Source organism: Ceratotherium simum, chromosome X (assembly GCF_057802395.1).
Source record: "Ceratotherium simum simum isolate JZ-2026a chromosome X, ASM5780239v1, whole genome shotgun sequence".
Taxonomy (NCBI): Eukaryota; Metazoa; Chordata; class Mammalia; order Perissodactyla; family Rhinocerotidae; genus Ceratotherium; species Ceratotherium simum.
Window position 1 is genome coordinate 64,506,309 of NC_141940.1, and position 144,179 is coordinate 64,650,487.

General features: G+C 36.4%; 2 protein-coding genes, 1 non-coding gene and 1 pseudogene across 3 annotated transcripts; 2 read left to right on the top strand and 2 right to left on the bottom strand.

Moving 5' to 3' along the window:
- Positions 1 to 23,390: 23,390 nt before the first annotated feature.
- LOC101393347 (TLR adapter interacting with SLC15A4 on the lysosome-like) lies at positions 23,391 to 27,502 on the bottom strand. The gene is made up of 2 exons (XM_014796507.2): positions 27,147 to 27,502; positions 23,391 to 26,022 (listed from the first exon to the last, which is right to left on the bottom strand). The coding sequence occupies exons 1-2, from the start codon at positions 27,300 to 27,302 to the stop codon at positions 25,057 to 25,059; spliced, it is 1,122 nt and encodes a 373-aa protein (XP_014651993.1). The 5' UTR covers positions 27,303 to 27,502; the 3' UTR covers positions 23,391 to 25,056.
- Positions 27,503 to 30,968: 3,466 nt separating this feature from the next.
- LOC147911870 (SH3 domain-binding glutamic acid-rich-like protein 3) lies at positions 30,969 to 35,396 on the top strand (annotated as a pseudogene).
- Positions 35,397 to 40,884: 5,488 nt separating this feature from the next.
- On the top strand, positions 40,885 to 40,988 carry LOC147911871 (U6 spliceosomal RNA). Its single transcript, XR_015550773.1, has one exon. It is a non-coding gene; the product is annotated as a U6 spliceosomal RNA (small nuclear RNA).
- A 12,221-nt stretch (positions 40,989 to 53,209) lies between these two features.
- On the bottom strand, positions 53,210 to 113,773 carry SH3BGRL (SH3 domain binding glutamate rich protein like). Its single transcript, XM_004442082.3, has 4 exons — positions 113,589 to 113,773; positions 66,557 to 66,742; positions 61,810 to 61,890; positions 53,210 to 55,623 (listed from the first exon to the last, which is right to left on the bottom strand). Exons 1-4 carry the CDS (start codon positions 113,631 to 113,633, stop codon positions 55,591 to 55,593), a joined length of 345 nt encoding a protein of 114 aa, XP_004442139.1. The 5' UTR covers positions 113,634 to 113,773; the 3' UTR covers positions 53,210 to 55,590.
- Positions 113,774 to 144,179: the final 30,406 nt, after the last annotated feature.

Below are 144,179 nucleotides of genomic sequence, written 5' to 3' on the forward strand. Positions count from 1 at the left end.
TTATATAACATATAACAGGGAACTGGAATGGAACATGTGTTCTCTGCATCTTTACATTTTACACTACGAGAATTCTTGCAAGCTTGCTAAATATCTGTTAAAGAATAGAGAAATCCCACCTTTCTCTTCCTCAATTTCAATAAAAAAGAGCTATAATTAGATGTTATTTGATATTCTTGAGTATAACAATTAAAAGTAGATTACCAGATTGTGTCCAAGATCCTTGATTGTGGGCAAACTTGTAATTGTCAACCACTCCTAAGACTGATTGGAGTCCACAAACAAATTCAACAGTCAGGAGAAGAGACCTCAATATTAGAGGGCTAAGAAACCAGAGAGACCACATGTATACAGACAGCTCCTTCAACAAAGGAGCTAAGAACATACAATGGAGAAAGGAAACCCTCTTCAATAAATGGTGTCGGGAAAACTGGACAGCCACAAGCAAAAGAATGAAGGTAGATCATTATCTTTCACCATACACAAAAATTAACTCAAAATGTGTTAAAGACTTGAAGGTAAGACGTGAAACCATAAAACTCCTAAAAGAAAATATAGGCAGTACACTCTTTGACATTGGTCTTAAAAGGATCTTTTCGAATACCATATCTACTCAGGCAAGGGAAACAAAAGAAAAAATAAACAAATGGGACTTCATCAGACTAAAGAGCTTCTACAAGGCAGAGGAAGCCATGAACAAAATGAAAGACAACCTACCAACTGGGAAAAAATATTTGCAAATCAAATATCCGACAAGGAGATAATCTCCAAAATATATAAAGGACTCATACAATTCAACAACAAAAAAACAAACAACCCAATCAAAAAATGGGCAGAAGATATAAAGAGACATTTTTCCAAAGAAGATATACGGATGGCCAACAGGCACATGATGATGTTCAACATCACTAATCATCAGGGAAATGCAAATCAAAACTACAGTGAGATATTACCTTACACCTGTTAGAATGGCTATAATTACCAAGACAGAAAACAAATGTTAGAGAGGATGTGGAGAAAATGGAACCCTCATACACTGCTGGTGGGAATGCAAACTGGTGCATCTGCTATGGAAAACAGTATGGAGGTTTCTCAAAAAACTGAAAATTGAAATACTATATGACCCAGCTATTCCACTACTGGGTATTTATCCAAAGAACTTGAAATCAACAATTCAAAAAGACTTACACACCCTTATGTTCATTGCAGTGTTATTAACATAAGCCAAGACGTGGAAGCAAACCGAGTGCCCATTGACTGATGAATGGATCAAGAAGATATGGTATATATATATATATATATATATACACACACAAAGGAATACTACTCAGCCATAAAAAAGACAAAATAGTCCCATTTGCCACAATATAGATGGAACTTGAGGATATCATGTTAAGTGAGATAAGCTAGACAGAGAAAGACCAACACTAAGATAAACAAATACATGGACAAAGAAAGCAGAGAGAAAAATATCTGATTACTTCAGGTTATGTTGACCTGGAAATTAAGGAATTTTCCTAAAAATTCTCATGACCAAGGTCTATCTTTTAGTGATTTGAATGTTTTACTTGCTATCCTACAAAAAGAACACATTAATTAATTAGATGACTGGAAATGAGACTGAAAGCCTCTCTTGATTTTTGGCCAAAAAATTCCATGAAACAAATGACAATGTTGAATATCATTTTTCAATCTATATTTCCACCTCCATAAAGATTGGTATTGCTTCCTGTTCTATCTCCCTAACCTCACACCATACCCAGAGGAATGAGCACAGCCTAGTTATTAAGAGTATCTGCTTTGGAGCTAGAAAGATTGAGATATAAGTGTTTGATCTGCAGCTTCCTACCTTAGAGACCCTGGGAATTCATTTAGGATCTATGAACTTCGGTTTCATGTATACAACGGAGATGTTACCGGATACATACCCAGGTCCTTTACCCGCCACACAAGAGGGGCCAAATAAAACTAGAACACCAGGCTTATGGCAAGGAGTTTTTATTTTGGGTGACGTCAGCCGGGAGACGAGAGCTCTCAAATTTGTCCCGTCTCCCCGAAAGATGGGAAGTAAGGAGTTTTAAAGGTTGTGTGGGACAGCATGTGCTGGGGTTTTAGGTAAGGGAAGGGGAGCATGTGGATGTGCTGGCTGGCACCTTCCCACCAGCTTGCATTTGAACTTGAAGACTGAAATTCTTTCCCTTGACTGTCTGGAATTTTCTGGTTAGTTTTCATCTTCAGCCTGCATTTGGCCTTAGGAGGCTGAATCTTGATGTCTGGACCTTAGCTTCCTGGGAAAGACAGCTCACTCATATACTAAGGAGGGACAGAAAGACCTGGTTAGTTTTAAACAACGGTTGATTATGCTGAATATGCACAGCTGCAGTTAGAAAAGCTTATCTCAAAGTTTTTGCTAACTTCTTCTAGCCCAGGGGAGATTTTTTAACCTCTTCGTGCTTGGTTTCAAAGATTGTAATAGTATTACCTTACAGGATTAAATGAGATGATGCATTGTAAATACGCAATAAATTATGGGTATTCTTGCATAATTTAAAGTGTATAAGCCTTCTCTACTCATAGAAACAAAGAGAAAATTTCATTATGAAAAGCAGAAAACACTATAAATCACATGAAATGCAGATTCAATATGATGGTTGATGGAAACAAAACTGGTGAAAATGGGTCATATATTAATCTTCATAAAAATTCTTCAGTTTGGTTTATTTCTCTCCATTTAAAAAGTAATAGTATTCACCATGATAATTTGGAAAGAATATAAAAAGATTAGTCACTAGCTTCTAAACACTTTTGAGTATAAACCCACATTTTCCACTTTTTTCCACTACATGACACTAATGGGTAAAATAGAATAATGATTTTGCCAATATTTCCTAAACCGCAGCATGCATCCAGATTATTTTTTTATATTGGGTCAAATCTCAGAAGCACAAAGAGAGAGAGAGCATGCATAGTGTTAAGGTACAATCAAATGAGTTAAATCTGCAAAATTTGAAGCAGCAATGAAGAAAATGTCTGCTTAATATACATTAGGAAAGGAATAAAAATATCTTGGGCAGTGTATTTGTGGATTTTCAATTGAGCATACAGCAACAAACTCATAACCTCAAAATTTCTTGAATATGTGTTTCAAATATATGTTTGAAAATAGATTACCAGGTAATAATTTAATGATCCAACATGTTTCTCTTTATAATTTTCCTGCAAGAATGCTCAGAGCAAAATTTAATAGCAGTAACTATCGTCATTCCATTTTTCTGTATTCTTTTTGATATCTCTTCTAAGATATTTTGTAACATTCAATGTTTGTGTACTTTCATTTTAAGCCATTTTCAATTATTATTGGAAGTGCTTGGAGTAGAAATTATAGGTTTAATATAATATATTGCAATTATTCATAAAAATTAAAAAAAGGATTACTATGTAAAATAAGTCAAACTCAAAATACCAGGAAGACACTTTTCCTAGATGTCAGTTTGGAGCTAGATATACAATATAGAGGACAGAAAAGTAGTAGAGAAAGTGGAAATTGTGTGTAGCAAAAATTTGGAAACTAATTTAGCTGCAAAGGCTGGCCTTATCAAGAGCAAGTCAATAGTGTTATATCAGAGAGGAGCCAATCTGCTAAACAGGGTCCAGCCATGAGATGTGGCAAGGAGCAGGCAACAACACAATGGGGTAGGGATATATCCTGTGTATGGGAGGGTTCCCAATGTCCCTACAGGAAATCTTTTCAACTAATAAATAGCATGGGAGATGAGGAATAGGATTCACCCCCTCAGTCAAGGAAAGCATTAGCCCAGGCTAGACTGTGTGTAAAGAAACTTCATAAAGATAGGTTCCTAAGAAAGTTTCATGTCCTAGAAGGAAATTAGAATGCTCAACAAGGCAAACTACACAGTTGGTTTCAAAACAAACCCCAATTGTATGGACTGAAGAAACATTGGACACAGGTTATGCTGTGATTTGGTTGCTGATAGAGTGCCTGGGACTCTGCCCTTACCAACTTAGAGCCTGCATAACATCATGACCACTTTAAACCCTACTAAATATTGGATCTGAGGCTATTTAGATACTTTCTGACTCCATTGAAATAAACTTAGATACTGTGATGTCTGTCAGGTAAGTGAGGTATTTCAGTAAAGCAAGTCTTTGGGTTATTAGATAGGTTAAAAGAAGAGGAAATTATTCAAGGAAAGGCAATAATGTCCTTTGATCCTTTGATCTCAATCCTGTGAATATGCCCCAAGGAAATAATCCAAAGGTAGGAAAACAAGGAAAAGAAAGAGGAGGAAGAGAAGGAATGGCAGAATGAGAAAAAGTCAAGAGGTAGATCAAAGGAGAACAGTTTGTACAAAGGAAATTGTTAGGAAGTTGACTACAGTAGTGAAAATCAGAAACAAACTTAAATGACAAAGAAGAGAGAAATTTTCTGCTCAGGGAACTATTTCACATTAATTCAACATATTACCATGCAGTCATAAAAAATTAAGTTTGAAAATAGTATAAATATAGGGAAATGTGGAATATGTTAAGTGGGAAAAATAGATTGTTAAATCATATGTTCACTATGCCTACAGGAACATTAAAATGAATGGATATGGTCAAAGATTAAAAGAAAATATACACTATGTATCAGTGGAAATTGTTGAGCATGACAGCTTTCTGAGGCAGCAGTAGTAGTTGGGGCAAAAAAAGAGACTGACCAAAAAGCTTAAAAGAAAAAGCTTGAGAATGAGACTTCAATAGGGTCTTTGAATAGCTCCAACATATCCTGGGATTCTGGAATGCCATGTACATGCCCCCAAATGTGTGCATGCTCGTGATCGACCTGAGAAGGCCTTAAGCTCTCGCCCATGGATGACTGATAATTTTGAGACTCTACACAAGAAAGTAATGAGAGATAAGGAAGAGTTGTCAACTGCCTGGCTAATTGTTCAAGGCATGCACTGATACAGACAGAGAGTGCCTTGGCAAAGACTGGGATACCTATTATTTCCAGAAGCTTAAGGAAATCTCTGTCCAATCATTAGCCAAGCACTAAGCAAACCATGAAGAAACCTGAGTGGCTGCATATGACAAGGAATAAAGACTTTACAGAATTAGTACAGGAAGATCACTAAACAAATAAACAGCAACATCGGCAACAACAGCTACTAACAACAATGACAAATCCTGGGGAAAAGAGGAAATTTGTTTATCAGAGTTGCCACAATATACTATTTAAAATGTCCATTTTTCAATAAAAAATGAAACATATGAAGAACCAGGAAAGTAAGACTCATTCATGGGGGGAAAAGCAATTAATAGAATTTATCTGTGAGGAAGCACAGACACTGGAATTACTAGACAAAGATTTTTAATCAGCTGTTATAAAATGTTCAAAGAACTACAGTAAATTGGGTCTTAAAAATATAAGAAATTATAAGAATGATATATCACCAAATAAAGAATATCAGTAAGGAGACAGAAATTATAAAAAAAGAACCAAATGGAAATTGTGTAGCAGAAAAGTACAATAACTGAAATGAAAAATTTACTAGAGGGTCTCAACAGCAGATTTGAGCAGAGAGAAGAAAGAATCAGTGAACTTGAAGATAGGTTAATTGATATTATTCAATGGAGGAACAGAAAGGAAAAAGAATGAAGAAAAATAAGCACAGCCTAAGAGACTTGTGAGATACCATCAAGTATACCAAAGATTGCATAGTAGGAGTACCAGAAGGAGAAGAGAGAGAAAGAAAAAGGTAAAAAGAATATTTGAAGTAATAATGACCAAAAACTTTCCAAATTTGATAAAAACATTAATCTACCCATCCTATAAACTCAGCAAACTCTGAGAAGGATAACATCAGAGATCCACACTGACACATATCATAATTAAACTACCAAAAAACAAAAAGAAAGAGACAATCTTGAAAGCAGCAAGAAAGCCATGACTCTTCAAATACAAGGGATCTTAAAATAAGATTAAGATCTGATTTCTTACAAGAAACCAAGGATGGCAGAAAGCAGATGAATGAACATTTAAAGTACTAAAACTCAAAACTATCAACAAAGAATACTATCTCCAGCAAAAACTTCAAAAGTAAAGAAGAAATTAAGATCTAGCCAGAAAAAAAAAAAAAAAAAAAACAGAGAATATGTCACTAGCCGACCTGCCTCTGCAATAAGTACTAAAAAAAGTCCTCTGGCTTAAATAAAAAGATACTAGACAGTAGCTCAAATCCACACAAAGAGGGGCCGGCTTGATGGTGCAGTGGTTAAGTTTGCGCGCTCCACTTTGGTGGCCAGGGTTTTCAGGTTCGGATCCCAGGTGCAGACCGAAGCACTGCTTATCAAGCCATGCTGTGGTGGCATCTCATATAAAGTAGAGGAAGATGGACATGGATATTAGCCCAGGGCCAATCTTCCTCAGCAGAAAGAGGAGGATTGGCAACAGATGTTATCTCCAGGCTAATCTTCTTCACACACACACACAAAAATCCACACAAAGATATAAAGAACATTGATAAAGGAAAATACATAGGTAAATAAAAATAACAGTACAAATTTGTTTTTTGTTTATAAGTCTTTTGTACTCCTATGTGATTAAAAAGAAAATTACATAAGACAAAAATATGACTCTGTGCTGACTAGGTTATAATATTAAATGACAATTTGTATGAAATAACAGTACAAAGAAGGAGAGAGAATAGAGCTATTTTAAGCAAAGTTTTTGTATACTATCAAAATTAACTTGGTATTAATCTGTTTAAAGATTTTATTTATTTATTTTTTTTCCCCCCAAAGCCCCAGTAGATAGTTGTGTGTCATAGTTGCACAGCCTTCTAGTTGCTGTATGTGGGACGCGGCCTCAGCATGGCCGGAGAAGCAGTGCGTCGGTGCGAGCCCGGGATCCGAACCCGGGTCGCCAGCAGCGGAGCGCGCTCACCTAACCACCAAGCCACGGGGCCGGCCCAACTTGGTATTAATCTGAACTAGATTGTGATAAGTTAATATGTTAATTATAACCTCCTGGATAACCACTAAGAAAATACCTTTAAAAATATAGTAAAAAAATTGGCAAAAGTATTAAAATATTACATCAGAAAATACCTAGTTAGCAGAAAAGAAGACAGTAACATAGGAATAGAGGAATAATTTAAGAAATAAGACATGTAGAAAACAAAATGGTAAATATAAATGCTACCTTATGGGTAATTATATTAAATGTACGTAAATTAACATACCAGTCAAATTGCACAGATTGGCCCAATGGATTAAAAAATATAACCCAACTATACTGTCTATAAGAGACATACCTTCAATTCAGAGAAACAAATAGTTTGAAAATAAAAGGATAAAATAATATATACCATGTAAACAGTAACCAAAAAAGAACTGGAGTGGCTATACTTATATCTGACAAAATAGTCTTTAAGGACAAAAGTTATTACTGAAGAGAAAGAAGGACATTTTATAATAATAAAATGGTCAATCTACCAGGAATATGTAGCAATTATAAGTATACATACACCTAACAACAGAGTCTCAAAATACATGAAGGAAAAATGAATAAAAAAACAAATAGACAATTCAACAATAGTAGTTGGATATATCCATACTGTACTTTTAATAAAGATAAAACAAGTAGTCAGAATATCAACAAGTAAATAGAAGATTTGAACAACACTATAAGCCAACTAGGCCTAATAGACATCTACAGATCACTCTATCCAACAGCAGAAGAATATACATGAATTCCCAAGTACACATGGAGTCTCCAAGATTAGTCATATGTTAGTCCATAAAACAAGGCTCAATGAATTTAAGAGCTTTTAAATAATACAAAATATGTTCTCTGTCAACAACTTAATGACATTAGAAATCAATAACAGGAGGAAATTTGAGACATTCACAAATATGTGAAAATTAAACAACATACTCCTAAATAGGCAATGGCTTGAAGAAGGAATCACAAAGGGAGTTAGAAAATATTTTTAGATGAATGTAAACAAAAACACAAGGAATATAAAATACAGTGAAATATAATGCTTAGAAGAAAATTTTTATCTTCAATTGCTCATATTCAAAAAAGAAGAAAGATCTCAAATCAATATCTTAACGTTCCACCTTAAGAAATTGAAAGAAAAACAATCTAAACCCCAAGTCAAAAGAAGGAGGAAATAATAAAGATTAGAGTAGAAATAAATGAAATAAAGAATAGAAAAATAGAGAAAAATCAACAAAAGTTAGTTCTTTGAAAAGATCGATAAAATTGGCAAAACTTTAGCTACACTGATGGAGAAAAAGAGTGAAGATTCAAATTACTAAAATCAGGAATAAAAGAGAGGACATTACTACTGACGTTACAGAAATAAAAAGGATTATATATGTTTGGGTCAGGGCAATTTGATAATGAAAAGAAAAGCATGCAAATTGGAAAATAAGCAAAACTATTTCTATTTGCAGATGATAGGATGTTGTATATAGAATATCTTAAGGAGTCTACCAAAAATTTAGAATGAATAAACAAGTTCAACAAGGTTGTAGTATACAAGATCAATGCTGAAAAAATCAATGTGTTTCTATACACTAGCAATGAACAATCTGAAAATGAAATTAAAAACAATATTTCACTTATAACTGCATGAAAAAAATAAAATAACTAGGAATAAATTCAACAAAAAATTGCAAAACATGTACACTGAAAACTACAAAAAACTGTTGAAAGGAATTAAAGAAAACCTAAAATAATAAAAAGACATCCCTTGTCCATGGATTGGAAGACTTAATGCTGTTAACACGGCAATACTCAATGAATTGGAAACCAAGCCATATTGAAATCCCAGTTGGCTTTTTTGTTTGTTTGTTTTTTTGCAGAAATTGACAAGATGATCCTTGGATTCATATGAAAATGCAAGGGAACCAGAATAGCCAAAACAAACTTGAACAAGCATGTGCTACAAAATTAAAGCAATCAGGACCGTATCGAACTGGCATAAGGATAGACACATAGATCAACGAAATACAATTAAGAGTCTAAAAAAAAGTCCCTTACATTTATGGTTCATTGATTTTTGACATGTGTCAGGTCAATTTAATTGGAGAAGAATAGTCTTTTTAGCAAATGGTTCTGTACCAACTGGATATTCATATGCAAAAGATGAAGCTGGACACCTACTTCACACCATAAACAAAAACTTATTCCAAATGGATCATAGACCTAAATATAAGAGCTAAAATGATAAAACACTTGGAAAAAATCATAGACGTAAAACTTTGTGACCTTGGATTAAGCAAAGTCTTCTTAGATATGACACACAAAGCACAAGCAACCAAAGAAAAATATATAAATTGGATTGGATAAAAAATATATAAATTGTATTAATTAAAATTAAATAATTTTGTGCACCAAAGGACATGATCAATAAGGTGAAAAGATAACCCACAGATTGGAAGAAAATATTTACAAATAATATATCTCATAAGGGTCTAGTATCCAGAGTATATAAAGAACTATTACTACTCAAAAATAAAAAGGCAATTAACCCATTTTTAAACTGGGCAAAGGATCTGAATAGACATTTTTCCAAAGAGGATACACAGAAGGCCAATAAGCACATGAAAAGATGCTCAATATAATTAATCAGAGAAATGGAAATTAAAAAGACAATGAGATTGCACTTCACACCCACTACGATGGCTACAATAAAAAAAATTAACAGTAACAAGTGTTGGTGAGGAAGTGGAGAAATTGAAACCCTCATATATTGCTAGTGGGAATGTAATATGGTAGAGCCTCTGTGGGAAATAGCTTGGCATTTCTTCAAAAGGTAAACATAGAAGTTACCATAAAAAAACTGTTAGAACTAATAAACAAATTCAGTAAAGTTTTAGGATACAAAAATCAGTTGAGTTTCTATACACTAATAATAAACTATCAGAAAGAGAAATTAAGGAAACAATACCATTTACAATTGCATCAAAAAGAATAAAATATCTAGGAATAAATTTAACCAAGGAGGTGAAAGACCTATACACTAAAAACTATAAGACATTGCTGAAAGAAATTGAACAAGACACAAATAAATGGAAAGATATTCCATGCTCATGAATTGGAAGAATTAATATTGTTAAAAATTCCATACAATCCAAAGCAATCTACAGATTCAATGCAATCCCTATCAAAATTCCAATGGCATTTTTCACAGATTTAGAGAAAAACCAATACTAAAATTTGTCTGGAACCACAAAAAACCCAGAATAGCCAAAGCAATGTGAGAAAGATCAAAGCTGGAGACATCCTACTCCCTGATTTCAAACTATATTAAAAAGCTATAGTAATCAAAACTGTATGATTTTGGCATAAAAATCGATATACATATAGATCAATGGAACAAAAGAGATAGCCCAGAAATAAACCCACACATATGTGGTCAATTATTTATGACAAAGGAGACAGGAACTTATAATGAAGAAAGGACAATCTCTTCAACAAATGGTGCTGGGAAAACTGGACAGAGACATTGAAAAGAATGAAACTGGACTGCTATGTTATACCATATAAAAAAATTAACTCAAAGTGGATTAAAGACGTCAATGTGACATGAAACCATAAAACCCCTATAAGAAATCTTAGGGAGTAAGCTCCTTGACACCAGTCTTAGAGATGGCTTTTTGGATTTGACACCCAGAGCAAAAGTTACAAAAGCAAAAATAAACAAGTGGGACAACATCAAACTAAAAACCTTCTGCACAGCAAAGAAAACCATCAATAAAATGAAAGGCAACCTATCGAATGAGAGAAAATACTTGCAAACCATATCTCGGATAAGAGGTTAATATCCAACATATGTAAAGAATGCATTCAACTAAACAGCAAAAGAAAACAGAAAAAACAAAGAATCCAAATAAAAAGTGGACAGAGGAGCTGAATAAACATTTTTCCAAAGACACACAGATGACCAACAGAGACATGAAAAGATGCTCAACAACACTAATCATTAGGGAAATATAAATCAAAACCACAATGAGATATCACCTCACACATGTTACAATGGCTATTATCAAAAAGAGAAGAAATAACATATGCTGGGGAGTATATAGAGAAAAGAGAACACTTATGTACTGTTGGTGAGATTGTAAATTGGTAAAGCCACTATGGAAAACAGTATGGAGGTTCCTCAAAAAATTAAAAATAGAACCACCATATGATCCAGCAATTCCACTTCTGGGTACTTATCTGAAGGAAATGAAAACACTAACACAAAAAGATATCTGCACATCCATGTTCATTGTAGCATTATTTACAATAGTCAAGATATGGAAACAACCTAAGTGTCCATCAATGGATGAATAGATAAAGAAGTTGTGCTCTGTGTGTGTGTGTGTGTGTGTGTGTGTGTGTGTAATATGGAATATTATTCAGCCATAAAAAAGAAGGAAACTTCCCATTTGCAACAACATGGCTGAACCTTTAGAGTATTATGCTAAGTGAAATGTCAGGCAGAGAAAGAGAAATACTGTACAATCTCACTTATATGTGGAATCTAAAAAGAAGTTCATAGACGGAGAGAACAGATTGGTGGTTGCCAGAGGCAGGGGGTGGGGAATGGGTGAAATGGGTGAAGGTAATCAAAAGGTACAAATTTCCAGTTATAAAATAAATACATCCTTAGGATGTAATGAACAGCATGGGGGCTATAGTAAATAATTCTGTACTGTATATTTGAAAGTTGCTGAGACAGTAAATCTTAAAAGTTCTCATCACAAGAAAAAAATTTTGTGGCTATATGTGGCGATGGATGTTAAGTAGATTTACTGTGATCATCATTTCACAATATATACATGTATCGAATTAATATATTGTACCCCTGAAACTAATATAATATTATATATCAGTTTTATCTCAATTTAAAGAAAAGGCCCAGCATTTCCACACCTAGATATATACCCAAGAGGAATGAAAACATATGTCCAAACAAAAATTTGTGCAACAACGTTCATAGCGGCATTATTCATAATAGCCAAAAACTCTTAACAATCCAAATGTCCATCAATTGATGAATGGGTAAACAAAATGTTGTGTATGCATTCAATGAGGTATTATTCAGCCATAAAGGGAATGAAGTACTCAGACATGCTACGTGGATATACCTTGAAAACCTTATATTAAGTGAAAGAAGCTAGTCACAAAAGGCCATATATGATATGATATTATTTATGTGAAGTATCCAGCATAGGGAAATCCATAGAAACAGAAAGTAGATTAGTGGTTGCCAGGGACTTGGGGGAGACAGTAATGAGAAATAACTGCTAATGGGCATGGAATTTATTTTGGTGGTGATAAAAATATTCTGAAATCAGAGAGTTGTGATGGTTGCAAAATTCTGAATATATTGAAAACAAATAAATTGTACATTTTAAATGGGTGTAATTTATAGTGTGAATTATATCTCAATAAATCTATTATTAAAAATACTCTAGGTATCAATAGCCAAAATTATGCCATAAATAATAGCTTTTAGAATAATAGAAGATTGTATAAGAAGCATATTTCTACCCCATGCTTAATAAGAAGTTCATACAAGGGAGGCAAAAAGAATAGTCTGATTCTAGGTATGGTTTCTTTGAAGGGGTCCTGAGAACAGAATGTCTAAGAAAATAGGGAACTTATGTCCTTCTTTACACTTAGAATCCTAGGAGTCAGCATCTTCCCTGAGGTTCCCTGCACCAATATATTATCAGGGATGGAGGGAATCTCACATGGCCCAGAGTGACACAAAGGCAATTCCATTTTCTCATACTACAAAGAAAAATGTGTGCTGAGAAAGAGAGAGAGAATATCCTGAACAATTGTGATTTTGATTCATTTTGAGAAGTAAATACTGCAGGGGGGTGGGGGTTGGGAAGAAGTGCAAATAAAAGACATATGTAACTGAAGCCATCTCAGCAGGTGCCAGCATAATGGGGAAACATTAACCAAGGAGAGAAGGATTTCTGTGCTTTAGTGGATGCTAGCATGGGCAGACACTGATAACTAAGTACCTTTCCCAGATGCCATGATACTATTTGAGCAGCTGGAAACGTATATGCTACCCCAAGAGGAGGAGGAGGAGGTGAGGACAAATTCTGCATAGACTGAATTGAACCCTGAAATAACTAAGAAAACCTGAAAATGACGAACTTACCCAGAATTGACTAATAGCAAGCTTCTGCCAGTAGGTGGAATCAAGGCTCAAAGTTGAAAGGTAGTTTGATTATAGAAGAATAATGACTTTTGAGAACACTTGAATAAATGGTGTATGAAAGTCATACTTGCTGCATAAAGTGTACTAATATGATATGATAGAAAAAATAAACAGAAGAAATTTTATTAAATTTAAATGCATAATCAAAAACATATTTCCTCTTTCTATGAATGACCTTCCTGCCCCTTATGTAGGTTTTATTTCCAGATAACAGAATCTAGAGTTGGTTAACACTTCAGAATACAGCTAGTCGCATGCACTCTCCTTAACTGTACCTAGTCCCTCCTTGAACACCTCCAGTGGCATAGAAACTCATAATTCACAGTAAAGCCTATCGTATTTTGGATGTTATAATTGTTAGAATAATGTTTTTAATGACGATGTTTTCTAATATATGTAAACTGGTCTTAATTATGGTCTCATTAATTTATTTATTCATTTAATAAATATGTGACGGACACCATGTTAGGCACTGGTGTTGTAACAGGAAACAAGACAGGCACAGTATAGTGGGTAAGGCAGACATTAAACATGGATCAAGTACCCTGATCTTTCTCTGGCTTCTATGAAGCCATTGATTTATAAAGGAAAGTAGGAGGAAGCAAATACAACAAATCACCTTTCCATAGGTAATATCTATTTGGGAAATTAGCTGTTGAAATAATGGTTCATGGAATCTAAGATGGATGGGGAGGAAAGTGAAAATAGGAGAAGGCTACTTAGATGGGAACAAGTTAGAGGTATCAATGGACCAAAAGTTAAAGAACAATTATGGTAGGAGTGGTTGAACAAGTAATCTGAGAATATAGATAGGAGATTGTGGTAAGGAAATAGTGCTCGATGTGGATTAGAGCATTTTGGGGTAATGACCATGGCTGAGGTAGAATAGCCACAGGAGAAAAAAAGTGACAGTATTTTGGGTAGAAAGACTTTGAGTCATGCATCATAGTCTTCTATGAAAGAGGAAAGTGGCCAAGGCGTAGGAAAGAGGGGTATAGAAGAATGGCATGTGGCTCAAAAGAGCAGAGGATTTCTATAAGACAATGGGAGATTATTGGGCTGGAAGAAGTAGTGAGGAAGTAAGTAATTTCCAAAAAGTCTGATAAGAGGCAAGCTATGATGTGACCCTGAGTCACCTCACCTCAAGTCGGGTGTTCTCTATTCTCTACTGTCTCCCTTGATAATAATAGAGTTAATAAAGAAACTTTAAAAAGTGAATTTTTCCAATACAATCTAAGTTAAAATGAAAAGCAAGTCTAAAATCACTATTCAGACCTTATCATTACTTTCTTGATGACTTTGTAAAACTACCTAAAGGAAGACTTCTCCCTGGCTTACATACTGTTTTCTGTACTTGTTCCTCAGAACTGTGTTCTTACTGTCCCTTTCAGCTGAGGAGCTATTACTGTGATTAGTTGTTCTTTCCACATGAGATCCCAACATTCCCTTCTTCCTTTTTTGCAACAGACCTATCTCCCCATCAGAAGGAAATTCTTTCCTCTCAGAAAAATAGCACACACTATCTTCAATCTTCTACTGTGCTTCTTTAACACCAAGTCTTGTACCATTTGGGATCAAATCCATTAAAATTGGGTACATTCTTTGTCTTACGTGTTCTAAGGGTATTAAGTATGTGGTATTCCTTAGATCATCTTAAATTTTATATCAATTGCATTATATCTATTAATGCTAAATATAAAGTTAGAAAATGGCTTGTCTGCTGTGTTTAAGCCTATAAAAGACTTTTCAAAGGGCACCCGATATTTATTCTCAGGGTGAAGAATTATAAGAGCAATAGGTCTACAAGGAAGAATTTTTTCACTAGTTGATGATAAAATACCACAATGCACAACTGAAAGTTTGTTCCTCAAGAACTTTTAAAATAATACTACAATAAAATAACTAGTATCTTGAATGAATGGTTTAGACCTTCAGCAGCTTAAAAACAATATACTAGAAAGTATGACCTCCTAACATCTTTTTTCCTTTTTGGTGTAATTACTCTAAGATGTAGCCCAAGTAAATAACACTAATGCCCTGCATATAATGTGCTTCATTGATATTATCACTGTAGTCTCAAGGTGCAAGTATAAAGGAACATTCATAATTGAAAAACTAATTATTAAACAGCAGCAACCCAAATGACTAAAATTAGGAATTCCCAGTGTAAGGTGGACTTAAAATTGTGGCCTCCTAATTGCAATAAACTAAACTAGACTATATGTTCAAAAGATGCAAAACAGTAAATAAGCTATGTAAATAAGCTTATAAATTGCACCTGCATTTCAGAGTCACACTGCACTTCAGCAGATTCTAGTGTTTCCCATGAAATACTGTATGACAGATTCTGCAAAGATCCATGGAAAATAAATAAATGATCCTATATCCATCTTTATCTCTCAATATTTGGTCTCCAAATTTCTCACCTATGTTCCCAACCTCTTCAGGAAAAAAAAATTAAACTGTCTTGAATTGTTTTCTAGTTGTTTAATGTGTCTTAATCTTGTCTTCCCACCGAGAGTATAAACTTCTCTGAGATAGGGGTACCCTTCTCTCTCACTTACTTCCCTCATCCTCCAACATTCATTGTTCATAGATACAGGGTAAAAAGAAAAATATGACCCTCAGCAAGTCACTTACCCTTTATGACTTTATGTTTCCTTATCTTTACAGTGAAAGGGTTGATCTAGATCAGAGTTTCTTCACCAAATGTCTGTATCAGAACCTAGATAATATTTCTAAGTCCAAATCTCAGAGTCAGATTTGGTAGATCTGGGGTGGAGGTCAAGAAAATTTATCTCAGAGAAGCTCCTCAGCTGATTTTGATGGAGACTTCAAGTTGAAAAATAGGCTGTAAGAAATCTACTATTTTACAAACGAGAAACCATAGGAAACCATATATTCATAAACCATGTGAAAATATTTTCCAGCCCTTCTCGAGATCTTTTTGAGTCTAGGCTCTTCACACCAGCTAGTTCAGCCACTGTTCCACATCAGCCAGCTATTGGTTTTCACATTCTGGTCCATTCAGTTCCTTAAATTTAAAAAGTAATGAGATTCATCTTGTCCTCCTTTTTCTGGACATTAGCACCACTGAAGAAGGTGTTCCATATATATTTATATATTAGAGAACAGTTTTAAAGGTCTGCAGTGGCAGGAGAGAAGAAAGTAAATATATTTACCTGCTTCTTCAAACAAATAATGGCAGTTTGACTCATTTTTAATGGATTGCTTCCCTCTTAGGGAATAGCACTCACTGCATTTCAACATCCTTTCCATTTTATGAACACTTTGTTGCTCACTTTGATTATTTCCTTACCACTGCCCAATCAGCAAAACTAAACCAATGGGAAAATTGTCGCATTCGATGCTGTTATTTCTCTTTGAGAAGAACTTCCAAAAAGTAGAATAATTTTGCAAAATACATGGTGTATCAACCTTAAAATTTAGTGAATCTGGGGGTAGAGGATGAGAAATGATGAGTAACTACCATTGGTTGTATGACAGCTGACCACTGTGGTTGTTGAAGGCCAGAAGTAGCATTTTATGCCATCATTTGAGAGGAGGATTTGGAAGCAGCAATAAGACTTCATGCCAGTATATGGGAGCCCATGCCACAGGGTAAAATTTCTTATGACTGCTATTGATGATAGCAATGATGATGATGATGATGATGATGATGATGAGATTCTGGTCTCAGCATATAAAAGCCTGGTACTTTGATTTATTTAAGAAGAGGAAAGCAAACTTGATTGAGAATCACAAGACCTGTGTACAAGTGCCAGTTTGGTTACTAACTGCTTGGGCAATTTCTTTCCCTCTCTTTGGGGACCATTTTTTAATCTATAAAATAGTAGCGCTGGATTACATCAATCATATTCAAACTATTATAAGGAGCCCCCAAAGGGCTGCCTTAATGTGGGAAGAGGGTCAGAATCTTTATTATCTCTCTTTCAATCAGAGCAACTCTTCAAATGTCTGTTTTACATATCGGGCTACTGCATAAGTGTGTGGGGGGGGGTGCGGTATTTAGTTCTCTGGATTTTTTAAGAGTGAAAATCCACCTGGATTATTTATATGGAACTTTACATCTATGATGTCCCAGAACTCTACAATATCTATGCTTGGAAAGCAAAGACCTTCCAAGAGCTCACAATAAATCCTCCCTTATTTTTCCTCTATCAGATTTTTTACTATTGTCATATACTTCTGAAAGCAATCCATTGCCATCTTCCTGACCTTCAAGTCATAAGACATTGCCTAAGGAAAAAGCACTAGCTCCTATTCTATAAAATGGTCCTGTTGCCCCAACAGGACTGACCCTAGATCTAAGCAGATTCAGGTCTGCCTAGGTAGTGAAATTTTGAGGAACTAGGATAGAATGCTCAAATCCTCATCCCATAGGTAGCTAGATGAAGCCTGAATGCCTTTTTCCAAGAGAATAGAACCTGTTGTTCCACACTGGGAATTTAGGCTTATAATGCAGACCCCAATGGAAGAAGGAATGCTGACATATTCACCGTCAATTAGAAATGACTCCTGTCCGAGATTGAGCTTTTGATTATAGAAAAAAGAACTGAGTGCCTGAAATCACAAAACAGAACAAATCTCAGTTTCCTTGTGTATAAAATGAGAATAATGATAAATATAATAAAAACAACAATAACAGTGACCATTTATTGAGTATTTAATAGGTACCAAACATCATACTAGATACTTGACTTATACCGTCTCATTTCATCCTCACGACAATCTTATAAGGTAAGTAAATTACCTATTGCAATGATAAGGCTTCTGTTACTTATAACTTATTATTATTATCATTAGTATTATTATTGTTTAAAGGGTCTGGAATGGGGAGGCTAGAAAAATAAATTTCACCAACTGTACAGTCCTGCCATCACACTTCCTTGACAGCATAGAGTCACCTCTTTCTTTCAGATAGTATCCTAATTTCTGCCAATATTACATTTACTTAGAAAAACAAACTACTGTAGCTACAGCATTTGCTGCTGAAACCTACCACCCCTTCAGTGACTCTTCCACAAAGGTTCCCACCAGCATCATTACACTTCAGTGTAATAGAAGATACTATTCATTAAGCTTAAAAAGTTTATGTTTCTCTCATCCAGTGTTTATATGATTTCTCTTTAAGAAGTATTTACCACAAATTTCCTTCATCAGAAATAAAAGTTTAAATCATAATGTTATAAAATGTCTCAAGCACTTGGAAAAAGCCAGGCAAATCTTTTTCTTCCTATAATATATCCCTGTAGAACACAAAAGTGTCCCCTTCCAGCAGTAAACACTAACAGCATGTGTGTACTCTCATCTCTTATTTTACTTTGGGATGGTTCTGTTAAGTGATCGGAAGGGATTTATTGCAAGTGCTAATTAGGTTGGCAAAAAAGAAATTTTTCCCCCACCCCAGCCTTGAATGTGATGATTGACTGATTTGTTAGAATTGTGCTGATTCTTTACAAAAAGGCTTTATATTAGTGAAATCTTTTACCACTTGCCAAATCTCTTCACCTCCCTTCAATACTCATAACAGTCCTGTGATATAGTTGGGGCAAGTGTTGCTATCCTCATTTTCTAGATAAGGACATGGAGACTCGGAGAAGCAAATTGCCTTGTCAGGCAGTTAGTGAGTGGCTGAGTTGGAACTTTAGTAAAACTTAAATCTTCGCATTGCAAACCCTCTTCTCTTTCTAGCTCTATTCCCACCTGCTTCACTGAATGATTTACTCATGTAACAGAATTGAAACAGGGAATGTCTCAACACACTTACAACAAAAGAAAAGCTCTGATAGTCTATAAAGTCCCCAGGAGATGAATTTTTTTCCTCAGCTCTCCTTCAAGATAATGGCACTATAAAATGGTACCTTTGATTTACAGCCTCCAGAATTCTTGTTCTTTTCCCCCTTAGTTGGGTCACTCCAGCTCTCCACCCAATGCCTTTGTGTTCTGTCCCCCTGCTCTCTCTACACCTTTAACATTCACTCTGCCTTTTTTAATCACCCTGGAAAAAGCAAAGGAAAAACTTTGAATTTCAGTTACGTGAATATTTTTTTTAGTGTAAGTATGTCCCAAATATTGCATGGGGACATATTTATTTAAAAAAAAAGCAATTTGTTGTTTTCCTGAAATCCAAATTAACTGGACATTTGGTAATTTTATTTGCTAAATCTGGCAACCTTAGGTTAACAGCACAGATTCTTATGTCAGAATGACTTTATTTGAATACTGACTCCAACTCTGAGCAGCTGTATGATCTTGGGCAAAATTTTTTAACATCTCTGAACTTTCATTTCCTCCTGCCTAAAATGGGGAAGATAATATTACTTATCTAATAAGGTTGCTGAAAGAATTAAATAAGATAATGTGAGTAAAGCTCTTAGTAGAGGGCCTATCATATGATAAATACTCAAAATGGTAGTTATTAATATTACTGAATGACAATGACTATTAATAGCATTCTCCCTGTTAGGTAGACAGGCATTTAACAGGTAATAAAATCTTCAGTTATGTGGATAAAATTCTCTAGTAGAAATTTAGAGAACTTCACATGGATAGCCAGTCTTCTCAGGGCATGTATCTTTTTTATAGTTAAGCTTTAAAGTATAACTTAGTGTCTGAAACAGAAATAACTTCTGTTATGAAGCACAATGCAATATCAGTAGCTTTTAGGTCTGAGATGATATATAAAGCAGGAATAATATAAAGTAGAATGTTCAGGATAATCAAGATCCAACACCCAAGCTGTGGTCCACTCTTTAGTGTCTCAGGTCATTAAATTTCGTCAACATGTGGCAGGCAATAATTCCGTAAGTCAAACTGCACCTGGGTAATATATCAAGAAGCAAATGACCTTAGAGAAGAACACAGCAATAAAGATTCAAAGCAAGACAAGAGAGAATCAAAAAAAGTGACTAACAGTGAAGAATGCCAAAAGATTTGGTGTTCATGAATACATCTTCATTTACTTAGGAGTTACAAGAGAAAACTAGGGCCCAAGACTAGAAATAATAGTGTTAAAGCACAGGTTTTTGAATCAGGAATCTCAACACTGAAATAGATACAAGCAGAAGTGAGGGTCAAAATATTTAAAAACTTATATGAATAGAAAGTGCCACAGGTAGTATTGGAGCTGAGTACTAAAACCCCTTTGTTTGTCTTTTTAGTTGCTAGATCATAAGGAGCAAGGGTCCAGAGTGAGAGATCAGAGTGGCCAGGGTAGTCATGGTGGGAAGATTCATAATGTTGGGGGTAGCAGCTTCATACCTATTGGCACAGAAATATTCCAATATGTTTAATAATCAATAGAGACACACTGGTTGGATGGCAATCAAATAGCAGTCCTAGATACAAGGTTCAGACTAGATTACAAACAGGCCAAGCAGGCAGAAATACCAGCATAGGTTATCTACATGCTTATAACTTTCATGGCCCTAAAGTTGGATTGTGGTGATTTACTTTCACTCTTTGATTCAACATTAACTGGACTATAAACTTAGTGAAAAGCAATAATTGCATCAATTTTGTTCACCATTTATGCTCGCCTATCACAGTGCTCAATAAATATCTGTTTAATGAATAGCCAGTCAGTTTCTTTTAGTACCTAGAGTGTCCTGAGGATATGTCTTTCTAGAGAATGGAAAGCTCTGAGAATTCATTCTGATCTTGAACTGGTCTTGGAGGTCTGCTTCAGGCACAAGCTAGTCCTACATCATTTGAACCCTTAGATATCGATTCCTAAGCCTCACCTAAGGAAAAGAATACAAAGCTGCTCTACAATTACATGGCTTCCCTAAAGCAGGGCTGAACCCTTAAAGGAGAGAGGCAGAACCACACAAGTCACTGGGATCTTGAGCTGTTTTTCAATTCTACTCAAAGTCTATTTGGCAGATATGGATCCGGTTTACAATTGTAGAGGGAAATAAATTCCAGGAAATAGCCTACCTATGAACTTTAGTCACTCTCAGATAAAACCAAGGTCTTATGACAATTTATGTTTCTCATAATAAACTGCCTTTATTCATTTGGGGAAGTAAAAACCAGAACTGCATTGCAATTCTGTAAGCTACAAATTTCTCAGCTTTAAATAGAAATAGCAGAACAATTCAAAGAATTAGCTGCCCATAGTAATGATTCAGTATTTTTAATTGATGTCAGTATAACTTAATTTGGTTCTCATCATTTTTATAGATATGTTCTTGAATATAATTATTTAAAGGCTATTTCTGGGCTGGCCCCGTGGTTTAGCGGTTAAGTGCGCATGCTCCGCTGCTGGCGGCCAGGGTTCGGATCCCAGGCGTGCACTGACACACTGCTTCTCCAGCCATGCTGAGGCCGTGTCCCACATACAGCAACTAGAAGGATGTGCAGCTATGACATACAACTATCTACTGGGGCTTTGGGGGAAATAAATAAATAAATAAATAAATAAAAGGCTATTTCATGAAATTACAAGTGATGCTGTGCATTTACACCATAATAAACATGAAACCAACAGATAATAATAAGACCATTTTTACAAATTTCTACTAGACCTTGAGGAAAAGAACACAACAATATGATTGGGGATCAAAAGTCCCAAATTTCCAATAAGCATTTCTTAAAAGGGCAGTTATATTTATGTTAACAAAGTGAGAACACTTTTTTGCCATCATTTTTTCTCCTTTCAAATATTACTTTGTTTTTCCTGGATTTTCACACATTTGTAGCTGATTGGCTAATTTTCTATGCAAATAGCTAGTCATGAAAACATTAAATCACTTTTAATTTGATTTCATGGATTTTTTTGTTATTGCTTTGTTGATTTCTTTCTTTCCTGTATTGACTGAAAACAACTGTCCACTTAACTGCACATTAATCAAGTTTACTGAACACACTAATCTTCATCAAGCCACCCCTCCACCCTTCAATCAAACACACATTATGTAGTAATGCTATATTAGATTACCTGAAGATTCATTTTATTTGAAGATAAATATATGTGTATATATATAAAGATCTACTCTACTCATGCCCCCAAAGCAGCCCTACAAAAAGGGAAGTAGCATGTGAAAAAATATCCCTAGAGAACTATTTATTTTGTTTCCCCGCTTCCAAAAACCAGTTTTAATAAGACCCAAATGTTAAGGGTAAGATTGGAAAGAGCCAGAAAGTTTGATTACAACCTTGAATGGACCAGCTCAGTGTTATCTTCAGTCTTAAGAACCTCAGGGGGACTGACTTCTTTTGGAGACTAACCCATGAGACAAACAGATAAAGCCTAAAAATTCCTGGAGTCCAGTATAGACTCTATCCCTTGAATTGGTTTCAATGATTCAAAGACTCTCCTGAGAGAAAATTACCTGAGACTGGGTCAAACCCACTCGTGGCCCTACAATAGTGACTTGAAATCCAAAGATGGGATATAAATTAAACTGACCTATACAAGTAGGTAGCAGCACTGTATTGGGCATCATTCTTAACCTCCTCAACTTATTCCCTGCCCAGAAATATGATGATCCTCCCCAACTGCTGAATCATTAACATTTTCCATTTTCATAGAAGCAGAAAACTAATACTTTCAACTTCTGAAAAAGTGAGACAGAAATTCATCACTCCGTACATTTCAAATAACATTTTAAGGGGAACAGTATGGTCATGTAAGTGAAACCTATGATGAAACACAGAATGAAGAGTGACTACTTAAGGCCAAAATATAAACCACAACCTCAGGAATATTTCATTCAAGCATTAAAGGTAGTAGGTATGAGGTCAAGATAAAAAATAACACCAACTTTTTCATCTTTCCTTGTTTAAATATTGCATTGAATTCTAGGCCATTTTAACAATAAGTGAGTATCTTTAGATAATAAGCATTTTGATGCCATAAACAAGAGAGAAAAAATTGAAATCTGAGAGTATAATTAAATACATTTCTAAAGTTGATATTAGTTAAATATTGTGGCTTTTTATATAATACTATGTAGTCTTAACACTATTGATGAATATATCTGCCTCATTGATAAAGTATTAATACATACCACTATATCTAAGAAAACTTCACACCAATAATGTTGCCCAATGACATTTAATTCACTTTAGAAAAGATTAAATTTAATATCAATATTTTATCATTTTGGTAATTCATATTAAAATGTACAAATTTAGCAATATATAAGACAATGTACACACAATTGTTTTTCAATATCTACAAGACATTTAAGTCAGTGTTCCCAAAACTCCTACCCATTGTCTCTTCAGAATCAAATGTCTGAATGATGGATATGGACTGGGAGGGTTATGGGAGAAGATATTGGGGAAAGGAGTGATGAAGATAAAAACAGAAGATAAATTAGGGGTACTTATTATAAGATCATAGAAATTTGAAGAGGATGAAAATAAACTAAGAATTGTGTGATCAAAAGGAATAAGCTGTGGAGGCCCCATGTCATAGCAGTTAAGTGTGTAAGCTCTGCTGCTGGCGGCCCAGGTTCGGATCCCGGGCTTACCCTGATGCACCGCTTGTCAGGCCATGCTGTGGTGCCGTCCCATATAAAGTGGAGGAAGATGGGCAGAGATGTTAGCCCAGGGCCAGTCTTCCTCAGCAAAAAGGGGAGGATTGGCATGGATGTTAGCTCAGGGCTTATCTTCCTCACAAAAAAAAAAAAAGCTGTGAGCGCATTGTGGTAACTCATTCTATAAAATTTAATCCAAGACCAGAGAGATAAGTGGAAGGGAATATGTGATTACTAATACACAAATCTTATTAAGGTATAATGCAGTTATAAGAATTCCATAAAAGAAATTCATATCATTTTATTTTACAAGCAAAAGTGCATTCCAATCATTTTACTATATCCAGGAGAAGGGTGAGCTGTTAAGTGTAGGGTCTTGTTTCCAAGTCTGCAACAAATTGTACCATTCTTTTAGGTATATTTTGTTAATTCATTTATTTAATTTATATTCCAAAATTGCCATAACATCCTGCTAACTTTTATCCTAAACCAGGATGTTGATGGAAGATAATCTGAGAAGTGTAACAAGTTGCCAAGGGAGCCTCTTCATTTCTAGATGGTGGTTCTCTATGCACTTTGTTCACTTTATCTGTATGCTTTTCTTCCTCCCATTCCTGCAAATCACCGTGCATAACATAGTGATATAAAAAAGTTGATGCTTGTCCCAGGAAAGTTCAAAAGAATCAAATTTCAACAGCAAATTCTCCATCTTTTCTCAAGCCTTTCTTCCATATTTGTTTCAAATATCACTTAAATCCAACTTTTGTTTGAAGAATTTCCACTAGTCTATTCTGATTATCAGTGTAAAAGATCCTGTATGTTGAAAATAAAAGGAAGGATGTTAAGCACTACTCATACGTCTTTAAACATTTTTGTGGAGAACTAAAAGCTCCTGTATGATATAGTTTTTAGTGGTCCTTTCAGTAGCTGGCAGTAATAATCTTCTCCTGGTCTCACTTTTTTTTTTTTTACCACTTTTGTGATAAATAAAGCTGATGTGTGAGAGTGATGAGGTTAATTTGGGATGCCTGTGGCAATTAGATAGATAAGCACATGTGGAATATACAAACTTGAATATGGCAACCATTAAAGATGTCAAAACAATTAGAAAATATGGTCATAAAACTTAAGTACTAAAATTGTCTCCTACAAGAATTCAGATGTACCATTGGTCAAATAATTTCTCAAAAAAATGTAATAACCACACTCCAAAGGAGGCCTGATGTAACATAAGCCAGAGAAGACTATTGTTTCTCTAGTCTCTTAAGTCAGTCCAACCAATGTACAAATGGTTCCTATTGTAGATGTGATACAAGTTCTCTACTTCTCTGGTTTGATATTTGTAAGTTAGGAGTGCTGAATTCAGAATTGTTTCCATAAACATTATGAAGATTACATCTTGCTAAAGAATGTAGGAGAGCTTCCCGAGCTTTCGATTCCTCTATGTTCTGCTCTTGAGAGATTTGAAGGCTAATCTGATTTACATTATTCATTAGCAAATTGGAAGCCATAAGATTGGTTATTGAGTGGCACCTAGTGAGATTTTCTTCCAAAAATTGTTTGTAGAGTTCATCCACCTTTTTTTCCATATAACTATTAAGCATAGAATTAGAGAGGGGCTGCTTATGAATCAGCATACTTTTTTCTCGAATTTCATCCCCATTCAAAAGCTTTGAGGCAGGTAGTTTCTCTAGAGGCTCAATGACAGGAGAATGACCCAATGGTATATCTACTGAAAGTAAAAGGGGACCATTAAAAGCATCATCACGTATGTGTTCCACAAAGCAGCCTGAGTCATACATGTTTCCCACGTGGTCTCCTCCAATCTGTAGGTCAGGATAATTCTGGCAAATACTTGTACACGACCAAGATCGGTATAAATCCAGTTGTCTTTCATCATGTTGTTCTCTCTTTGGAATGGGCAATGCAACAGACACATTTCCTGGAAGGGATGCACTTTTGCATTTAGCTACAGTTACCTCATCCACAGATTTTATTTTATTTGTACTATTACTTTGCTCTGTTAAACTTTCTTTCACAACCTTATCTTGATTTTCCATTTTCTCAGGGGAAAGTGAATTGTCTTCTATATCTAAAAGCTGCTTTTTCCAAGTTTCCTTTTCATCATTTGAGGTCTTCTTACATGTAAGTGGTCTGCAATATTTTGTATATTTCTGTTCTTTGTATAGGAGTTCAATTAGGAAGGCTTCTCCAAGCATTTTGTTAGACAAGTTTTCTAAACAGAAGAGTGCAGTATATTCCTGTAATATAAAATAACTCATTAAGGCAACATACATTAAAATTTCAAATGAAGACTCATCTCCTACATGAAACACAAGTGATTTAGGGAGGCAGTATTGCTCAAAGGATAGAGAGTAGGACCAGGAGTAAGGAGACTTGGATTTTGATTCTGCCATTAACTTTTTAATATCAGGTAATTTATTTACCAATCCTGGGTCTCAATTTCCCTATCAATTAAATGATGATAATAATACTCCCATGCTTTCTTCACAGGGTTATTATCAGGATAATATTATATGGTATACATGCAAATGTTTTAAAAAGTACACTTATACAAATGCATAATTATTTTAATATATATATTTAACTGTCATAAATGATTTATTTAAAAGTTATTAAAGTGCCTAACCCTTCCTCTATCTTCAAATAGTCTACGTAAAATTAAGCCTACTTTCAAAGAATTGGTCTTAACTGTGTTTTTATTAATGTCATTTGAATCACACATTGAAAAAAATTACTATACTTTAAAATGTGTACAAGAGATGGATATTTATATATAGTTTGAACTCATGAAAACTTTCTGATTTAGACTATAAATGTAGCCAATTACTTTATCAATAATTTTAATGTAAATACGTTTGTTAAATTCACTACCACGCTTTTTTCTTTTTCTTTTGTCTTTTCCTCCTTCCCTTCCTCCCTTTTTCTTTCTTTCTTTCCTTCTTTCCCTCCCTCTCTCTCTCTTTCTCTCTCCTTCCCTCCTTCTTCCTCCCTCTCTCCCTTTCTTCCTACCTTTCTTCCTTCTCTCTCTCTCTCCTTTCCTCCCTCCCTCCCTCTCCGTCTCTCTCTCCATTCCTTCTTTCCTTCCTCTCTTTTCTTTCAGACTTAAATCTTATTTCTAGAAGCACTTATTTCAGTCTTTTTTAATGGTTCTTTTGTGCAATTTTAAGATTTCCAATTTTCCCTATAAACTCTACAAGGGTACAGAAGGAAAAAGCAGATTTGATTTAAGACACAATTTTCCTTTTATAGGTCTATAGTGTCTACTATAAATGTTTCCCAGAAACCTACTTATTCGTATATAAAGGCTTTTTGGAAGAAAATAAAACTATATGACCCAAAATATGTAAGAATTTAGACTTACCTTTCTCGATGTCGGGATATCTAAAGATTCAGTCTTCTGATATTCCAACAGTACAAACACAGGAAAGTCCCTTTTGACTTGTTTGTTTCTCAGCTTTTGCTTACACCTCAGAAAGATAACTTTAACCACACAAAATGAAATGGTTCTGCTTTCCATTCATACCCTAGGACTGAACCAAACTAATAGGAAAATGATGTGGGTTGATCTCATATATGGTATGGTAATGCTCACATACCAAAAGAGGATCTTGAAAGTGTTTACTCAAGACGCAAAATACAATGACAGTGGGAAATGTGAAGAGCAATAGCTTTCCTCATTCAAGTGAAGATAGAGACAAGGTTATTTTTTTTTTAAGTAAAAAAATGTAGTGCGGCACCCAGCATATTCTGTAACAGGGAATAATTAAAAATAACTTAAATGGCCATCAATAAGGCAATGGTTAGATAAATTATGATAAATCTATTATAGGAAATACTAAACTGAGGAATTTTAAGGATGGAATGATAACAAGCATCTATTAAGTAATTACTAGATAACGGTCATTCTAAATGTTTTACACATACTGCTTAATTTAAAACAGAAGCTATTTTCTCCATTATACAGAGGAAACAAAGACAGAGAAAGGTTATATACTTGTGGAAGGTCACAAAGCTAGTAAATGGTGGAACTAGGATTTGCACCAGGCAATTGAATTCAGAACCCGTGCTCTTAATCTCTACACTGTATTACTTCTATGTGCACTGAGGGACTGCAAGTTGCAGAACAATACATACAGTATGATTCCATCATGTATTGAGTGTGTACTATGTGCCAGACACCTTTCTAAATATTTCACATATACTAACTAATTTAATCCTCATAACATCTCTGTGAAATAGATATTATAATCTCCATTTCACCTATGAGGAAACTGAGGCACAGTGAAGTTAGATAAGATGCCCAATATCACACAGTTGTAAGTGGTAGAGTCTGGATTTGAACCCAGGCAGCCTGGCTTCAATGCCTGTGTGTTTAACTTCCCTGCTATAACTGACCTTTTCTTACTTTTAATTGACTTAATATATGTAATCACGTTTGTGGAAAAGGATACAAATCAAATTGTTAATAGTGGTTTCCTCTGGAAGAGGGTGGCAGGGAGAAAGTGAAGGGGTAATTTTACTTTTTACTCCCTATATTTCTATATTGTTTGAATTCTTCTACATTGAACATGTATTCATGTATTATTTGCATGATTGAAAAACGAATAATTCTCATACTTAAAAGGACAAGAAAAAAACTATATTACCTTCTTTAGAATGTATTTTCCCAATCTCACAGGTGTCTGGCCCATTCTTTTCTTTTTTCCTAAGGAAGATTCACTCTGCCTTAACATCTGTTGCCAATTTTCCTCTTTTTTTTTTTTTTTGCTTGAGGAAGATCAGCCCTGAGCTAACATCTGTGCCAATATTCCTCTATTTTGTATGTGGGATGCCGCACACCATGGCTGGTGAGTGATGTAGGTCTGTGCCCGGGATCCAAACCCACAAACCCAGGCCGCCGAAGCTGAGCACGTGGAACTTGAACCACTCAGCCATGGGGCCGGCACCTGGCCCATCCTTTAGAATGATTTTAAACCCAGATACAAACTGCCAAAGTAGACTGGGAAGCATAAACAAAATCTCTACACAGTTGATAATTTTGGCTACAATTATCGATATAGCTTTTGTTTTACAAATAATTATTTGAAAGTAATTATCACAAACATCCTACAGAATAAGTTAATTCTAATTTTGTATGCGATACCAACTAATTTCTTTTAGGTTGTCAAAGATATCCTCCTGTAAGAAATAGTGTATTAATATAGCTTGGAACCAAGAGAATGACTCACAGAGAAATGAGGAAATATGTTACAATCCCGCACCAGAAAGATTATGAAAATAATTGTAAAAAATATATTTTCTATAGCTGCTACCACAAAGGAATATTAAAAGAAAACGGAGATCTCAAGGTGTTCCTAACCTAGACTCCTTCATTGATTATATCCCATCTCCTTTGCCTCCTTCATTCCTATATCCAGCTGATCCAAATTCTAGCAGTCCCCTGTCCTAAATCTCTCTGCCTTTCGCTACTGTCTTTTCGTTCTTGAATTGTTGCAGTTGCTTCCAATTTTGCACTCTTTCAAATCCACTTGTCATGTAAGATTGATCCACCTTTCACACAAACCTGCTAAATTCTTCAATGGCTTCTAATCATCCATGGATCAATAATAAGAATAGATATAATTTATTGAGTGTCTTATAAGGGAAATACTCTTAGGCAACATCTGTACTTATTTAAACTTCACAACAAATCTGCAAGTTATGATTTTTCACATTTTTATAAAACCAGGAAACAGCCTCAAAAAGACTAAAAATCAACATCTTACATGAAACCTGAAGGTCTAAGTGCTTTTCCCTGTTTACTTCCTCAGCTTCTACTCCTTTACTTGCTCCCAAAACTCCAATTACCATGTTGCTTCATCACTGTTCCTTTTGCCTAAAATTCCTATTCTTTTTTCTCTCTCTCTCTCTTTTTTTTTTTTTTTTGCTGAGGAAGATTGGGTCTGGGCTAACATCCATGCCCATCTTCCTCTACTTTATACGGGATGCCACCACAGCATGGCTTGATGAGCGGTGCGTTGGTCCACACCCGAGATCCGAACCCCCAGACCCCGGGCCACTGAAGTGGAGTGCATGAACTTAACTGCTACGTCACTGGGCCAGCCCCTAAAATTCCTATTCTTATAATTTCCTGGCAGACTATACATCCTTCAGGTTTCATTTTAGCTCTCATTACTTCAGGGATACCTCCTTGATCCCACTTGGCCTAGTTTAGATTTCTCTACATTGCATTTACCTCATATTATTAATCATCACTCTGTGGGTTCCTTGAAGGTAAATGCTTTGTCTTATTCAAATTGAGGTGTTTGTTCCCAAGCAGCATGCAAATTATAATAATTATTTTAATTTTCTGCACTACCTACATGTCAGATCCTGTGCCAAACACTTTTACATACTTAATTCATTTAACCTTCATGATGATGCTGTCAGGTAGGCATCGCCCTTCTCACCTTAACAATAGAGAAACTGACATTCATAAGTAAGTAATTTGCCCAAGTTCCATAGTCATTAAGTGGTAGAATCATGGAATCCGAATTTGCCTAACACAAAAGCTGGTGCTGGGGCCAGACAGGTGGCACAAGCAGTTAAGAGCTCCCGCTCTGCTGCGGAGGCCCGGGGTTCACGGGTTTGGATCCCGGCCACACATCGACGCACCGCTTGGCAAGCTATGTTGTGGCGGCGTCCCATATAAAGTAGAGGAAGATGGGCATGGATGTTAGCCCAGGGCCAGTCTTCCTCAGCAAAAAAATGAGGAGGATTGGCAGATGTTAGCTTGGGCCGATGTTCCTCACAAAAAAAAAAAAAAGCTAGTGCTGAGGTTCTTTGGCCTTTCGCTCTCATTTTCCATTGCCCATTCATAGCAAACCCCCAAAATCCTGTAAATATTATCGCTGTCTTCAACTACTGGGAAATGCTAAAACTCGAAAACAAAGGCTGGAATAATGAGCTACTGAATGCATTGAAGAGGAAGCAGACATTAAAGCGCTGAGGTCATGGAATTACACAAGGGGGAGAGGAAGTGCTATGAGAGTCAGAGACTATTACACTCACTATTACACAAACCAAAAGGTCAACACCCAGAAGGAGAGGGTGCCTGGCAAAGCAAGTCATCAAGAAAGGAGGGGGGCTGGAGAGGGAAAGAAGGCATCTCCCTGAGCTAGGAGAAAAGGTAACAAAGGTTGCTATGGTGGTCCAGTTCAGTCCAGGTAAGCATCGGCACCATTTGCTCTATCCCTCAAACCTAGGCAACACTAGTTTTAATTTATCTCTCTTCTTCACTCATTATATTGTATTTTGGCCATTTTCTGCCTCACGTGTCTGGGTCCTTCATTCGCGGCCGCGGTTACCAAGCAGGAAAGCTCGTGCTCACCACCATTCTCAAGCAGGGAGATGGGAGAAGGGGCAGCAGAAATGCAGAGTCCATTTGCTCTTCCCCACCTCCTTCCCTGGGCCTCGCAGATGAGGAGAGAAAAGAGGCCTTAACTGGAGTTTATCACCCCTGAGACTTCAGCCCCTCCCCCCAGGCCGGTGGGGGCTACTGCCTCCTGGTCACTAGGCTCCTAGAGTTCAGAATGGGCACTCCCTGCGCCGCAAAGGCACTTGTTTCCCAGCCAATCCTGACTGCACGGGCCGCTGGCCCTTAGCAACGGACCTGGAGAAGGGCAGGGCCGCGCGCTGGGATTTTGCGTCTTGTAGCTGAGCCAAAAGCAGCAGTGAAGTGGATAACTCTGGGTTACTTCTGCAAAGTAGCCTCGGAGTGGAAACAACGAGCTCCAATAAAGTCTATTATACCAGCGTGTCAGGGTCTAGGGAGGTGAGTGAAAAGCAAGGGGATTCAGTGGGCAAAAATGATTAGAGCAAAGACATTCTAGTTGGGGACTTAAGGATTGTGCTACGACATCTCCTTCTTGCCTTTCATTTTTCAGCTCCCTCTTGCCCAGGTTTTTGGGAGTGGGAGGTGCATGGGGAAAACAGAGAATGTAGTTAATACCCTCACCCAGCTTGTGCTCTAGGAACTGATTGATCTGGGAGGTTTTTGTGTCCTGAGCTCAACCATCTTAAGGGCGTCCAATAATTTTGCAGATGTTTCAGATGGAGGAGATAAAGAACACTGTTTAGGATGGGAGAGGAAAAATGCCAGTGAGTGAATGGCCAAAATCCTCGGAGAAGACTAGGTAACCTCCAAAAGACAAACTGATTGTTAATTTCTAAGAACAAGGTGTGTTTGCATAGATCAGACGTTTCTTAGATTAGTGTTTAGATGAATTATATTGACCAAGATGTAAGAAGTTTTATAGAACAGTGCTTTCCAACAGCAATATATTGTAAGCTATGTATGTAATTTTGAATTTTCTAGTAGCCACTTAAAAAAAAAAAAGAGATGAGATTAATTTTAATATATGTTATTTAAGACAAAATATACAAAATGTTATTGCAACATATAATCAGTATAAAAATAGAGATGTTACATATTCTTTTTTCGTATTAAATCCTCAAAATCCAGTATTTATTTTGCACTTACAGCACATCTCATTTCGGACTAGCCACACTTCAAATGCTCAGTAGTCACATCTGGCTAGTGGTTATCACATTAGCTTAGTTAAAGAAGGACCATTATATGGCTAAGAACTTCATTCTGCAAAGTTTTTGGAGAAGCATGAAAACTGAAGTATTTGGAATTGATTATAAATGGTTGACAGACATTCATGACACTCCTGCTGTGTATCAGATACCATGATAGGTGCTGGGAGGAATGAGATTTGATCTCGGCCCAGAAAGAGTGCATTGCTTTTGCATAAAGCCTTGTCAGGTAGATTAAGGATTTCACCTGGGTACTAAGGAACAACAATAACAAGAAGCAGTTTAAAAAAGGAAAATATGGGCCATTTGACTAGTTTTTTTTAAACGTTATAATTTATGTTATTGGATATGGTACTAAGAGTCTCTAGGAGGGAATGATTAGGAATCAGTAAGGACCACAATGTATGCAGCAGAGGACTCACCCAACTGTTGGTCTGTGTCTCTCAAACTGTGACATAAAAATCATCTGGAGGGCTTGTTAGAACATCCCGGGGACCCACTCCCAGAGAACCTGATTCTGTAGTTTTGAGGTGGGGTAAGGCTGATGCTGCTGGTCTTATGAACCACACTCAGACTAGCACTTGTCTAAGAAACTGTTCTTCTCTTAATGGGTTCCTCTGAAAAGGTTTTAAAAAGCCACTATAATAATGTGACTTAAGTCACATGCACCATGCTTTTGTAATTTTAAAAAATTAAGGAGCCTCAGAAAGTGGAAATGTTGCATTTTGGAATTTCAGAAATTTCTCAGCTATTGGTTGGAAATAGGCAGAGTTTTGTAAGCATGACTGGATTACATTTCCAAGTCATCAAACAAAAAGCCTACTGACATGCACTTTCACAGAAATCACGCTTGAATAAGCTGGGGTTTGTACTTGTTTTCACATATGTTTTCTCATTCTAGCATCAGAAGTTTTATGTGACAAAATTGCTCAAGATTGTCATGTGAAAATGTAGAAACCTCAAACTTTAAAATTTATGTTATAGTTATTAACAAAAGATTTGTAGATATAAAATATGTTTAAAAGGTGACCAACTATTACAATTTTACTTTAGCAGTAGTGTGTGTTTCAGGGGAAAAGGCAATGGGGGAAATACAGTCTATTAACAGATGATCCAAATCTAACAGTTCATATGAGAGGACATAGCAAGAACTGGCCACTTTCATCCCCTCACATATTTGTAAATCTTAATCCCCTGATGTATTTATTTTATTTTACTTTTTCATCCCATGAATTTTATCTCTATACTTAGGCATAGTCGCCAATTATGGTTTAGAACACGTAGTATGTTTCCCTCAAATTTAAAAACCTGGTATCATGTCCATTTCCTGGAGAGCTACTATAGATATTAGCATAAATTAATGCAGTGATGAGTTCAAAAGCCTGCTTCAACTGTTAGCAGAATGTTAATACCACTTCATGTGCAGTATTGATGCCAGCCCTGATATCAGTTCCCCTATATTAAACCCAGCATATATGGGGTTAAAACCAAAAGCACTCATTCCCTTTTCCCTGCTTCTCTAAGTTACATTCACATGTAAATATCATTTTCTTTCACTTTTGTATCCCTGAATTTCACAAGGCAAATAGAAGTCACAAATTGTTAAAAGCCCAGGTGGCCTCACACTGAAGTTTGGCTAGTTATGGGTCCTTTGAAGTTTTGTTACAGGGAAACTGATATCCAGAGAACATTGAGAAGCTGAAGCTTCCCAGACCCCAACTCCTTGGCTTCCTGGTGCCAAAATCCACCGTTCGTCACAGAGGCAGACAACCAAGGACACCCAGTTGTGGATTCCCTTATCTGCCAAACACAGGCTGATGGGAAAGCACCAACCAGCAAGGCCACAGGCTCCCCCTCCCTACAAGCAGCTGCATTCCTCGCAACCTTTAAAACCAGTGCCTCCCATCTTTCGGATGGAGATGATTTTGAGGGCTCACTCTCGTCTCCCAACTGACGTCACCCAAAATAAAAACTCTTTCCTTGCCATAAGCCTGGTGTTCCAGTTTTTATTTGGCCCCTCTTGTTTGGTGGTTAGAGAACCTGTGATTGTGCCCAGTAACAGTATGAAATCAATCTGGTAAAGATTTATAACCCACTAGAGATTTTCACCCCCCACTGACCTTACTATAATTCTTCATATATATATATATATATATGTATGTATATATATATATATATATATAAAACATATTTATATATTACATATATGTGTGTATCTGTGTGTGTATATTACAAGAAAATTACCTAACGTTTACTCCTCAAATAAATATCACACAATTAAAAGCTGTTCCTTTTCCATAGCATAATGGACGGGGAAAATAAAAATAAAGCATAAAACATTGGGATCAGTTGATTAGCATCTTTCTATCTCTCTATATCTTTGTCTATCTAGGTGAAACAGAGATAGGAAGAAGTTACCAGAATTTTAGATATTTACAAACTAAAATATGAATTAATAGATATTTCTGTCAGTTTGAAAGTACTTCAAGAAATGAGGATGAAGGTTTCCACTCCTAAGTCTCTACCAGCTCGGATATTCAATGGCCAAGAATATGTGGAGTAAGAGTAAATGTCCATTTTTGTTTTACTTTCATTTCATATCTTAAGGTCATATACATGCAGAACTAATACGTTTATGGGGTGTGAGGGTCAGGTTTCTCCATTTATAGAATAACTTAATTATGTTCCCAGACACAAGGCAATTTATACTTTGTTATGAAAATATTAGTATAAAAGGAAACTATATCACGCTGCTTATTTGGGGATACATGTGTAGTCTTTTCCTCGTATATTCAAGTATGAAGTGACTGATGCTCTGGGAAAAGTTTTTTATCTAACTTAGTTGGCAGAGGTTTGCAAAGGCCCAGGCAAGATAATAAGCAAACTTACCTAGACACTTGAGTTTAATGACTTCATAACTGGGAATTATCAGCATTGATATTAAAAGTTAATTTTAATTCCATTTAAGATTGAAATGTTTCACAAGGCAAAGGAGAACAAAGAGATTCTGAAATTCCTGAAGATGGAATGAATGCGCAGTAATGATACAAAAGATGTTTACTAAGATGGATCTGCATATATTTCTATATTCATCAGTTACTTTTAATTATAACAATAGAACTGTTTCATTAAAGTTAATTGCTACCTAGATTAAGTTGTAATCACTAACATGTGGGCCTTTACTATTTCAACTGTGCATTAAAATCATTTCTTTATTACACTGTGAACATTTTATAAAGCCCTGTGTAAAAAAAATTATTAAATATTTATCAGCAGCAAACTTTTATTCTAACTCACTAGTAGCTGTCAATTTATAGGCATGAAATATACTTTTAGTGCAATTTTTTATTTACTTTCACCTTTATTTTTTAAATGTTTCTCAGTAAACTTAACAAAGGCTTACATACTATACTGGAGCTCTTTAAGAAAAAGAAAAAAACAGATCACTGGGTCCCATTTTAAGTCCTACTAAATGTAAATAGGAGAGGGAATAGGAATTTGTATTGTTAAAAAACTTCTCAGGTGATTTTTTTTTTTTTGACACTAAAGCCTGGGAGCCAATACTAAAGAATAATAATTTTAGGTCACCCCTCCTTTGACCTCTACTTCTGATAAAAAATGGTAGTCTTCTTTCAAACCTGTTTCTCCTCCTGTGGTTTCTATCTTGTTGAAAGTCACCTCCATCCACTCAAACCGCAACTCAGAAACTTGAGAGTCATCGTTAATATTTGCCCATTCTCTCACCCCCATATGCAATTACCAAACCCTCAATGAGCTAGTCTTAATATTCCAATTACCTCACACTTCTCCAGCTCTCCAGCTATTGCCTTTGTTTGTGTCCTCATCACTCTTGTCTGTACTATTGCAATAATATCTTAACTCACTAATTCCAGTTTTACTATTCTAACGCCTTCGCTCCACATTGCTGCTAAATCAGTGCTTTTCAACCTTGACTGAACTTTGGAATCACCTGAGGAAATTTAAAAACCATAATGTTTGAATACCTCTTTAATGATTCTAATATGCAGCTAAAGTTGAGAACAATAGCATTAGAAGGATCTTTTTAAAACATAAATTTAATCAAGTCTATGTAGCCTGCAGCAGAAAGTTATCACAGTGTGGTATAGGAAAACCACATTCCTCAGAATCATCTGGAGAACTTAATAAATATGCAGATTCCTGAACCCTCCCCCAGGCCTCTAAAGCTGGGGCAAAGATATTTGAATTTTAAATAAGTAGCTCCAGATGAGACACCAATTTTTGAGAAGTATTGAAGTATGGGTTAAAATCTAAACTCTCTGAAACAAGCTTCTTAGACCATTCTTTTTTTTTTTTTTAATTTTTTATTTATTGCAGTAACATTGGTTTATAACATTGTATAAATTTCAGGTGTACATCATTATACTTCTATTTCTGCATAGATTACATCATGTTCACCACCCAAAGACTAATTACAATCCATCACCACACACATGTGCCGAATTATGCCTTTCACCCTCCTCCCTCCCCCCTTCCCCTCTGGTAACCACCAATCCAATCTCTGTCTCTATGTGTTTGTTTGTTATTATCTACTACTTAATGAGGGAGATTATACGGTATTTGACCTTCTCCCTCTGACTTAGATCATTCTTTTCCCACCTTTTAGTTACATCCACCACTCTCCCCAATTAATCCTATTTACCTGTTTCTAGTTTCCTAAATGTATCAGCTTAGCATTCTCTTGCCTTTTTGCACACACTTGTAGGCCTACGTAGTCCTGCCATTTGCTTGACAAGTAATTACTGATATTTCAAGTAAAACTCTCCTACGATGCCTTCTGTGACCTCTTCCTCTAATAGAATGAAACACCTTTTTTCTTTATGACCCAGAAGGTACCCAGTACCTACTTCTATCTCAGCACTAGTAACAGTTTAGAACTATTGCCTCCCTTGAAAGTCATAATGGCCAATATTTCTTCAGTGCTCACTATGTTTAAGGCACTGTTCTAAAGTGCTTTACATGAATTTACTTCATTTAATCTTCACAACCCTATGAAGTAGGTGCTATTATCACCCTCATTCTATGGATGAGAAAAATAAGTTGCCAACTAATAATTTTCACAAGGCTACACAGGTAAGTAATAAACCCAGATTGGGGGCCCATTACATAGGAAATGTAAAAGGCCCTTTCTAGATAGAGGGGAGAAGGATATGAAAGGAGAGAAGGCAGCAACTGAGTCAGTGGTGTGGTTCCCTATAAAATGAGTCCCACAGATTGGCCCTTCTTATGGTCAAAATCTTCAGAGAGATAGGGGAATAGAGTTCTTAAAAATCCCAGCTAGTTTTAGGGGGACCAGAAAACAGAAAAACTGGTACCTCTTATTTCCAAAGTCTAGCCAGAGAAGTCTTTCAGCCTCTCATTGCACATACCTATAGATATATATTTATTTATTTATTATCATGATTTAAGATACGTTTCTCACTGGAGATCATAACCAAAAAAATTTTAAAGCCATTATTCTAATGAGTTGAAACAGATGACCCAAACCTAAAGTTAAGGCTCTTTTACATTCTTTTCTTATATATACATTCTTTCAGACTGTGTGTGTATGGGTGTGGGTGTGTATGGGTGGATGTGTGATTGGCTAAAGAACATTTGGATTGTTCTGATTCCCTTCCTTCGATGACAGGGGTGTAATACTGAGATTAGAAACTAATTTATTAGTTTTGTAAAACAGAAGCACTATACATAACATATGCAACACAGAATAAGTGCCTATAATGGGAACAGTCCAAAGCATAAGTAACCAAGATATATTTCAATAATCTTACCATACTTATACAGAGATAGTCTTCTATAGTAGCATTTGCCTGATTTAATTATTCGATATGAAGTCTGCTTATTAAATCGAATACATTATAAGGATGAGTCACTAATAATTTGTTCTACACTTGATCTTAGCTGAAAGGTCAAGAAGCGATAATAATTCATTCTATATATCCAGTTCATTGACATAATTTTGAGGGATAATTGACACATAAGTCTATGAGCCTTTGTGTTCAGAAAAGATATATGGTATCTAAGATGTGAAAATATATTTCAAAGTATGACTATATAAAATTAATAGTTCCTTAGGCAGAAACATTTGTTCCTCAAGTTCAATGGTTTTCAAATTATTCTTGGTAGACCCTTAGGACCGTTGATGTTTGGCAGGGGGCAGGAGAGAGAAGATAGCCAGACTCATACTCCCCCAAATACACATATATACACATACCTATTTCAATCAGAAAAACTCCACTCACATGTCTTCCATACTGGGCACCTGCATCATATTTTCTTTGACAGAAGAGTTGCACCAATCAGGTTTAAAAAACACTAACTAGTGATTGCTTTATAACCAGAAGTGATCAGTATTGAAAACAGAAATGCATGTTTTTGAAAAAATCTTGAAGTGCGCACTTTATATTGACTTTTGTCACTTCATAAACTTCTCTTTCAAGATGACCTTGAAAGAGGTATAGTAGAAACATCACTGGATTGAGTAAGAAGCCCCAGACTCAACTTATTCTTGCTTTGCAAGTTACCAAATTTGTGTTCTAGGGTAAATCATTTAACTTTTTTGGATTTTGGTTTCCTTTTTGGTAAAATGAGGTTGGTTTAGACTAGATTAAAATAGCAAACAGGTTTTAACTCTTATGCCGAATCTGATGATTGTTAGTGCCTTTCTAAAGCAATGTGTTTAGAAAGATTCTGATGCTCAATAGTAAAGAGCACTGTGACCCTTTAACAATATCTTCCATGGACAAGGGAATGGGAATTTGACATCCCTGGGGTACATGATCTCTTAAAATCCTTTCCAGTCCTAAACAATGCAACGTGTTTTTTTAAAAAAACAAGTAATAGGTAAAGCACATGAATAAATGACAAAATGCAATAAATATTTGATCAGAGACTGATAATCAAATGAGGTGAATGGGGCAGCGAGGGAGGGATGAATAGGTGGAACACACGGGATTTTAGGGCAGTGAAACTATTATGTATAATACTGTAATGATGGATACATGACATTTTGCATTTGTCAAAACCCATAGAACTGTAAAACACAAAGAGTGAAACCTAATGTAAACTATGGACTTTAGTTAATAATTTATCGATATTGTTTCATCAAGCATAACAAATGTACTACAATAATGCAAGATGTTAATAATACGGGAAACTAGGGGAGGGAGAAGAGTATATGGGAACTCTGTACTTTCTGCTTAATTTTTCTTTAAACCTAAACTGCTCTTAAAAAGAGTCTATTAATTAATTTAAAAAGTGAAAATAAAAATGACATGGACTGCTCACCACAAAAGCAGACTGCCAAATAATGGTAGTAGGGAAAGTTTTAAAGAAGAATAAAAATATATTAAAGACTTGTCTACTTCTCCAGCTTCTTGTCTGATCACAGGCACCCCCACATTAGTAATATGTATGCTGACCACACACACTCTGTACTTGAGCCATGCTGAAGTGCCTGTAGTTTCTTCAATGTTCCACGATGTCTCTTATATCCAAGCCCAGAAACATGCTGCTCTACTCCCCTTGCTTTCTTTACATAACTTCTACTTAGCCTTTATGTCTTAGTTTATAAAGCAGTCCCCCCTTACCCACAGAGGATACGTTCCAAGACCCCCAGTGCATGCCTGAAATAGCAGATAGTACCAAACTCTATATATACTATGTTTTTTCCTATACATGCATACCTATGACAAAGTTTAATTTATAAATTAGGCACAGTAAGAGATTAACAACAATAACTAATAATAAAATAGAACAATTATAACAAAATATTCTAATAAAGGTTACCATAGATCTTAGCAACCTCAGCATATGATTTTTTTTCTTCCTTTATTTCAAGAACTTGGACCTTTTCACTTAAAAGAAGCACTTTATGGCTTCTCTTTGGCATATCCAAATTTCCAGCATCACTACTCTTGTGCTTTGGGGCCATTGTTAAGTAAAATAAGGGTGACTTGGACACAAGCACTGCGATACCACGACAGTTGACAGTCAATCTGATAACCTAGATGGCTGCTAAGTGACTAACAGGCAGGTAGCATATACAGCATGGATACGCTGGACAAAGGGATGATTCATGTCCCTGGTGGGATGGAGTGGGATAGCACGAGATTTCATTATGCTACTCACAACAGCAGGCAATTTAAAACCTATGAATTGTTTATTTCTGGAATTTTCCATGTAATATTTTCAGACTGCAGTTGACTGCAGGTAACTGAAACCAGAAAGTGAAACCACGGATAAGGGGGGACTACTGTATATCACTTCTCCTAGGAAATTATACCTGATCACCTCCTATATCCACCAACCCATAATGAGGTATCTGTCCTAAATTCTCTCTTAACACCATTTACTTACCTTTCTCTATTAGAAATGCCTAGTAATTTGTCCATCATCCCACACTAAATTATTACTTTCTTGAAATTAGAGATAATGTCCTGTTCATGGTAGTATTCTCACTCCTAAAAAAGTGCCTGCTAGTGCTCACTTTGGCAGCATATATACTAAAATTGGAACGATACAAAGATTAGCATGGCCCCTGTGCAAGGATGACATGCAAATTTGTGGAGCATTCCATATTTTTAAATGAAATAATTATGTTACCTGACAGAGGCATTGGCTAATGCTATGGTAGTACTCATATTGCAATATATAGGTATATCAAATCAAAACGTTGTACACTTTAAACTTACACAATGTTACATGTCAAGTATATCTCAATAAAAAAATTAAAAGAAAAATTTAAAACAAGAGAAAATAAAATAAAAACATCCTTTAAAAAAAGTGCCTGCTATATAGTATGTGATTAAAAATATGGATTGGATGAATGATTAATTCTAATTACTACTCACAGTAGCACTTTAAAATTTAGACATTACAAAATGTAGAGAATAAGATTTTTAAGATGATAGAGTTCCTCGATGACCTAGAATGTCTTTTTCCTTTTTATATCTCCTCAGAGCATATCAAATACACTGTAGGGAACAAAAATTATAAAATGAAGTTGGAAGGGCTATTTGCTATTAGCTATATAGATCAATGTACCACTTGCTCAAGTGTCAGTCACTATACCAAGTGCTTAATTTGTGGTTTTTCCCACCTCCACTCCAAGCTAGTTATTATAAATTTAATATACACAGTCTTCCCCAATGTTTTCACTTAATATTTTACTATACTTAGAAATAGTTAAAATCATATATGATCTGCATATATTTCCTCTATATATAGTGAGGGAAAGTGAAAAGAAATGGAATTATCCATAATTTCTCCCAAGCTCCACCTACATGAACAAATCATTTTGATTGTTTTGACTGATAACCAATTCAAGTCAGGCCAGAAGCTGTCAATCCAAAACTTCATTTGACTCTTTACCCTGAATACGCTGATAAAGTAAGCACAAGAATCAAAATGTTTGTGAATGAAAAGCCAGATTAAAATTCAACAAGCTAAATAATTGAGGTAAAATCTGTACTTTTTCTTCTCCATTTTTCTAAATTGCTTGCTTATATTTTTCTCAAAATTCCATTTCACAGTGCAGACTTTCTGTGGCTATAGCAACAGCAACATTCAGTAAGACCAGGATCTAATTTTTAAGTGCAAGTAAATAAAAGTGTTTGAGCCTCAGAATTTGACTTTATAGTCAATTTTTCAGAAATGTATTTATTTTACATATGGGGTCTAGGAGTAGAAAGGGGAAGAAAAGGACAGTTCCTTTCATGCTAACTTTTAGGGTGATGAAATGACAGGCAAAACCACAGATTTTGAAGTTACTAGGACTTAGGTAACTGCCATTTCCCAACTGTGTGACCTTGGGCAAGTTACGTAACTTCAGTTTCTCCATCAAAAATATGGAGATAATAATACTTATTGCATTAGTTAGGGTTCTCCAGAGAAACAGAACCAATAGGAGATATATGTACATATATATACAGATATATTTTAAGGAATTGGTTCACATGATTGTGGGTGCTGGCAAGTCTCAAATTTGCAAAGCAGGCCTGTAGCCTGAAAATTCCAGCAAGAATCGATGTTGCAGTCTTGAATCCAAAGGCAGTATGGAAACAGAATTCCTTCTTCCTCAGGGGGCCTAGATCTTTTTATATTAAGGCCTTCAACTGATTGGATGAGGTCTGCCCACATTAGGGAGAGTGATCTGCTTTACTCAAAGTCTACTGACTTAAATGTTAATCACATCTAAAAAATACCTTCACAGCAATATAAAGACTGGTGTTTGCCCAAAAATCTGGGCATCATAGCCTAGCCAAGTTGACACATAAATTTAACCATTACACCTACTTCTCATGGCTGTTGTAAAGATTAAGTGAAATTATGTAGGCAGAGGACCTAAGTAGAGTGCTCAGAGTAGGGGCATAGCCCTCACCATGCCCAGTCATAATCTAATACTTGGGATTTGAGTGGAGAAAAAAAAGGTGCTCTATATGTTCTGGAGCCATTTTTGCTTTGCTTAAAAGTTGGGGAATGGAAATAAAATTGCTGAAACAGGTACCCATTACTGTCTCTCTGCCTCTTCTCCTACATTAATCCAGTAGTAATGCAAATTAATTACTTCAGTAGTAATGCAAATTAATAACTTAAGATCTTCAAGAATCTCAGTCAGTTAAATTATTTGACCAATTTCTGAAATTGAGGACTTTTGTTTGTCCTTTCATTTTTAATTTGGGTCATTATGTTAACCTTCCCATAGTATAGACATTTTAATAAGAAACCTAGGAAGATCACCTACTTTTAAGGCTGTGTCATTTTGATGAAACTTCGGGGGAATCTATTTTTCCCATAAACCCCATGACATGATAGGTTGGAGGGCTTGTATGCATACTATATTTCTGTGTACACTCCAAGCAGGTTAGGGCCAAAGAAAAATAATATGTTAAAATTTTTGAATTTGTGGAAGAAATCAGATATATTTTATTATGAAAGACAATCATGCTGTGCTTTTGTAGTGGTAGAGTGAGAAGCATGGCAGAACTTGCCCCAACAAAACAGCAATTTAACTGAAAAAAAATTATTTTAAAAGTAATTAAAAGTTTCTGTAAGTTGTCCTAAGGGGATACACCTATATTGGAGTAAGAAATGACATTAGATGGTAACAATTCCACAGGAAGAAATAAAGAAAACCAAAATGGTAAATATAGTTAATGTGCATATAAAAAACCTCTACATTTGTGCTGTCCTCTTTTCTCATAGCCTCTTTAAAAGACATAAGATTACATATAGTAATAATTAAAACAAGGTACTGTTGGATCTGTAACATATATAGATGTAATATGTATAACAATAATAGCACAAAAGGGAGAAAAGAGAATAGAGATATACAGGAGTAAAGTTTCTATATCTTACTGACTTCAGTATGAATCTGAGGATGATTTTTATAATTAAAATGCATATTGTGTACTCTAGAAAAACATTAAGAAAATAGTTAAAAATATAATTTAAAAATACATAAAGAACTCATACAACTGAACAATAAAAAAACAAACAACTAGATTAAAAAATGGGCAGGGAATCTGAATAGACACTTTTCCAAAGAAGACATATGGATGGCCAACAAGCACATGAAAAGATGTTCAATATCACTAATTATTAGAGAAATGCAAACAAAAATCACAATGAGATACCACCTCACACCCATCAGAATGGCTATTATTAAAAAGACAAGAAATAACAAGTGTTGGAGAGGATATGGAGAAAAGGGAACCCTCATACACTGCTGGTGGGAATGTAAATTGGTGCAGCCAGTATGGAAAACAGTATGGAGACTCCTCAAAAAATCAAAAATAGAACTACCATATGATCCAGTGATTCCACATCTGAGTATTTATCCTAAGAACAGAAAAACACTAATTCAAAAAGATATATGCACCCCTGTGTTTACTGTAGTATTATTCACAATAGCCAAGGCTTGGAAACAGCCTAATTGCACATTGGTGAATGAATAGATAAAGAAGATGTGGTGTATATATATACAATGGAATACTACTCAGCCATAAAACATATGAAATCTTGCCATTTGCAACAACATGGATGGACCTTGAGGTATTAGGCTAAGTGAAATAAGTCAGATGAAGAAAGTCAAATACCATATGATTTCACTTACATGTAGAAGATAAACAAACAAACAAAATCAAACACATGGATACAGAGAACAGATTGGTGATTTCCAGATGTGAAGGGGTCATAGGGAGGGCAAAAGGGGATCACATTTGTACAGTGACAGAAGGTAACTAGATTTTTCGTAGTGAACACAGTATAGTCTATACAACGGTCAAAATATATCAATGGACACCTGAAATTTATATAATGTCATAAACCAATGTTACCGCAATAAAAAACATATATAATTTAAAAATTATCAAAAAAATTAAAAGATTACACTAGAAAATGTTCAATTAACTAAAAAGAAGGCAATAAAAGAAGACAGGAACAAAAAAGATAGGAGACAGAAAAAAAGCAAAATGACAGATGTCAATCCAACTATATCAATAATAACATTAAATGCAAACAGATTAAACAATCCAATCTAAAGGTGGATAATATCAGATTGGATAAAAAAGCAAGATCTAACTTTATACTGCCTATGGGAGACACACTTTAGATTCAAAGATAATAATTGGTTGGATGTGAAAGGATGGAAAAGATATAGTATGAAAACAACCATCAGAGAGGTGAAGTGACAATACTAATATCACACAAAATAGACTTTAAAACAACAGAAATGTGATTAGACAAAAGAAGGGTCATTTTATAATGATTAAAGGGTCAATTCATCAAGGAGATAAAAGCAATTATAAAACAATATACACCTAACAAAAGATCCCTACAATAAATGAAGCAAAATCTAACAGAATGGAAGTGAGAAGTAGCCAATTGAACAATAATAGTTGGAGATTTTAATACCCTACTTTCAATAATGGATAGAATAACTAGGCAGAAAACAAAGAAATAGAAGACATGAATAAAGTATAAACCAATGAGTCCTAATAGTCGCCTTTAGAACACCTCAGAGAACAACACTAGAATATGCATATAAGTGCACATAAAATATTCTCCGACAGATCATATGTTAAGCAATAAAACAAGGGTCAATAAATTTAAAATGATTGGAATCATATAAAGTATGTTATCCAAGCACAATGGAATAAAATTAGAAATCAATAACAGAAGGAAATTTGGGAAATTCACAAAAAGTGGAAATTAAAAAAGCACACTCCTAACCAATGAGTCAAAGAAGAAATCACAAAACAATTAGAAAGTACTTTGATATAAGTAAAAACAAAACCATAACATACCAAAACTTATGGGACGTAGTTAAAGCATTTCTTAGAGGAAACTCTATAGCTGTAATGTTTTAAATTAAATATCTCAAATCGATACATTAACCTTCTGCTTTAAAAAACTAGAAAAAGGGGGCCGGCCCCGTGGCTTAGTGGTTAAGTGTGTGCACTCCGCTACTGGCGGCCCGGGTTCGGATCCCGGGCACGCACTGATGCACTGCTTCTCCAGCCATGCTGAGGCCGCATCCCACATACAGCAACTAGAAGGATGTGCAACTATGACATACAACTATCTACTGGGGCTTTAGGGAAAAAAAGGAGGAGGATTGGCAACAGATGTTAGCTCAGAGCTAGTCTTCCTCAACAAAAAGAGGAGGATAAGCACAGATATTAGCTCAGGGCTGATCTCCCTCACAAAAAAAAAAAAAAAAACTAGAAAAAGAAGAGCAAACTAAACCCAAGAAAGCTAAAGATTAGAGTGGAAATTAGTGAAAAGAGAATAGAAAAAGAATAAAGATTCAACAAAACCAAAAGTCAGTTCTTTGAAAGATCAACAAAATTGGCAAGTATTTAGCTAGACTAACCAAGAAAAAAGAGAGAAGACAACTCAGGAATGAAAAAGGGGACATCACTACCAACTATAAAGAAATAACTAGGATTATATGGGAATAGAATGAACAACTGTATTTCAACAAGTAAGATAATTTACATAAAATGGACAATTTTTTAGAAAGAAACAAACTATCAAAACTGATTAAGAAGAAACAGAGGGGCTGGCCCCATGGCTTAGCGGTTAAGTGCACACTCTGCTACTGTTGGCCCAGATTTGGATCCTGGGTGCGCACCAATGCACCGCTTGTCTGGCCATGCTGAGGCAGCATCCCACTTACAGCAACTAGAAGGATGTGCAACTATGACATACAACTACCTACTGGGGCTTTAGGGAGAAAAGGGGAAAAAAAGGAGGAAGATTGGCAATAGATGTTAGCTCAGGGCAGGTCTTCCTCAGCAAAAAGAGGAAGATTGGCACGGATGTTAGCGCAGGGCTGATCTTCCTCACAAAACAAAAAAAAAAAAGAAAGGAACAGAATATCTGAACAGGTTCGTAACAAGTGAAGATATTGAATTAGTAATACAAATAATTTCCACATAGAAAAGCCCAGGATCAGATGGTTTACTAGCAAATTCTACCAAACATTTAAAGAAGAATTAACACCAATCCTTAAAAAAAACTTCCAAAAAATTGAAGAGGAAGATGAACTTCACGATTCATTCTATGAGGCCAGTACTACCCTGATAATGAAACTAGACAAAGGCATCACAAGAAAGAAAATGACAGAACAATATTCCTCATGCATATAGATGCAAAAGTGCTCAAAAACCTACTAGGAAACCAAATCCAGCAACATCTAAAGGAGATTATGCACCATGGCCAAGTGGAAATTATCTAATGAATGCAAGGTTGGTTCGACATATGAAAATCAATTAAGGTAATATATCATATTAATAGAATAAAGAGAAAAACATATGATTATCTCAATCAATGCAGAAAAAGCATTTAACAAAATTCAACACCCTTTCATAATAAAAACTCTAGAAACTATAAATAGAAGGGAACCTCCTCAACCTGATAAAGGGCTTCTTTGATAAACCCAAAACTAACATCTTACTTAATGGCAAAAGACTGAATGCTCCTCCTAAATCAGGATCTAGACAAGGATTTCTGCTCTTGACGATTCCATTCAGCATTGTACTGGAGGTTCTATCCAAGACAATTAGGCAAGAAAAAGAAACAAAATATATCCAGATCAGAAAGGAAGAAGTAAAATTTTTTCTCTTTGCAGTTGGCAGGATTTTGTATGTAAAGAAATTTTAAAGAATTCACTAAGAAAACCTATGAGAAGTAGTAAACAAATTCAGCAATGTTGCAGAATACAAAATCAAAATATAAAATCAATTGTGATCATTTGTGTTTCTATACATTAGAAATGAACAATCTGAAAATAAAATTTAAAAAAAATAGTTCTATTTCAATAGCATCAAAAATAATAAAATATTTAGGAATAAATTTAGCAAAAGAAGTACAAAATGTATACTCTGAAAACTAAAAACCATTGCTGAAAGCAATTAAAGAAGACCTAAATAAACGGAAAAGCATTCCATGTTTACCAATCAGAAGATTTAATATTGTTAAGATGGGAATGCTCCCCAAATTGAACTCAAGTTTCAATAGAATACCTATCAAAATCCCAGCTGGCTTTGCCAAGCTGATCCTAAGATTCATGTGGAAATGCAAGGGACCTTGAAGAGTCAAGAAATCTTGAAAAGGAAGAACAACGTTGGAAGACTCACAATTCCCAATTTCAGAACATACTGCAAAGCTACAGTAATCAAAACTGTGTGGTACTGGCATAAGTATGGAAATATAAATATATGGAATTGGCCGGCCCTGTGGCTTGGTGGTTAAGTGCGCGCGCTGCGATGCTGGTGGCCTGGGTTCGGATCCCAGGTGCGCATCAAGGCACCACTTCTCCGTTCATCCTGAGGCCGAGTCCCACATACAGCAACTAGAAGGATGTGCAGCTACGACACACAACTATCCACTGGGGCTTTGGGGGGAAAAATAAAATAAATAAAATGTTTAAAAAATATATATATATGGAATAGACTTCAATGCCCAAAAATACACACTCACATTCATGGTTATTTGACTTTTGACAAGGGTGCCAGGACAATTCAATGGGGAAAGAATGATTTTTTTAAGCAAATGGTGCTTGGACAAATGTATATACACATGCAAAAAAAAAAAAGTGAAGTTGAATCCCTACTCCATATCATATACAAAAAGTAACTCAAAATAGATCATAGACCTAAGTGTATGAAGTAAAACTATAAAACTATTAGAGGAAAACATAGGAGTAAGTATCTATCACCTTGGATTAGGCAATGTTTTCTTAGATATGACAGCAAAAGCATAAGCAACAAAAGAAAAAATAGATAAATTGGACTTCATCAAAATTAAAAACTTTTGTACTTCAAAGATACCCTCAAGAAAATAAAAAGACAATCCATGGAATGGGAGAACATATTGAGAAATCACATCTCTGATAAAATGTGTATTTGGAATATATCAAGTACTCTTATAACTCAACAATAAAATGACAAATAACCCAATTAAAAATATTTGAAGGACATATTTACAAAGAAGATATACAAATGATTATAATCACATGAAAAGATGCTCAACATATTTAGTCATCAGAGAAATACAAATCACAACTACAATGAGTTGCCACTTTACAGCCGCTAGAAAGACTATAGTCAAAAAGACAAATAATAGTAAGTGTTGTCCATGAAATGGAGAAATTGGAATCCTCATATACTGCTGGTGGGAATGTAAAATAGTGCAGCCACTTTGGAAACGTTTGGCAGATCCTCAAATTGTTAAACATAGAACTACCGTATAACCCACTCCTATATATATACCGCAAAGAACTGAAAACAAGTGTTCAAACAAAAATATGTGTATGCAAATATTCATAGCAGCATTATGCACAATAGCCAAAAAGTGGAAATAATCCAACTCCCTATCAACTGATTAATGGTTAACAAAGTGTGGTTATACCCATACAATGGAATGTTACTCAACAATAAAAAAGAATGAATTACTGATGCATGTTACAACATGAATGAATTTAAAAACATGGTACCCAGAAGAAGCTATTCACAAAATACCATATATTGTATGATTTCATTTGTACAAAATGTTTAGAATAAGTAAATCCATAGAGACAGAAAGTAGAATAGTGGATGCATAGGGTTGAGGGAGTGGGAGATGGGGAGTGACTGCTAATGGATTCGGGGTTTATTTGTTGGGTGATAAAATGTTCTGAACTTAAATTGTGGTAATGGTTGCACAACTCTGAGAATATACTAAAAACTATTGAATTGTACATTTTAGAGAGAAGTCAAGATGGCGGCATAGGCAGACTCTGAACTCATCTACTCCCATGGACACAGCCAATTTACAACTACTCTTGAAAAAACTACCCCTGAGACAGAACTGAAGACTGGATAAGAGGAACCCCTGCAACAAATGACAATCTTAATTGAGGTGGAAGAGGCAGAAATTCCCTTCTGGAGAGAAAAAAACACCACCATCACAAGCTGCAGCACTTCACGGCCACCCAGGAGCAGCCCAAAGGTACACAGCCTTCCCGGGAGGAGTGGGGGACCTGAGCTGGAGAGCATGCCCACTATAGGCATTTTTTGGACCAGCACAACCGAGACGAGTGGCATAATATCTGACTTTGCTTGCTGCTAACAACATTGGGGAGTACCCCCAGAAAAGCTGGTTCACAAAGAAATTAAAGCTGGCTCTTAAAGGGCCCATGCACAAATTCACCCATTTCAGACAGCAACCTAAAATCACCAGAAAGAAAGGTGTACAGTCCTTTGGTGAAAAGAGACTCACCTGATAGTTTCTGAGAGCATCTCAGTGAGAGGTGAGACCTCTTCAGGGACTGGGACATTGGCGGTGGCCATTGTTGTGACCTGGTGTAGGCATACAGACACAGATGCTGGCAAGTGCCATTGGAGTTCTTCCCCTGGCCTGCTAGCCCAGGGTCTGCCCCACCCACTAGAGCACCAATTTAATCCAGCTCAGCCAGGGCAGGCAGCCTACCCTAGGGACTGGCCCTACTCAACAGCAAGCCTTCAGGCAACTTATGGGCCTCCTAAGTGAATTGCCTAGATTCTCTGCAGCCTGGTACGTGGGTCCACCTCTGTGGGGTAGGTCGTGTGTGAGGAGCAGGTGGAGAGTGTGGGGCAGTGGTGAGTGTTTGGGGCTCCCACCTTGGAGAGACTGGGTCCACCTCAGGGGGTTGGGGTGCACGCACGAGGCAGGACTGTGTTGACTGTGTGTGTGGGCCTGTGGGCGGTGGGGCTTGTCAGCTGCAGAAGATTTGTGCTTCTCAAAGACCCACATAGGGGATTGGCCCCACCTTCCAAAGCCTGAAACAATTAGGTGCTCCTGTGCCTGAGCCCAGCCCCACTCAGCTGCAATCCTCAGAGAGCTGATAAGAGAGGTAAAGGCTGGAGGCTTATAGCACTTGATCCCCTGAGCCTAACAATCTGCCACACTGGGAGCCTACTCACTTAATAGAAATACTGCTAAAGGAATGTGCTATTAGACCTTGCAACCAAATGTGCTGGGGCTTCCCATACCTGATAAAGAGACTGAAGGGCCCACAACAACTACAAGCAGCTGAGCATTACAACAGCTGGCCAGGGGGACAGCTCAGCCTCCCTGGGTACCTATGGGAAGAGCAACCCAGCCACAACAGAAGGACACACGTAGCCCACACAGGGGTCACTCCTGGAACATTTGGAACTGGTGACAAGAGGGAAGCACACTGCTAGGCCTCATAAGGCATCACTTATATAAGGTCACCTCTCCAAGAGTAGGAGATGTAGCTGACCTACCTAATATTTAGACACAAGCACAGGGAAAGAGGCAAAATGAGGAGGCAAAAGAATACATTCCAAGTAAGGGAATAGGACAAAACCCCAGAAAAGGAACTAAGTGAAACAGAAATGAGCAACCTACCCAACAGAGAGTTCAAACAAAGAGTGTTAAGGATGCTCACTGATCTTGGGAGAAGAATGGATGAACTCAGTGAGAACAGCAACAAAGAAATTGAAGATATAAAAATGAACCAATCAGAAATGAAGAATACAATGCTGGAAATGAAAAAATTCACTAGCAGGACTCAAAAGCAGGATAGAGGATACAGAAGAACGGATATGCGAGCTGGACAAAAGACTAGAAGAAATCACCCAAGCTGAACAGATAAAAGAAAAAAGAATTAAAAAGAGTGAGGACAGTGTAAGGCACCTCTGGGACAACATCAAATGCACTAACATACATGTTATATGTGTCCCAGAAGGAGAAGAGTGAGACAAAGAGGCATCAAATCTATTTGAAGAAATAATAGCTGAAAACTTCCCTAACCTAAGGAAAGAAAGAGACATCCAGGTATAGGAAGCACAGAGAGCACCAAACAAGATAAACCCAAAGAGGTCCACACCAAGACACATCATAATTAAAATGTCCAGAATTAAAGATAAAGAGAGAATCCTAAAAGCTGCAAGAGAAGGACAAGTTACATACAAAGGAAACCCATAAGGCTATCAGCTGACGTCTCAGCAGAAATCTTACAGGCTAGAAGAGAGCGGCACGATATATTTAAAGTGCTAAAAGGAGAAAACCTACAGCCAAGAATACTCTACCTGGCAAGGTTATCATTCAAAATGGAAGGAGAGATAAAAAGTTTCCCAGACAAGCAAAAATAAAAGGAGTTTGTCACCAAGAAACCAGTACTACAAGAAATGCTAAAGGGACTTATTTAAGGGGAAAAGAGAAGACCACAAATAGGAAAAATTATATATTTCTGTGATAAGAGGGTAATGGATACAAACACACAAAAAAGAGGTTAGATATGATATCAAAAACATAAAATGTGGGAGGAGGGGTGTTAAAGAGTAGAGTTTTCAAATAGAGGTCAACCTAAAGAGACCATCAACTTAATATAGATTGCTATATACATATGTTACTGTATATGAACCCCATGGTAATCACAAACCAGAAACCTATAATAAATACACAAAAAACTGAGAGAAAGGAATCCAATCATAAACTAAAGAAAGCCATCAAACCACAAGACAAGAGAGCAAGAGAAGAAGAAAGGAACAGAGAAGAACTACTAAAACACTGAGAACAAAAAAGTTAAAAAATGGCAGTAAGTACATACTTATCAATAGCTACTTTAAACATCAATGGATTAAATGCTCCAGTTAAAAGGCATAGGGTGGCTGATTGGATAAAAAATAAGACCCACATATATGCTGCATACAGGATACTCACTTCAGACCTAAAGACACTCACAAACTGAAAGTGAAGGGATGGAAAAAGATACTCCATGCAAATGGCAATGAAAAGAAAGTTGGGGTAGCAATACTCATATCAGACAAAATAGACTTTACAACAAAAACTGTAATAAGAGACAAAGAAGGGCACTACATAATGATCAAGGGAACAATGAATTGTACACTTTAAATGGATGAATATTGCGGTATGTGAATTACATATCAATGAAGATGTTAAAAATGCAATCATGCTAAAATAATTATATTAACAGTATGGATACTATTTAGGTAGAAATTCAAAATTTTGTTTGCTAAATAAAAAAAGAGATAACTGATAATATTCAGGGACAGGGTTGGGGAGGTGGGGAGCAGAACACCAGAAGGTTCAAATTAATCAAACGTGGATTGGTGGTTACCAGAGGGATAATTCAGCACAGGTGTGTGGTGATGGGTTGTAATTAGTATTTGGGTGGTGAACATGATGTAATCTATGCAGAAATAGAAGTATAATGATGTACACCTGAAATTTATACAATGTTATAAACCAATGTTACTGCAATAAACAAAATTTTTTAAAAAATGTGAATGTCTCTTAATCAGTTTTATTGGAATTATTCAAAAGAAAAGAAATACCTTTTATTTTACATAGAAATATATGATATCAATGTCAATCTTTCTATGTCGCCAACATCCACAACTGGGTAATAAAAACCATGTGAACCTTCCTTTTTCCTTTTGCTGAATGAACGGGATATGTGCAATGAAACCTGACTCCACAAAAGTTCTCTGTATTTAGACTTTCCCAATCAAGTAATTAACAACCTCTGTTTCAAAAATCTGTTTCCCCCAACACTCAGATTTCCAGAGAAATGTTGACATTTAACAATACAATCAACAACCAATTTGCATTGTTTGGTGAAAATGGAAATCTTTCTCAATGTCACATATTCTTAAGGGCAAACCAGCTCAAAAATGGAAAATAACAGATTAGCAGGTCTGATTTACAAACAGAAAGATGCCAAAAGTAATATAACAAGTAGCAAGGATTATATTTTCCAGGCAATTTTGTGAAAATTCTTTATAAAGCTTACTTTAATACTCAGAATTTCACTGGCTTTTCTTGTATCTACCAGACACACAGTGCTCAGCTGACAGAATGAAAGATTTCAATTAAGGAAGACTTAATCCAACCTATTACTTTACATATACATATCTACTAATCGTAAGGTATAATCTAGTGGATATAAACATCTCAAAAATGTCATCTATTTTTGGAGAATATTTTGACAGTGTTAACTTATTTGATGATAAGATAAAAGTAAAAATGGTCACTTAGAATATTGTAAGTAGCATCATCAGCATTTAATAAAGCTCAGGAGAAAATATAGACCAAATTTATTCTAGCATTTTCCAGCTATTACAAAGCACCCTGTTTTCCCTAGTGTTCTCCACAGCATATTTTTAAACAATGGAATAGTTCTTTGTTTGACTCCTGTATGTACTGCAAAATTCAGAACCCTAAAAGGGAAATTTAGAAATTGCATTCAAATTGTTTTCTTTCTGTTATTTTCTCTTTTCTTCTTTCCCACCCTCTAAAATTACATATTACTCATCTAAAATTGCTATTATACTATTTAGAAATTCCAGGAACACATAAATTATGTTTCTAAAAGTACTGAGTTTATTTTAAAGCATCGCATCAAGTTTGAATCTCAGTAAACAAAGCCAAGTCTTCACTATATGTTGACTTTGGCAAAGAGCATAGACTTGCATACATCAAATGATATGACAAAGTAATTTAAAGTAAAGGGAGTTTGCTTTAAGTAATAAAGTGGTGTGGAACTGAAGTACAATATGTACGTCTTCTGGGTAAGTGATTTAGGCCAAAACGTTTCTTGTCTTCTTAGAAGTTTTCAGAATTAAGATTTTAAAAATTGACCCATTTATCAGATGCTTGTGCTATTCACTGGAATAGAGGCATAGAAAAGATTCTCTTTACTTAGATTAATGTATTCACACAATATATGCCTAAGTTCAAACAAAAAGGTCAAATATCTGAGAGATAGTGGCATTCATGATCACAAGTTGTTTTAAAAGGGTGAAAACACTAAGATTTTTTTTCAGCAAAGACCCAAGGAAAACCAGTCTTGGGCAATGAGTGCCAATCTATTTTATAACAGTTAATAAAAGTCTGAGCTCTTTGCAAAAGGATGTCATTTTAAACTTAGTTGCCATCCCACTTCCATAATATACATATGCATATTTCACTGGGGCAAGCAGCTTAGAAACATGATTGCATCATAGCTGTGTATTTAAGCAAGGAATTTATCAACTGAATGCATCTATTTTTTTTTTTTTTGTGGGAGGTCATCTGTTCTGGTCGCTGAAATATGCAATGAAAGGCTACATTTAGAAGCCTTGAAAACCTGTGGTTCAGTACATAGAAGTTTCAACTATAAAAGAATGGGAATGTTATAATTATCCTAGGAAATTATAATGTCTCACATATAAACATTACCTGAAACTACTTTTTAATCACAGTAACGTCACATCGAAAAGGTACATACTTCACTAAAATTAATGAGGCAATTTGGGAACAAGAGACAGATTGTTTCTTTCTCTCTCTTTTAAATTCCTCAGTGTAGAGCTACAGATATACTTAAGCTGCAATAATAATACCAAAAAGGGGGTCAGGTGTTTGCTTGTTAAAATCATTGAAGTACATAAAATGCCAGATAATACTATTCTACCACATCTACTTAAAATTTTATGTTCATCCCCCATTCTTCTCATATAATGTTCACATTGTAATTATATTTTCATTTTGATTGTTTGCATGCAAAAACAGCAACTAATCTATTATTTTAACATTAAGCCTATTTTTTTTTGAAGCCAAGATAATTTTGTTATTTTATAAAAGCAATGGAGACTCCTTTTTCAGGATGCTGAAGGCAGAATGGTGAAGATTCATGCTTGCTGCTTTGCCTGAGCTTCTGCTTCCTGAAATGAAAAAACAAACAAAACAGATTTCAATATCACAAAGCAGACATCCATGTGTATTTTGGTTAGACTATATTTGAGCTGTCAAATTGCTAAGAATATTCAAAAGCAGAAAAATGACCTTCAAAAAAGACTACTTAAAAATTCTTAACAGAAAAACTAGAAAATAGAAACAGATGTAATAGAGGACTGCCTAATAATTACTAATTGTTTGAAATAATTCCATAAAACCAAGTGATTTATAATTATAGTTGATATTTTATCTAAAAGTAGCTGATTTACTTTTTGTGTGACTTTTTACAAAAACTGAGTGTTCAAAAGCATTGTCACCTAAAGTTTACACTTAGTTGTGTTTTGTTTAAGGTTTAAATTGCTTAGAAAATACGCTATTTGTTAAAATGTTGTTGCTTTTAAGTTTCATGACAGTAGACACAAAAAGAAGACAGGTTGTACCTCTGGCATAGGAACTCTGACCTATAGGTTTGCTCTGGCACCTAACATAATACTTGACACAAAATACACTTCAAGAAAAGTTTATGGAACTAAAGATGGGTGGTAAGAGTGACTTTGGTGAAAGAAACTTCAGATTTAAGTTGTAGAAATCACGTATGCTAAACAATATCACTCTAAACACCTGTCACTAATTGAACACTTGAATAATTGAGTAATAGTCTCAGGAAGAGTGGGAGCAGCTGAATATTCCAAAATGAGCCTTTGATACTAGGCCCCAAAAAAAGGGAAAAAGCAAAAAATGATGCTGGATTTTTACAAAAAAAAAGAGGTAGAAATGAAAGACAAAAGGAAAACAGAGAAAACGCTGTAATTCATTCTTAATACATCCTTAACAAAACAGATGTAATACACTACTGACTCAACCTTCCAAAATTCCCAGTCAAAAAAAAAAAAAAGTCCCGAAGTTCTTTGGAAACTTCTAACAAAGTGTTTCGCTGTCAAAATGAATATATATTAGACCTACATTATGCATTTTATTTCATCTTATAGAACAAGCTTCCAAGAATTTCCTCACACAACACAATGAATTTTATACTAAGATCCCTCAAAGGCCTAGCATATATAGTTGGGGAAGCAGCTGTATAAAAATGTGAATATGTCCTAATGTGAAGTCCTTCTTCTTATGAGCATCCAGTGCCTTTGAGTAACTACTATTTTGGAAATAGCCTAGTTCCCTAAAGTCACATCCTATCAATCTTTGCTGTAATTCATAAATTCCCTAGTTCTCAGTTACCCTTTTGTTTTTTTTTCACTGAGTACATGTCACCTTGAGCTAACATCTATTGCCAATCGTCCTCTTTTTGTACGTGAGCCACTGCCACAGCATGGCCACTGATAGACAGACAAGTGGTGTAGTCCATGCCCAGGAACTGAACCCAGGCTGCTGAAGCAGAGCACACTGAACCACTAGGCCACCAGGGCTGGCCCTCGATTATCCTTTTTAATGGAAGAAATTACTAGCACAGACATCCAAAACAAAAGGCAATTCAAAATTCTTGGTAATTTGTTTTTAGAATACATCATATTTAAAGTAAATTATTTACTTATCTAATTATGTTTTATTCATAAAATATGTAAATTGTGCTAAAAGCTTTATTATTACCTAAAAGTAAATAGTCAACATTTATAGAATCATTAGTTATCTAATCAACCAGAGAGCTTTAGAAACAGGCATATGAGATGTTCTCCCCCTCTACTCCCAATATAAACATCATTCCATAAATGCATTGATTTTGAGTCAGATAGTCCTGAGTTCAAATTCTGCTACTCAATTATTATGTAGCCTTGGACAAATTATTAAAATTATCTGAGCACCAGTTTCCTCCTCTGTAAAATGGCATTGAGGACACCTAGCTCATAAGGATGGTGTAAGGATAAAATGAGATGTATATGAAATGTCTATCTCAGGCCCATTGCAGGCATCATGCTTTTCTCCTCTCCACTTTTTGACTAGTAAATAAGATCAACACCACAGCTATGTGATATTAACAAAGAGTTTCTCTTGGAGATGCAGTAAAATACGATGGGGTCAGTAGAAATAGGAATACTTCAAATCTCACAGCAGAGGCAGATTCCATGGTTCCTCCCTAGAGCAGGGTGGTTCAACCAAAGCTAATGAGAACATTTCTCTAACCAGCATCCTCTATTCCCTCAACATATTAGTGAACATGACTTTTCTGGGGGAATGGTTTTCCTCTCAACATGAACATCACCAAATTTTTACTTTTTAGTAAAATTATATCAGTTATTTTACCTCATATCTCAAAACCATCACCTCCACTGCAAATCAAGAAATGCTAGTGCTAAGAAATGATCTTTTGCATTAATAAAATACACTAAATAGCAAATATTTACACACTTGGTTTTAAACATATCCAATATATAACAGCATATAAAAATTATTTGTCTTCTACAGAAAGATTCCTTGCTTTGTGGAAATATTTGCCATAGGGTACTTTTAAATATCAGGCTCCCCAGTGCATTGGTTTTCAATAATTTTTAAATGTAAAGACAATGTATGCTAATTATTTGGAAAAAAAAAGGGAGAAAAAAACATGAATCCTAGCTATGGTTCCTTTCAGTCTCTTTTTTTCCTATGCATAGATTTTAAATGTAATTAGAATATTAATTATACAGTAAAAACAATTCTGTAGCTCATTATAATGTATCTTTTCATAAACTACCATTTTTTAATGAGATCACAAGTTCATTCAGTGGACAAACTATTTTTGTTGACCCTATTTTTGGACATTTAACTTGTTTTCAAAGTTTCAGGATTATACACAACACTTTGACACATACTTAAATCCATAAAGTTCATTCAGTGTTGAATTAATTTGGATGACCCTACTGTTAGACATTTAACTTGTTTCCAAAGTTTTAGAATTATAGATAACATTTTGATTTATGGTTTTATCCATAAAGCTTTTTCCATGTATAGAATTATTTCATTAGGCTATAATACCCAATGTGAAATTACTGGGTGAAAGACTATAAACATTTTTGAGATCTTTGATACATATTTGCCATTCTGGTTTTCAAAAGGGAGTACCAATTTGTGCTATCACCAGTAATATGTGAGAGAATCTGTTTCAATGCACTCTTTTCAGCATTGAGTATTATCACTTTATCTTTGCTAATTTCAGAGATGAAAACTGTATCTCATTTTACCACATTTCTTTTATTAAGAGTGCATTTTTCCAATGTGGAATAACTAGTTGTATTTCTTATCATATATACTTTCTGTTCAGCCAGTTCTTCCTGGAAGGCTTATTGTCCTGTTAAATTAAAGAGGAAAAACTCTGAAAGCTGAGCTGAAGGATAGAAAAATTACCATTCTGATATCAAATTTATCACTTTTAGTCTTGGAAAGAACCTGTTAAATACTAACATTCAAAATCTCCCTATCACCAATCCACCCTTCAACTCCATTGTCAATTCCAGAACTCTTGTTGTTATCCCAATAAATCAGCTTCCTCTTGTTCCATCTTTGATAACATCCACTGTTCTTTTCTCTATCTGTACTCCTAGGCTTGAACAAGGATGGAAAAAAAAACACTATAACCAAGCTGACTGGCTCCACTATGGGCTCATCAACTGCAACATCAGCTGGGCTCTCCATCTTGCTCAGTTCTCCTTCCATTCATGATCTTAGCCTACTCCTTAGCCTATTTTCAATGAGTGAATCCTTTCAATTCTCCTCAAAATTCTAATGTCCCAAATTTCCCATCACTCCTAGTAGGAGTAGTAGTAGTAAATGACTTTTTTTCTTATCTCATACTAAAGATAAACATTTTCAAATGTGAACTTCCCTAATTTTCCCACACATTAAAATTTCTATTTTTATCCTTCTCTCCTCATTCTCTCCAGTCTCAGAAAAAAACTGTATGTTCTCTCCCTTTCAAGACTAACTCCTTGGGGCCGGCCCCGTGGCGTAGCAGTTAAGTGCGCACATTCCGCTTCTGGTGGCCCAGGTTCGGATCCTGGGCATGCACTGACGCACCGATGCACCACTTGGCAAGCCATGCTGTGGCGGCGTCGCACATAAAGTGGAGGAAGATGGGCACAGATGTTAGCCCAGGGCCAGTCTTCCTCAGCAAAAAGAGGAGGTACTGGCATGGATGTTAGCTCAGGGCTGATCTTCCTCACAAAAAGAAAAAAAAAAAAAGACTAACTCCTCCCCTGGATCACTCACTTTTCAGTTTCCTCCATGACCTTTATTTCATTTAGCAATCACCCAGGTTAGAAGCCCCAGAGATAGCTTCAATCCCTTCCAGTTCTTTACATACACAAGCATCTCATAAATTGCTAAATCCTATCACATGTAATTTTACTGTATCTCCTAAATCCATCTCTTTCTTTTCATGACTGCTGTCCCACTTTAGGCCCTCTCCATTGCTTTTCTGGACTCTTAAAGTACTCTCTAATGGGTTAGCCTATCTCTAATATCTCATTTCTCCAACGTTTCACAATCCATACAGCTGCCAAATTTATTTTCTTAAGACTTAGATGAAATCATATCTTAAAATACAGAGATAATCACATCATTGTCTTCCCCCTTTTCCCACCATGGCTTTTAGATGCCTAGAGGATAAAGCTGAAAGTACCTAGCATAGCATTCCTAATCTGGCCGCAACCTACCTAGTCAATCTCACCTCCTAATGCATCCCCCTTTATTTAATATGCCCAATTCTGGAGCCATGCTGCACTACACTCTGCTCTCTGAACATACTATCATGTGCGGCTACATCCCAATGCAGTGGTTCCTGTTGCTGCCTCTGCGAAAGACACTGTAGTCTCACTTCAGTATTTTGGAATCCCTAAGAGCTCAAATGCCACTTCATCTGTGAAACCTTCCCCAAACTCCTTTTAGTAATTATGATTATTTCCTATGGATTCCTACAGCACTTTATTCACACCAATCATACGAAATTTACCACAGTATGTTTTGAATTATTTGTAGACATATTTGTGGTATAATTATTTATATACACGTCCTTCACTAAGTTATAAACACTTTGAAGGTAGGGACTACGCTGTATTCTCTGTATTTGCCTCACCATCAATGTCAAGTCAGTACTTGACACTTAATAAATACTTATTCAATGAATAAATGAATGAAGGACTCCAACTTTTAATTAAAGGAGAGGGAGTCATCAGTCACAGAAAACAGACTATCCTTCCTTTCATACTTTCTCTAATCTGCATTGAAATAAATGACTTAACAACTTGGGTGTTACTAACTTGTTTAAACAAAAATGCCTTACCTAACATTTCTTTCAACTTAAATTATACAAAGCCTAAAGTAAGACATTTTATCCATGGAAAAAGAAAGCTGGGCAAGGAAACAGAATTTCACAGTGACTCAGACAACAATGCTAGTAAATGGTCTCTAGTGAAAAATCAGACAATAACACAGACTCTCAAAATTGGAGAAGGAGCTGGAGTTAGAAGAATCTGTTACCATAAAATCAGTTGCTAAGAGATAAACATAAAATAATAGAGCAAGGGGCATGCATTCTGATTAAACCAGTCTGTGTGGAGATCTACAGTAAAAGGTTAAGGTATATTTAAAGTCCATAGCTTTGAGATATTTCATTAAATAGGCAATTTAATTTTTGATTCTTTTCTTTCTATGGTCTCCCCTGGGAACACTGCCACTTGAAAAATTAATTTGTTGTTGGCAGGGAAAAAGCCCCAAATTTAGCGAGCAATTTAGTGACCAGTTTTGAACTCAAATGCTCTTAGTTAATTTGAATGGATGACTCTAGCATTTGCTCTCACACAAAGACAATAGATGCTGCCAAGAAGATTACTATGAACTAAGATGCTTTCTGTCGACGTAGAACCACGCATGACAGTGGGAATAATGGAGTCTTTAAAATTGCTAACCACTTATTTGCGAATGGGTCAATGAGAAATTTGCTGCCTTCGGGAGCTTGATGGGGAAGTCACTCCACCTACCTCCTACTCATATACTTGATATGTATTTGATTATGCACTTCTGTCTTCTCTACTAGGGATTAAGTGCATGCAGAGTAGGGACATTTCCTTTCAGCCATGTTGCACTGCCTCTGGCTTAATCTGAGTACTTAATAATGGTAGAAATCTTACTTATTACAAAACCAAGCAGCAATAAAATAGCCTATAAAGCAGGTAAAAAAGGAATCATACCTTTGAACCAGGTGGTGCTGTCAAGCCTAAAAAGGCATACACTGCATTATTTTCTCTGGCTTCAAAGAAGGCATCATAGTCCTTAGTGAAAAGAAGGCAAGAAGAATTAGCAATATACAACCAACAAAGGAAAGAAAAGAGGAAATTTATTTAAAATGACCTGACTGATCAACCTCCTTGGGGGCAGACAGGCTAACAACTTCCATAATGCTAGAATTCTGGAAAGAGTAGTCAAGAGTCAAGGCTCATTGGGTTCCATTTAATGTGGGTGAGAAGACACATGCTGCTCTGTGGGGCAGAAACCATAAAATGGCTTATTCCACATCACATAGAATTTAAATCTGCCTCAGGGCAAGCAGCTTTCTCCCTAGTTGGCCCAAAACAGCCAACTATTTGCCAGTAAGAGGTTGCTTATTTCTGGTAAGAGGCTGTTGCTTCAATTCCTCATTATTTCTCTTCCATTATTTATTAAGGTAGAGATGTCCTCAGAACCTACAGCAAACCAGATATTAGCTAGTTATGCTCAAAGCCAGGAGAAAAGTAAATCTGCTCTCTGTTTGGAGGAAGGGAATGAGATTTTCATGAAATATGACCAAAAGAACAAACAAACACTAACAGGTTTCAATCTGGGGATCCAAGAAAAACATCACATGACTGAATTTGGTTGCGTTTCCTACAGTGATCTTCTAAGCCACCAAGCATGCTCCAAAAGTAACAAATAGAATTGCCTAAATTTGACTATGACGTATAATCAATAGCAAACCTACTTAGAAAACACAGCCATTGTCTATACTTGGCCTTAGTTTGTTTGATTTAAAACACACAGAGATAAGCTTGGCATTTTGGCTGATTTATTAGAGATGAAAGCACTCGCTCTTTGCTGGCTTCTCTCGTGATTGCCTCACTAACAGATTGCCAATTACAGGATTCTTTTCTAGCATGTATAATTCTTGGCACTTGGAGGATCTGGAGGTATAAAGTTTAGAGCCTCAAGGTCATCAAGCCATTGATGACCCTAAATTTGAACTCCACCCCAAGAAACATCAGAAGTTTTCTCTTACTTAGGGATTCTTTTAACTCAGTCAGAATTGTTTAGAGCAACTGGGATCTCCCCAAGGATTGACTCAAAGCATCTTTTTTGTGTACTCTAGATATTGACAAAGGAATAAATCCTGAACAACAGGCATATACGAGCAGCCTCTTACACTCTCTGAGCTCACTATTCAAAAGTGAAACTAACTGGACCTTGATACCAATTCCATACTGAGAAACATGACCTATAAGCTACACAAGGTAAACAAACAATATACATCATATCCACACTCAACCACTTGGAAATAACCTCAAAATGCTAGTTAAAAGAATTCAACAGTCATACAAGAGATTTTTTTACTGACTATCATCAAAGCAACAACAACAACTCGTATCACTCTTTAAATTCATGCAAACGAAAGTAGGTCTTCAACTGTATTAAAATCTGATCATAAACTGCTATGTAGGGGATTCTAGTTATCTCTGTTTCAAGTGTTTAGGGATCAAAATATATTATCACTTGTTGGTCTTGGACTTAGCAAACACAAACAGGTTTGTAACTCTGAGAGAAAAGAATATCAGTTTCTCAATGAAGCCAGGTTAATTAATTTATTCCACAAATATGTATTGAGCATCTACTAGGTGCCAATCACTGTTCTTGGTACTAAGAATACAAGAGTAAACAAAACAGACTGTGACACAGTCTGCTTCTTCTATAGGAATTCTCTTGAGGAAAAATAAAGATACTTTATTACAACTCTGGGATTCCAATAACTAATTCAGAATGTATTCTACCATATATTGGTATCATATTAATTATCATTTCATGGAAATGTGTTTGAGTTCTTCATATACATAGCGTAAGCTCTTTCAGAACAAAGATTATCCTTATAAATTTTGTATCTTCTATAGCAGAGCCTCATCTATGTAGGTAAGGTAGTACTTTCAGTCACATTCCAGTCTGGAAATAAGAACCTAAGCCATAGTTAAATGGTTCTCAACAGGAGGTCATTTTTCCCCCAGGGCCATCTTGCAAAGTCTACAGACATTTTTGGTTTTTCACAACTGGAAGGGTGCTACTGGCACTCATGGATAGAATCCAGGGATTCTGCTAAACATCCTACAACGCACAAGGAAGCCTCTCATAACAAAGAATTATCCAACCCAAGATGTCAATAGTGCCAAAGCTGAGAAACCTTGAAATAGTTTAAACAAGGGAATTTAATATGAAGAACTACTTAGAAAGGATTAATATGCTGAAAGACAAACAGAAGATGATGAGGCAACCCAGAGATTAGCAATGGCAGGAAGCTGCTAACACAACTAGGGCTGAAGGGAAAAGTGGAGAAGGTGTTATTACAGAACCTAGGAGTTGGGCTCCTGGTAGAGCTGGTACCACAAAGGCGATGCAGCCACTGTCATGGATACTTCCAGAAACAGGAAGGAGAGAGATACCTTGGCTTTTCCTCTCCTCCTGTCCTTCACTCTCCCAAGCAGTACCTTCTATTATTGGCCAAACCCAATAGGTAGCCAGTTGGCATTGGAGACTAGAAAATGTAATTAGTTAGGGTCAGCCCCCAACAATACAGAATGGTGCAAGAAAAGAATGAAGATGCGATCTTTGAGTAAACAGGAAAATGAACAATACAGTGGTTTAATAGAATGAGTAAGAGTTTCCGGGGTCAGCCTGGTGGCGCAGTAGTTAAGTGCGTGCGCTCCGCTTCAGCGGCCTGAGGGTTCCCAGGTTTGGATCCCAGGCATGAACCGACGCACCGCTTGTCAAGCCATGCTGTGGTGGCGTCCCATATAAAGTAGAGGAAGATGGGCAAGGATGTTAGCCCAGGGCCAATCTTCCTCGTCAAAAAGAGGAGGATTGGCATCGGATGTTAGCTCAGGGCTGATCTTCCTCACACACACACACAAAAAAAGAGTAAGAGCTTCAAAGTAAAACAGATCTAGGTTTAAATCCTAGCTGCATCACCTACTAGGCTTGTGATTTAAGAAGTCAATTAACCTCTTCTAGGCCTCAATTTCTTCATCTACAAAATAGGAATAACAATACTTACCTCATAGGATTAGCATGAGGACTGACTAATATAATATACAAAAAGCATGTAGCGCAATAGCTGACATGTTTTCTATGAATGAATGCTATATACTCTTCTCCCTAAGAGTATGTGTAGGGTCAAATCTTAATTCTTATCATTATTAAACTCCTAATTCAGCGCCTGGCACACAGCAGGCACTCAGTAGAAGCTGGATTCCTTTTCCATTAATAAATACTTGGTTGAGTCTCACTTCCTGCCCCTTCCTTTCCATCTTCCCATTTCTCGTGATACTTGCCTTATTTCCATAACATACTCCATTCTCTTGCAGTGTGGATTCTGAGTGAGAAACCAACCAGGTAAATGTGCTTTCTCAAACGTTACCCTTATAATCCAAAATGTGTTTGTTTTCAAAAGTCAAACAAATTGAAATTTCTGCTTAAAAAAGGAGGGGTTAAGACAATATATGCTGGCTTAGATTAGACTACATGAACTCTGAGGTCTCTCCAGGCCACTGAGATTCAACAATTTGCAGAAATTTCAAATATAGAGGCATTGAGTTTCACTATCTAAATGAATAGCTTCATTGTCTTTTCTTTATCTGCAGGGTATGTCTTTACACATCGGCCCTGTTTGCAGCAAAAAATGAAATCTTCAGGCCTACCGCAGAACTGACAAATTCAATTAACAAAGAAAATATGTTGTGCCAATAAACTTTTCAGTTTTGCCATACATCTCCCCTAGATGCTCTGAATAGGCACATGAAAAGATCCCCACCAAAAAGTGTCCTTCTCACTCCATATAAATCTATGAGCTAGAAGATTTGGATTGCTGCCTCTAAAAACATTTGTTCCTCACTCATGCTAATTCTGAGGACATAGCAATGCAAATAGTTCTTTACTGGAAATTCCAATAGCCCTTACATGTGCTTCTGTACCATGTCATCACATGGATATGGCTTCATAATCATATGAACATTTGGAATATTTAATTGTTCCAGGTGTGTATGATTCTTCTCACACCCCACTCCCAACCAGTTCCTTAAGAGAAGAGGCTGTGTTTTATTTATACTTGTACTTGCCATGGTGCCTAGAATGGCCCTAGGCTACAAATGAATATACAGGGCATGAAGAATAAAGGAAACTACTCCATGGTTTAAATAAAGACTAAACAAGATGGCATACCTGAAAGCACCAGTCACAAAGCAAAAACTCTATTTTTGTTTCCCTCATTCTTTACATGGGTTAAATTAATTAACTTAAAATTTTAAGAAAATTCATTAATGATACCAAAATAAAAGTATTACTAGCTTCAAGCAGAAAATAAGATATTCTTCTTTTTTAACTAATTTTAATCTAAATAAGTAAAGCAGCTGACCTCTTTTCAGAGGCTTCTTCATGGACATACCAGAAACAATACAATTGCTCTGGCTGGAATTAAGATGAAGAAATGTGAGGCCAACTATATGTCCAAGGTCTATTTTTATACATTTACAGGAAATTTTTTGGTGGATGACTCCTAGTAGAAGGCAAAATACCCCAGCTGCCTAGGATGGAATGAGAGGATGAACAGGAGACATGACTGTATGCAGATTTGGGGGTGGGGGTGAAAGATAGGATGGATTTGAAGCAATCCATTTGAAAGAACAAGCATTTAGATTGGTTCCTTACCCCACGGTACTGGCTTTCATTGAAAATCTGAGGTGGCAGGGGGTACCCTGTGGCTGGTCGACTGTTTTCAGGTACATTTTCTCTCATCCACTTCCGGTTTTCTTCATTGGCTGCAATATCTTTTTCTTCAAATCCTATTTTGTTAGCTTCTAAGAAGCCAAGCACATCTTGCTGTTTCTTCTTAATCTAGGACCCAAAGGATAAGAAACTATATTGTTGAACAAACAGCTTTTGTTGTTTTATTTTTCAAATTCAACAGAAGTCGGTGTTTCCGAACTAGCAGAAATGAATTCAGACATGGATCAAGATTTGTTGTTTCACAGAAGATATATGGTTTTCCCTCTTTATTATTTTGTTGTTAATGATGTCTCAACTGTACTGAAGAGCTTTCAGCCCACAGATTCTTTCATCAACCTGAATTTTTCTTTTTTCCATTGAAAATTCCCACATCTAATGATGCAGAAGTAAGGCTGACTGATGCATATCAATAACTTAAAGTTTAGTTAACTCAAAAGTATGAGTAGTGAGAAGCTGTGTTTTCTGATTATCTACAAGCTTCTCTTTAGTTCCAGCCCTTGTTGAAAGTCTTTCCAAACAACCAGAGTCTACTTCCTGTCTTAACAAGCATCATATAGTAAACAGAAATTAATCTTTCCTTGAGAACGTTACAAGCCTCTGAGTCTCTCTGCATTTCAATTTTCACTGTTTAGGATAGAAACTGAATAAAATGATATAACAGCTAAGCCTGCCTGTACACTATGTTTGGAATATACCTGTACCACTCATTAGCCCTTAACACGTGCTGCTAAGGGATCTTTCATATATGTCTGTGCTACTTCTTCAGCTGGATTAACAGGCAGAGATAATACACTTACTTTGTCTCCTAATCATACCTAGGAGAGAGCTTTAAAATAGTAAAATTAACATTTTTTAGTTAGGTTTCTCTTCTGATATGTATTTCTATTAGAACCTTAATTCACACATCTATGGTAATTTACCCAAATTTAAAACTATTACTTAATATTTCTGAGCTGCAGAGCACAATCAACAAAAGTTTCTTACGGAGTCACACTAAAAAGACACATGGAGCAGAAGCATCAGAAATATAAAATCAAAAGAAGCAGTCCTCCTAATGGAAATAAAAATGCAAAATAAAAAACTTCCACACAGTCAAGTCCCCTCTGGATTTACACCCCCCCCATACACACACATGCATGGTGGGGGATCAGAATTGGCCACCCCAAAGTGTGTCTCTTTGGCATGAGGAATATTTTGGGTTGGTTTACTTTTGAAAACTGAAGACATGGGAGAAGCCCTGAAAAGTAGAACTTATGCTTTGTAAGAGACATTTACATTTGTAAGGGGAATCTCCATTTGTAAAGGTATCTCCCTCTCTGTACCAGGAAGAAGAGGGGGATGACTTTTTCTCTAGAAACTCTTATCAGTGCAGAAGGCAAGGACTTAAATCAGCATAGTAACCTTACTCTTGTTTACTATGCTTTTCTGGTAATTTCCCATAGCTGACTCCCCCCACCCCCAACATCCTCCTTTGTCTTTTGCTGAAGATAGTATTTAAGATGAGAACCTCTGCCATTTTGGCAAGTTACCCAGTTTTTCCTGGGTCTCTCCCATATATACATGTTATAAAGCTTTGTTTGATTTCCTCCTGTTATTCTGTCTTAGGTCAATTTAATTCTTACCCAAGCCAGAAGGACCCAGAGTACGTAGAGGATAGTCTTCCTCCCCTACACATGCATAAACAGAGATTACATTTTTGTCCTTATAACTTGCTTGTGATTGTGGGTAAGTAATTTTCTTTCTTATCACATACCCCAGTAAAAAAAATTCTCAATTTCTCCCAATAGGAACTGAAATTTCTATAGGCTATTTAGATCAGAGTAGAATGCCCTTCTTTAAAGATCAGCTACAATACAGCAAAATTTGCAACAAGGCAATTTTTCTAACAGGAATTCTATTTCCTTATTAGCTTATAAAATCGAACTTTCACTCCTAAATATCCCTTTTAAATTCTGAGGAAAATCAATGTAAAAGTCAATAAATAATCAGAATTGAATGTCTAAAGGACTAACGCATTGGTGGAAGGCTCAATTAAATTGGTGGTTTTCGATCTCTATGATACAATAAGGGTGTTTAGTTAGTGTGAAGTGTGTCAAGTAATCTGTTGATCATTTGCATATTTACAAATTTAAGTAGATATAAAGATGCCCCATAAATATGGTACTTTCGGGCACTTGGCGTCCCAACAGATATTTTTGAATGAATGAAAAGTTAACATTGTAGCTAACATATTAAGAATTATACATGGCCCTGGATGAATGTCGTCTGTCATGTCTGTGTGACAGACAAAAAGGTTGAGGACTTTTAAGATAAATGACTCTTTGAGGCCTTTGTCACCTTACTGAATGCTTACTATGCTGAGAACACTGTTCACTGTGTTGAGTTAAGATGGTGGTTAGGCCTGGTATCATTGGGCATTATAGTATATCTTCATGAATATCTTTACCCTCCAGCCATCAGCTCTGGGCCATAGGTATGTCTCCCATGCATGCTCTGGAACTGCCTGACAATAAATACACAGGCCTCCTAGAGTGTTCTACATCTCCATAAGGCTGAACAGAATGGGCCACAACACATTTTTAAATAGGTTCTGTCCTGTCAAATGTGAACATTTTTTCACCTTTGAATCTTCAGAGAATGTAAAAAAATTGTTTCCTAACTTGATCATATCTGTAAGTCCAAAATTTTACCTATCAAGTTTATTTATTTTATTTTTTTTTGGTGAGGGAGATTGGCCATGAGCTAACATCCGTTGCCAATCTTCCTCTTTTTGCTGAGGAAGATTGGCCCTGAGCTAACATCTGTGCCCATATTCCTCTATTTTGTATGTGGGTCGCCGCCACAGCATGGGTTGATGAGCAGTTCATCAATAAGCGCCCGGGATTCGAACCCGCAAACCCCAGACCACCGAAGTGGAGCGCATCAACTTAACCACTACACTACTGGGCTGGCCCTCAAATTTATTTTTAACAAGGAATATTTTATATCTAAAGAGTTATTGCCTTTCTTATATGCCTAGAAGCACATGTTCACTACAACACATCCTGATAAAGGGGATTCAGGTGATGCTAACTTCCTAATTCACCAATGGGACTTAAAGAGACACAGTGAACAGATGTGACTGAAAACCATATACTGCCAGAACAATTAGGAATGGGTGTTACAAACGTTCACTAAGGGATAAAATTTAAATTTCCTACAGGAAAAAAAACATCACTTTGGAGTTAAAAGGTTATTGATATCCTTTTCAGCACACAAATGTATTTGCAAATGGACAGTGGCACTGTCCAGGAATTTAAATCAATCTTTTTCAAAGAGCAAACCACGCTCCTCACCTCCACCCATAGAATGCCAAGTTATTTCTGCCCACATGTCAGGGTTTGAGATTTAAGGTATCCTTCCCTCCAAAGTCACAGAGCAGGCCTACTGAGCAACTGGTGCCTGGAAGAAACAACTGCTCTCCAGCTAGTCTCAGTAAGCTTCTTGTCTGTCATGCCAAGTGTCAAGTTTCTCTTAAAGGAAGCAAACTGACAAGGTTTCTGCTTTAGTGTGAATGTTCAAATCCAAAGGAAGAACAAAACTTCAATAATCATGCTTCAAACTGGAAAAATAGGGTTTTTTCATGAAAGTGCCAACCTACCATAAAACATTTAATCAGGGTGGGGTTTTTGTCTTATTTTATAATCAACCTCTGCCACATCTTCTCAGCTGACACTTTAATGAACATTGACAGAGTTTCCAACTATGATGCACTAACATCTAAAATGATTGTCTGAAACTATATTTAGTAGCTATTCAACAATATTTCTTGGGTGCCTCTTCAGTGTATAAGAACTTTATAAGGTTCTCTAAAATGTCTAAAGAAAAATAGCAGAGATTCCCTCCCAAGATTACAATCTAGTGGGGGGGATCAGGCATAGCTATATTAAAAAATTCAATTACAACATAATATTTAAATATAAAGCTAAGACAACCATACAAGGTGGTTAGGTGAGAGGGGCCAAGTGAATGACAAAGCCAATGAGTGCAAGGAACTTAGAGGAGAGAGCAAGCACTTATTGCTATTATCAATGCCACTTAGACTAAGCTTAATAATGATAGCATGAATACTAAATACTACATCCCTCTATATTGCGTGCAATCTATAGTTTTAGCGAAAGGATGATGTACTTAGTATAAAAGTTCTATATGACTGGCCAGCTGTGAAAACTGAACTCAGAATTATAACATATTACACTAAAACAATGAAGGTAAAGTATTACAAAATGAACTTGGAAACTTTCTAAATGGATGGTCACAATTTCTATGACTAAATTCTTACACATAATTGAAGTCTATAAATTAATAAACAACTGTGTATTTTGTCCTTTTTTAAACAGGTTATAATTTGTGACCCAGTCAACTTCTGCAAAGAGAAATTCAGATATATAGATCCCTCCAATTGGTTCTGTTTATTTCAAATGCTGCCCTAGGAAGGGCCATTCTACTTTGTAGGAAAATAATAAGCCTGTCTTTGCCTAGTCCATGACTAAGGATTTAACAGTGGGGTGAAGGAGGAGTGAAAAATAGCATTTAAAACTGCCTTTTCAGTCTTTTACTCATCTACTTAGAAAATAAACCTAAAAGGAAAATCAAATCTGAATCCCCAGTTAGTCTTTTGGCACTGGATCACTGAAGTGTTGCCACTGTATAGTTTGCTAACCAGAGAGATCTTTATGCATTTTTAAATGAATATTCTCATGAGTTCTTAAGGCATTGGCTTCCTATTGCTTAATCTAACAGTACAACCACAGCAAGAGACACTTGTTTTCAGCTTGCTTGTTTTGCAATATTTTCAAAAATGCTTTGGTCACAATCAGCCATGTAAAACTTATAATTCATATCTCTCTTTTTTGTGTGTGTGTGAGGAAGATGAGCCCTGAGCTAACATCCATGCCAATCCTCCTCTTTTTGCTGAGGAAGACTGGCCCTGGGCTAACATCCGTGCCCATCTTCCTCCACTTTACGTGGGACGCTGCCACAGCATGGCCTAACAAGTGGTGCATCAGTGCACGCCCAGGATCCGAACCTGGGCCACCAGCAGCGGAGCACGCGCACTTTACCGCTACGCAATGGGGCCGGCCCCTAATTCATATCTCTTTACCAACAAGTCTGCAGCAAATCTGGGTTAAGATGACTATTAAGAATTTTCTTGTTGATTTTCCACCTCTACCCCCACTCCCTGGAGTTCTTCTGACAGATGTTCCATGATGTGGCAACATAACAGCACAAGCTAAGGTTTGCTATTTTACTGCTGCCAAAAGAAAAAAAAATTCTGTTATTATTTTCTTTTTTAGTTGCAGTTCTACCACATCATGTCTAAAGAGACGCTAAGGCCCAAGTAATTTAAAAGACAGAGCCTAGTGTGAAAAGAGGAGAAAGTAGATATTTAAAGGTAGTTTCTCAAAAATAACCACGTCTTAAGGTGATCATAGTAAAGAAAGTGCAGTCTTGCCCATTTTCTGGGTTAAAAAGACTTTTCTTGACTAAATAAAATATCAGTTCTGAAAAATCTCATCTATCTAGCCCTTTCTCATCTGGCACTTTTATCTGTCCATACTTTTTTCCAGAGTTAGAAGGAACTTTATTCCCTCTCCCATTCCTTCAGAGATGGCTTTATGTGTAGACCCAGGAGGCTGTGAAATAAGCAGCACCAGGAGTACCAACCTACCCTAAAATTCTACTCTTCTTCTGATGCCTGAAACCCTACCACGACTGACACTACTTTGGTTTTCATAGAAAGAGCAGGCAGTGTGCATGTTTGGATTGCAGGGAGGGACTGCTTGGAGAGACACAGGTAAGGAAGACAGTGAAGTTTCTTTGTTTTAGAATTTTTTCTCAGCGTTGTCCCTGTATAAACTCTAACAGAAGATCACAAGAAACAGCAGCAGAAATCACCTCCCCAGAGAATCCCAAGAGGAAATTTCCAAGCCTTACTACCCGTCTCATTCTTTTATTTTTTTAAATAAGCAACAACCCATCACTTAAAAAAAAAAAATCCAACAACCTTTTCAAAGAGCACAATGATCTGAATACAATGCACTGCTCACTTGGAAGTAAAAACAAGCTGTTTTTTTACTAGTCAGTAGCAGACAGAGGGATTAAAGTTCCTTCTGACTCTGAAAAACAGTATAGACAGAGAAAAACTCCAGATTAAGGGTTTATAGGTAAGATTATTCAGAATTGATATTTCATTTAGTCAAGAAAAGCCTTTTTAATCTAGAAAATGAGCATGACTGTACTTTCACCTCTTGCAGGTGAACTTCATTCCCCTATAGTCTTATCAAATGTACATGCCAAGAGAGATGTTAGAAGATTAATAAATGATAGACATAGATTTGACCAAAGGCTAAAAGGCCACAGAATTGAAACATCTACTGTAATCCTGCTGCTATACTGATTCCCTGTGGCCAATTCCAACTCCACCCCCTACTGCTTAACTTGCAAGGTTCTGCATAATGAGGCCCTGCTCTATGTACCTCTCTAAAAATATGCATTCCCCTCCCCATCCCAGATCAGATCAGGCTGCCTTTATTCTTCCCTGAGCTTGTTGTGCCCAAGACCTTAGTGCTTTTTCTTTGTTCCCTTCAACCGCAAGTCCTCCCTCTCTCCACTGATGCAATTCTAACTTATTCATCCAGGTTCACTCCCTCTGTGAAGCCATTGGTGGCGACTCCAGTCCTCTCCCTCTGACCTCCTACAGTCTGTGTCACACAGTCTGGAGATTAATCAAATAGTACCAACATTTGCTAATCTTTCCACTGGTCAAAGTCTCATCTCTCAATTAGTTAGTTGACAAGCCTCCTGAAGGGAGGGGCCCCGCCTTTTGTTTATGTTTCCCCACAGGGTGCTCACCTCCAGGCTGGACACAAAGTAGATACTCATTACTGATTGATATCACAATTTCGTTTTAAATTCAGCACCACCAAAATGCTTTTTTTAATTTTAATAAACTTCAATTTTGGAATAATTTTAGATTTACAAAAAATTTGCAGATATAATACAAAGAGTTCCCATATAGCTCTCACTCTGATTCCCCTATTGTTACTGTGGGAGATCAAGATTTGGCCACCCTGAAATCTATCTCTTTACCTTGGTTGTTTTCTCTGAGGACATTTGACCTCCCCCACTAACTGCCTAAACAATTTGACATGGTGGCTCCTTCCTGGAATAGATCTATCATGATGGCTGTAAAGATAACGTAGGGTAAATGTTACAATAGGAAAGGCACCAACAAGCCCCTCTTATCAGAAGTTCTGTCTCTCTGGCCACATTCTCTGGATGACCCTGCGAAGAGTTGCCAGACAATCATTTACATTTATAAGGGAAATCTCCATTTGTAAAGGTATCTCCCTCTCTGTTTGGAGAAGAGAGGGGGATGAGCTCATCTCTAGTGACTTATGTGGAAGGTGAGGCCTTGAGCTACATAATAAACCTGACTCTTGTTTACTGTGCTTTAGTGGTAATCTCCTGTAACTGACTCCCCCCACCGCCAAAATCCTCCTTTGTCATTGGCTGAACATGATATTTAAGACGAGAATTTCTGCTATTGTGTGGAGAAACGCAGTGTCCCTGCTTTCTCCCATGTATACATGTTATTAAACTTGATATTATTTTCTCCTGCTAACCTGTCTTGTTGAATATTTGGCCAGCCATAAGAACCTTAAGGGAAAGGGCAGAGGGAGATTCTCCCTCTTCCCCCGACATTACCACCTTACCTCACAGTGGTACATTTGTCACAGCTAAGAAACCAACATTGATACAGTACTATTAACTAAACTCCAGACTCTTTAGATTTCACTGGTTTTTCCACTAACGTCCTTTTTTTTTCTCTCAAGATCCCTTCCAGGATACCACATTACATTTAGTTATGTCTCCTTAGTCTGTTCTCATTTGTAACAATTTCTCAGACTTTTCTTGTTTCCCATGATCTTGACAGTTTGGAGGAGTACTGGTCAGGTATTTTGTAGAATGCCCCTCAATTCAGGTTTGTCTTATGTTTTTCTGATGATTAGATTTCCAGACTCTATGTTTTGGAAGCAAGTCAGTAAGTCAATTATACCTCAATAAAGCTGGAAAAAAATAAGTCCAGCTCTATAAAGCAAGCTAAGTGCTCTTTTTAAAATTCTTACGGCATACTGGGAATCTGACAACACTTTCTAGAAAATTTTGAAAAAAGTTAGGGAAGTTTAAGAAAAGTTACGTGGCTATAATCAGCAACCTATAAGAACTTATTCAAAAGTAATACACGTCAATCTTAGTCATAGTCTTCGTCAGTCATAGTCTTTGAGGCTGACTGTGCTGAATTTCTCAAAAATTATTATCTGTAAATATGTCTTCAAAGGAAATATCCTGAATTAAATATCTCATCAATCAAATTATATTGATGGGTTCTCCAAGATGAATTGGAGAAAACTCCATCTATTAGTGGGTTTTAGTTATGTTTTAGCCACCTCTTTCAATATCCAATATTTCCGCCACCCTCGAAGTACCGATGAGTGCAGAATGTACAATATGCCTACTTACATTCCATTTACCTAGGATTTGAGTGCAGAAAGATACTGACGCTGATTAGTATTTGCACACAGATTTTTGTCCATCCCCAACTAGCAAAGTAAGTCCTTATTCTCCAAAATATCACTTGGAAATCCTAGAACAAAGCTGATTAGAAGACAGAGCCTCAGAAATCTCCAGAGCCAAACACGGCACCTCAGTGCTAGTACATTCCAGGGTAGGGAGATAGCAGCTGCTCTAAGCAAAGCATAGAAGGATTGAAGCTCAAAAGTTTCACAAGATTTAGAGCTTCTGGGCTCACAGAAGCTATGGGTCCATCCAACATAGAGAGACACTTCAGGGTATCAGAAGGTGCTCAGTAATTATTCCCAAATTCACAGGAATTTTAAGTTGTGGCTGTGTTCAGACAAGACTGGAAGACAGATATTGCCTTCTTATTATTCATACCAATTACAATTACCATTTATAGAAGGACAATTAAGTGACAGCAGCTAAAGTAGGTGTTTTACATATGTAATTTCATTTAATATTCATAATAGCCCTGTAAGGTAGACATTATTATCTCTGTTTTAAAGATTAGAAGACTGAGGCTCAAAGAGGTTAAGTAAATTTACCCAAAGTCACAAAACTAGTGGGTGACAGGGCTGGCATTCAAACGTAGATATCCCTAACTCCAAAGCGGAAGTTTATTCCACTACATTTCTCTGTCCAGCTTCAAGATATTTTCTATGCATTTTTTTCTTAAGACACTTTTATATAAGGTCGACAACCTCTTACAAAAATAATACCGCTTCTCATGTGTTCTTACTATATAATTTAATTTTAAATTCTACTTACCAGACTATGATTTTGCTTCCATTATCATCCAAATGAGTGTGTACACAATTCAATCAATCTCCACATCATTATGAGCAAAAAGTGACTGGAATACCCAATTCCAACTCTAAGATCCTCTACTGCTAAGAAAGAATTACTGTTGAACCTCTGCCTAAGTAATGCTAGGGGCTACCATTCAATCAAGAATGCAGTTCGTAAGTACACACTGGGCTTCAAGCCCATTGTTTTTACTCTGATAAAGGTAAAAATAAGATAGAGATATTATTTATGGTCTCAAGAAATTTATAAATTATAATTATAGAATTATAAATTCCACACTAGCAGATAACTTAAGCAATGGAACCTAGCCAGCCCTTAATTAAAGTCTGGCCTCTTTCTGCTGCAGGGAAGTGAGTGGATTAGGGCTGGGAATAATAAGGGGAAACAAAGAGACACAGACTCCCGGCTTTAAGGTGTGCTAACAACGGGGGCTGCAGAATTTTATATGTATCAGGTCCCTCTCTGCATTGCACCAAATGTAATCCCACTCTAAAGTATAATATAATAATTATTGAGTAAGTGCTTCCTATGGGCCAGGAATTATACTAAGCCCTTTACATGTTTTTTATTTAATTCTCATAATAATCTTATGAGGCAACTGCTATTATTTTCATTCCATATTCACAGATGAAGAAACTAATGCTCAACTAGATTAGGAACTTTCCCCAAAGCACACACTTGCTCAAGATCTGTCAGAGTAAAAAGCACCACTTAAACACTAAGCATAATGAATAACAAAATAATGTATCACCACACTTGTTATCTCATGCTAACTAGACTGTCAACTTAATGATGGCTCCTTGAGTGCATATATGGCTCATAATTATTTTGTATCATTCTTAATTCCAAAGATTGGCCTAAAGTAAGAGCAAGAAAAACCTGTTGATAATATTTTAAGAGTTTTATACCAGGGCAAATTTTCCTAGATGACTTCTTCTCCCCTTTCCCACTCTGAAGTTCTGTGATAATGAAACAAGGAAACATGTCACAAGCAATAAAAGCCTCCTGGAACTTTAACACCTGGTAAGAAAAAGTTACAGTGAAGAAGTGTTGGGGGAAGAGGGAGAATCTCCCTCTGCCCTTTTCCTTAAGGTTCTTATGGCTGGCCAAATAATTAACAAGACAGGTTAGCAGGAGAAAATAATACCAAGTTTAATAACATGTATACATGGGAGAAAGCAGGGACACTGTTTCTCAACACAATAGCAGAAATTCTCGTCTTAAATACCATGTTCAGCCAATGACAAAGGAGGATTTTGGGGGTTGGGGGAGTCCGTTACAGGAGATTACCACTAAAGCACAGTAAACAAGAGTAAGGTTTATTATGCAGCCCCAAGGCCTCACCTTCCACATTGATAAGTCTCTAGAAATGAGCTCATCCCCTCTCTTCCCAATACAGAGAGGGAGATACCTTTACAAATGGAGACTTCCCTTGTAAATGATTGTCTGGCAACTCCTCGCATGCAGGGCCATCCAAAGAATGTGGCCAGAGAGACAGAACTCCCGATAAGATGGGCTTGTTGGTGCCTTTTCTATTGTAACCTCTATCCTACATTATCTTTATAGCAGTCATGATAGATCTGTTCTAGGAAGGAGCCACCATGTCAAATTCTTTAGGCAGTTAGTGGGGGAGGTCAAATGTCCTCAGAGAAAACAACCAAAGTAAAGAGATAGATTTTAGGGTGGCCAAATCTTGATCTCCCACAAAAGCAATGATTCATACAAACTCTATTGCCTTTATAAAAAAAAAAAAAGTTGTGTCTCCATTTAAAACTCTCACATATTTAGACAAATAAAGTGTGAGGTTGAGAACATTCCAAAGTGCTTCCACAAAAGTGTCAGTGACTTGTGACCATAGATGGCTCCAGGAAATGAGTGCTAAGGGAGAAATAGGGTAACAGATGTTTTAGGCTGTTCTGGCAGCTTTGGGAGTGCCCTTAGAGCAAAAGCCTTCCTTGAGACAAATCACACTAACTGTTATAATCAAGTATCAAAGCTGAATATTTGTGACAAGTGCTAGTCTAACATATATGGATTTTATGTTTCAAAAAATTTCAGACTAATGTTGCACTATGAATTTAAAAATAAATAAACCAATTCATTCCAGCCTCCACATCCCTGTCCTAATCACTATCATTATCAATTCAGTACAATGAGTTTCTATACAGATTTCAATCCTCTTTAAGAGAAATTTGTCATAATAGAATGAAGGGAATTTGATTGGTATATGAAGAGGTATAAAATTAAGAGGTATAAAATGCTGGTGATTTTATAGTAAGCAAAGATGTTTTCCAACTCACCATCTCTCTATGAAACAAATTCTGGCAGTAAGAAAACCTAATTACACAAACCACGGCTTTCTCCTAAAGCCACACTTCCTGCAAATGGTACAGGGCTTCTAATTCCGGTTAGACAGATTCTCCAGGCAGCCTTCCCATATAAGGATAAGCAAAAATACACAAATCCTCCAACAGACTGACGTAAGATTACAGGGCAGGCAAATGAGAACCAAATATGGTAGCTAAATTCTCCAGCTCACAACATATTTTTTTCAAAAAGGCTGTAACCACCAACTCCAAACTATCATTTCTTGAATCACAAGAAAAGTAATAAGCAATTAATCTGTTCTTATTAGTGTTAACTGGATCACAAATATGAGCCAGCCTACCATGTATTACAGTAGCTCTGCCTTTTTCTTCTTTTCCTTTTCTACTACAGGAAAGGCTACTGTGAAATGTGCTGCTAAAGCGGACACATTGAGCAACAGGGTACTGCATCTGAATAAATAAATTAGTCCAATCTGCCCCTGTACAGAAGGAAATACAGATTTCTCAAGTGCCCCATGTGAATAGCTTCTGCCCCATTGTAAGGAAGGTACTGTCCTACACTACACCAAGAAAAATATTCATGTAAGTAACATCATTTGGTACTAAGGATAAGTCCTGAGGGGATCACTGTCCTCACTTGAACTCCAGAATAGAAGAACACCCTGAGATCTGGTTCATGGCCATAAAGAGAAGATAATTTCCCCTACTTCTCACTACCAAAACCCCATGATTAAGAGCAGGTAAGATACTGTCTTTCTTTCCAATGATCATAACTCCCATTAGCATTATCATATGCCTTGGTAATTTTGAAGGCTATTAATTCAGTCAAAGTCAAATAAAATCAGAAGCATTTTGAGAGTGTGCATCAAGACCCAAGGAAACATACATGTTCCTTGATCCAGTAATTTCACTTCTGGACTCCTAGTTTAAGTAAACAATGCAAAAAAGGGTATAAATCATGTTCCTGAAGAGATCATGCAATGTTTTGGTGTGGTTTTTTCATTGTTGTTATCATTAATTTGTTTGTTTTTCAGTGGTGGGGGATTGAAAGTTGCCTGCATATACAACCATTTGGACTTGGTTAAGTAACAGTGGTGTGATCATTCAAAAGATTGCTGTGAGCACACAGAAAGTGACAACAGTATGATTATGTAGCAACAAGAAAACATATTTATGATATAAAGAATGAAAAAGGAAGTTTAGAGAATCATGTATTTGCTATGATTCCAACTGTGAAAAGGAGAACTGTGTATTTTTTAAAGACTAGACAGAAATTCAAATACAATTATTACAACTGCTTAGAGATAGCAGGAGTGACTGCTTAGCACCTTGCTCAGGAAACTAATTAAGTTGTGTTGGGATCATGAGATTATGGGGATCCCCCTGCCAAGTTTCTCCAGTGTTGTTATACTGCTTTACATAATTTTTTAAAATATTTCAAAAAATCAATTCATGTATATTGAGCTCTTAGTAGAAGCAGCATAGTATAGTGAAAAGACCATAGACTATGGAACCTGTGGCAGACACACACTCTCATGTGGCCCCCTATGATCCTCACCTCCTGGTATTCACTGCCTTGTATAATCCCCTCCCCCTGGAGTGTGGGCAGGACCTGCTACTTGCTTCCAATCAACAGAATATGAAACAGATGATGGGATGTCACTCTAGTGATGATTTTATGTTATGTAAGGCTTCATCTTTCTAGCTGACTCACACTAGAGTCTCTCTCTCCTTTGTTGGCTATAAAGAAGCAAGCTGCCATGAATACTACAGCCTCAAGGAAGTGAATTCTACCAACAACCACATGAGCTTGAAATGGATTCTTCCATAGTGGAGCCTCCAGATGAGACACCAGTCCTGACTGACACCTTGATTGTAGCCTTGTAGAAGATTCAGCTAAGTTATGCCAGGACTCCTGACCCACAGACACTGTGATATAATAAATGTGTATTGTTATAAGCCACTAAATTTATAGTAGTCTGTTAACACAGCATAGAAAACTAATACAGAACCCGAATGACTTGAATTTGAATTTCAGGTCCTCCACTTATTATCTGTGTGACTAAGCAGGTTGATTAACCTCTCTGAGTTTCAAATTCCTCATTTATTACTTGAGAGTAATAATACTCACCTCCCAGAACTGTTGCACACAAAATTATAGATAAGAGAAGCAATGTGCCTCTCAACACTGCCTGCCACAAAATAGGCTAGACTGTAAATTATAAGATCTCTCATGGCTGGAGCCTTGTCTATCTTGCTCATCATTTTATCCAGTGCCTATTATCATGTCTGACCCATAGCAGGTGTTCTATAAATACGTAACAAATGAATAAATAAATGAAAATAAGCTCTCAAGGAATGGTAGCTACTATTTTAAATACACATAAGGAACTGTAGTTATACATAAAGAGAGAGAACTCTTGCCCTCAAGGTATTAAAAACAATGAATTACACCATAGAGCACCAATCACAATACAGGACAGTTTTTCCAGAGCAGTATCATATAGCGAGGATATGCAGATGAGCCAGACTCTGTAATCAAACATAAGAAAATTTTCTCTGCACAATTCAATGTAATCTTTCTTTTGATAAGCTGCTATCAGTATCAATAGAACCTATACATGAGGATGATAAAGAGATCTTTAAAGCAAGCAGTGTAGTCACTAGGTAGTCAATATAAGGCAAGTGGTTTGTAAAATGCTGGGCTGATGGCTGCGCATTCATAAAGTCTAGTGACTTTCCTTACTCACTTCATGGGGGTCTGCTAAGCAAGATGGGCTGTTTAGCACACCCAGCAAATGTTTGAGGGACCACTCAGAAACTTTAAATTTCTCCCTGAGAAACCTTAGAAAGTTGCAATTATTTATTGTATTACAGTAAAATCCCAGAAGTGTTGTACTCAGAAAAAGTGTCGATCAAAGTAAGAAATTTTATTCTATCTACTATTATCAATAGTCCATAAAAAGGTGCTTCTAATGTAAAAGAGTCTAATAGAAAGTTGACTGGCAGCTAAATATTGTTAAGCAATACATTTCTTGAGCCCTAGAGTCAATTTCCATTAAAAACATCCTGCCATATTGTAAAACTGCTCTTTTTCCTAGATTGGCTTCTTTATCTGGCATCTATTAAACTGCTCCAAATGCAAAAGAATTACCATTCACAACTGATAGATAAATCTGAAGCAGTAGAAACAATTCCAAAGTTAAATCAATTTGAACCACAAACACTATACGCACAACACTCAGCTAGTTTTCACTGAAAAAAATCCACCAACATTTGTTTCTGTGAAAAGGGCAAGACCAAAAATATTGCGAAACAATGAGTAAGGAAGTCATTGACTTAATCTCTGAAAGTCCCCCAAATCATTCTATGAAGACCAATAATACTCACATATACAAAGACACATGCATATTCTCAGAAATGTAATTCCTAATAAATCTAGGTTGAAAGAAAATGATTTCTCCACTTCCCTTTACTTTTTCAAAGGGGAAAGAAGCTGTCTGTGCATATGACCTACTGCGTTTTCAACCCAATAAAACGCCTCTTTGCTAGGACCAAATTGTCTCTCAGAACAACAAAAATATTTTAAGACAATGGTCTTTTGAATTCAAGAGTGGCATTATGGTGGCAGTAGAAAGAAGGGGAACAAAACATAAAGAGTGATTCAGGGAGGTTTGATCTATTGCTAATACCATCACTCAAGTAGGGAGAGAATCGCAACCTAACACCCATCATGAAGCAAACCATCAAATGCAGGAAAGAACCATAAAGCTTTTGCTTGTTGATCAAATTCATGGAAATGGCACAAAATGCCCCAATTCAACTTACTTAAATTCAATTTATTTACCCTTAAAAATTACTATTGTATCAAATACATAATAACAGGAGATATCAAATCTTTGTACACGTTATCTAACTGGGTAATTTTCACAAATAATTCTGTCAGAATTTTAGATCACAGGGTCAGCTTTCCAAACAATGAAACTTTGTCTAACTAAATAGAATGCTTTGTTAATATCATATAATGAGACAAATATGCATGGCTTTATTTATTTTACACACTGAAAACAAACACAATCACCCAATTAAAAGCTAACCCTTAGTTACAGTCTATTCTAGGTAAAAGATTTTAAGTGGCCTTATACAAACATATGATGATTGCAATTTTTTGCTTTTTTAAGGATTTGCGAGAATTTCCACAAAGAAATGTATATTACTAAATGTTGTTTAACAATCTAAAAGTTGTTTAATGAATGTTTCTTCAAGGTTGTACAGGCTCAGCTGAACAGCTCGGAGAACAGCTGAGTTGTGAGGATCTGCATAGAAAAGGTGTGTTACAAACATCGGAAAGGCATGTTAGATACAAGATTTTTAGAAGTCAGGATGGGAAACCAATCTTTGGCAGACAAAAGGGACTCAGTTAAAAAGAGGATTGAATGAATTAATACATATAAAGTGCTTAAAACAATGCCTGGCACATAGTAAGCATTCAATTAATGTTAGTCGTTGTTATTACCGATGTTATTATTTCCATAGGTGAGGAAAGCAGTATTGGTGATTGGCAATAATACTGAACTTTGAGTCAGAAAACTTGCTTCAAAACTTGTCAATTCTACCTAATGAATATGTGATCATAAACAAGTCACTTAAATTTTCTGGGCCTCAGTTTCCTAATGTCCAAAAGAGGGACATAAGTACTTACGCTCATAGGTTATTATGAGTATTAATGCGAATATATGAGAATGTATGGGAAAGAACTTTGTAAATATAATCAAATAAGAATTTAATTCAATAAAATCACCTGACTTTTCTCTCTTTACCATACTCCTCACTTGATTCTATCTAATCCCCATGGTCCCAAGTCTCCAGGCTGTGTCTGCTTCCTTACTGGGGGTTCCCTGATACTTCAAAGCCATATCAGGGCTTCTTTGCACTATTATCTATTTTCCCTCTCTCTTTCTCTATTACACACACACATACACACATACACCACAAAACTTACTAGACTTCAGGTCAGTTTCTTTCTTTTTCCCCTAGAATCCTATGTACTATATCTTGGTTGGTTCCCTGGACTAAAACTAATTCCAAACACTACCACTTCTTTTAGAAAGTCAGTATTCATTCTCCAAACTGTGTAGTTTTCAGCCCTTTAAGAAAGATCTGGCTTGGTCTTCCAAGTCCTCAGCTCCATAGCCCTAGTTATACATAGCCACTTGATGCTATTTGATGCTGTACCTGTTGTTCAAAATGCAGATTCTTGAGTCACATTCCCATAGATCCTAATTCAATAGGTTTACAGTGTCCATGAATGAAATTTCTAACAAGTGTCCTACAAGATTTCTGAAGCAGGTGGTCCCCATACTACACTGTGAGAAACAATGAAATGTTTATAGAACACTTAACATTGAATCAACTGGCAGCCATGTCAGGACCAACAGTTGAGAATGAGAAGTAAACAAATAAAAAATAGTTGTCAGCTAGAAAACTGTATAAGTTCAGTAAGGAGCAGTCAGGTGATAATACCCCAATGGTCTCACGGAAAGAGATGGCTGGTTACACAACTAAAGTGAGTTTGTGCAGTTGGCGTAGGTTATATAATAACAAGGAGAAAAGAAGGGAGGGAGGGAGCTAAGAGTAGAGTTGGCAGTAACACATGAGGATAGAAGCCATGAGTACAGTTAATAAGTGGCAAAATAGGGATTTGAACCCAGATCAAACTGATTTTGCTATACTAGTCAATTTTTCAAACCTTAGTGTGACTTGTAATATAACTCAGGAGATCTAGACCTGGACGCAGGAATCTGCATTAGAAAACACCCCTATAGGTGCAGGTGGGCAGTCTGTAAATCATAGGTGAGAAACAATGAAGTATTGCTTCTCACTGTTTGCCTAAGTCACTATTTCTCTCCCTCTCCCTAGTTCCACATCAGCCTTTCAGAGATACCCAACTACCTAGCAAGTCCAAGCCTTAAAAACATAAATTCCCTGAGCTCTTTCCTCTTTTTCCCATCCTTGCAATTTCTGGGTTCTTAAAATTAGAGACTCCTTTAAACTTCCCAAAGATAAGGGCAACTACCTTTCTGAGACAGCTCGGTAGTGGTCTCTGCCAAGCATACTAGATCCTAAACCACTAAACTCATAAACACATGTTTTCTTTTCTTAAAGTTAAAAATCATCATCATCATCATCATCATCATCATCATAATGATAGCCTTACATTTTATCAAGTGCACACTATGTGCTAGGCACAGTGTGAAGCATATCACATTCTTTCTTAATCTTTAAAAGAAATCTGTAAGGTTGATATTATCTTTATTTGAAAGATAAAGAAACAGAGGCTCTGAGAGGGAAAAGTTAAGTAATTTACTCAAGATAACTACCAGTAAATGGTGGTTTAAACCAGTACATGGGATTCGAATCCATGCCACCTGAATCCAAAGTCTGTACTCTTAATTGCTCAACTCTACAGCCTGTGGAAACCCAGATGTTTCATGACTACTTGCCAACTCATAAATATCTGCAATAACTACCAGCATGAGTCAAAGACAATGCCACAGAAATTTTAAAGGCAGGGTGAAAGGACATAGTCCAAAGCCCAGAATTATAATCCTTCACGATATTAGAACATGCCTGATAAACCTCTATTACCAAGCTTATACAGTCATGATTGAGTATTTGTGTGCCTCAAGATCCAGAGAGGTTTAATGATTTTAGAGGGAGACAGAACTGTAAAAAAAGAATAATTCCAGTTAAGTCTCATCTAAGAACTTTGAAATTTCCATAAGATCTATTGCTATGTTAAATATCATGTATCCTCTCACAACAGAAGAAAGTTTTTCCATGTTATAAGAAAAAAAATTCAATGGAGAACATTTTGCTGTAACATAAATCATAAAACAATATAATCAACAATCACATCTACTGGCTGTATTTAGATGCAAAATAATCAGAACAACATTGGAAGAAAAGAATCATTAAAATCTTAAAAAGGAAAATCTGCACTGACCATTTCCTCATGCATAATTCAGAACTGATTTTATAATGTTTGCTTTATTATTTTTAGCAAGTGAACATGTTAAGGAATTTCTACTTTAGTGCAACCTATTTGTAGTGAGAACCTACTTCTTTACATGCAATTTGAGGAATTTAGAAAGGGCCAATCAAGGGACCACCTATGTTTTTGTGACTTGCTTCGGATGACCTGTGAAAAATAGATTATACTGGACCATGGAAAGAGCCTAGGCAGTAGAGTTAAATATTAACAGTAAAGTCAACAAAAGACTAAATAATCTGTTGAATGATGGTCTAGAAACAACACAAGCGTTCTCAACAGGATATTCAAAAACATTGAGGTAATTATGATGGGCCTGCCAAATGAGGAAGTACAAAAGCAAACAACTGCTATAATTTCTGTGGACTCCAGGCTTACCAATTCAAATTCACACTTGCTTTACCAGCATTAACAATAGCTAACTTCTGCCCTTCTTACTAGAATAACCATAACATAAAATCCTAGGTATAGATCTCGGCTGTGCAAATTTACTCGCTATAAGAGTTTGGCCAAATTATTCAAATACTTTGAGACTTGGTTTTCTTATATGTAAAATGGGCATAATACACCTACTTCATAGAGATGTAAGGACTAAATGAGAGGAGGAATGTAAAGTGCCTGGCTTTAAGCCTAGCATTCCAAAAGCACTCGTTAAATAGAAAGTCTTTCCACACCCATTTCCTCCTTTTCTCCTAACGCATTCTTCAAGCTTGAGCCCAAGTCCTACCTTCCCTAGAATATATTTTAGGCACACTGATTTTCCTTATATCTGCATTCTTATAGAAGTGGTTTCTGATCTGTGGTCCAAAGATCACTGTGGGGAGGGGGAGTGAGGAGGAAGGAACAGAGTTATCTTAAAGGGCCTACAAAGCTCTAAGCACACAAAGCATTTTCTAGAGACTGAAAGAGTAAGTCTTGCACTGAAACATACAACTATATTTTCCAATACGTATAAATACCGTTGTGTAAATATAATACAAATTCATTTCAAAGTGTTACCAAATTCATGGTAGCTTTTTGTTATTTTCTTAATCAATGGACAGCAAAAATTCAACTACTATAATGGTAGATTTCCATATTTATACTTTGAAAAGCTGGATCCCACTATCACAAGTGGCTCTATAGTTGTATGATGTTCTCCAGTTGTTTCAAGCAGGCCTGGACCAGAGTGAAGGAATTGAGGGACTCATCTCGAGTGAAAATTTAAGGGGCACCAAAAAGCTCAGTAATCAAGACAAATAATATTTTCAAAAATTTTAATAAAAATTAATGCAAAAAATATATGATGAACAAAATATCAAAATTTTAAATAAAGATATGATCTGACAGCGCCAAGATTATGGTGAGGTGAATGAGGTGAGTCAGACAAGTGCAGGGTCAGATCCTGGTTCATAAACATATTGAGGATTTGACTCTGCACTCTGCATGTCTAAAGAAGAAGGAAAGACTGGGTCACTATTTCACAATATGAAAAGTGTTCATTAAAATGTTCAGCTGGATCTATGAAAGAGTAAGCTAATCCATCCCATGAGTGCTTTCACAAAGAAAAAGCTGCCTTTGGCATGCAAAAACCAAAGCAAGCACAAGAAAGAGAGAGAGAGAGGGCTTGAGAAGAGAGAGAGATGGGTATGCACATCGAAAGTCTGAATTAAGTAATAGGAAAAACAGTTCTGAAAGAGTATCAATTAAGCAGTAAAAGTCTTGCTGTTCAAAATGGCTGACAGCTAGCCTACATTTATTTCCAGAGGGCAGGTGACATCATTTTCTTTATCATTATTATCATCATCACTACTATTTATTGAATACTTACTGTGTGCCAAGCACTACAATGAGAGCTTTATCTTGTTTAGTCATCACAATGACTCTGTGTTGTATATGTACTCCTATTACCCCCACTGTATAAACTGAGTTTCAGAGTGAATTAAATGACTTGTATACAGTGCTGTACCTACTAAAGGATTTAGGTACAATATGAAGTTACCCAGGTATATCTGTAATAACAACAAAAACAATAATATCAAATAACATTGAAAAGTTACTGTTTTAAGCACCGTACTAAGGATTTAAACTTTGTAACAGCCAAGTAAAGTAGGTATTATTGTCTCTGCTTTTTTACTGAGGCTTATAAAGGTGTGTGTGTGTGTGTGTGTCTGGATATATACTATATATATCTAAAATAAATTTCCAGGCCCAAGATACTCAGTATATCCAGTCAGCCATTCTCCAAGCCAACTCTAGGCTTTCTCACCCCAAACAGGGTGACTATGTGGCCCCAACCAATTAGATCTTTTCCATTTTTCTCTACCTTGTTCTTAATTCTTTATCACATAAAAGATTCCTTCCTTCTGCCCCATTTTGCAGTTCTCCAAATGGAGACTGTCCACTTCGTGAAGCGTTAAACAAGGTTTGTTTGTATCACCTAAATTGTTTTCTTTAATCATTTTTTAACTATTTTTATATATATATACACACACACACACACATACATATATATGACCATAAATATATATTTAGCATCTACTATGTGCCAGGTATTATGCTAAGTACGACACACATGATCTCATTTAATTCCATTTGCTAGTGTACAGAGAACATTGCTACTGCAGCCTTGTACCCAAAGCTGCCGCTTTTACAACTTGGGTCTTCTAACAGCTTGGCATTAGTCTTTATCTGACTGAGTTCCATATACTATAAGGGTCTGAAAGAATTTCCTAGAGACATTATTGCTATAGCCTATGGAAACTAATGAAGGTTACAAAACCAGAGCCAAAGATTCTTGGAATTTAAATGGAAAATATTCACATTTTAATCCCAAAATAAACTGACCAGCATGGTTGTGTGGTTTTTCTGATAACAACTATGTGTCATTTTTCTACACCAACAACCAATTCTCCAAATATCTGACACTAACTGGTGTCCAATAATACAATACAATTCTGAGACTACCTGGAGTTAGATCAGAGCCTGTAGATTAGAGGGCTCAGTCCCACAAGACTGCCCTCAATTCAGAAGCCAGCCGCAAGTGGGGTTCCCAAGTGATCCACACTTCTGCCTGGCCACCTACTAATCAAGGGTTCCCACAACACCCCCTCAGGATTGGTAATTCACTAGAACAACTCATAGAACTCAGGAAAGTGCTCCACTTACTATTACAGTTTATTATAAAGGATACAAATGAGCAGCCAGATGAATAGGTACATAGGATGAGATTTGGAAGGGCCCCAAGCACAGGAGCCTCCGTCCTTGTAGAGTCAGGGTGCACCACCCTCCTGGAACATGGATATTGTCGGGGGAAGAGGGAGAATCTCCCTCTGCCCTTTTCCTTAAGGTTCTTATGGCTGGCCAAATAATCAACAAGACAGGTTAGCAGGAGAAAATAATACCAAGTTTAATAACATGTATACATGGGAGAAACTCAGAAATGAGCAACTCGCCCCTCTGTCTAAGCTGCTTGCTTAAGTATTGCAGCTAAAGGCAAGGAGCCTGTTGGGGGTGGGTAGTGGCCTGGGACTTCAGAGGGCAGGAGGACAATTCTTTTCGGGGTCATCTATAGATAATGTGGTCAGGGAGAGACAGAGTTTTTTGATAAAAGAGGCTTGGTGCCTTTGCTATTGTAACCTCTATCCTACGTTATCTTTATAGCCATCATGATAGAAGATCTGTTCCAGAAAGGAGCCACCATGTCAAATTCTTTAGGCAGTTAGTGGGGGAGGTCAAATGTCCCTCAGAGAAAACAATCAAGGTAAAGAGATATATTTCAGGGTGGCCAAATCTTGATCTCCCACAATATATTGGCCAACTTTGGAAGCTCCCCTAACCCTGTCATTTAGGAGTTTTTATGGAGGTTTCATTATGTAAACATGATTGATTGACTCATTGGTCATTGGTGATTGAACTCAACCTCCCCCCCTTGTCCCCTTCCCTAGAGGTTGGAGGGTGCGGCTGAAAGTTCCAACCCTCTAATCATTTGGTTGGTTCCTCTGGAGACCAACTTTCATCCTGAAGCTATCTAGAGGCCCCACCCTGCCAAGAGCACTCCATTAGCATAAACTCAGGTGTGGTTGAAAGGAGCTCGTTATGGATAACAAAAGGCCCTCCTATCACTCAGGAAACTCCAAGGGATTTAAGAGTTCTGTGCCAGGAACCAGAGTCAAAGAATAAATATGTATTCTTTTATTATACCATAATGGTATTCTAAAATTTAAATTAGTCATTTTGAAAATTGTTAGCACACGTTAATTTTGCACCAAATGGATATTCTGTTTTGAACTTAACTATATTTAAATTTTCAGCCAATTTTGACTAGTTCACCACAAAATTGATGACACAATCACCATTTAACAGATAGCAATTCAGTTAAATTAACAACTGCTGGCAGTTGGTAAGAGTTAGGAATCCCCCTTCGAATCAGCTATAGCAACAAGTCAACTGCTTTCTAGCAGAGGACAAAATCCTATAATACAGCTTACTACTTTGTTTAGATCCCCACGTTCAGACGAAAATGATTAAAAAAAGAAAGTGTCCAAAACTATAACCTAAATTTCTCTAGTCTGAAAATGACAGATGATAGATACTGATACCTTCAAAGGCTTACACTATATACAAAATGAAATTCAACTCTCCTCATTAAAAAAAAAAAACTGACACTGTGCTTCACAGCTGATTTAAATGATAAAAAGAGGAGTGATGAGTATTCACTTGACTTCAAATTTACAAATAGAACTTCATCTGCAAGTCCATCTTTTACATATATGTCTGGTGAAATCTGTCATTCTTGTTGGCAGAAAACTATTTTCCTGAAAGACTGAGTGAACAACACTTGTGTTCACAGTCTTCTACTAAAATAATATTTAAACCTGTTTCTGCATGAACATTTTTCAAGGGCAATCCAACATATTTTTTCTGGCTTCTCTCCCTGAAGAGCCACAGACTACCAACTAGTGAACATATTTGCCTTACTTCAATGTATCAACACATCGTTCTAAAGAGCACCTGGGAGTCAGGTGACCTGGAGTCTAGTCCCTGAGCTGCATGCAGCTCTTTATATATATAACGAAGGATTTGAAATAGCTAATTTCTAAGGACACTTCTTACTCTGCCATGCTGTTTTCCATGAAGTCTTCCACTTTAACAGCCAGATAAAACGGATAGGATAACTGATGTGCAATTCTCCCCGAATCTCTATCTCCTCTGGAAACTAGTTGCAAAAATAAGCCCTTGCTTTACCTGAAGAGTGTTCTGTAAAGAAGTACGCCTTCTAGTGACCACTCTCCTGATAGAAGAGTTGTCTACTCAGTTTACACTGATGAAATTGTTGATGTTACAAGTGCAGATAACTAAAACTCTTCAACCTACTGTGACCTAATTAAGAACTCCAAGAGACCAATAATCCCATTTAGGACAAAGTTACTACAGAAGACCCCTAGCATATTTTTGATGTTAAGGCAAGTGAGGGAAACCCAGCTTTCATCCCATTTGGCTCAAAGTACAAATACAGATATCCACAAGCTTATCTTTATATGTCAAGAGTCAGGGCCACACATTACAGGGATGAACGAAGTCAGGGATGTTATGTTGATAATAGTGCCAATAATACACCACTTTAAACTTGTACAGGATTTTAGAGTTTATAGTTTGCCATTGTGGTCTCAAGGCTCTATCTGATCTGTCTTCTGACTTCTACTCCAATTTTATCTCAAATTATTCAAGTTGCTCCAGCCACACCAGGGATTGCCTGTATTCTTCAAATATGCTGAGCTCATTTCCTCCTCTAGATCTTTGCAGTTGCTATTCCTCTGCCTGAAATATTCTTTTTCTTGCACGTCATCTACCTGGTTCTTCCTTCTTTCCTTCAGGACTAAGCTTAATTATCGCCACCACAGTGGGAACTTCCCTGACCACTCTATCTAAAGTAAGTCTTTTGTTATGTTCTCACACTAAACCCTGTCCTCTTCCTTCATGGCACTTATCACAAGTTTTAACTATATATTCATTTATGTGTTTACTTCTTTAGTATCTACATTTTCCATCAGAATGTAAGCTTAATGAAAGTAGAGGCTATATGTTCACTGCTGAATTTCCAGGGACATAGTCAAGCACATAGAAAATACTCAAAATATACTTGATGAATGAACATATAGGCACTCATTCATTACAACAACCTCATGGAATAGGTAGAACAAGTACTAGTATACTCATTTTCTAGTTGAGGTCACTGAAGTTCATAGAGACTAGGGGACCTATAACATAGCCATGAATGGTGGAACTAAAACTCAGCCTCTGAACTTCCTACTCCAAATCCAGTGTGCTTTCCACTACACCACATGTCTAGAAACTCCCTAATTACTAGTAACCCCATGTCATTTAATCATTGACACCTCCTCCATAGTCTCTGGAAATGAATTATAGGCAGCAGAGATGAATATGCATCACAGACTTCCTTAAAAATAAAGTTACCCAATTGTCTATGTTCTTTTCAAAAGAGGACCACCATTGCATCCAGGTCACTTAGGATTCCCAAACTTCAGTAATAGTTAATCTTAAGACCTCTAAGTCCTATATGTAACTCATAAGCTATAGCTCATGTTGTCGTAATTAATGTCATTTTGTTGAACATAAAAATTTAGAGTTATATACCCAAAACATATGAACAAAGTAAAGTGGATTAACTATATACTATGGTTTAAAATGGACTGTTATTGTAAACACATTAATATTAACTACCACTAAGAAAGGTCTATACATACTTATGTGCAATCACTGTAATCATATTTTCTAGAGCCCTAGTATCTAAAATTGACTGCTTGGTGAAATATATGAGAGAACATGAAGCTACATTATCACAGTTTATTTTGTAATAGCTCCTGTAAACTGCTAGAGAGTGCAGAAATCCAAGAAATGAGTGAAGTATGTTATAATATGGGTTAATACTCCAGGCATTAGTTCATCATTCATTGTACTCAGCCCATTATTGGCTTAGGCTATTTAACAACATATTCAGCTTACAGAACTAAAACAACAACAAATTTTTTAAAATTCCATGATTTAAAGAGCAATTGTAGGACCAGCCGGGTGGCGCAGCAGTTAAGTGCGCACGCTCCGCTTTGGTGGCCCGGAGTTCACCGGTTCGGATCTTGGGCACGCACAGATGCACGGCTTGTCAAGCCATGCTGTGGCGGCATCCCATATAAAGTAGAGGAAGATGGGCAAGGATGTTAGCCCAGGACCAATCTTCCTCGTCAAAAAGAGGAGGATTGGCATCGGATGTTAGCTCAGGGCTGATCTTCCTCACAAAAAAAAAAAGAGTAATTGTAAGTAAAAGGCTATTATTACTTAAAGCTTAAAAAGCAAATGAAATCATTGTGCCTTTTAGATACTTATCAAGACAGCAAGTAAAAATAAGTCATTTCTAAAGCAAAAGTAAAAACACAAGACAACTAGTTTTCTTTAGGCTAAGAAGCTGTCAACAGTCCCATCTGATAGCTTGTTCAAGAATTTTTCTGCATTCTTCACATAGACTCGAGCCCCAAGGGTTTTGCAAGCAATGAGACAGGCTCTCTTTTCTGAAATAGACCCAGCACAGTAAGTGCATATGGTGGTGAGAGATGTACAGAAGGGAACATTTTGATTATTTTTAAGTAGAAAAATAAAATGGAACTCTTAAATGAGAGACTAATTGATTGCTGTAGCAATGACTCTGGTGATCTCCTTCTGATCAAAATACAATGTGGCAGTTTTAAATCCATGAAGTAACTGAAAAATCTGCACCATGTTTCTCAGTGGTGTGGGATCTAACGACCAATTACTCAACATTTGGCCTCTGGCACTCTATTTTTCACAATGACATCATTGTTGTGAAAAGCCCAAAGCATTTATTTCAGTTACAACTTCACAAATCTCCTCAGGACAGGTTTAAGAGATCTGTAATATAGGCAAGGTTAAGCCCAACTTTACCTAAGAGGAATAAAAGCAGTGACAGAGTTGAATGAATTGGCCAAGAATACATGACTTATAAATGGCAGAGCTGAGAATTCTATTAATATCCTATTGTCACAATAACAAATTACCACAAATTTAATGGCTTAAAACAGCACAGATTTATCCACTTACAGTTCTGGAGGTCAGAGTCTGAAATTAGTCTCATGGGCTAAAATCAAGATGGTAGTTGGGCTGGTTCCTTCTGAGGTCTCTAAGGGGGATTCCATTTTCTTCGCCTCTTAGTTTCTTTTTTTTTTTTTCTTTTAAAGATTTTATTTATTTTCCCCCCAAAGCCCCAGTAGATAGTTGTATGTCATAGCTGCACATCCTTCCAGTTGCTGTATGTGGGACACGGCCTCAGCATGGCCCGAGAAGCGGTGCGCACCCGGGATCCGAACCCGGGCTGCCAGCAGTGGAGCGCGCGCACTTAACCGCTAAGCCACGGGGCCGGCCCCGCCTCTTAGTTTCTAAAGGCCACTTGCAGTTCTTGGTTCGTGACCCCTTCCTTGCATCACTCCAACCTCTTATTTCCATCATCATATCTCCTACTTTCCCTTCTGTCATGAAATTTTCCTCTGCCTCTCTTTTATATGGACCCTTGTAATTGCATTTATGGCCCATCTAAATAATCTAGGATAATCTCCCCATTTCAAGATCCTTAACTTAATCACACCAGCAAAATCCCTTTCGCTACATAAAGTAACATTGACAGGTTCCAGAGAGTAGGACCTGGATACCTTTGGGGGCTATTATTCAGCCTACCTCATAAATAAAACCAAATCTAAGCACATTCATGCTTCATCCATTAAGCCAAGGATGATTTACCCACAGCTATATGGCTGCCATGGGTTGTTACTGGTTTTCTGTGTGACTCTGAGATTCTCCCAAAAGAAATAACTCATTGTCTGTCTGCCTGTCTCTCACTGACACATAGTTAAAACAGATCATCGATGTTGTGATTTAAAATAAAAGTCTTCTTTTGAAAAGCATATGTTAATGAAAATATACATGAAGTATTTGAGTCAATTTGCAACAGCACAAAACTCTTTCATAGTAAAAAAAATTAAATTTTGTTGAATTCTAGCTTGAAGATGGCCATCTATCAGTAGACCAAGATGTAGAGTAAAAACCAGGCCTATATATCAAAAAGTGAAAAGGATGGTTGGTAATTATCTAGTGAGTTCAAGTATTGTAAATAAAAAAAATCTAGATAAATCAGATAATTGCTTATCCCCACCTCACCCCATTCCATCCCCAAAATATCTTTACTTCCATAAATTAATTCTGGAGATTCCATCTGAATTACAAAGATTAGTTTTGACATCGGCAATTTACGGAAAATTGCATATGTTCTCCCAGCAATGCCTCTAGTAAGCTGTGTGACCTTGATCAAATCCTTTCATCCTCTGAAATTCAGTTTTATGTGTGAAATGAGGTTAGAAAAGATGAAATTAAAAGTTCCTTTCAGATCAAAAGTTATTACCATGAATGACACAAATCACCACCTAGAATAGATGTTCTTATTATAGTGAAATACAGTAAAGTCTAAAAATACTCATTGAAGCTAGCAAAATTCTAATCTTCACTCTGCTGTTACTTCTTTAAGAATGCGAGGACTAGTCATTTAATATCATCATACCCTAGTTTTCTGTCATTCACTGATGCTTAACAACCTTCATATAAACTAAATATCCCATTGCTTATTATCTTCATGAAGCTTTGAGAAGAATAATTATTATATAGCAAGTTAATTGCCTTTAATATGAGAGATATGACATATTTGTTTATTCATAAAGATCTCAGGCATAGAAAAGCAGAGAGACTTGCTTAAAATCTCTCTTGGGGAAGAGAAACTTTGGGATTAGACTTAGTTCCTTCTGCCAAACTGTCTCTATAACTATCTATATTATATAGTCAGAAAGTGTTCATATGAAGAAAGTTATACTGACAATTCTCATAACATACTTTGTCCAGAGTGATGTGTCTCTCTCAACAAAACAGGCAGACAGACACAATTCCTGTGATGCCAGATTAGATATTCCAGGGCTCGGAGCACAGTCCCATATAGACAATTGCAAAATGAATGGATCATTGGAAAAATGCTCAATTGATTCCTATAGGAATCTTATCCTGCTTTTTCAATACTGGCAATATTCTAGAACCTCCTATTTTCAATTTTCTATACTATGTTGAGGGAAACCGAGACTATTTAATTTGAACATTGGTACATTAGCTCCTCTAACAAATTACCATAAATTTAGTGCCTTAAAATAACACAAATTTATCATCTTAAATTTCTGGAGGTCAGAAGTCCAACATGTCTCATTGGGCTAAAATCAAGATGTTGGCAGGGCTGCATGCTTTTCTGGATGCTATAGGGAGGACAGAATCCATTTTGTTGCTTTTTCCAGCTTCTAGAGGCTGTCCGCATTCCTTGGCTCATGGCCCTTTCCTCCATTTTCAAGCCAGAAATGCCTGTCAAATTGTTCTCATATGGCATTGATCTGACACTGACTCTCTTCTCCATCTTTCACTTATAATGAACCTTGTGATGACATCAGTGTACCTGGATAATGCAAGATAATTTCTCAGCTCAAGATCTTTAATTTAATCACATCTGCAAAGTCCCTTTTGCCATGTAAGGTAACACAGTCACAGGCTGCAGGGATTAGGATGTGGACATCTTTGGGAGGTCATTATTCTGCCTATCATAATTGGCTCTAACATAATAATTAATCCACTGTGATTGTATACAGGTATTCACCTGTGTAAATTCACCCAATGAATTTATTCAGTGAATGTAGCTAAAGTAGTCCAATGATCATAAAAATGCCCCTCCTCAATTTGTCCTAATAGAAAATTAGGGATTTGAAAATCACTTTTCCACTTAATTATAAAACAGAAGCACAGCTCTTATCTCTATCACAACATTTATTCCCAGTGCCATTGCCATCAGAGTCTCTCCAGTCATAAGGACAATCTGAACACAACATTCATCTTAATATGCTTTTATTAAAATTTACTGAATTGCTCAGAAATGTGTTATGTATATATATATCTATATATATATATCTATATATATATATATTACATTGAAGACTTAGATTACATTGAAGACTTACACTAAAGATTTCAGGATTAAAATAATTAGTGAGGCTCAAATTAGAAGGTGGTAGCCAGGATGGTAAATGACGTAAAATAGATGCATCATATGGAATATTTGAAAGAACTAGGGATGTTCAGTCTGGAGACAGATATTCAAAAACTATCTTCAGAAAACTTCTAGCTTGGGCCGCCCGGTGGCGTAGAGGTTAAGTTTGCACATTCCGGCGGCCTGGGGTTCGACGGTTTGGATCCTGGGCATGGACCTACTCACCACTCATCAAGCCAAGCTGAGGCAGCATCCCACATGGAGGAACTAGAAGGACCTACAACTAGGATATACAACTATTTGCTGGGGCTTTGGGGAGAAAAAATAAAAGAGAAAAAGAGCAAGATTGGCAACAGATGTTAGCTCGGGGCCAATCTTCCTCAAAAAAAAAAAAAGAAAGAAAGAAAGAAAAGAAAACTGCGAGGAGACATGACAGAGGTCTTACCCCAGGTGAAGGGCTCTGACATCAAGGAAAGGATTTACTTACAAACACAAAAATCCAAACCACTGGGTAGAGGTTAGAACAAACTACATTTTGGCTTAATTTAAAATTCTTTTAAATAACTAGAGTTGTCTAGCAATGAAACAATCTATTCGAAGAATTACTAGAGGTTGCATTTACTAACTTAGTAGTTAATAGTAGTAGTTATTAATAGTTAGTAGTAGAAGTTAACCAGAGTTGTCTAACAATGGAACAATCTATTTGAAGAATTACTAGAAGTATCAATGGAGAAGGACAATATTTAAAAGGCTGTAAAAAAAAAAAAGGAGTTTGCATTGAATAAAATGTTGGACAGATTGGGCTATAGGTCCAATTCATCTAGAAGATTCCATGGGTCTAGAATTAGACTTCGCCAATAGATACAAGCCCTTCCATATAAGATCTGACACTAACGTTGCTTATTTTATTAAGGCAGCAACATTGCTAAGAAAAGCAAAGCAATTGATCAACACGCATTTACTGAACATCTCTTATGGGCTAGGCACACAAGATCATTTTTAGTACATGAATTAAGATGTTTATTTAATGTTGTATGTGTTTATGTATATGTTTATACTAATGTGCAATAGAAAAAAACAGGTAATTAGCATATCAAATCCATTATTTCACAGATACTATTTTTGGGGATAAATCAAGTGCTTTATTCATGCATCCACTAATTCCATAAGCATATATTCATTACATACTTTCTGGGAACTGGGCACTGTATTACAGTCTGAGAATACAACAGAGATGGACAAAACAAAGTCCCTGAGCCCAAGTAGTTCACAGTCTAGTGGGGAAGACAGATACAAACAATACAATATGCAATGATATTAAAATATGCACAAAGTGTTACTGGATTATAAAAAGACACTTAACCTAGGTTGAGGGTGTTTTCTGGAGAAGATTAAAGTATATTTAGGAAGGTTAATAGGGGGACTCTGGGTGGAACGCATTGCAGAGGGAGAGACAGTTGAGAGAATGGTTGAATTTTCTCCCAATAAAAGATAAAGTATCAATTTAATTCAGCTGGGATTTAGCCTGTAGTTCTGAGAAATATATACATTATCAAATGGATGCTGAGATTCCTAAGTCATGCCCTCCTACTTCTCAAGTTTAACATTATCAACATAACCCCATTCATTATGGAATAAAAACTTTCATAGGAGGAAAAGTTCAGCTAATATTTACACATCCATAGGTTTCACGAAAGAATATCCAAAAGAACGTTGGGCTGAATGTACGTGTCTAAAAATCTGACAAAGGCCTAATTTTAAAAAAGAAACTTCATTTTTTCAGAAGAAAAATTAATTTACTGCCTATGTGTAGGTTAAGATACAGCATTCCTCTTTCTGAGGCCTTGATTTTATTTACAGTATAATTGGTGGTAACGCATAATTTTGGTTAACAATCCAACTAGGATCATTGTGTTTCCTTAGTCTTAATTATATAAAATTAATAGAATTGGTATTGGGGGTGGCAGAACTTACCTCAGGCTTGAAACTCATGAAAAAAGGCCTGGGTGTTGAGTGAAATATAGTCTCTACTTGTACAGGGCTTTTATGAGGAAACCAGCTTTACTTAACTCTGCATATCATTCATCAGGTTATTATCTGATCCATTATCCTCTTTAGAAAAGACTGTAGTTGAGTCAGTTTTAAATCATTAATTTCCAAAAAGAAACCATAATAACAACCCCGTCATGGTTTTTCTAGTGACCTAAAAAAAAAAAAAGTCTGTATTCCCATTCCAAGATTTGAGGAAAAAGAAGGAAAAAAGATTGTTAACCAAAAAAAAAAAAAAAAAAAAAAAAAGACTGAACAAAGGATAGCAGTCCTTTTATTGTGTCAAAAAATGGGGTTTAAGGAAAATACAGTAGAATCCTAAGGGAGGTTCAAAATAAGCTTTTTGTATAAAAATGAAGTTAGTAAATGCAAACCACCTTAATCTCACAGATTAATTGTGACCTGAAATAATGTTTTCCTCTAATATGTATTCTTGATTCACTCTCTGTCTTGCCTCCATCTATGTGGTTTTAGGTTAAGCACATAACCTGTGCCTTAGCTTGTCTTCCTGATTCACAAATTTTACTTTGAAGAAGTCATATTTGAGGTATATACTGTATGGTTTCACAAAATTTGTCTGTAATTTAAGATGGTCTCAAGACTGGAATCTACTGCAAACTTGCCTGAAATAGTTGAAAAATACCCAAAGAGAGTAGACTTTTAATATTTTACAAATAAGTATAAAAGCCACTAACTAATAGATTCAGAAGAAATGGAGGGTGGGGAGGAAATCATCCAAAAAGAGAAAGATTATTAATGAAAAGAATGTGATCATTTTCAATAACATAGGATTATCTTTCCAGAACACAATAAATATACAAAAGTCTTTATATGTGACAATTCTAATTTGGAACCGTGAATGTCACAAGCAGTATTATTAGCCTATTTTCTGGAGTTGAAAGTCCTGTATAACCTCTTCTTCGTACCTTTTTCCCTGCTTAAAATATAACTTCTTTGGGTCACAACTTTGTTATTAAACCTCACGCTCAACTAACTGCAAATTACTGTGCATTCTTACAAAGGCATAGAAAAGAACCAGAGAGCTGAGGGAGGGAAGAATGAGCGAAGGGGGTGTGGGGGGCGGGCGGAAGAGAGAGAGAGAGAGACAAAGAATGTAAGAGTCTACAATATTTCTCATTAAGAGTTCATTTTCAATGGAAAAGGAATAATAGGTAGGACTCTGTTCTGTGCCAATATTAGGATTTCAAAACAAAACAAGGAGCTAAGGTTCTTCAAACTTAATCTTGGACTCCTAAAAACAAACACAAAATTCCAATTTATAAAAGAAAAATAGAAAGGTCATTCTGCCTTAACAGTTTTAACAAATTATTTTGAGCTGCTAATGAAAACTTATTTTCTTTCAAAGGAACTCAAAGTACTTGCTATTAATCAGATTTTTAAAAATCTAACATTCGTGGGAAGTAGTAATAAAGTCATTTCTTCTATTTTATAGAGGGGAAAAAAGCATAAAGATTAACCCATTATCCTAAGGCCTTTACTCCTAAATCCAGGGCTTCCTTGTTGATTAGTACACTAATGATGGAAAGGATTCCAAATGAACCACTATTAAACATTAAAAAGTCACAGCCTTCAGTTCAGAGTTCTAAAACAGCTGTGTTTTCTCTACTACAGCAAGCAGTATAATTCATAATTTCACAAGAAAATATTTTTCTGGAAATTGAATCTTTTAAAGGAATGGCATTAGGTCTTATATTAGCCATGTCATACAATTTTCTTCATTAATAATACCATCAACTATCATAAATGAAAAATGCCCAAAACTTGGGCTTTAGGGAATTATTGATTTAAAAATGTTTAAAATGCTGATTTTCAGATTAGTTTAAATTCAATAAATCACAAGTCTCACAAAATAACCAACATATGGGAATATTCCCTTATGGCATCACCTTAGAGTGTATCGATCTACAGGCATGAACAATACCCAGAATGCCTCCTAAAAAAGCAGAGGGGCAGAAGAGAAGAAAATCAAATCATGAGACCTGTTATAAGCTTTCCAAAACAAGGTAGGTTGTAAGCTCTTTCAGGAGAAAGACCTTGTCCCCCACAGAGTTGAATATTTTATCAGCAGGTATTTAGGAAATATATGTTGAATTGATGACTGGTGGATTTCTATGTACTGTATAGTGCTTTACTTCCTTTGTTTCCATGGTTTCAAGAATCTGATCTCCCTCTTCACTACACATAAAGAGGTAAAAAATATCCTTCAGTGGTCACCCAGATTTCCACAAACTTAGTCCCAGAGTCTAGGACAACAAGGAATTGAAAGTAGTACTGCAGCATACTACCAAGGGAGGTTGTATATTTCCTTCTTCGGAGTACTAAGAGAAAATTGATTACAGTCTTTCTGGGACAGTTCACAGGCAGTCCTTATGTGGATGGACTGGACGACCTCCTATGATCTCTTCTATCCAGATGTTTCTAATATTTTATTTTCAGCAAGTTTGACGCTGGTAAAAAATGGAAGAGAGCGGAAGCTATTATTTTTTTTACAACGGAGAAGGAACTTCCAGTGTTATACTCTAGGTTTCTTAATAACAAGTGACATTAATCACAAAAATATTAATTTTTCCCATGCCCTTTTTACCCAGATATAGTTGTTTTAGTCTCCCACTAAAGCACTATCATAGAATTTTGAAAGCCGTAATGCTACTTTAAGAACAACCCGGTACTAGGAGAAAATTTATCCACCAGAACAGCGGGACCCAACTGGATTTTGATGCTTATTAACTCTCAGCGGCGAAGCAACCACTTTTGACAGAGTTCAAACGTTGTGGTGGGGAGAGTTAGAAATATGTTTGAAGGGGGAAGGAGGAGCTAAAATTATCTTTACTTATCTAATGATTTGGTGGAAACATAAAGGGAAATATTTCAGCACATAGCCTCTTTGTCATATGCTTGACCAAAGGCAAACACTGAATAGCCCCCACACTGGAAAGTCTGGCTCAAGATGTGATCCTCATCAAATTTAATTATAGCAGTGGCATGAACTAAACCCAAAGTAAATAAAGCACACTGATACACAGAACCCTGAACCAAACACTGAACCATACTGTTAGGAATCCTTTAATCCTTAGAAAAGAAGGAAAGAGGCAAGGAGAGTAGGAAGAGTGAGACAAACATAAGATGGTTGCAGTGTTATAAATAAAGGAGTTAATGAATACGCTTCAGATTTTTGTAAAGCATAATCGTTTACACAAAAGATCAAGGCCAGGGTGATCCCAAGGTGAAGGGATTATAGAGAATTCTAAAAGGCATTTTTCAGATAATGAAAAGGGGGCCTAGTGTGTTTTGTTGCAGAATCCCAAGGTAAGTGATAGAAATAGGCAATTAAACCACAAATCTTTAACTTGTCATCACTGCTACATTTGGCTTTAATCAGAACTGCATAATAATCATGTCGGTGCAAAATGTTCAAATAGAAGAAGTGCAAACCGTGCTTAGGATCTACTTCCCACACCCTTCTCTAGTGAAATAGCAGGAAAACTGAATAAAGGTTGAATTGAACTAATAAACTATCACTGTCTTCAGAATAGTTATTCAAGGAGGAGATCATTGCCAGGGTGACTGGAAGGGGTGGACAAAATACTTTGAGACATTTACTGGGGGGCAGGAGAATATTGATTCCTGTGAGACAGGGTACCAACTTGCACGCAAGTAGTCCCTAAAGTACTTCTGCCTTTGAGCCCCTCATATACGCCTCCTTATTTGCAGACCATATAACTTTGTCCCCAAAATAGACACCCCCATACTTCCTCTCTTATTCTGGCTCAAGGAAGAAGCTGAGGAATCTTTATTCCTGGCCCTTTTTCTGCCCTTGAGGACCTGAGTCCAGAGTCTAGCCCAGTAGATGGCAAGAAATATTTTCTGAATGAATGAATGAATTTTGGGGTGAAAAGAAGAGAATCCTCGGCACAGCCAATAGATTCAGAATTGGCAGGGCCTATCCACATAATTTATTAAAATTGTCCACCCCATGTAAGGCTCTGCAGTTGAGCATCTCTGCCAAGTGTTTATATGGTATGTGTGTAGACACATACTATTACATTTGTTCAATGTAGAAGCATTGAACCAGCGCTCCATAAACTCTCTGATCTAGAATTTAATAATTTCATTTATATGGAGTCCCAAATTTCTAATTTCTTTCCATTTATCTTTCTTTGTCTTTTTTTCTTGAATTGCCTTCACCAGATCCCAAGTCAGCTCAGAAATCTTAATGGGGTTATCTGCCTACTGACCTTCCAACTCTATACTCCCAGTTTCCTGGAAGCTACATTAAAATTGGGGAAAGGGGGACTAAATGTAAAAGACTAAATTGAAAAAAACAGATAAGTTGTACTTTCTTATGACTAAAATAATCCATCTCCTAGTAAGAAGTTAGAGCGTACAGAGCAATATTTTCTAAAGAGTCCAACTGGTCTTAACTGACATTTGGCAAGTGGTGTAATGTAAATTTCCAGCTGTTCTTCATAATTTCTATAAGAACTTCAACTTTTCTGCTTATTCTCTTACAAGGCTAATTTAAATTTACCACTAAAAATAAAGATATTTTGCTATATGGTCAACATAGATTTTATATGGTAACTAAAATAAGCAAAGGCGTTTATACTTTAAAGACAATGCTTTCTGAAGTAATTTGGATTTTTCTTGATAAAAAATGTTCATTGGACATTTTCAAGTAGAAATAACATAAAGATGTTGATTTGGTTTCATTGTTCTCTAATCACAAATGTTCATCTTCTCTCTCTGTCATAATTTCCAAAATATTAATTCTTGAATATTTCAACCACTAATCATTGAGTTAGTTTAAACTTGATTCTACAGTGAAATAAAAAATCAACAGTATTCCAATAAATCTAGGCTGGGAAAACTGACAAATAGGATTTTTCAAGGCAAAATTCCAGTTCACTTAGTTTTGTTCTTTTTTAATAGCTCTAGAATACTGTTATTTTAATTCTTTTCAACTATCTTCCTTCTTTCCTTTCACCAAACTACTCGAATATTGGACTACATACTCAGCTCTTCCTCATATGCACTGCATTTCTTAATGCTTCCCAATCAGGCTGCTGTCCTCACCATTCCACTGAAACTGCTATTTCCAAGGTCACTAATAATTTCCTTATTTTGAGTTCAACGTCCTTTTAAAATTAGTTTTTATGATTTCTGTACGGCACCAGCAATAATGCTCACCCTCCTTGGAAACTCTTCTCTACCCTAGTTTCCATTAATGGACACTACTCTGATCTCTCTTAATGAATCTTCCTGTTTCCTTTTGTACCAGCTTCCTTTCACATCATCCTGAATGTGAACATTCACCAAGGTCCTGTCTTTGTTCACAGCCCTCTTCTCATCTCACTCTATAATTCCTCCCTCCAAGTGAGCTCATTCTTTCCTATGGGTTCAAGCACCTCTTTGTGAATGACTCCCAAATTTACTCTCCAGACACCATCTTTCCCAAGTTCTAGTCATGCACTTCCCACTAGTAACTAACTGCACATGTCTATTTGGATGACCTGTTTACACTTGAATTTAAACATGTCATGCATTGATGCAGCAACAAATATTTATTTAGAAACTTACCATGTATAAGCATATTCTGGGCAGTAAGAAGCTCATGGTCTGGAGGAAAAGGTAGATAAGTTGTTGATATCACTGTCGAATTTTGAAATAGTACTATTCTAAAGTAGAGCTCTACAAAGTATCTTTTTTTTTGAGCTTGATCTTTATCTTTTATTTTTTTGTTTATTGCAGTTACAAAGTATCTTTAATTTTGACAGGCCCATCAATATGAGAGGAGGAAAGCTAGGATATAAACTGTAAAAACATTGATTTGGCCTCAAAATCTGTTTTTGATGTACAGAAATCTGCCTTACATGACTTAAAACAATTACTGTGGTAGAGTCAATCTCTATAGCTTGAGAAAATGTTTAGAAGAAAAGTTTAATGCTATTTTATACAACAAATATGCCATCTGTCTTTTTTATCATATGCTTTTACATAGAATAAGGGTTCATCATTAATCATATGAAATGACAATTGCTCCACATTTTTACTAAAACAAAATAGACACATATATTAATGTCCCCCATTCCAACATCAAATATTTCAAGAAATCTTATGACATCAAATGGTGGTGCTTTTTGCAATTGTGGGTATAGAATTGGGTTATCTCACTTCTTGGGAGATAGTCTAACTACTTTTCCTTATAATTGTTTGTTGGAGCAATCCATGTTTTGACAAATCAAGGATTCAGATTTTGCTTTTTTCTTCCCCCGGAATCTTTTAACATGAACTGTTGCACAATATGGTATCTAATTGTTGTACCAATAGCCCCTTTTTAGATGTTCTCTATATATTCCAATCAATAAGATGTTTATGTAATGTTTCCCTAGTTTTATACATTAACCTAAAAGTACAATTCTAATACTTCCCTATCCAACCACATTATGCAGTGAAAAAATCAAATTCATCTCTGTAAATGAGTCACTTTCAAAAAGTAATTAGATATCAATTTATAGTAAATCCACTTGGGCATCTAAACATAAATTATTTAGATAAGATTGTGCTTGCTTTGTGTTTTAAAGTATCATATGGTACATAACTTTTCATGAAATCTAGAGTCACTGACTTTTGAAAGCACATACATAGTACGGGGCTGGTGGAATCTCTCCCAAGCAGTCCCTGACATTCGGGCAGTGTAAGGTTCCCCTGGAATGTATAGTTTTAATTCTCGAAGTCAACCTTTTGGTAAGTCAGACTAAACTCCAAGTGAGATATATATACCCCTCTCTTAAGTCCCCCCTGCAGAGCCTGATCATAACCACATAATTTCTAAGGGGATACAAAAACATACCAAACAAAAATCATTCTTCAATGTCAACTTCAAAATGTAATCACAAGTCCTAATGCAACTGAACAATAAGTAAATGTTTAGTCACATTTTCCTCATAATATTTTTGTACTTGCCTTTCAACAACCTCTTTTTTAAAAATCAGATAAATTCAAAGTCTGGTATAGAATTGGCCTTATTCTGGATCTTGTCAAACTTCCTTCTTATTCCCTTTAAAACTCACCAGGTATTTGTCTTGTCGCCTGGCTAACTCTCTGTATTATCGCTACCACCCGATTTTCCTGTCAACATTGCTTAGAAGATTTAAATTTAAAACATTTATTCCTAAAATTTTAAGTAGAAATTCTCTGAAAAAGCTTCATCCCAACCACTGCCTCTTTTGAGTTCAAAATATTCAGTTGATGACCAAGACCAATTGTTTAAGTTTCTGAAAGTGTAAGATCAGATTTGATAGTTTTCAGTAATAGATTTCCAGTAATAACACTTGTAGAAGCTTTATTTCATGATACTTTTCATTTTTTGTCATTTATATTCCACTTGTGAGGGTGATAAGAAGCAAAGAAAGGTTTAGTGACGTACTCAAATCACATAGGCAACAGCCAATAATGTGTACCTCACCCTAAAGCTATGTGCTCTAGCTAAAAGCTTAAAAATCCCTTTCAAAAACAATGTCTTATCTACTTTCAGTTATACTGCCTTACACAAGGTAATTTTCTTATACTGGGATAAATGTACATGTTCTGCATTTTAATTAATAGTATATACTGAGTTATTATTATGACTTTGACTTTCTGCTCTGAAGAATTCTAAGTTCTCTACCTGATGTAACAGGCCATTAGAATTATTCTCGGTACTGCTATAGACCAATTAATTAAGAAGTACTTTTCATGATTTTCTAAGTTCATCAGAAAGCAAGCATTTTGCAATGACTTTTAAATTAGTTTCAGAGCCACAGTCACAGCGGGTAATTAATAAATATCAATCAGAAGCAGGATAGCATACAGGTTAAGACCACGGGTTCTGGAATCAGACAAACCTAGGGAGTGCTTTGCTAGCTCTATGACATTGCTAGCTCTCTGACTGTTTCCTCTTCTTGGAAATGGGCACAATAAGGGCCAGCCCCGGTGGCCTAGGGGTTAAGTTCAGTGCACTCCACTTCAGCTGCCTGGGTTTGGTTCCTGGGCATGGACTTACACCACTCTGTTAGTGGCCAGGTTGTGCTGGCAGCCCACATACTAAAAAATAGAAGAAGACTGGCATGGATATTACTCAGGGTGAATCTTCCTCAGCAAAAAAAAAAAAAAAAAGAAAAAGAAAACAGGCATAATAAGAGTACTGACTTCATTGAGTTGTCACAAGAATTAAATGATATAATACATGTAAAGTTCTTACTGCTATGCCTGGCACATTTTAAGTGCTCAATGAATGATAGCTCTTATTATTATCAACTAAGGCTGACAAATTATTTGCATAAGAAATTAAAGTGAGATGAATTATATTTTTAACATATTAAGTAATTGTCTATGCTCATCTTCTTTCTGAATCAACTTTGAAATATCACACTCTGGGGCCGACCCCGTGGGGTAGCAGTGAAGTGCGTGAGCTCCGCTGCTGGCAGCCCAGGTTCAGATCCCGGGTGCGCACTGAGGCACAGCTTTTCGGGCCATGCTGTGGCAGTATTCCGTATAAAGTGGAGGAAGATAGGCATAGATGTTAGCCCAGGGCCAGTGTTCCTCAGCAAAAAGAGGAGGATTGGCATGGATGTTAGCTCAGGGCTGATCTTCCTCACAAAAAAAAAAAGAAAGAAAGAAAATATCACACTGGATAGAAATGGTTTCTGATATCATACAGGTAAAATACATTGTGCTTATGATTATGATGAAACAACTGACTGAGCTGTGGTGGTGAAACAGACAAAATTTCTCAGGTTGTAACTATTAACTGAGATGAACATTCTCTGGTATTTAAAAGGTGAAGTTCTATTTGTCTTGATTCACTGTTGGAAATCCCCTAAGCCATAATGTTTGGCTCCACTCCAACTCTGTAATAGGGTCTCATTTCCATTAAAGACTAAGTCAAAGGGACAGAACTCTAAGACTACAGTCCAGAACCAGAATTTACAAGTCATAGCAGCACTGTCTTCCTGATGAATTTAGACGATTTACAGAATCATAAAAAGCCACCTTTTAGTTATGTTGGTCTACAGCCACACAGAGAAACTTCTCAGGGAAGAGGATCAAAGTCATAAAAATTCAATTGTGGCACAAATGCTATTTAAAACTATGCCCTTGGTTAGGCAATTTTATAAAAAAAGAACAAAATTGTATATGAAAATGGTGCTTCTAACCTCCCTATCTCCCCTCCTCCTAGTTTACTAGGATTATGAAGGAAGGCATGTTTGCCTAGTTAGGCCTCACCCAGTCTTTTTCTTTCTTTTCAGGCATCATCCATTCTTAAATGACAATTAAAAATTCTTACTCACATGACAAGATTTTAATGTACTATTGACATAATTTCTGTTCAATACCTATACACTAAGAGGATGAGTAAATAACACAGTGTTTAGGAGTGGGTTCTAGAGTCAGAACAACATGGGTTTTAATCTCAGTTCTGCCACTTGTAGCTCTTTAATCTTGAGCAATGTATCTAATGTTTCTGGGTCTTAGAGATGCCCCCTCCAATTACATGAAATGGATCTAATAATAGTACTTATCTCACAGTGTTACTATAAGGATTAAACTAATTAAGATAACATATGTAAAGCACTGGGCATAGTGTGGGACATATACGATGCAAAAATAAGTGTTAGCTTTTACTATTACTAGAGTCAAATCTTGATTAGTCAGGTTAATGAAAGGGTAATGAAACAAAAAATCTAGTAACACTGACACTGAATACTTTTAAATATATAATCTTTGAATTTGTCAGGATATTTTTAAATTTATACTTAATTTTTGCCTGATGTTCTGGCAGTCTGCAACACTTCAAACAAACCAATAAAGCCAAAAGGTGAGACATTAGGTTAGAAAATAATCCCTTTGCTTAGAATTCTTCTCTACTGGCCAAGTGTACGAAGTCAGCTTTGCCACTCATATTAATAAGAACAGTCATCATAAATGAGCTGCCCCTTTTTTCTAAAAGTATGTTTGTTTAATCTTGGTCTAGATTGGAGGAAGTAATTAAGTACTGGGTTAAAAGGCCTCCTGGTGGGCTGCAAAGTAGAACTGAAAGCAAACAGATGGTCAGATAGTCACCAACAGATTCTCAATCTGTTTAATTTTATCAGTAAGAAATTAAATACAACATTCACCCTTGACAATTCAATAAAAGCAGAAAATATTCATGTAAAAGATATATGTTTGCACAATATATATTTCAGAAAAGAATTTAGAGATTAACTACAGAGAATTAGAACATTTGACCTATTGTGTCTGGAGCTTCAATTTATTCTTTTTTCCAGCCAACCCAGGGGGAGGATTGACCTTAAGGTCTATTGATCAAAACCCTTCCTCAATAGAGTAACTAGTCTTTGAGCTAGAGATGAATCCAGTTTATTTTATTTATTTACTTTTTTTGCAAGGGAAGATTCACCCTAAGCTAACATCTGTTGCCAATCTTCCTTTTTTCTTCCTTTCCCCCCCAAAAGCCCCAGTACATAGCTGTGTATTGTTGTAAGTTTTTCTGGTTCTTCTGTGTGAGCCACCACCACAGCATGGGTATTGACAGACAACTGGTATGGTTCCACGCCCGGGAACCAAACCCGAGCTGCTGAAACGAAGTATGCCAAACTGTAACCGTTAGGCCATCAGGGCTGGCTCGAGATGAATCCACTTTATGCTTCTCTCCTACCAGATTATGAATCTTTTACTAAACTTCTGCAATACATTCTTCCCTATAACCATTTGACTTTTAAGCATCTTTTTAAATGCTCAAGAATCATCATTATTGATAACTGTGTTTCCCCGGCCTCTTTAAGTCAGGCCAAATTATTCCAAAGGCTTTGCCATTGTTGCTGTGAAACTTAGGAAATCCGTCATCAAATAGAAGGTACCAAGTTGAAGGCACTGATCTTGAGTTCCTGCATTTGCCATGTGAAAGCTGCCATTCTCCACTGTTCAGTGCATCCAAAAAGCATGTCCAAACAGTCATCTGATAAACATTTTCTGATTTTGCTCTTCTAAGTAGTTTATGAGTACCTTTAAGCAGCATTCAAACAAACCTTGGTAGCTATGACAAAGACCATAGCATGCATCAAATCAATGTTCAATTTATAAATACAGAGACAGAGCAGCAAAATACTATGTCACCTAAGATGCAATTACTTGAGAATTATATAGATGGAGAACTGTGGCTTGTTGTTCTTTTTTTTTTTTAAATACTTCTTTTCTTTTTTTTTTACTTTCTTTTTTTTTTATTTTCCCCCCAAAGTCCCAGTAGATAGTTGTGTGTCATAGCTGCACATCCCTCTAGTTGCTGTATGTGGGACGCGGCGTCAGCATGGCCGGAGAAGCGGTGCGTCGGTGCGCGCCAGGGATCCGAACCCGGGCCGCCAGCAGCAGAGCACCTGCACTTAACCACTAAGCCACCGGCTGGCCCTGGCTTGTTGTTCTATATCCATATTATCAAATGAAGAAAATACTGTAACTAGTGACTCATGCTTTGGCAATTACAAGTGTTCGTTTTATTTACTTGTGGACTGAATACTGCTATATAGGAAAATTACGTTTATTTCATTTACTATATGGATAATTAAAGCTACAACTAGTTTATGTTTTAACAGTCATAAAAGAGACCATTTTTAAAAGGTTATTCCATAAATAAAACCCTCAGAAACTATCTATCTACTACAATCTAAAATTTCTACACCAAGCACACTTAGAATGCATAGAAGCCATGAAAAGGAGATTATTATGGATCTGAGGGAAAGAAGTATGGGAAGAAACTCCCAAACCAGTTAAAATTCTTCAAGCTATCAACACTCTAGCAATTCTGATCAAAGGCCAATGTTGATTTTTGTTAAAAGTCATTGAAATTTATTAAGTTATATAGGCTCTGTACTTACTATTCCTTTTTCATTAAATGTAAATTTACAGGGCATTACAATCTCAAGGAAAACAAAAAAAAAAAACCTTGGTGTATACTACTGTGTTACAGCCGATCAAGACATGCATGAACAGGCAGAAATCACTTCCTATAGACAGATAACTTGGGAGCTGCATTCCTGCTAAACGGTTTCCATAAAAAGAAACAGCATTAAGACCTGAACTTTCACACCTTGACCTATAAAAGACCAGTTCCAAATATGCACGTCTTTTCTATCTCCCCGGCCTTGAGTGAATAATCATTTATCCCACTTACTGACATTCACCTTTAGACATACTATTCCTCCTCCACACTAGCTCCTCATTTTTCTATTCCCCTATATGTATATGCCCAAGCAATTCTTCCCCTTACAGGACTTATGCCTTTCTGTACCTCTCACCTCATGTTCACATTTATCTCTTTATGCCTCCTAGCTGTCATGCATCACTGGGAGGATATTATTTCTTGGTGGTTAAACACACGTTATTTGGATTGAAACAGTCTGTGTTGGATTCAAGCTCTGTGGCTTACTAGTTGTGTGACCTTGAGAATGCTGCTAACCTTGCTACACCTGTATTTCCTTATCTTAAAAATAAAGATAATCATAGTACCTAATTCATAGGACTAGAAATTGTCAAGAAAAAATGAGATAGTACCTGACACACTTAAGTTTTCCTACTAATTACCATTATTATGGCTACTGTCAAGAAATCCCTCGCAAAAACCAATATACTTGCTTCCATTTCTAAACTTTTGAGAAGCAAGTGCTACTCCTCTGTATTGGGGCAGAGTTGAGTACAAGTTTGAAAGCGTTTTTTTAATTTTTATTTGGGCTATGAAGGAAAGGGAGTCTTGAGACAGAATAAATTGATATCATTCTGCAATTATCACAGATCCTCCCCTGGCCAATAAAACATCTAATACTGGTTATTTTTATGGACAACCACTAGAGTCAGAGAAAATAGTCAGGGATTACAAATCTAAAACCAATAGCTTTTTAAAATATTCTTCAGACACTTAGTCATTTATAGGAGTATCTCACTTTGCACAATTGCTGGGTTCACAATAGGCTGCTTGCTCCAAAATTTCTAAATCGTGTGTTAAAAACAACATGGCAGCGATCTTAAAGGAAAAACCTTAGTATTGTAAACTGAAGAGTCTCCATTTATGTTATAAAGGAGCTCTTCCTGAAGGTCACTCACTTTATATTGTTTTAGCATTATTTAAAAGTACTTTAAGACTGTAATAAAACAAGGATTTATTTTGGCAATATGCAGTGGAATTTCGATGACACATTCATAAGAACTATAATTATGGCAACAACAGACAAATCTCTAATTACCTGTAACAAAAAAAATTGAAACAAAACACCAATATGATAAATATTTCCTATTTTCATAGTCTTCAACAGTGGAGTCTAATAATGGGCATAATAGGAGACAGCAGTGATTTTTAAGGTTCTTAGGAACTTAAGTTTTAACAAAGAGAGAAGTATAGTTGTTCTTACTAGAAGAGAAATTATGAAAGGAGTTTCTTATGGAATCTGCTTTTGGGGGAGGAGTAGAAGAGCGAAAAAGCAAAGAATAAATAGCAATATTGAAACTGCATATCACTCAAAGTGAAACTAACTTCCTGATCTGTTCAATCTAACTAGGGGTTTAACTAAAGGTATTAAGCTGGTCTTTAAAATTTTATAAACTGTATTGGACTTGAGACTCTGAGTAACTCAAATATTACTTGGACATATTAGAATTAATATATATGTAAAATAATAAGGCAAGATGCTCATAAAGTGAGGTTCAAAGGCAATATAAAAAGTTTTCTTTTTTTCAACCTAAACTTGCTCAAAAAACGTAAGGTTAAGTATTCTATTTCAAAACTGTATAAACACACCCACATATGGTGGCCAGAAGAAACAAAGTTCAAGGTTCAAGGTTCTTGTAATTTCACATAACCTTCAGTTCTATCCCAAATCCTCTTAGGGGTAAATAAGCAAAACAAAAACAAAAACAGAAAAACAAAACAAAAGCCTGGAATTGCTGCTGCTCTAAAGCTCAGAAGAGGGAGGGAGTTCCTACACCCTACATCCTGAACCCAAACGTTGGCTCTTGCCACAGTTGGCTTTTCTGTTGAGTTGTAAAAAATAGAGACACTTTCATTTATCATGGATATACACTCAGCTTTCACTCCAGTTTATCCTATTGCTCCACACAGCTGCTGAAAAATTGTTATTCTAAATTAAGAGCACATGAATGGGTGGGGGGGGAATGTCCTATCATTTGAAGCAGCAGCAATTCCAGTCTGCTACTACACAGGAAGCCATTTGTTAGTTGCCGTTCCAGTTCCCAATACTATATTTGAAGCAGTTAGGAACTGTTAGAAGTAAAACTGCTTGAAAAAAAGAAAAAGTCAACATAAGGGACAATATGGGAGAAAAAAACAGGTCCCTTGTCACATTAAGTTTAAAAAAAACACAACTTTGTATCATTGCTCCCAACTTCCCCTCCCATTCTGTCTAGTTCTAACAGACTCTTTAGGCTGAAGTTCAACGCCCTTTCCTACACACTAGAAAAATAACTCTTTGATTACAGGGGTCTCACTTCTGAAAATAATCACAATGCCTCAGTAGGCCTCCACTCAATCGTCATCAGTTAGAGCACCCCGTTTCAGTACCTAGAGCACATATGTCTAATGTTCCACTCTTGAAACTCACCAGTGTGTTCTTTTACTTGACTTCTTTAGTTAACCCTAAAGACCCTATGCCACCATCTCCCATCTACCAAAACTCGGTAGCTTTCTTTTTCCTTCAAAGAAATGTGGCCCTAACGTCCTAAGGCAAACAAAGTTCAACTCCCTGGAAAAACGAAATAGATGCAACAAAGAGAAGAAAGGGAAGAAGGCGGGTGGGGCGGGGTGGGAAGGAGAAGCTGCCAGACGAACTTCTGCAATTTAACGGTTCTGGGGCAGCAGGAGACTGGGGCGTAGGAAAACAACAAAGGTGGGTTCCCCACCCTCCTTACCGCCGTAGAGCCAGAGGAAGATGCAATATACACACGGATCACCATCCTGGGAACAGCGACTGCGGTTGTTTGCGGTCCTGAAACTACTGGAGAGCAGCTGCAGCAAAGGCTGGAGTCAAGCTAGGGGGCCGAACAGAGGTTGGAAGAGAAGGGTGGGGGAAGGTGGAAGGGGAACTCGCCAGAGCCCCGCCTCCTCCCTTGGCTGCTTTTACTGGGCTCGGAGCGCTGCACTCCCAGCCCCAAACCCCGGAAGGCACAGGCTTGTTTGCATCATTTCTTTCTTTCTTTTTTTTTTAATACGGAATCTCGAATAGCACCGCGAGATCTGTTGAAACATTTATTTTTTACGATTTCCTTCCCGAGAAGAGAGAGAGAGGAGAAAGAAAAAGAAAAAGGGAGCATTGAATTAAATTAAATTAGAATGAAAGACCTTTTCCCAAGGAGTCTAAAAGTTATGCGCATAACTTCCTTCTCAGAAATGTATGCAAATAAGACAGCTTCCTTGAAAGAGGAAGCTCTATGTTGAATCCGGACGCTAGTAAGAAAGCTCATGCTCTCAAAGCCTTGTGCATTTTTAGACTCATATAGTGATTGTTCTGATGTTAGCTGGTGGCAGGAATCAGACACTGAAGGACTGAACGATGCCACAGAAGGTTTAAGAAAAGTTTCAGGTTTCCCTAAGCCCAGAAATGGCAGGATTGGTTTTCTTTGAGTTTTGCTTTTTGTTGAGAGAGGGAATCCTGCTTCTGTGAGAATTCGCGGGAGGCCTGATTGACTGGCAAACTCAACAATGGAGGAAGAAATTGCAAACCAAAAAACTGAAAATACAGTGTAAGAAAATGAATGATTTTTGTTTTGTTTTGTTTGCTTTTTAACTGGCTGAGGAAAGAGAGTTTGGATCATATATTGCAAGAGATGTTGAAATGGGGAATAGAAAGATCAAATGGTTGTTTGTTGCTCTAGGGAAATGAGCAAACAATTGATAATGTCCAGAGGGACCATATACTTCAAAGTGTCATTTCAAGTTCTCAGATTATGTCAAATGAACAGAATAAGGAACTTGCAAGATGACAAGGAGTGGAGAGAGGGAGTCAGTCACCTGTCCTAGTTCTTTACTTTTCCTTTGCATTTTGTCCTCCCTTTCCATTCTAGTGGTTTATCACCTTTGTCTAGGTTCAGTAATTGTAATAGCTTCCTAACTGTTCCCTGTTCACAGGTTCTCCCTTCTTCAATTTGTGTGATCCATACAACAACTTTGAGAGGTGGATATTATTACATCAGTTTTACAGATGAAGAAACTGAGACTCAGGAAAATAAGTAATTTTCCCAAAGTCATATAGCCAGTAAATTCCAGAGTCAGGACTAGACCTCAAGTGCAACCAACTCCAAAAGCCACCTTCTTAAACGTCATTGTAACACACTGTAACACATGGGAAAGTACTCAATAATTGTTGGCTATTTTTATTCCTAAAACATCACTTTCATATGTCACTAAAGACACACAAGCTGAAATACATAAGATAGCTCTCCATTGACTATCAAACCAAACCTAAATTATGTTTATAAGGAGCTCACACCATAATCTGGAACTACAGTATCCATACAGTCTTACCATTGCTCCCTCAGACTAACTTCCCTGCATAATCATTGTTGATTCCCCACTGCAATCACCACACTTTTCCCCATTTTTATGATTTTGCTCTTCCTGTCCCTTTCTTCACCTTTTTCCCACTTCCTAATACCCTTTTCTGTCCTCTCCATCTGTCCAACTCTTACCTTTTCTAGACACAACTCAAAATCTTTATACAAATAATCAGGCAGAAGTAAGTCAGGGTGATCTAGCCACTCTTATCATTGTCAACAACAGGGTGACTGTTATTTCCCAGCCCATAGGACAGGAAAATCTTCCTTCAGGTTTTGATTTGTCAAGATGGGTATAATTTGCCGTATACTAACATAGTCCAACATAGTCAACATTTATTCTATTTGGACCTATAGTCTTTTTTGAATTGATGAAAAACACATAAAGAGAAAGAAAGAAAAATTCTTCTAACCTACACGACAAAATTAATGTCTCCAGAGAACTGAATGGCAAGATTAGCAATGAGTTCAGTGGCCCTTATCTGGAACTTTGAAGAATGGGAAGATGATTCCTGATGTTTAATTTCTTTTAAATACAGATGTATTAATCTAAGTGAAAATTTCCCCAATAAATTGATATATAAAGAAAATCTGTTAGTTCTTATTAAAAGCACTTGAGATACATGTGGGATGGACTTTACCAGTATTTTTATCCTAGAAATTAACATTATAGGTTATATTAGACTTCCTCCTAATACATTCAACCATCTCAGGAATGTATATTCTAGAATGATCATTTTTGCTTCATTTAATCCTTCATAGAGCAGTCCTCAAAACCATCTGTTCATATAATTTGACTGGAAAGGTTAAGGCCTGATTAAAGCTAGATGGATTAAAGGGTTTTCAAACAGTATTTGTGACCTATTGCCATAAGAAATCTATTTATCAACCAAATGTTATTTTTCAAAAATAATAAAATTAATGCATGCTGCACGCAGAAAACTTAGCAAACATTGAAAAGAAAAAATCACCCATACCCCTCTATCTGAAGAGAACCACTTTGAATATGTTGGTGTAAGCCCTTCCAGGCCTAGTCAGAGGTAGATAGGTGAGGGTGGGTGTGAGGGGTTGACAGAAGCAGCAGGAAGGAAAAGAGAGAGTGAATATATTCTAAAAATGTATTTATTATAAGATATATACTATTATGTAAATGGCTCCTTTTCCCTTAGAAAATATATTTTAAAATTATCCCATGGGGCCGGCCCCGTGGCTTAGTGGTTAAGTGCGCGCGCTCCGCTGCTGGCGGCCTGGGTTCGGATCCCAGGCGCGCACCGACACACCGCTTCTCTGGCCATGCTGAGGCCGCGTCCCACATACAGCAACTAGAAGGATGTGCAGCTCTGACATACAACTATCTACTGGGGCTTTGGGGGGGAAAAAAGTAAATAAATAAAATCTTTAAAAATAAATAAATAAATAAATAAATAAAATTATCCCATGTCAGAAAATATTATTCTACATGATATTTAATAGATTTACATGATTCCATTTTATAGATGTACCAAAAGTTATTTAAACAATTCTGTATTATTGAACATATTGCTTGTCTTCAATTATTCCATATTATCGTTAATGCTGCAGCATATATTTATCAATAAATTTTTGTCCACATCAGTAACAATTTCTTCAGGGTAAATGCCTAAATATGAAATTGCTGGCAAACTGGATAAACACTCCAACTTATTGTTACAAGGTTATAATTTTGGCCCAGTATTGCCCTGATTTAGAGCAGAAACGAATGTTGATTTTGTCAGGGGAAGAGGGAGAATCTCCCTCTGCCCTTTTCCTTAAGGTTCTTATGGCTGGCCAAATAATCAACAAGACAGGTTAGCAGGAGAAAATAATACCAAGTTTAATAACATGTATAAATGGGAGAAAGCAGGGACACTGTTTCTCAACACAATAGCAGAAATTCTCGTCTTAAATACCATGTTCAGCCAATGACAAAGGAGGATTTTGGGGGTGGGGGAGTCAGTTACAGAAGATTACCACTAAAGCACAGTAAACAAGAGTAAGGTTTATTATGCAGCCCCAAGGCCTCACCTTCCACATTGATAAGTCACTAGAAATGAGCTCATCCCCCTCTCTTCTCCAAACAGAGAGGGAGATACCTTTACAAATGGAGATTTCCCTTATAAATGTAAATGATTGTCTGGCAACTCCTCGCAGGGTCATCAGAGAATGTGGCCAGAGAGACAGAACTTCTGATAAGAGGGGCTTGTTGGTGCCTTTCTTTTTTTTTTTTTTTTTTTTAATTTTTTGTTTATTGCAGTAACATTGGTTTATAACATTGTAAAAATTTCAGGTGTACATCATTGTACTTCTATTTCTGCATGGACTACATCATGTTCACCACCAAAATACTAATTACAACCCATCACCACACACATGTACCGAATTATCCCTTTCACCCTCCTCCCTCCCCCCTTCCCCTCTGGTAACCACCAATCTAATCTCTGTCCCTATGTTTGTTTATTGTTGTTATTATCTACTACTTAATGAAGGAAATCATACTTATTGTAACATTTACCCTACGTTATCTTTACAGCCATCATGATAGATCTGTTCTAGGAAGGAGCCACCATGTCAAATTCTTTAGGCAGTTAGTGGGGGAGGTCAAATGTCCTTCAGAGAAAACAACCAAGGTAAAGAGATAGATTTCAGGGTGGCCAAATCTTGATCTCCCACAATTTCATTGAAGAACTAGCTGATGTTATCTCAATCACAAGAGATGGGTTTTGGAGGTGTGAGGTGAGGCCTTATGGCCATGGTTGTCGAGAATGGAGTCTAAGGACAGTTCTTAGCAGGTTTTACTACCCTCTCCTCCCTTACTGATTTTCCTGATATAAGTCCCTTACACTCAGCACTTTTCTGAGGTGGTAGGTAAGTTCCTACAAATACTTCCCTCCCCCATATCCCCTTTGATGGACCAAGTACTCATACTGGTAATGGTGCCAGAATGAACACAGCACTACCCAAAATATAGGTTTTGGTTCCCTGTCCTGAATTTATGGGCCAAATGCTGAGCTAGAGAGTGTAGGAGAGTTTCATTCCCTTTTCTTTCTCTGGTAATTCCTCACTTTCTTGTTTAGACCTTTCATGTTTTTAAGAAGATTTTGTAAAGTGTCTTCTAACATTTTAAATTATCTTTAGCAAGATGGTTGTTCCAGATCACCTAGTCCATCATTGCTAGCAGCAGAAATTCACTCTATTTTTAAACTTTTGAGAAAGTAAAAATATTATTTACACCACAATACAAAAAGAATACTACAAAATCACAATTAAGAAATGTTTAACAAAATATCTACAAAACATTACCATGTCAGTCTTTACATATTAAATTTCGTATTCATAAAAATTTCATTTCATTTGAGAAGAGTTTGGAGTTTAGATTTTTTCCCCTCCATCAGCAGAATTCTCAAGTATATGTAATAGTTGCAGAGAAATCACCATCAAGCATAATTTAATGAATTGCTTGGTGCTGAATAATTTTAAATTTAAAAACAAAGTTATAAAATCTTACTAATATTTTTATTTAATATTTATATTTAAGTAAGAGGGTGGGGGGATGGTGTCAAGATAGGTGGCATAGGCGGACTCTGAACTCATCTCCCCCCACAGATACAATGAATTTACAACTACTCTTGGAACAATTACCCCTAAGAGAGAACTGAAAACTGGATAAAAAGAACCCTGACAACAAGTGCTGACTGAAGTGGAAGAAGCAGAAATTCCTTTCCAGAGAGAAAAAAGCCACCTTTGAGCCACGACACTTCATAGATGGTCATCAGCAATCTTAAGGTATGAAGCCTTCCCTGGAGGAGTGGGGGATCTGAGTAGGAGAGAGTTACCACAATAAGCAGCTTCTGGACTCAGCACAACCAAAACAAGTGTCATAATAACTGGCTTTGCTGGCTATTAACTACAACAGTGAATATCCCCAGAAATGCTATGGGACAAAAGGGGGAAAAAAGCCTGCTCTTAAAGGGCCCACAGACAAATTCACCCATTTCAGAAAGCAACCTAAAATTACCAGAAAGAAAATTGCACAGTCCTTTGGTGAAAAAAAGACTCACCTGATAGGCTCTGGGTGCATCTCAGTGAGAGATGAGACCTCTCCAGGGACTGAGACATTGGTGGAAGCCATTATTGTGACCTAGTGCAGGTGTGCTGACACAGATGCTGGTAGATGCAAGTGGAGTTCTTCCCCTGGCCTGTTAGCCCAGGGGTGGGTGCCACCCACTAGAGCACTGATTTAATCCAGCTTAGCCAGGCAGGCAGCCCACCCTAGGGACCAGCCCCACCCAATAGCAAGTCCTCAGGCAACTTGTGGGCCTACATAGGTGGGGTGCCTGGATCCTTTGCAACCCGGCCGCTGAGTCTGCCTCAGCAGGGCAAGGCACACGTGAGGGGCAGGCCTGCATTGTTGGAGTGCATGAGGCCTCTGCAGTGGGGTGACTTGGTCCATTTCAGTGGGTCAGGGCACACACACAGGGCAGGACTGTGTAAATGGAGGGTGTGCCCCTGCGGGTGGTGGAGCCTGATAGCTGCAGCAGACTTTTACTTCTCAAACAGCCATCTAGGGGATCAACCCCTCCTTCCAAAGCCTGAAAACATCCTGTGCTCCCATGCCTGGGGCCAGCCCCACTCAGCTGCAACCCTGAGACAGCTGACAGCAGCCTTGCAGGCTGGAGACCTACAGCAATTGTAAGCCCCTGAGCCTAGAAACTAGCCACTCTGGGGGGTCTACTCACTTAACAGAAAAACTGCAATAGGAATGTGCTATTAGACCTTGCAGCCAATAGTGCTGGGGCTCCCCACACCCTATAAAGTGACTAAAAGGACCATAGCAGCCACACACAGATGAGCATTACAACCAGCTGGCCAGGGGGACAGCCTAGCCTTCCTTGGTACCTCCAACAAGAGCAACCATGCCATAACAGAAGGACACATGTAGCCCACAGAGGGGTCACTCCCGGAACATGTGGAATTGGTGAGGAGAGGAAAGCACACAGCTGGGCCTTATAAGCCATCTCTAACATAAGGCCACCTCTCCAAGATTGGGAGATGTAGATGACCTACCTAATACATAGATATAAGCACAGAGAAAGAGGCAAAATGAGGAGAAAAAGGAATACATTCCAAGAAAGGGAACAGGACAAAGCCCCAGAAAAAGAACTAAACAAAAAAAATAATAATAATCTACTTGACAAAGAGTTAAAACAAATGGTCATAAGGATGCTCACTGATCTTAGGAGAATGGATGAACTCAGTGAGAACTTCAGCAAAGAATTGGAAAACATAAAAAAGAACCAATTAGAAATGAAGAATATAATACTGGAAATAAAAAAAATTCAGTAGAGGGACTCAATAGCAGAGTAGATGATGCAGAAGAATGGATCAGTGAGATGGATGAAAGACTAGAGGAAGTCACCCAAGTTGAACAGATAAAAGAAAAAAGATTTAAAGCAAATGAGGACAGTCTAAGGGACCCCGGGGACAAGATCACGCACACTAACATCCGTGTTATATGTGTCCCAGAAGGAGAAGAGAGAGACAAAGGGGGAGAGAATCTATTTGAAGAAATAATAGCAGAAAAATTTCCTAACCTAAGAAAGGAAACTGACATCCAGGTACAGGAAGCACAGAGAGCACCAAGCAAGATAAACCCAAAGAGGCCCACACCAAGACACATTATAATTAAAATGTCAAGAATTAAACATAAAGAGAGAATCCTAAAAGCCGCAAGAGAAAGGCAACAAAGTACATAGAAAGGAAACCCCATAAGGCGATCAGCTGACTTCTCAGCAAAAACCTTACAAGCTAGAAGAGAGTGGCACGATATATTTAAAGTAATGAAAGGGAAAATACCTACAATCAAAAATACTCTACCTGGCAAGGTTATCATTCAGAATGGATGGAAAGATAAAGAGTTTCCCAGATAAGCAAAAACTAACACAGTTTATCGCCAAGAAGCCAGCTTTACAAGAAATACTAAAGGGACTGATTTAAGTGGGAAAGAGAAGACCACAAATAGGAATAAGAAAATTATCAAAAAAAAAAAGCAATAAAGTCACTGGGGAAGGCAAATATACAATAAAAGTAGCAGATCAACCACCTATGAAGCTGATATGAAGACCAAACAACAAAAATACTAAAATTATCTATTTCCATGAAAAAAGAGTAATGGCTACACATTCACAAAAAAAGAGGTTAGATATGACATCAAAAACATAAAATGTGGGAGGAAGGGAGTAAAAGAGTAGAGCTTTTAGCAAGACGTCAAACTAAAGAGACCATGAACTTAATATAGATTGCTTTATACATGGGTTATTACATATGAACCTCATGGTAATCACAAACTAGAAACCTATAATAAATACACAAAAAATTAAGAGAAAGTATCCCAAACATAATACCAAATAAAGTCAATATACCACAAGGCAAGAGAGCAAGAGAAGAAGAAAGGAACAGAGAAGAATTACTAAAACACTCAGAAAAAAAGTAATGAAATGGCAATAAGTACATTCTTATCAATAGCTACTTTAAATGTCAATGGACTAAATGCTCCAATCAAAAGGCATAGGGCGGCCGATTGGATAAGAAAAAAACAAGACTCACTGCATACAAGAGACACACTTCAGACCTAAAGACACTCACAAACTGAAAGTGAAGGGATGGAAAAAGATACTCCATGCAAATGGCAATGAAAAGAAAGCTGGAGTAGCAATACTTACATGAGACAAAATAGACTTTAAAACAAAAACTATAAAAAGAGACAAAGAAGGGCACTACATAATGATCAAGGGAACAATGCAAAAAGGGGATATAACACTTATAAATATCTATGCACCCAACATAGGAGCACCTAAATATACAATGCAATTATTAACAGACATAAAAGGAGAAAGAGACAGCAACACAATAATAGTAGGGATCTTTAACACTACACTTACACCAATGGATAGATGATCAAAACAGAAGATAATCAGGAAACACTAGCCTTAAATGACACATTAGACCAGTTGGATTTAGTAGATATATACAGAACATTCCATCCAAAAAACACAGAACACACATTCTTTTCAAATATACATGGAACATTCTGCAGGATCACATATTAGGTCACAAAACAAGTCTCAGTAAATTTAAGAAGATTGGAATAATACCAAGCATCTTTTTTGACCACAGTGGTATCAAACTAGAAATCAACTACAGGAAGAATATCAGAATAGCCACAAATATGTGGATATTAAACAAAATGCTATTGAAGACTGATTGGGTCAGTGAAAAAATCAAAGAAGAAATAAAAAAATACCTGGGGACAAATGAAAATGAAAATATGACATGCCAAAATTTATGGGATATAGCAAAAGTGGTTCTAAGAGGGAATTTTATAGCAATCCAGGCCTACCTCAACAAAGAAGAAAAATTGCAAATAAATAATCTAACAGTGCACCTAAAGGAACTGGAAAAAGAAGAACAAAGCCCAAAATCAGTAGAGGTAAGGAAATAATAAACATCAAAGCAGAAAGAAATGAAATAGAGACTAAAAAAAAAAAAATAGATATCTCATTGTAGTTTTGATTTGCATTTCCCTGATAGTTAATGATTTTGAACATCTTTTCATGTGTCTGTTGGCAATCTGTATATCTTCTTTGGAGAAATGTCTGTTCAGGTCATTTGCCCATTTTTTTATTGGGTTGTTAGTTTTTTTGTTGTTGAGATGCATGAGTTCTCTATATATTTTGGAGATTAAGCCCTTATCAGATGTATGGTTTGCAAATATCTTCTCCCAATTGTTAGGTTGTCTTTTCGTTTTGTTGATGGTTTCCTTTGCTGTGGATGAAGAAGATGTGGTATATATACACCATGGAATACTACTCAGCCATAAGAAACGATGAAATCCAGGCATTTGTGACAACATGGATGGACATTGAGGGTATTATGCAAAGTGAAATAAGTCAGAGGGAGAAGGTCAAATACCGTATGATTTCCCTCATTAAGTAGTAGATAATAACAACAATAAACAAACACATAGAGACAGAGATTGGATTGGTGGTGACCAGAGGGGAAAGGGGGAGGGATGAGGGTGAAAGGGATAATTCGGCATATGTGTGTGGTGATGGGTTGTAATTAGTATTTGGGTGGTGAACATGATGTAATCTATGCAGAAAGAGAAGTATAATGATGTACACCTGAAATTCATACAATGTTATAAACCAATGTTACTGCAATAAACAAAAAATTAAAAAAAAAAAACAATAGAAAAAATCAATGAAACTAAGAGCTGGTTTTTTGAAAAGATAAAATTGACAAGCCTTTAGCTAGACTCACCAAAAAAAAAAAAAAAAAAAGAGAGACAGAATGCTCAAATAAATAAAATCAGAAATGAAAGAGGAGAAATTACAACAGACACTGCCAAAATTCAAAAGATTATAAGAGAATACTACAAAGAGCTATATGCCAACAAACTGGATGATCTAGGAGAAATGGATAATTTCCTAGAATCGTACAACCTTCCAAAACTGTATCAAGAAGAAATAGACAATTTAAATAGACAAATGACTAGTAAGGAATTTGAAACACTAATCAAAAACCTCCCAAAAAATAAAATTCCAGGACCAGATGGCTTCCCTGGTGAAATCTACCAAGCATTCAAAGAAGACTTAATACCTATCCTTCTCAAACTCTTCCAAAAAATTGAAGAGGAGGGGAAGCTTCCTAACTTATTCTACGAAGCCAACATTACCCTGATACCAAAACCAGACAAAGACAACACAAAAAAGAAAATTAAAGGCCAATATCACTAATGAACATTGATGGAAAAATCCTCAACAAAATACTAGCAAATCAAAAACAACAATACTTAACAAGATCATACACCATGATCAAGTGGAATTTATTCCAGGGATGAAGGATGGTTCAACATCTGCAAATCAATCAACATGATACACCACATTAACAAAATGAAGACTAAAAATCACATGACCACCTCAATAGATGCAGAGAAAGTATTTGCCAAGATACAGAATCCATTTATGAAAAAAATCTTGAATAAAATGGGTATGGAAGGAAAGTACCCGAACATAATAATGGTCATATATGACAAACTCACAGCTAATATCATTCTCAATGGAGAAACACTGAAAGCTATCCCTCTAAGAATAGGAACCAGACTAGGTTGTCCACTTTCAGCACTCTTACTTAACACAGTTTTGGAAGCCCTAGCCAGAGCAATCAGACAAGAAAAAGAATTAAAAGAGATTCAAACCGGAAAAGAAGAAGTGAAACTGTCACTATTTGCAGATGACATGATTTTACATTTAGAAAATCCTAAAGAATCCACCAAAAAACTTTTAGAAATAATAAATGAATATGATAATTTGCAGGACACAAACTCAAGATATGAAAATCAGTTGTGTTTCTATACACTAACAGCAAAGTAGCAGAAAGAGAAATTAAGAATACAATCCCATTTACAAGTGCAACAAAAAATATCTAGGAATAAACTTAACCGAAGGGGTGAAAGTCCTGTACACTGAAAACTATAAAACATTGTCAAAAGAAATAGAAGAAGACATGAAGAAATGGAAAGATTTTCCGTGCTCTTGGATTGGAAGAATTAATATAGTTAAAATGTCCATATTCCCTAAAGCAATCTACAGATTCAATGTAATCCCTATCAAAGTTCCAACAACAGTTTTCACAGAAATAGAACAAAGAATCCTAAAATTTATATGGAACAACAAGAGACCCCGAATAGCCAAAGGAATCCTGAGAAAAAAAGAACGAAGCTGGAGGTATCACACTCCCTGATTTCAAAATACACTACAAAGCTATAGCAATCAAAACAGCATGGTACTGGCACAAAAACAGACAAACAGATCAATGGAATAGAATCAAGACCCCAGAAATAAACCCACACATCTATGGACAGCGAATTTTCGACAAGGGAGCCAAGAACATGCAATGGAGAAAGGAAAGTCTCTTCAATAAATGGTGTTGGGAAAACTGGACAGCCACATGCAAAAGAATGAAAGTAGACCATTATCTTACACCATACACAAAAATTAACTCAAAATGGATTAAAGACTTGAATGTAAGACCTGCAACAATGAAACTTCTAGAAGAAAACATAGTCAGTACAGTCTTCAACATTGGTCTTAGCAGCATATTTTCAAGTACCATGTCTGACCCGGGAAGGGAAACAATAGAAAAAATAAACAAATGGGACTACATCAAACTAAAAAGCTTCTGCACAGCAAAAGAAACCATCAACAAAATGAAAAGGCAACCTAATAACGGGGAGAAGATATTTGCAAACCGTATATCTGATAACGGGTTAATATCCAAAATATATAAAGAACTCATACATCTCAACAAGAAAAAAACTAACAACCCAATTAAAAAATGGGCAAAATATCTGAATATACACTTCTCTCAGGAAGCTATACAGATGACCAACAGGCACATGAAAAGATGTTGAACATCACTAATCATTAGGGAAATGCAAATCAAAACTACAATGAGATATCACCTTACACCTGTTAGAATGGATGTTATTACCAAGACAGAAAACAACATGTGTTGGAGAGGATGTGGAGAAAAGGGGACGCTCATACACTGCTGGTGGGAGTGCAAACCGGTGCAGCCACTATGGAAAACAGTATGGAGATTCCTCCAAAAATTAAGAATTAATCTACCATATGATCCAGCTCTTCCACTGCTGGGTATTTATCCAAAGAACGTGAAAACATGAATGCCTAAAGATATATGCACCCCTATGTTCATTGCAGCATTATTCACAATAGCCAAGGCTTGGAAGCAACCTAGGCGCCCATCAAGGGACGAATGAATAAAGAAGATGTGGTATATATACACAATGGAATTCTACTCAGCCACGACAAAGGACGAAATCTGGTCTTTTGTGACAATGTGGATGGACCTTGAGGGCATTCTGCTAAGCTAAATAAGTCAGAGGGAGAAAATCAAATATCATATGATCTCACTCATAAAAAGAATATAAAGACAGCAATAAACAAGCATGCAGAAACAGAGATGGATTGGTGGTTACCAGGTGGGAAGGAGGGAGGGAGGAGAGTGGAAGGGGTGATTAGGCACATGTGCATGGTGATGGATTGTAATTAGTCTTTGGGTAGTGAACATGATGTAATGTACACAGAAATTGAAATATAATGATGTACACCCGATATTTATATAATGTTATAAACCAATGTTACCACAAAAACAGATAAGGGAAGGGGAGTGGATTACAAAATAAACAGATGTTTATTAAATAAAGAAAAGTAACAAGGTAGGTACTTTTTAATTTTTATATTTTGATGCTCTGTGGAGTGGTGTTTCCAAAATAAGAGTGCCTGTGTTCTTGAGGGTCTTCAAAGAGCCTTGACTGTTGAATGGAACCACCAACAATGTTATTCAATGATGCCCATGTCCCCACCTTTCTTCCTGCTCTGGCAGATGGGAGACTAAGAATATAACACTTTCCCTCTATTATCAGACAACACACTAACACATAAATATCTAAATCAAAAATAAAATCATGCACTTTGGAGGACTTACTGTTGTTCTGTCCGAGTGTTAGCAGCAAGGGCAATATCTGCAGTGGATATAGGGTAGGTTAAATAGCAGTGTGTTGTGCTTAGGAGTTTTAAGCCTATCTCACTCACCTGTTACATGGAATGTGCATCAGCAGGAAGCAACTTTAGGACTTGGTGCCAGAAGCTGTCTTAGAGGTATTGAGTCCAGAGTTCTGATCTCACATAAGATGTTATGTCCATAGTTGTAGCAGCTAGAGAGTGCCATATACCTATGGAAAATAAATGTTCTGTGCTTAGAAAAGCAAGACTTAAAGATAAAATTTTTATCAGCTCTGTACAGAATTCCAGCAGAGGGGTAGAATGTCATGTCATCCATTGTCCCTGAGCAGTAACAAGAAAAGTTCTCAGGGAACAATAGGACTCCAGGCAAGAGAAATAACTATTTCTAAAGCCTTCTGATACTTTCAGTAAAAGCTACTGGCCCATTATTCTTTCATTGGTTATCACTGATTCCGGAAGACTAGTGAGTCAACTTGTGACGATAACTCAGTTATCATTAGTAAAAGATGTAGTGGGGATAAGGTGGAGGGTGACTTCCCAGGTATTATTTCTTCCAAACAGAGGCCTGCTTTGAGATCTCTTTCATACACACACACACACACACGCACAAAATCATGATTTATGGAATTATAAATCTGAAAAATACCTCAGAGGGCAGTCTAACCCCCTAGCTCCCTCCACACCCTAACAATATTAACACCATCAAGTGGTTCTCCAGACGTTGCTTGTGAACACCACCAGTTACAATGAACTCACAATTCCTGAGGCATACCCGTTCCATTTTTGGTCAGCTCATAACTTTAGAAAATTTGTTTCTGAGGTTGAGCCAATAACTATTTCCTTTTATCTTTCTTTACTACTAATAATTTGCAGATATAAACTTATCTCTGTTCTTGTGAAAGCCTTTGTAATAGGAGGCCTTCTCTCCTCCCAGTTAATATTTCCAGTTTCTCTAACCATTCTTCATATGCTGTGATGTCTAGAGGTCTTTCCTGTAAGTATGTTCCAGTTTGTCAATTGCTCTCTTCTGCAAAGGGTGGTCACCAGAACTGAATGTCATGCTCCAAGTATGGTATGACTTGCATTGTGTAAAGTAGTGTGGAGTCCTTATTCAGGACTCTGTGTTTCTCTTTTAGCCTTGCTATTCGGTGGGGAATTGTTACCTCATTGGGGTTTTAATTTTCATTTTAATTTTCACTTCTTTTACTAAGGAGTTGTGCACCTTTTAACATATTTATTGCCTTTTGGATATTTTATTTTTTGGAATATCTGTTCAGAACTTTTGCCCATTTTTTAAATTTGTTTGTCTTTCTTTGTCTCTATTTCAAATAGCAGCCTTGTGTCTCTTATATGTGTTGTAAATAAATTCTTCTAACCTGAGGCTGGGATTTTTACTCTTTTAATAGTGCCATTTTATGAACAATAGTTCTTATTTTTAAGTTGTTTAAGTATATCAATCTTTTCCTTTATGGTTAGTTAGCTTTTAGTTAGCTTTATGTCAATTGTTTAAGAAATCTTTCCAGACCCTAAGGACATGAAGATGTTCTCTTATATTCATTTATAAAAGCTTTATTGTGGTGCTTTTTACATTTAGAGCTACAATCCACCCAGAATTGATGTGCATGTAAGGTTTGAGATATGAATCAAATTTAATTGTTTTACAAATAGATATCCAATTATTCTAACACCAGTAATTGAAAAAAAACATTCTTTTTCCACTGCTTTGTAATGCCAATTTTGTCAAAGATCAAGTGATCATCCATGCATGGGTCTGTTTCTGGTATCTCTATTTTGTTCCATTTGTCTGTTTGTCTACCCTTGCACCAATACCACACTATCTTACTTACTATCAATTTTAATTGATATATGGTACAGCAGATTCTCCTACTTTGGTCTTCTTCATCAAGTATCCTGACCATTTGTAGTCCTTTAAATTTCCTTTTAAAAAGTTAGAATGTTTGTAACTACAATATAAAAATATAATTGATTTTTGTATCATGACCTTGTATCCAGAAACTTTGCTAAACTCAAATGTTAATAATTTATCTGTGTATATTTTGGATTTTCTATTTACATAATTATATCATCCAAGAAAAATGACAGTTTTTTTCTTTCCAATCTTATACTTTTTATTTTCATTTTCTTATTGCACTCACACCTCCAAAACACTCATTCCTCTTAATCTTGCTGTATAATAAACAACTCCAAAACTTAGTGGCATGAAACAACCATTTTATCATGCTCAAAGATTCTACGGGTCAGGAATTCAGCCAGGGCACAGCAGTGAGTACTTGTTTCTTCACTACAATATCAGAGGCCTCAGCTGGGAAGTCTTGAGGGGTGGGAGTCACTTAATGGCTGGAGGCAGAAATAATCTGTAAACTCCTTTATTCGTGTATCTGGTACCTATGTTGATGTGATTCAAAAATCAAGCTCAGAGACTGGAGGTCTTGCATGTGACCTCAACATGTGACTTAGGCTTTCTCATGACATAGCAGCTTCAGATAGTTGATCTTCTTACAATGCATCTCAGAGCTCCAGCAAAAAAGGCAGAAGCTGTATCAGCTTTTATGACCTTACTTTGGAAGTCACATAGCATTACTTCTCCAAAGAGCTATGCTCCAGAAATAGGGAAAACAAAACTTGACCAGACTTCAAAGTGACTTTGATTAGATTAAGGTAATCTAGGATTGCTCCAAAAGCAAAAGTAATTCCTGTTTGGAATAGGATAACATCATCCAGACCCTCATTATTACCACAGTTTTTTCATGTACAATGTCTAGCACTCAAAAATAATCCTGCTTAAAAAAGAGAAAAGATGTGACTGAAAATCAAAGACAAAGAGAATATCATAAAAGCAGCCAAAGAATAAAAAGACATATTACCTTCAAAGGAGCAGTCAGCACCTATTGCTGAATGCTCCTCAGAAAAAAAATGTGAGACAGAAGACAATGGAAAGATATCTCCAATGTACTGGAAAGAACACAACTGCCAACTTAGAAATCTAAAGCCAACATAAATATTCCTTATAAACTAATGTAAAATAAACACATTTTCAGATAAACAAAACAGAATTTTTCACCAGCAGTCACAAACTAATTGAAATACTAATGGATGTATTTCAGGCAAAATAAAAAAGATTATAGATGGAGGCTGAGAGATGCAACATGGAGTGAAGAGCCATGAAAATGGTAAATATTTCAGTAAATCTGAAATGAACAATGTCCATGTAAAAGAATGATAATAGTGTCTTGAGGAGTTTAAAATATGTGCAATTAAAAGACATGAGAAAATGTTAATGTAAATTGGATAAATGTAGTTCAAAGGTTCAAAAGTCATTATATTACCTAGGAAGTGGTAAAAGTATATATCTATATGTATCTGTCTATATCTATCTATTTATATCTATCTATAAATAAGCTAATAGAGGATTAAAATGGAATAACTAAAAGTTAATCTAAAAGAAGGAAAGACTGGAGAGAAAAAGGAACCAAGACAGGTGAGACATCTAGTAGTAATAAGTTATATATGTAAAAATATATATATATGAAATACATTACATGTAAATAGAGCAACCAATCTAATTAAAAGATTGTCGGGGCCAGCCTGGTGGCGCAAGTGGTTAAGTGCTCGAGCTCCAGTCAAGCCATGCTGTGGTGGCCTGCCATATAAAGTTGAGGAAGATGGGCACGGATATTAGCCCAGGGCCAGTCCTCCTCAGCAAAAAGAGGAGGATTGGCAGATGTTAGCTCAGGGCTGATCTTCCTCACACACACGGGAAAAAAAGATAAAGATTGTCAGACTGGATAACCATAAAACTCAACTTTATCAGATCTATAAGAGAGATATGTTAAATCAAAATATACAGAATGGCTGAAAATAAATATAAAACAAAAAAGACAGAATTTTAAGGAGAAATAGACAAATCTACAATTATAGTGGGATATTTTAACAGACTTCTTGCAGTAATTGATAGAAAAAGTAGGCCAAAATCAGTATAAAGACATAAATGATTTGAAAAACATAATTTTTTTTCTTTGATCCATGGATTGTTTGGAAGTAAAGTTGCTTAATTTCCTCAAACATATGGGGATCTTTTAGTTTTCTTTTTGTTATTGATTTCTAGCTTGATATATTCTGTATGACTTCAATCCTTCAAAATTGATTGAGACAATGGTGCAACATATGTCAATTTTTGTAATATTTCATGTGCACTTGAAAAGAAGGTATATTCGTTGGGTACAATATTTTATTTATATCTATTAGGTCAAATATTTATGATGAAAAAAGTTTGATATCAACTTAAAAATGTGTGAGGGAGTATATATGTTTTCAAAATTCTTTTGGGATAATACAAGCAAAATGCTTCAAGATGACTGATTTGGAAGATGTTTTTCCATCTTAGATTAATAAAATGAATTTTTTCAAATGCCTTCTAAAAATTACAATATAATATGTCTGCTCATTCTCCTTTCTACTAATCTAGTAACTCTATGAAGAAACAAACTAGAACCATATTTCCAAAACTATATTTTATAAAACATTAGTTTGGGGTAATGTTGATAAGTAATGCACACACATACACGCATCCCACAATATAGTTCTGTGCTCACATTTGAGAAAGACTGCATACTATGTTACCCTATTAAAAACACAGAATATACTTTAGTGTATTAAAACTCTGAAAAGTCCTACAGTAAATACATGTGATGACAAATGTTTAACTTTGATTAATCTCATGTTTCCTAGATTTATTTGGTCATAGAAAAGAGTTTCTTCTTTGCAACACTATCCTATTAACATTCAATGTTTTGAGGGATGCCATTTAGGTAACACTGGTCCACTGGTCTAGCCTAATATATTCTTTTTTTTTTTTTTTTTTTTTAAAGATTTTATTTATTTTATTTTTCCCCCCAAAGCCCCAGTGGATAGTTGTATGTCGTAGCTGCACATCCTTCTAGTTGCTGTATGCGGGACTCGGCCTCAGGATGAACGGAGAAGTGGTGCCTCGATGCGCACCCGGGATCCGAACCCGGGCCACCAGCATCGCAGCGCGCGCACTTAACCACCAAGCCACAGGGCCGGCCCTAGCCTAATATATTCTTAGTGAACCAATACTGACTTTTAGTGATCCCTATTTCCTTTTCAAAGTACCTTTTAATCCACTTAGAATCTTTCTTAGAATTCCACAGTTTCATTCAAATAAATAACATGGTTTTCTCTCATTATCAGTCTTACAGAACCTCTTTTACTCTTATTAAGAGTACTAATAGTTGTTCATCAATTTCATTCACTAATACCCTCACTACTCTTCTAAGTTGTTCTCCATGCCTTATAGAGCCTGAGGTTTAGGATAAGAGTACCACATGTGAATACCAAGTTTATCTGTAAGTATTTGGAATGGGGTCATATACTACAATAAAGCAGATAAATGCTACTATTATTAAAAGATAGCAGAAAGAATACTTATTTTTATATGATAAGACTGGGAAAAAATACTTTTGGAGTGGTTGTTATGTGCCAAGCACTGTGTACAGCACTATATATGCACTATTTCATCTAAATCTTCATAACAATCCTGTAAATAGCTATTATTGTCCATATTTGACAGGAGATAAAACTAAGGCATGGTGTTTCAGTAACTTGTTCAAGGTCATGTAACTAGTAAAGAGAGAAGCAATATTTCAAAAGTAGCTTTATTTAAGTTCATGTGTTCTTAACCACTGTGCTATACTGCCTCCCTGAGGACAAAGACTGTATTTCATTTATATCTTAATACTTCAGAATGTCCAGCATAGTAGTTGCTCAAAAAATATTTGCTGAATGAATGAATACATAAGTAAATACATTTCAGCTAGATCAAGGAACTTTCATGCATTCAAAGAATTTATGTGCTATAGGAAAATATCTCTATCAGTCTTGGAACTTTGATTCCTACTTATTAATTGCCTACTAGTCTAGAAGCCTGTCTAAATACCATTAATGTCTTTCAAAATTTACCCTTGAAATTCTGGAAACTAAACCAAAAGGAGATTTTAAAAACAGGTTAATAGATTTCTGCATGTCTTTGAATAAAGGACTGTAGGATGTGTGAGGTCTCCAAGGATAAGTGCATCAGTGTAATGAGCAAAGATGTTTTTTAAAGTTTGATTGTTATTTTCCACTGAGACTTCATTATTTTACTAGAGAGTGATCATCTTAGATATCACTAAGTATTGTGATGGTATTGGCATCATTTGTTAACTCGGGAATTATAGAAAAATTATTTCTAATTTTTCAAGGTCTCTCAGTTCAACATCCTAATTGAATACCTACTATATGTCCAGGGGTTCACAATCTCATAAAGACAAACAAATCAATTAAATAATTCTAATACGACATAGTCATAAATACAATAAAAGAGACAAAAACGATGTTATAGGAAGAGATTCATTAAGACAAAGCAGACATGAAAAGATTATACTCATTCAAAAGACAATTTACTGGGCAACTACAACATGACAGGCACTGTGCACATTACGAAAAAGTTAGAGAAGCGTTAACATGAGATTCTTACACTTAAGAAGTTCATAGCTCTATAGGAATGACTGACAAGAAAAAAAATTATGGTACTGACCGAGGAGTGTTATAGAAAATTGCATATGCAATAATGTGGGAGCAGAGTAAAGGGAAAAATTAAATCTTCTTGGATGAAATGAGGAAGCCTTGCTGAAGAGTTAACATTTTTCTTTTAAAGTGTTATTTATATTGTTTTGAATATGTAATATACTGAAGTGGTTCAAAAATAAAGCAATAAATCAAGGTTTATATTAAGTCCCATTCCTATCCACTCCCCATCTGCACCACCCATCCTTAGCCCCTACAAATAACTGCCTTTATTAGTTCTTGTGGATACTTGCAGTGTTTCTCTATATAAATACAAGAAAATGAAGATATATGTCATTATCATTTCCATCCTTTATTTACTCAAAAAATATTATACTATAGATCCTCTTCCTTTTTTTTCTTTTCTTCTCTTACTGTATATCCTGAAGATCTTCCCATATCAATATATAGAGAAAGGTTCCTCATTTTTCTTTTAATTGAGATAACATTGGTTTTTAACATTATATAAATTTCAGGAATACATCATCATATTTTTTGTGTGTGTGTGTGAGGAAATCAGCCCTGTGCTAACATCTGCCAATCCTCCTCTTTTTTTGCTGAGGAAGACTGGCCCTGGGCTAACATCCATGCCCATCTTCCTCCACTTTATATGGGATGCCGCCACAGCATGGCCTGACAAGTGGTGCGTCAGTGCGTGCCCAGGATCCGAACCAGCGAACCCCGGGCCACCGCAGCCGAGCACGTGCACTTAACTGCTTGCGCCACTGGGCCGGCCCCCATCATCATATTTTGATTTCTGTGTAGACTACATCATGTTCACCACTGAAAGACTAATTACCATCCATCACCATACACATGTGCCCTATCACCTCTCCCATCCTCCTCCCCGCTTCCCCTCTGGTAACCACCAATCTAATCTCTGTATTTATGTGTTTGTTGTTGTTATTGTTTTTATCTTTCACTTATGAGTGAAGTCATATGGTATTTGACTTTCTCTGTCTGACTTATTTCGCTTAGCATAATACCCTCAAAGTCCATCCATGTTGTCGCAAAGGGCAAGATTCCATCTTTTTTATGGCTTACCCCATATTCCATTGTGTATTCCATTGTGCCACATTATACCACATCTTCTTTATCCATTCATCCATTGACAGGCATTTAGGTTGTTTTCAAGTATTGGCTATTGTGAATAATGCTGTGATTAACATAGGATTGCAAATATCTTTCCACATTTGTGTTTTTGTGTTCTTTGGATAAATACCTAGAAGTGGTATAGCTGGATCATATGGTAGTTCTATTCTTAATTTTCTGAGGAATCTCCATACTGTTTTCCATAGTGGCTGTACCAGTTTACATTCCTACCAGCAGTGGATGAGGGTTCCCTTTTCTCCACAATTTTTCCAATACATATTTCTTGTCTTGTTAATTATAGCCATTCTGATAGGCGTGAGGTGATATCTCATTGTAGCTTTGATTTACATTTCCCCAATAATTAGCAAGGTTGAACATCTTTTCACGTGCCTGTTGGCCATCTGTATATCTTTCTTGGAAATATATCTGTTCAAACCTTTTGCCCATTTTTTTCATTGGGTTGTATGTTTGTTTGTGTTGAGATCTATGAATTCTTTATATATTTTGGATAATAACTCCTTATCAGATATATGATTTGCAAATATCTTCTCCCAATTTTTAGGGTGACTTTTTGTTTTGTTGATGGTTTCTGTCGTTGTCCAGAAGCTTTTAAGTTTGATGTAATACCATTTGTTTATTTTTTCTTTTGTTTCCCTTGCCTGGTGAGGCATGGTATTCAAAAAGATACTGTTAAGACTGATGTCAAAGAGCATATTGCCTATGTTTTCTTCTAAAAGTTTTATGGTTTCAGGTCTTACATTCAAGTCTTTAGTCCATTTTGAGTTAATTTTTGTGTATGGTGTAAGATAATGGTCTACTTTCATTCTTTTGCATGTGCTGTCCAGTTTTCCCAACACCATTTATTGAAGAGACATTCCTTTCACCATTGTATGTTCTTGGCTCCCTTGTCGAAAATTAGCTGTCCATAGATGTGTGGGTTTATTTCTGGGCTCTTGACTCTGTTCCATTGATCTGTGTGTCTGTTTTTGTGCCAGTACCATGCTGTTTTGATTACTATAGCTTTGTAGTGTATTTTGAAATCAGGGAGTGTAATACCTCCAGCTTTGTTCTTTTTTGTCAGGATTCCTTTGGCTATTCGGGGTCTTTTGTTGTTCCATATAAATTTTAGGAATTTTGGTTCTATTTCCATCAAAAGTGTCATTGGGACTTTGAGAAGGACTACACTGAATCTGTAGATTGCTTTAGGAAGTATGGACATTTTAAATATGTTAATCTTCCAATCCATGAGAATGGAATATCTTTCCACTTCTTTGTGTATTCTTTGATTTCTTTCAACAATGTTTTATAGCTTTCAGTGTACAAATCTTTCACCTCTGTGGTTAAATTTATTCCCAGGTATTTTAATCTTTTTGTTGTGGTTATAAATTGGATTGTATTCTCAATTTCTCTTTCTACTATTCCATTGTTAGTGTATAGAAATGCAACTGATTTTTGTTATGTTGATTTTGTACCCTGCAACTTTACTGCATTTGTTTATTATTTCTAATAGTTTTACAGTGGATTCTTTAGGGTTTTCTATATTAACATAATGTCATTTACAAATAGTGACGGTTTTACTTCTTCCTTTCCAGTTTGGATCCCTTTTACTTCTTTTTCTTGCCTGATTGCTCTGGCTAGGACTTCCAATACTATGTTAATAAGAGTGGCAAAATGGGTATCCTTGTCTTGTTTCAGTTCTTAAAGGAGTAGCTTTCAGATTTTCACCATTGAGTGTGATGTTAAGTGTGGGTTTGTCATATATGGCCTTCATTATGTTGAGGTACTTTCCTTCCATACCCATTTTATTCAGAGTTTTTATCATAAATGAATGTTGTATCTTGTCAAATGTTCTCTCTGCATCTATTGAGATGATTGTGTGATTTTTATTCTTCATTTTGTTAATGTGGTGTATCTCGTTCATTGATCTGCAGATGTTGAACCATCCCTGCATCCCTGGAATAAATCCCACTTGATCACGTTGTGTGATCATTTTAATGTCTTGCTGTATTCAGTTTGCCAATATTTTGTTGAGGATTTTTCGATTGATGTCCATCAGCCATATTGGCCTGTAATTTTCTTTTTTTGTCTTGTCCTTATCTAGTTTGGTATCAGGGTAATGTTGGCCTCGAAGAATGAGTTAGGAAGCATCCCTTCCTTTTCAATCTTTTGGAAGAGTTTGAGAGGGATGAGTGTTAAGTCTTCTTTGAATGTTTGGTAGAATTTACCAGGGAAGCCATCTGATCCTGGGCTTTTGTTTTTTGGGAGGTGTTTGATTACTGTTTTGATCTCCTTACTAGTGATCAGTCTATTCAGATTCTCTATTTCTTCTTTTTTTTTTTTTTTTTTTTTAAAGATTTTATTTATTCATTTTTTTCCCCCCAAAGCCCCAGCAGATAGTTGCATGTCATAGGTTCACATCCTTCCAGTTGCTGTACGTGGGACTCGGCCTCGCGTTGGACGGAGAAGTGGTGCCTCGGGGCGCGCCCGGGATCCGAACCCGGGCCGCCAGCATCAGAGCGTGCGCATTTAACCGCCAAGCCACGGAGCCGGCCCTCTATTTCTTCTTGATTCAGTTTTGGAAGGTTGCATGATTCTAAGAATTTATCCATTTCTTCTATATTATCCAATTTGTTGGTGCATAGCTTTTTGTGGTATTCTTTTATAATCCTTTGTATTTCTATGCTTTCCATTGTAATTTCTCCTCTTTCATTTCTGATTTGATTTATTTGAGCCTTCTTTTTTTTTTTTTCCTTGGTGAGTGTAGCTAAAGGTTTGTCAATTTTGTTCATATTTTCAAATAACCAGCTCATAGTTTCCTTAATTTTTTTCTATTGTTTCTAGTCTCTATTTTGTTTATTTCCACTCTGATTTTTATTATTTCCTTCCTTCTACTGATTTCGGGCTTTGTTCTTCTTTTCTAGTTCTTTAGGTGTACTATTAGATTGTTTATCTAAGATTTTTGTTGTTTATTGAGGTAGGCCTGTATTGCTATAAACTTCACTCTTAGTACCACTTTTGCTGTATCCCATAAATTTTGGCATGTTGTATTTTCATTTTCATTTGTCTCTAAGTGATTTTTGATTTCTCATTTGATTTCTCATTGACTCAATAGCTGTCAGTAACCTTTTGTTTAATCTCCACATATTTGTGGCTTTCCCAGTTTTATTCTTGTAGTTGATTTCTAGTTTCATACCATTGTGGTCAGAAAAGATGCTTGGTATTATTTTGATTTTCTTAAATTTATTGAGACTTATTTTTTGGCCTAATATGTGATCTCACCTGGAGAATGTTCCATGTGCATTTGAAAAGAATGTATATTCTGTGGTTTCTGGATGGAATGTACTGTATATGTCTACTAAGTCCATCTGGTCTAATGTATCATTTAAGGCCAATGTTTCCTTATTGGTATTCTATTTGGATGATATATCAATGCAAGTGGAGTGTAAGTGTCCCTACTATCACTGTGGTACTGTCAGTTTCACCTTTTACATCTGTTAATAATTGCTTTATACATTTAGGTTCTCCTATGTTGGGTGCATAGATATTTACAAGTGTTATGTCTTCCTGTTGGATTGTTCTCTTTATCATTATGTAGTGTCCTTCCTTGTCTCTTGTTACAGTTTTGTTTTAAAATCTATTTTGTCTGATATAAGTATTGCTACCTCAGTTTTCTTTTAATTTCCATTTGCATGGAGTATCTTTTTCCATCCCTTCACTTTCAGTTTGTGAGTGTCTTTAGGTCTGAAGTGTGTCTCTTCTATGAAGCATATATATGGGTCTTGTTCTTTATCCATTCAGCCACTGTACATCTTTTTTTTTTTTTTTTTTTTTTTTTTTTTTAAAGATTTTATTTATTTATTTTTCCCCCAAAGCCCCAGTACATAGTTGTCTGTCATAGCTGCACATCCTTCTAGTTGCTGCATGTGGGGCCTTTGGCCTCAGCATGGCTGGAGGAGGGGTGCCTCGGTGCGCACCCGGGATCCGAACCCGGGCCGCCGGCAGCGGAGAGCACGCACTTAACCGCTAAGCCACGGGGCCGGCCCTGTACATCTTTTGATTGGAGCATTTAGTCCACTGACATTTAAAGTAGCTATTGAGGGCCGGCCCCATGGCTTAGTGGTTAAGTGCGCGCGCTCCGCTGCTGGTGGCCTGGGTTCGGATCCCGGGCCTGCACCGACGTACCGCGTCTCTGGCCATGCTGAGGCCACGTCCCACATATAGCAACTAGAAGGATGTGCAACTATGACATACAACTATCTACTGGGGCTTTGGGGGAAAAACAAATAAATAAAATTATAAAAAAAAATAAATAAATAAAGTAGCTATTGATAAGAATGTACTTATTGCCATTTTGTTACTTTTTTTCTGGATGTTTTAGTAGTTCTTCTCTGTTCCTTTTTTCTTCTCTTGCTCTCTTCCCTTGTGATTTGATGGCTTTCTTTAGTGTTATGTTTGGGTTCCTTTCTCTTAATATTTTCTGTATTTATTATAGGTTTCTGTTTTGTGATTACCATGAGGTTTATATATAATAACCTATGTATATAGCAATCCATATTAAGTTGATGTTCTCTTAAGTTTGACATCCTACTAAAAGCCCTACATTTTTACTCTCCTCCCTCCACATTTTATGTTTTTGATATCATATTTAACCTCTTTTTTGGTGTGTGTATCCTTTAACCTCTCATCATGGAGATAGACATTTTTAGTACTTTTTTTCTTTTGACCTTCGTACTAGCTTTATAGGTGTTTGATCAGATACCCTTACTGTATATTTGTCTTTACCAGTGATTTTTTTCTTTGATAATTTTTTAATTTTTATCTGTGGTCTTTTCTTTTCCACTTAAGGAAGTCCCTTTAATATTTCTTGTAAGGCTGGTTTAGTGGTGATAAACTCCTTTAACTTTTGCTTGTGTGGGAAACTTTTTATCTCTCCTTCCATTCTGAATGATAACCTTGCTGGATAGAGTATTCTTGGCTGTAGGTTTTTTCTTTCAGCACTTTGAATATATCATGCCACTCCCTTCTAGCTTGTAAGTTTTCTGCTGAGAAGTCAGCTGATAGCCTTATGGGGTTTCCTTTGCCTTTCTCTTGTGGCTTTTAGGATTCTCTATCTTTAATTCTTGACATTTTAATTATAATGTATCTTGGTGTTGGCCTCTTTGGGTTCATCTTATTTGGTGCTCTCTGTACTTCCTGTACCTGGATGTCTGTTTTCTTTCTTAGGTTAGTAAAGTTTTCAGCTATTATTTCTTCAAATAGATTCACTGTCCTTTTGTCTTTTCTCCTTCTGGGACACTTATAATATGGATGTTAGTGCACTTGATGTTGTCCCAGAGGTCCCTTAGACTGTCCTCATTCTCTTTAAATCTTTTTTCTGTTCAGGTTGAGTGATTTTCTCTTCTCTTTCAACCAGATAACTGATCTGTTCTTCTGTGTTATCTACTCTGCTATGTTCCTGCTAGTGAGTTTTTCATTTCCATTATTTTATTCTTCAGTTCTGATTGGTTCTTTGCTATATTCTTCAATTTCCTGTTGAAGTTCTCATTGTGTTCATCTATTCTTCTCCCAAGATCAGTGAGCATCCTTATGACTATTAATTTGTCCTCTTTATCAGGTAGATGGTTTATCTCTGTTTCATTTAGTTCTTTTGCTGATAATATGTCCTTTTTCTTTATTTGGAACATATTCCTTCGTCTCCTCATTTTGCCTACTTCTCCGTGCTTGTGTCTATGTATTAGGTAGATCAGCTACATCTCCCAATCTTGGAGATGTGGCCTTATGGGGCCCAGCAGTGTTCTTCTATCTTGTCATCTGTTCCAAATATTCCAAGAGTGTCCCCTGTGTGGGCTATGTGTACCCTTCTGTTGCTCTTGCTGCAGGTGCATGGGTAGGCTAGGCTGGCCCCAGGCCAGCTGGTTGTAAGGCTCAGCTCTATGTAGCTGCTATGGTCAATTTAGTTACTTTATTGAGCAGGGTAAGTCCCTGCACGGCTGTCTGGGAGGTCTAATGGCACACAACTACTGCTATTTTGCTGTTAAGTCTGCTTGCTAGGTTGGTAGGTTGGTTGCTAGGCTCAGGGGCTCACAATTGCTTTTGGCCTCTGGCCTGCGAGGCTCTTGTTAGCTCTCTCAGGAGTGCAGAGGGGTGGGGCTGGCCTCAGGCATGACAGCACACAATCATTTCAGGTGTTGCAAGGTGGGGCAGATCCCCTGTGTGGCTGTTTGAAATGGCCAGTGGCACAAGTCTGCTGCAGCCAACACACTCTACTTCTCATGGGCCCACACACCCTACCAAAGCAGGCCCACTCTGTGTGCATGCCCCACCAAGGTGGACCCACTTGCTCTGCTGCAGAGGTCCCACATACCCCATCTACACAGGCCCACGTGTTCCCTATGGTCTTGCTGATGGGTGGGGCCAGTCCCTAGGGTGGGCTGCCTGCCCTGTCTGAACTGGATTAAATCAGTTCTCTAGTTGGCTGGGCAAACCCCTGCCAGAGGAAGAAATCCAGTGGCATCTGCCAGAGTCCATGTTAGCACAACTGCACTAGTCACAATAATGGCTGCCACCAGTGTCTCAATCCCTGGGGAGGTGAGCCTAACTGCCTCTTGCCTCTCTGAGATGCACTCAAAACTTAGCAAGTGAGTCTTTTTTTTTACCAAAGGACTATGTACCTTTCTTTCTGGCGTTTTTATGTTTGTTGCTGGAACAGATGAATCTGTGCATGGGCCCTTTAAGAGCAGGCTTTTCTTTCCCTGAAGTTAGGTAGTTTTCTGGGGATATTCTCTATTGGTTTTAAAAGCCAGCAAAGCCAAATATTCCAGGAATTTGTCTCAGTTGTGCTGAATTCAAAGGTTGGGATGCCTGTTGTGTCTTGGATCTCCCACTCAGATTCCCCACTTCTCTGGGAGAAGCATCGTACCTTTAAGGTTGCTCCTGGCCATGAAGCACTGTGGCTAAGATGTGGGTTTTCCCTCAGCACAGCTGTGTTTCTGACTCTTCCACACATTGGTGTTGTCCTTTGTTGTGGGAGTTCTTTTTACTCAGTTTCCACAACTCTCTCAGAGGTAATTGTTCCACAGGTAGTTATAGATTTGTTGTGTCCATGGGAGGAGGTGAGTTCAGAGTCCTCCCACACTGCCATCTTCCCAGAATCCTAGTCCTTAAATTGAGAGGTTCCTTATTGTTTTTTAAGGAGATCCATAGTACTCCATTGTATGAGTGTATCATAATTTATTCAACCAGTTCTCTAGTGATGGGCAATTGGGTTATTCCCAATCTTTTATTATTACGACCAGTACACCAATAAATAGCATTGTATACATATGCAGGTATATTTTTAGACAGAAATTCTCATTAAGATTGCTGACTCAAAGGATACATTAATTTGTATTTTTAATAAATATTACAAAATCATCCTTCATAGGTATTGTCCTACCAAAATATATGAGAATGCTTGTTTCTCAAAGTTGATCAGTTAAATTCCCTCTCATTTTAGTTAAATGTATATTTCTCTTATTATGAGTGAGACTGGGCATTTTTCATACATATGGGGAATTTGTATTCATTTTCCTTTGATCTGTGCATTCATGTCTTTTTCTAATTTTTCTATTGGGTTGCTTGTCTTTTTCATATCAATTTCTAGGACTTCTTACTAAACTAGGAGGTTTAGCTCTCATCTGTAATATCAGATGCAAATATTTTTCCAGTTATTCTTTATACATTTAAACATTTTTTTAATGAAGGTTATTTATTTTTGTCATGCAGAAGTGTTTTTTTTTAAGTAGTTGACATTATCAATCTTTTTTTTTTTTTTTTTGGCTTCTGGATTTTGAACCATAGTTTAAAAAGCCTTTCTTATACCTTGATTATAAAAAACATTCACCTGTGTTTTCTGCTCATCATTTTGTAGCTTTGTTTTTTTTTAACATTTGGAGTTTATTCTGTGTTCAGTGTACATTACAACAATCTCTTTGCATCTATTTCTTCCTTTGCTTTTTGCTGGAATATTTTAAGGCAAATTCCAGAAATCATGACTGTTCACTCCTAAATACTTTAGTACGCATATCTAACTGATAGGACTTATTTTTCCATACAACTACCATGCCATTATCATACCTAACAAAATTAACAGTAATTCCTTAATACCACCTAATACCCAGGCTACAATAACTTTTTCCTGATTACTTCAAAGATGTCTTTTAACAACCATTTATTTTTTTCTCTCATCAGTATCCAAATAAGATCCGCATTATCAGATGTGGTTGTTATGTCTCTTAAGTTTGTTTTATTCCATATCCCCCTGCTTTTTTCCCTCTTATGTATATACATTTAAGGAGCAGAGAGAGGAGAACCAGAAGAATGCAGTGTTGCTCTTTAAGACTGACTTTAAAGACTTAAACTCTTTGGAGAAAGAAATAGGATTTAAACAAACATAGCATTTAGCTTTGTCCAACATATTTGATTTTATCAAGACACATGATTTAAAAAGTAATTTGTTTTTGATAAATCTAAATTTTATTGCATTACCTAGAATTCTTCAAATAGTTCCTTGTGAGCATACTTATCGGTCTCATTTTATATACTTATTGTCATATTTGAAATATTTTCTAATGAGAGTACAAAATAATTTCAGTAATGTATCATAATTTGAGTACAGTATGTACAATGACCCTGAAGCAGTGTGGCCAGAGTGTAGTGAGCCATGGTTCAAGTGACTTGAGATGAGGTGCAAAGAGAAAGGCAGATGTCAAACTATGCAGGGCTTTCTAGTGCCATTAAAGATTTTGGCTTTTATCCTGAGAACAACAGGAAGTCATTGAAAAGTTTTAATATTTCAATTGTACACCTTCATCTCAAGAAAATTCTGAATATTACTATGTTGATTAACTAGCTCACATAAAAATAAACAAAGAAATGTAAAGTGTTTGGCTGTCATCCACTAACACGTGAGTCAAAACTGAGTAAATTATGTTGTCAAACCTGGAAACATGCCATTACATTTCGGTTCACATTTCCACCAACTCCTGAAGTTTATGCAGAACTAGAACTGAGCTGCTATCTGACATATAAGAATTCAAGGTTCAAAAGTTTCTATTCAAAATGAAAATAAATTATATTTGTGAAAAAAGAAAATTTATACAGACATTACCTTTTCAAGTGCTACTTTAGTGCCATTCATTTCCCTTCCCTCTTACTTAAGATGAATATTTTTTCTGCAATGAAAGCTGCAATTTCATTGCCACTGGTTGGTCCATTTATAAAATCCCATTTTCTCATAAGCACATCGCAAAAATCTTTTTTATCAATCACTTAATGTTCACCAGATGAGACTTAGTTAAGTGTAATACACAAATTGGATGTTAAAATAAAAGCAGATTATCCTGAGTCATAATAACAATGTGCTATTCTTTTGACAGTGCTAGTGCTGTACATTTTTCCATGCTCATTTCAATCTCTTAAAATCAACCTTCTTGGAAGGCAGCATTTGTAGTGGAAGAAACTTCAGGACAAGTCAATCAGAACAGGATCACAATCCCAATCCACCATGTATTTGTAGTATGTCTTGGCCAAGTCAGAGTCTCTCTGAGTC

Excerpts from the sequence above, each read along its gene's own strand:
- LOC101393347 (XM_014796507.2), bottom strand. The coding sequence starts at position 27,302 with ATGGAAAGCAGAACCATTTCATTTTGTGTGGTTAAAGTTATCTTTCTG. Across the intron at positions 26,023-27,146 it reads ATATCCCGACATCGAGAAAG|GAATATACTGCACTCTTCTG; the intron begins GTAAGTCTAAAT and ends TTTATATTACAG.
- SH3BGRL (XM_004442082.3), bottom strand. The coding sequence starts at position 113,633 with ATGGTGATCCGTGTGTATATTGCATCTTCCTCTGGCTCTACGGCG. Across the intron at positions 61,891-66,556 it reads ATGAAAGCCAGTACCGTGGG|GACTATGATGCCTTCTTTGA; the intron begins GTAAGGAACCAA and ends CTTTTCACTAAG. Across the intron at positions 55,624-61,809 it reads CAGCACCACCTGGTTCAAAG|GAAGCAGAAGCTCAGGCAAA; the intron begins GTATGATTCCTT and ends TTTTCATTTCAG.